The sequence below is a fragment of the Euleptes europaea genome, chromosome 1 (assembly GCF_029931775.1).
Source record: "Euleptes europaea isolate rEulEur1 chromosome 1, rEulEur1.hap1, whole genome shotgun sequence".
NCBI lineage: Eukaryota > Metazoa > Chordata > Lepidosauria > Squamata > Sphaerodactylidae > Euleptes > Euleptes europaea.
The window spans coordinates 183,139,588-183,276,934 of record NC_079312.1 but is presented as its reverse complement, the minus strand read 5'-3'; the positions used below and the strand labels follow the sequence as shown (position 1 = coordinate 183,276,934).

The following is a 137,347-nucleotide window of genomic DNA, read 5'->3' as shown; positions in this document are numbered from 1 at the left end:
AGCCTCGTTCCTGCAGCAACAAACAACTGTGGTTTTCTGAACTGACCTTAAGGGGCAGCTCTTAACAACCTGAAAGAATGCCGGAGTCCACTGGGGGTTAATAACGGAGAGACCGGCTGTCTCCAAAGGCCGAGGCTCTTTCTTGCCCTGGGAGACCGTGGGAGGAAGGAGCCTCACCACAGGCGGCCCCGCCCGTCCTTTGCCGCTCTCACCTCGACTGCGCCGAACCATCTCCTGGCGAGCGCCGATGGTGCCCAGGATGGCTTCCTCCAGACGGGCTTTCATATCCAGAGACTTCTTGAAAGTCAGGCTGTTGATGCGCTCCAAGGTCTTCTTGCCCTGCGGGGTGGGGGTGGGGGGTAGCAAACTCACTAAGCCAGAGACCGAAGTGAGGCGGCCGGAGCAAAGTCTAGCGCACGACTGACCGGGGGGCCCATGGGAAAGAGGCCCACAGCTGTCCAGAGCAGGCAGAGGAAGGGCGCAAAGGCCTTTCCGGTTGAGGATCTCCCACAGGGACGCTCAGCACCAGGGACGGGCGCATCCTGGCCCCTTCTGGACCCTGAGCCACGCCTGCTGAAGCCACCTGGACTCACTGGGCCTCCTCATACCCCACGGCTGGCCATGCTCTCAGGGCAAGCAGCATGAAAACGCACCTGTGCCTGCAGGTCCTACTCCCAGCTTGCCCTTCACCTTCCCCAGGTGAGCACAAGCCTTAGGAGACCAAATCATCCTGCCCCTTGGCTTTAGAAGCCTCTCGCTGGAAGGGAAGCAAACCCCTCTGGACAGTCAGAGGATTCCCGCTGCACTCCCTCTGGCCGCCCCCCGCCCACCTGCCCTGGAACGGGGCGGGTTTTTTTTCCCCTCCCCGTGGTCAGAGATCCGCAGTGCTCGGCTCGTGTGCTACTCTGTGCCTTCCAAAGCACAAACGGGGGGGGGGAGCTGCCCCCCTTCGCAGTCATCCCGCCTGCCCGTCCTCCCTGCTTCTCCCTGGGTCGGTACTGATAGAACAAATCGTTTCGCGCACGGGGTTTGCTTTGCATCACTCCACATTTTCAGCCCTCAGAGGCAGCGTCGCCTGAGCCAGGGCAATTCTCCTCTATCCACCGAAAGGCAGAGGCTGGGAGGAAAATGCTGAGCTGGGGGGTATTTTTTCCCCTTCTTTGCTCCTTTGACCAGGAGGTCCTGAGCAGTTATTTCTTAGAGGAAAATACAATGGAGAGATATTTGGCCATGGCCGCTGTTCTATTCGGATCTCTCTCCGTCAACAAAAAGGGGACTATTTTGTCTCTTGTTATGGGGGCAGGAATTCTCGCCAATATGGGGGGTAATCCATGTATCTCGGTGGGGTTTAAAGAGGGGGGATCCCGTCATCTTATGAGATACTGTGCCAATTTCCTTTGAATTGCATGGGCAAAGTCTGTCAGAATAGGGTAGATTTCTATATCTTCCGTTTAATATTGCTGAGGGTGCAGCATTTAAACGGGGGGGGGGGGGGATAAAGGCTCTTCGGAAGGAAGGGACTGCCAGGTTGTAAAAGCATAGTGGAGTTAGCAAAGGGGGAGGGAGGTTGGGGGGGGGTTAGGGCTAACAGTTGGACATGTGGCTTCCACAGTAACTCCTGGCCAAGGAGTCGACGGGCTAAAGCCTGCATTCTACACACACCCACACCCCAGGGAAGGAGGGGAAGCTCAATGCCCGGGCCCCCAGGCTCCAGTGACCTTGTATTCGAAGCAGGAGATGCAGAGGTAGAGGAGGTCCAGGAGCCGATTCACTTGCAAGGCAGAGAGGTCGGCCAACCAGCGGTGCAGCAACGCGCTGTCTGCGTTCTTCAGGACCCAGAGGAGGCACGCCAGCAGCGTGCGGCTCACCTCGGCTGACAGCATGCTGTACTGGCGAGGAGGCTGCCAAGGGAAGCCGAGCGCAAGGATTAGGGCCCCTGGCGTACAGACCTCTCCTTCTCCAGGACTCTCCAGGCCTCGCTGGGCACTGGATGTCTGGGGTACCTGCTGCCAGCCCCCAAGCAGGAGGGGCCCCCAAGCAGCCAGCCCCCAAGCAGCCCCCAAGCAGCCCCCAAGCAGCTCCCCAGGCACAATAAAAGACAACAGCCCACCCCCTAATTCCGATCACTTGGATCCACTGAACCTCGGCGTCTGCATCAACTGGGGCTGCCGACGTGTCCCCGCAACAGAACACACAGCATTCTGGGAGGGGGCCTGCACCGGAGGCCCCCCCCCCTGCCTTTCTCAGATGTCCCGGGAGATACAACCTGAGCATCCTGATATGGGCAGTGAGGTGGCTGCTGGGGGGGGGTCACTGTTGGGGTGTTTCCACTTTTTAAGTGGCTGCTAAGTCTTCATTTTGACGGTGATTTGGGGATCAAGTGTGCTACAAATCTATCGCGCGCACACACAGAGAGGGTTTTCTGACATGGCCGAGTGTCCAGGCGCTCCGGCATGTCCTTGGAGCCGTTCCCCTGGGGCTTGCAAAGGAGTCATTCCCACGGGATGTGTTGACTTGCTCATGGGGAGGATCTCCATTTCTGGGGTGTCCTGATCCTTTTGAAAACCCGGCTTTGAAAACCCAGGATTCCTGCTGCTGCCCCAGCTCCCGGCTTGTGGATTCTGTTCTCTGTTCCTCTCAGCAGACACTCACCACGGACGGCATCTGGAAGAGGCTGGGCCGGTGGGAGTGGGGCAGGGGAGAGCCCGCAATGGCCATGGCGACCGAGTGGCTGATGGTGCCGCCTTCCCCGTCTCCTTCCTCCCCCAGGACGGAGGCCAGCCGTCCCCGCTGGCTGTGGGTCTCTGCAAAGGAGAATGGGCGGAGAGCGTGGGCAAGTCCAGCCTCCCCTCCTCCTCCCCCAGATGAAGGTGTTGCACAGAAGCGGAAGCTGGTTTCTAAAAGTGGTGTCGAAGCCCCTTTGAACACATGGACACATGAAGCTGCCTCATAGTGAATCAGACCACCACCACCCCCGGTCCATCAAGGTCAGTACTGACTACTCTGACCGGCAGCGGCTCTCCAGGGTCTCAGGCTGAGGTCTTTCACATCACCTACCTGCCTGGTCCTTTGAACTGGAGATGCTGCTGGGGATTGATCCTGGGACCTTCTGCATGCCAAGCAGAAGCTCTACCCACTGAGCCACGGCCCCTCCCCTTTCTAGTCTATGGTTTTGTCCAGGACCACTTCCATCAGCACGAGAAGGGTCTCACTGCCGCAATCTCCGGTGCTGTGAGACTGCGATCCCAGAGCTGTGAGTGGGGCTATCCCTGGGGGCCAAACCCCGTGGCACCTCCCCTCTCTTCTCCACCCCACCCGTCCACAGGGGCTCTGTGGGGTCTTACCGGTGCAGTCACAGAGCCGGGGCAGGGCGTCCATCACAATGCCGATCAGTGGCAAGTACAGCTGGGCCACCTGGGCCCGCACAGCGCTGTCCGCGTAGCGCAGGTCCCCGTCATGGCTGCACAGGAGGTTGTGTAGTGTACTGACAGCCTTTTTGTGCAGGAAGAAGGCCCTGAGGCAGAGAAGAAGAAGAGTTGGTTTTTATGTGCCAACTTTCTCTACCCCTTAAGGGAGAATCAAACCGGCTTACAATCCCCTTCCCTTCCCCCTCCCCACATCAGACACCCTGTGAGGTAGGTGGGCTGAGAGAATGTGACTTGCCCAAGGCCACCCAGCTGGCTTCCTGTGTAGGAGAGGGGAAACAAATCCAGTTCACCAGATTAGCCTCCACTGCCCACGTGGAGGAGTGGGGAATCGAAACCGGCTCTCCAGATCAGAGTACACAGCTCCAAACCACCGCTCTTAACCACGACACCATGCTGGCTCTCCAGCGAAGAGCGTCGTAATGGCAGAAAAGGGGTTTGGCAACCACTGAGCTCTTTCCTTGGGTGCCTCGCCACACCTGGGCAGGAAAAGGCAAGGCATCGTTCCTCATCAGGAGGAAATTGCCCAAGAGGCCCTTTCTCCTCCTCCTCCTCCTCTCAAGTGGCCCAGGGGCTGGTGGAAGATCTGGGTCTGCGAGGGAGGGAGGGAGGGAGGGAGTAGCACTCTGAACATGCTCACGCTGCCTGCTCTTCATCACTGCTTCAGGCTCTGCGATGGAGAAGAGTTTCCAGGCTACATACAGGGGCGAAGTAAGTGTGGGGCCGAACGTACCCCTCGGCGTCCGGCTCCAGGATGAGGGCCAGCTCCATCAGCACCAGCCCCGCCAGGAAGTGCTGCTGCCGGAAGGCCACGGAGAGCTCAAACATGTTGGCCACTCGTTGGTCCTGCGTGTGGCTGGAGAAGGCCGAACCCTGGCAAATGGGAAGGGACCAAGCAGCCGTTTGTCCCCTAAAGCCAGAGATGCCCGCCCCTCCCCTTCACACCGCAAACCGCAGCGCCTCAGTTCCCCCAACGCATCAGCTGCTATTGCTCCAAGGCGTCCTTGAGACGGAACCGCTGCAATCATAACCTTCCAAAGGTGGGGGAGGAGGAAGAGATGCGCAACGCCCCACAGACAAACGTGAGAAGGAAATGTCTGTCAAGGCCTGCTCTTGTTCCACAGGAGCTTGGGAAAGCCCCGGGGCTGCCCCAGATCTCTGCCTGGTGAGACAACCTTTCCCCTTAATCCTCTTGGGAGGATCAACTTCTCTCTGGGTAGCAACTGCTGCCACCAGCAAATCTAAAAGTGCATCCGTGGCTGGAAAGGCTGCGCTTCCACCACTCCATTTGGCATTGCAGAACACAAACAAACTGACTCCCTGAGTGAGTTCTCTCCTGGCTGTCAGTGTTTGCCTTGTCCACGGCAAAAAAACAAACAAACCAAAAAACACCCCAGCTTTCCCGCCTGCCCAACAACCTTCCTTTTCTGCTCTTTGTCCCTCTTGCTTCTACTGTGCTCATCCCTATGCTTTGAGCAGCCGGCCTCTCCCTGTCAGTAATGCTGACTTCTTTACTAAGGTCCTGATTCAACAAAAAGCTTGATCTTAAGACTGCAGGAAGAGCCCACCGGGATGAGACCCGTGAGGGGCCGTCTACTCCAGCTCAACGTCTCACTCACTGGTCAACCAGTTGCCCTGGGGGGCCACAGAGGGCACAGAGGCCTCCCCGCCCCCCGCCGCTGCCTCCTGGCCCTGGCATTCACAGGCTGGCTGCCTCTGTATATAGAGGCCCTCTTTGGTCCCCACGGCTAGTAGCCATGGATGGACGCGGCCCTCTCCTCCGTGAATTTATCTAGATCCCTTTTATGCCCGGGGCCGCCACGGCATCCTCCGAAAGCGAATCCCACATTTTAATCACTCATCAAATAAAGAAGTATTTTCCTTTGGTCCCCTCCTGAATCTGCTGCCCGTCAACTTCATTGGATGCCCTCAAGTTCTGGTATTTTGGGCAAGGGAGTCTCTGCCTGCTATCCCTACCCTGTGCATAATTCTATCTATCTCTGTTCCCCTTTAGACCTTTCTTTTCTAAACTGCAAAGTCTCAGACTCTTCGTAGGGAAGGGGCCCCAACCGCCCCCAACCAACTTGCTTTGCCCTCTTCTGTATATTTCTCCAGCTCTGCAGCGTCCTTTTTGGGATACGGTGGCCAGAACTGTAAACAGCATTCCACATGAGGCAGCACCATAGATCTATACGGGCCGGGCATTACAATAACAGCTTATTTTCAATCCTTTTCCTAATAATCACCAACATAGAGTTTGCCTTTTCCGCTGCTGCAGCACGCAGGGTTGACACTTTCATTGACCTATCCGCTACGATCCCAGGGGTTGTTTCCCTCTAGGTCTCAGCAAGTTCAGACCCCACGAGCAGATACTTGAAGGTGGGATTTTTTGTTGTTGTTGTTCCAGTGTGCATCACCTTACTGTCCCCAACACTGAGCTTCCGTTTGCCACTCTGCCCGCCCCACTCAACCAGTCTGTGGCCGTCCTCCTGGAGCCTCTTCACAGTCATCACACTGCTCCCCCCCCCACCCCAAATCCAAAACTTCCGTCAAAGGACTTCACATGCTGCTTTTCAGAGGACTGCAGGGGGCTGATTTGGCTTGGGACTGAGGAGCAGGAAAAGAGGGTTGGTTCTTGTAGGTTATCCGGGCTGTGTGACCGTGGTCTTGGTATTTTCTTTCCTGACGTTTCGCCAGCAGCTGTGGCAGGCATCTTCAGAGGAGTAACACTGAAGGACAGTGTGTCTCAGTGTCAAGTGTGTAGGAAGAGTAATATATAGTCAGAAAGGGGTTGGGTTTGAGCTGAATCATTGTGGACTGTAGTCTTTGTTAGTCTGGAGGTTTTCAGGACAGGAACCTCCAGACTAACAAAGACTACAGTCCACAATAGCCATGCAGATTAGCTTTGGATTTCACAGATCACTTCAGGATACAATGGTTCCATATTAACATACCCCACCCTCATCAGCACATTATCTTGATACTTACAGGACAATGATTAGCACATTACCTTTTGCAGAACAATGATTCAGCTCAACCCCCCCCCCTTTCTGACTATATATTACTCTTCCTACACACTTGACACTGAGAGACACTGTCCTTCAGTGTTACTCCTCTGAAGATGCCTGCCACAGCTGCTGGCGAAACGTCAGGAAAGAAAATACCAAGAGCACGGTCACACAGCCCGGATAACCTACAAGAACCGATGAACTCTGACCGTAAAAGCCTTCGACAGGAAAAGAGGGGCTCCTGCCTCCTCCCGTTCTGTTTTCTTGAGGCAAAATGGCCCCGGGGGAGTTATTTGCCCCGCTTTGGCTAAAGGGTTTGCAAACGTCAACTGGCGTGGAATGCTGGTGTGGTAGCAGGTCACGTGCGCATGTGCTCACAAGAGCCCCCCCCCCCGGCGGTAGGGGGGGCTGGAAGGACTCCTGCCCCCCCCTCCTCCTCATCCCTTCCCTTCTTCTAGACCACTTACCTGAGAGGTTGCCGAGGAGACAGAAGGGGAGGGGGAGGCAGGCGGAGACAGGCCACTGCAGGGCAGGTTGAGCGTGACGTAATGCTCGTGGCTGCAGACGATGCGGATGAAGTCCATCCTGAGGGCCACCAGGGCGTTTGGGTTCTGGGTGGCCAGCAGCCGGTTGTTGATCTGGAACAGAGGGAGGCGGCTGCTGCAGGTGGCATGCTCGGCAGGGCCCACCCAGAGGCTCTTTCTCTTCCCTCAGCACCCACTGCTAATGGCGACGGAAGCAGAACGCACATGCTCCAGAACAGCCTCCGCTGCCAGGCATGAAAAAGGGGGAAGAGGAGCGCGTCTTGCAGGCTCAGCTTCATAGCAGAGCCCCCAAAGTGGGCTGGTAGAAGGTCCGTACACAAAGAGGGCGTACATTTTTGCGTAGACAACATTCTGACTCAGCCCCAAGCAGAGAAAGCCTCCTGATAATCCCAGATGGTTTGAGCATGGAGAACTGAGTCACCCCCTGACCCTCCCAAACCCTCCCTTTTCTGAAATGACCAGGGGGGAAAAACGGTGAGTGTCACAGGTGACAACGTGACCTCAAACAGCAGGATTGGAATTGGGGCCCTGGAGGAAAGATGAGGGAGCCGGGCACCCCAACCACGTGACACCCCAAGAACAGGCCAGTTTCTAAACTGTTAGCAGAACCTGCCCACATATGGTCAAGCTTCAACTCGGAGTTCTGCAAGCCCACAAGATTTCCCACCGGCCACTCAGAGGGGCTTCTCCTCCAAGGAACAACGGCCCGCCTTGGGAAAGACCCTCACTCCCCAGACTCTGTTTGTTACCTGCTTGTAATAGGAGCGCAGAAGGTGAAAGACAAAGCCTCGATCCATGAGGGAGAGTAGGTCATTGAGGAAAAATGCAAGGCTGCTGTTGAGATGTTCCACCAGCTCCGCATCCTGGGGAGAAAAAACAGGGTGGCACCAACAGAGGCATCTGGGGATGGGTGCCAACCCCAAGGGCACACTCGGCACCAGAAATGGGAAGAAGGCTTGGCAGAGCCATCCTTGGCTGGCTGGCTGGCTCCGACTGTGCCCAGAGGTCTCTCTGCCCGCACAGCAGTTCTCAGAGGAACAGGCAAACAGGGGAGTGGCAAATACAGCGGGCAGACAGGCACGGCCACATCAACTGGCATATGCAGAAGAAGCTTCCCATGCATCAAGCCCGCAGGGTTCACATTTGAGGAGATTTTTACACTTTTGGCCTTCAGATAGTTATTATATCCTTCTCTTATTACCGTATATCCTTCCCTTTCACTTTTACAGCAATTTGTAATTGCTGGCTTTGCCTACTCTTTCTAATGTAATTACTGTGCTTTACTGCTTTTAAAGAAATGTTGGAAGCGCCTTGCATGTGTTTCCACAGAGAGCGCAGCATGCAAGTATTCTGAATAAAGAGGTACGTCCGCACCCTGGGTTGCCCCTGGAGGGTAATCCCTCTGCCTCCGCGTTTCACAAGAGAGGGTGTGTGATCCCCCAAGGAGCTCTCCTGCTGGCAACCTGGCTGGCAGTGGGGAGAAGCGTCATGTGGGCCCAGCAGCCATTCGCTGGAGCGTGCAGATTTCCAGGGGGCAAACGTGAACGATGCCACTGCGGGAGGGAAGAGGAAGGAGATGGGCTGGAGGGGAAGGCAGGCAAAGCCAGGAGAAGCGCCACACCAACCTTCTGGCAACGGCTGGCAACCTCCGCGCTGACGGCACACACCAGGGCTGAGACGTCATCAACAAAACGGCTGGGAAAGCGCAGCTTGCGAGGAGCCTCTAGCTTGTCACAGAGGAACAGGTGGTGCGCCATGCTCTTCACCTGCAAGAAGAAGAAGAAACCAGTGCCATCCACGGATCTGGTCCAGGGCCTGGGAAGGCTGGCCCACTCCTGCAGCGTCATGAGTTTTCACTGCCCTGGGCCATGCGCCACTGGAAATCCATTTGGCTATTCCAGTTAGAGTGCCACAAAAAGCTGCCCAGGCCGAAGAGAGGGTGGTGGGTCTTAGAAACAAGGTCACAGCAAAGGACACAGCAGGACAAGAAAGGTGGGAAGCTCTATCTACCTTGCCGAAATCTAAATAGGAAGGGGGCGCCAAATGCCCAACTTTACAAAGCATTATGAAGCAGAAAGAGTAAAAACTCCCCTTGCTTGGATATACACCAAGTACAGGATGCCTCGGGACGAACTAGAACAAGAACCTACTAAGACCACTTTCTCGCTTACTTTGATATTCTAAGACAGGGGTCGGCAAACTCATTAGTCAAAAGAGCCAAATATCAACAGTACAACGATTGAGATTTCTTTTGAGAGCCAAATTATTTAAACTATATAGGTAGGTACACTGTTTATTAACTTAATAAACTTTAATTAAAGTTTTAAGTCTTAATTAAACTATAGGTACACTGAATAAAACTTGATATCATACTTAATGTGTGTGTGTGTGTAAAGTGCCATCAAGTCGCAGCCGACTTATGGCGACCCCTTTTTGGGGTTTTCATGGCAACAGACTAACAGAGGTGGTTTGCCAGTGCCTTCCTCTGCACAGCAACCCTGGTATTCCTTGGTGGTCTCCCATCCAAATACTAACCAGGGCTGACCCTGCTTAGCTTCTGAGATCTGACGAGATCAGGCTAGCCTGGGCCATCCAGGTCAGGGCATCATACTTAATAGTGATCTTATTTATTGATAAAAATTAAATTGTCCCTGCCATTTCCCCCTCCCCGTCAGGAGTCCTCGTCTGGAGGCGTGGTCTACCGCCATAAAAGCCTATTGGTGGACCCGGCCTCCGGCTGAGTCCCATTGGGAGGCCAGGTCTACCCATTGGCTTTCTTGACAGTAGACCTTGTCTCCGGAGGCCCATAGAAGCCAATTGGTAGACCTGGCCTCTGAAGGGGGACTTTCCCCCCCTCCTCGGAGTCCAGGTCTACCGCCAAGAAAGCCAGTGGGTAGACATGGCCTCCCAATGGGACTCAGCCGGAGGCCAGGTCTACCAAAGGAAGCCCACCCTGCCCAACAGCTGATAGGTGGGGGGGCCCAAGAACCTCCGAGCCGCCCACCCAGCAATCGCGCGGCTAGAGGGGAGGCTTTAGCCTCCCAACCATTGAGGGAAAGGGAAAGGGGGACCCGGCCATTCTCCACGGCGGGGGGGGGGGGGAGACAGCGCGCCCGCTCTCTCTCTCTCTCTCTCTCTCAGGCTCGACGGCTCTGCAGCCCGGCTGCCGGCGCGAGCGGGCGTAAGAGCAGGGGCTCTGAACTAAGTTCGGAGAGCCGCACTCAATGGGCCAAAGAGCCGCAGTTTTGAGACCCCTGTTCTAAGACAATTCAGTTCAATAGTAACCTTAGGAACTATCCTAACTTGCTTGCTCATGCTACAGTGTAGCTGTAGAATATATTTTTAAACTATCGTGCCCCAACATTAAAATGTATCGTTTATAAGATTGACTTCAAAACCGTAGCTTACTCTTCTGTCTGAGCAAAACACAACATTACAGAGTTTACTGATGTTAGAACGGACAAGCAACGTAGCTCCTTAGAACAAACAGAAGGCAAAAAACAGAATAACCCTACAGTCAGGTTTCAATATTTTCAGCTGTTGGGAGTACATTAATTCAAACCAATCTCTGAGAATCATACTGACAAAGTCTGAAGGATTCGTGCTGAGATCAAAAGACGCAAGCTGTCTCTTAGCGATACGTTTATTGTTTTTGTTGGAAATGGAATTAATCAACGAGCTTAATTTTAAACTTAGATGGGGAAAATGCTGAGAACCACAAGGGACGATTCTGGGCAGAAAAAAGGGTTGGGGTGGGTGGGGGTGGGGGGGTTACCCCGCTCGAGATCGGCGTGTGACGCAATGCTGCCCCCTGGTGGGGCCACGCGGACATATTTGTGGCACTTTTAGGTCTGTCTTGATCTGCCTGCTGTAATTGAAAGTTATGTTGATATTTTGTATGTATTACTTTATAATAGATGCCACAGCACTTTGCAACTGATGCTGGTGGATTTCCCCCCCCCCCCCAGTAACATGGACCTTCTTGGTGATTTGTATATACTTGGTTGGAAATTACGGTGAGAAAGAAAACTGGATTTTGAAAAAGATTCAGGTGTCTTCTGTTTATATTCTCTACCATCCTCTATTGTTGAACACATGAAGCTGCCTTATACTGAATCAGACCCCCCCCTTGGTCCATCAAAGTCAGTATTGCCTACTCTGACTGGCCGCAGCTCTCCAGGGTTTCAGGCAGGCAGAGGTCTTTTACATCACCTACTTGCCTGGTTCCTTTAACTCAGTGGTTCCCAACCTTTTTTTGACCAGGGACCACTAGGACTTTTTTGTTCGGTGCAGGGACCCCCAAGGTTCAAAATAAAAATTCTGAGAATTTGAAAATAAACTTTAATCATAACTGTTAGTTAAACATTAAACTTAGAATAATATTTGAATATATATTTTTATAATAGAGAACTTTTAATTGAAAATATTAATTTATTATGGGTTTATAACTTTGTTTCGCAGACCTTAATTTCGTTCTCGCGGACCCCTGGGGGTCCATGGACCCCTGGTTGGGAACCAGTGCTTTAACTGGAGATGCCACTGGGGACTGAGCCTGGGACCTTCTGCATGCCAAGCAGAGGTTCTGCCACTGAGCCACATGGCCCCTCCCCTACTGTTGTTCACATACTTTGTTCTTATAAGCAATAGTGGACAAGCAGGGGAGAAAGCTGACTTAGGAACACCTGGGGATATTTAATAGTGCAACTAAGTCACACCCATAATTTGCCAGAGAATATAAGTAAACAAATTTATAGTTAACAAATAAGGAGAAGCGAACAAGAATTACACTTTAAATCTGAGACACGTGCTGCTATGACCACCACACAGGGCTTTAACCATTTGGATTCCTTTCTCTGCTGCTTGGCTACATTTCTCAGCTTCCCAGTAGGACAAGTGGAACATGAGTGTGGCTCCAGGGACTTTCTAGGTAGGGAGGATTTTTTTGGGGGGGAGGGGGGTAAGGCCAATATAAGATTGCAGGGAGGGAGCCCTGCACACAACCCTAGAGGGACAACTCAGTCTTCTGCGTTCAACTTCCCAACCATAGACGACATCACCCACACCACAAGACAGGACCTTCTAAAGTCAAGCGGCCTTTTAGAAGGGCCTTCACAGAGGCAGGCAATCAAATGCTGGGCTCTTCCACCCACAAGAAGGAGGAGGAGGAGGAGGAGGAGAAGAGTTGGTTTTTATATCTCAACTTTCTCTACCACTTAAGGAAGAATCACCTTCCCTTCCCCTCCCCACAACAGACACCCCCTGAGGGAGGTGGGGCTGAGACAGCTGTGACTAGCCCAAGGTCACCCAGCTGGCTTCATGTGCAGGAGTAGGGAAACCAACCCGGTTCACCAGATTAGCCTCCACCGCTCACGTGGAGGAGCGGGGGAATCAAACCCGGTTCTCCAGATCAGAGTCCACCGCTCCAAACCACCGCTCTTAACCACGGCACCACACTCTGCCCAGGGAAAGCAGCAGCAAGGACCATACCATCAGTTGGAAGAAGAACCAAGCTTGGTGCAGGGCTGCTTCTCGCACGGCACTGGCGCTCACCACCCACTGCAGGGCCAGCTCTTCATGAAGCAGCTAGGAGAGGGAGGGAGAGCGGGAGAGAGATGGTTAAACAGGGAGGCAGAAATTAGCACAACCCACAGAAAACTGCAGAATCTGTTCTCTAGTCAGCTACAGCTGGGAGCTTCCGGAGCTGCCAACAAGTTCGTACCAAGAGGAGAAATGGGCATGACCAGGCCGCCCTCATCTACACCTTCCACTCCGAAGTAACTTCTCTCCAGGCTCCCTAAAGAAGGCACCACCTCTCCTGGCTGTTTCAAGAAGCTACTTCAAGACCGAGAGCAGCCAAGGTGAGGGGCTGTGGCTCAGTGGTAGAGCATCTGCTTGGCATTCAGAAGGTCCCAGGTTCAATCCCTGGCATCTCCAGTTAAAGAGACCAGGCAAGCAGGTGATGTGAAAGACCTCTGCCTGAGACCCTGGACAGCCGCTGCCAGTCCAAGTAGACAATACTGACTTTGATGGACCAAGGGGCTGGTTCAGTATAAGGGCAGCTTCATGTGTCCATGTGTTCAAAGACCAACTAACACAGGCCGGGAAACAGGGCAGGTCTTTAGATTGCAGCACCAGCAATCCTTCACGAAATTTTTGTGAAGTAATTCATTCCCAATCGGCTTCTGCAGAGATGGATCCTCCTGCTGTCCACCCAACTCCTCCCACCAAGCCAACTACCGCGAAGCAACGCAGGCTGCTGAGACAGTTATTTACTCCGGGCCTGCTGCACACAGAAAGCTGGATGGAAAATACACAAACACACCCACATGTACACACTGGTAACTCCTCCACAGGGTTTTCCTGCCACTCTCTTTCCGAAGTCTCAAAGCACTACAGAAGAAAAGTGCCCTGAGAACAGAACAGTCCATGTTTGCTTTCCTCTCTGCAGTAGTTTCCTAACTGGGCGACAGCTTTCACCCATCTTCAGAGCACTAAACGAAGAATCAGAGAAATGCCGACTCAAGAGCACTTTGCCCTCAACACAGCTGCTGGAGTAGCCATGAATCCAAAGCTGCCCTCCCTGCCACTAAACTGCGGCTCGGCGTTTGTGGGGGCAGCTCCCCCCACAACTTGGCCAAAGTGGGAAGTGACGAACGGCCACATCCCAACCCCCGGATGACTCTACCCCAACAGCAGTTCAGGGTGTTGGCTTAGGAGGAAAATTTAGCCAAGTCAGGCGTTAGGATTAGAAGTATCAGAGCAGCAGAGCAACGAGGAAGAAGTGAAGTAGATCTCTTGTCAGCCATTGACACCAAAAGGGCTGCAACTCAAAAGGGGAAACAGAAGAGGGGCAACCAGTGGCTTTTTATGAGGCCTAAGGGGACTTGGTCCTGCAACCAGCAAAGGCCTGGGACTCTCCAGGACAGGAGCCACGGCCAGAGGGGAAGGCAGCAACCAAAAGGCTCAGTCAGAGTTGCATCCTGCCATCCAACCGGCACTCCTGTCCGGCCCACCCACAGCCAACAAAACGGCTCCAACACTCAGCATGGCTTGGTTCTCCACCACCGCTTCTAGGCCAGGGGTGTCAAAGAAGAAGAAGAAGAAGAGTTGTCGAAGGCTTTCACGGTCAGAGTTCATTGGTTCTTGTAGGTTATCCGGGCTGTGTGACCATGGTCTTGGTATTTTCTTTCCTGACGTTTCGCCAGCAGCTGTGGCAGGCATCTTCAGAGGAGTAACACTGAAGGACTTCAGTGTTACTCCTGTCCTTCAGTGTTACTCCTCTGAAGATGCCTGCCACAGCTGCTGGCGAAACGTCAGGAAAGAAAATACCAAGACCACGGTCACACAGCCCGGATAACCTACAAGAACTGAAGAAGAAGAAGAGTTGGTTTTTGCATGCCGACTTTCTCTACCCCTTAAGGGAGACTCAGACCAGCTTACAATCATCTTCCCTCCCCCTCCCAACAACAGACACCCACTGAGGGAGGTGGGGCTGAGAGAGCTGTGACTAGCCCAAGGTCACCCAGCTGGCTTCATGTGGAGGAGTAGGGAAACCAACATGGTTCACCAGATTAGCCTCCACCGCTCACATGGACGAGTGGGGGAATCGAACCCGGTTCTCCAGAACAGAGTCCACCGCTCCAAACCACCGCTCTTAACCACTACACCACACTGGCTCATAAGGCCTACAGGCTGGATCCGGCCCCTTGAGAGCTCTTATTTGGCCCATGAGCCAGCCGAGGCAGCCCCCCACGCCCCCCACTCTCGATCTGGGCTGGCACGGCCCAGGCCCAACCAAGGGGCGCTTATGTCGTATCCCGCCCTGTTTGACACACACACACACACACACACACACACACACACACTGTTCTAAACCCAACATCTAACCCAATCCATGCGTGCTGGGAAAGCGTTCCAGTGCATTCAACGGCAGTCTCTCCCAAGCACAAGTCCACAGGACTGCAGGTTAATCTCTGCCTTCTGGGGCAGCAATGCCGGGGGCCCCTCCCAGCCCCTCTCTACCTTTCTGGTTGTTGGCCTCATCGGGGTGGCTGGAGCAAAAGTGGCGCCCTCGAGACAGGAGGAGAGACGATGAGGAGTTCGCCCAGCCGCCTGCGAGAGGAGGAGAAGGAAGGCAGAAAAGAAGAGGAGAGGAGAGGACCACACAGCCGGCCGGCCGGCCGTGAAGAAGAGCTGCTCAGGATGGAAGCGGGAGGCAGGCTCTCTGAGAGAAACCGCCCGGGGTCCTTACCTGAGAGGAAGAAGCTCAGGAAGCCAGGAAGGAAGGAAGGAAGGAAGGAGTGGGGAAGGGGCTGAGGAGGCCCCCAAGGCCAGGGCTACTCCAGCTCAGGCCAAGTGGATTTCTGGTTCCTCCCCCCCCCGGGCAAAGACTGCCCCCTTTTTAGGGGGAGACCCTTGCTCAGTCACTTCCAAACCACCCAAGACATTTCTGCTGGGGCTCCCCCATATCAGATGCATCTCCTCATGTGCCAAATCAGAATTCATCAAGAAGTTGGATGCCCTCTCCCAAGGCCGTAAGAAAGATTTCTTAGTCGCCATCATGCTTGTTCCTCAGCTAAGCAAAACTAGGGAGGTTGCTACCTTATCCTTAACGGCTGTGATGGAGAAAGGTCTCTGCCCTCTCCTGGAGTAGATTTCAATTTTAAATAATCCCATCACTTCCTGTACTGCCTGCCTTTCATGGTCCTGAGGCTTACGGCCCCGTGAGCTCATGGCTGTTGGAGGCCTGGCTCCGTTTCATCTGACCACACAGACTCTAGTCCACAAAAGCTTACGCTGGGATAAAAAATGTGTGGCTCTTGGAGGTGCTACTAGACTCCTATTTATTTTCTCGGCAAGAGACTGACACGGCAACCCCTCTGGGATTAGCGCAATATGGTAATACTAATCTCTACAGGGTTGTTATAAAGACGACGGAGACTGTAGAATGATATGGCCAGTTATCATCCAGTCTCCAATCTGCCCTTTCCGTGCCAGGTAATGGACAGCGTGGCTGCTGAACAACTCCTGGAGGGCACCCTCCCTCGGCTCTAGACCGGCTTCAGGCTGGGCCGTGGGGTGAAGGCAGCACCGCTGGCTTTGGCAGAAGTCCTCCGTTCCACTGCAGACAAGGGCTGTGCTTACTGGATTTATCAGCTGACTTTGAGACAGGGGCCCCCTGTACCATCTTGTTGAGAGGTTGGGAAGGAGATGTCAGGGAATGTGAACTGGGATTGGTTTAAATCACTCCTTACAGATTGGACTCTTGGAGAACCATCAGCCAACAGAATACTTCCACAGGGGTAGCCGTGGGCGGTGGCCAAGTATCTCTCCACCATATTTTCCTTAAAGAAATAAAGGCTCCCCCATTTATGGCTCAAGACCTTTGGGTCAGGGGAGCCTGAAAGGAAAGTGAAGTGAAGGGGGAGCTGCCGAGTCAGTCTGAAACCTCGAGGTCAGCAGTACCACGAAGTAAACATGACGTTTAAAACACTCCTTGATGGAACAGAAGACCAAACGTGTTCCGACAACGTCTTCTTCCGTTGTCTTAAAATACCAGTACTACGTACTCCTATGTTCAAAAGTCAGCAAAGGACAAGGGAGAGGAATTTGCAGGCCACGTCAAGGAAGAAAGCGGACACTTGCTATAAAATGCTTTTGGGTTCCATCAAGCGGAGGCCGTCTTTTGTGCGGAACTCAGCCTCCCACCTGGGGCAGCCTTAGGCGTGGGCATTGGGGGGGGGGGCTCCCCCTGCCCCTGCAGCCAGTTGCCCAAACCCTTTCCCCACCTGCACAGCAGGGGGAGGAATCATCCCCCCCCAACTACCTGCGCAGGGAGGTAGACGCCTGACCAGGAAGTTCTTCCTCCCTCCCTTTCTCCTGGGGGGGTGCCCCCCCACCACAGTGATTCTGGGGTCTCATCCTCAAGTTCTGCCCGTGGCCCAAGAATTGCCAATGCCCCCCTTGCCCCCCACACCAGCCTTTGTGGAAAACCAGGCTGTGAACAGCACCTGCTTCAGGTCCGTGCTGGAGTTTGGGTGGTTTCTGCGGAGCAGGTTCTTCGGGCCCCCAGGGGCATAAGCAGAATTGACCCAGGAATGCGAGCGGTCGATCCCCTAGGAAGAGGGCAAAAAAAGAGCATGACAGGAAGATCGTGAGTGAAAGGAAAGCCCAGATAACCCATTTTCTTCCAAAAAACCCACCCCTAGCAGGGAAGGGAGCTTTGTGTCTTTTCTGGAGGCTGCAGCCGCCCTGCAAGCGATCAGCCACCTCCCCGGCCTCTCCGTGTAGCAAGTCCCATTCACTGCTACTCTAATAAGTGCTGGCAGAACCCTCCCGGCTGTCACTCGGCAGGACTGGGGTGGCTGGTGGGCTCTTCGGAAGGCAGACACCCCCCCCTTCTTCCCATTCCTTGGGCCCTTTCGAAAGTTGTCCCTGCTTTTGGAAGCAGCAGGGCCTGGAAGGAGGGTGGCACCCAGGGTAGCTACGCAGGGCTTGGGGGTCTTCTGGAACTCCTGGGTGCTTCCCACGATGCCACCAAGGGCACCACAGAATCCCAGATGTCCAACTCCCGAGCCCAACGCAATCTACCTGCTGAGCAGCTGGATTATGGCCAGTAGTACCTCTGAGACCAACAAGGGTTTGGGGGTATGAGCGTTCCTGAGTCAAGGCTCCCAATCTTAGATATTCCGTCAGAGATTTTATCCTTGAAGTTTATACCCCAAAGTCTTGTTGATCCTGGACACGAAACTGGCCATTCTGCTGCCAACCTACATGGCTAAACCCTCTCAAAGCACCCTACTGAAGTGACAGCAGTCCGGGCAGCCGGTCATCCGGTTGGCCACGCCCCTTCTTTCTTCCCGCTCGCCCCCCCCCAGTGCCTCGTCTGTCCCACAGCTGGCTGCGCTGCCCTGTCCGTTTCCTCCGAGCCCCTCGTCCTTATGCCAGACACCCTGGGAACTACATTTCACTCTGCAAGGGGGGGGGCAGCTGATGACAGAAGGGGAAGGAGGAGAAAGGGAGACCGGATCTTTTTGACCGGCTGGCTGGTCACCATCGCGGCAAAGGAGGAGGAGAGGGAAGAGGAATCTGTGCGAGAGATTTCTGAGGGCCGCCACGCTTGTGATGCCGTCACACTCAAGACTGCACCTGGTGCCTCTCTCGTCCTCGTATGACACCTGGAGAGAGAAGCAGGTCTGCCGGGAGCCCCCGCCCGGACTCCCCAGGGCTGCTTACCCTGCTGCTGCTGCTGTTGTTGGTCTTCTGAGCCTGCTCATCTGGGGAGTCCGGTGAGGTGGTCAGATCTGGGTTGCTGTTGCTGATGCTCTTGGAACGGGAGAGATTAAGGCTGGCCGGACGCCCACTTGCGCGGGACAATGTGGAGCACGGAGCGGAGCCACTGGGAGGCAGCATCCCAGTTTCTGCAGGAAGCACGCAGTTAGAGGAACACAGGTAGACTGCCACTGGATACTTTGGCCCTAGCAGTCTCCACTGTTATAGGCAGGTGCTCCGGACTTGCTGGGACCCCACGTCTCCTGTTCTGCTTTCTCTCTCCATGACACTTGTTTCAGTTTTAAGCAGCTCTTCCCTAATGACTGAGTAGAGACTTAACTCCAACACTGCCAGAGTCCCAGCGAGGCCATGCAGCGCCTTTCAAACTAGCGCAGCCTTCCCACCGGCCCGTCTCTCGATGCAAGGGACAAGGGACACCCGCTGGCGGAGGCACAACCTTGGAGTTCCTGAACATCTGGACAACCGGGGGACTGGCATAAAAGTGTGTGCTCTCTCTCTCTCTCTCTGACACTTGAGTGTACTTGAAGGGCTGTCTATATAGAGGATGGTGCAGAGTTGTTTTCTGTTGCCCCAGAGGGTCAGACCAGAACCAACGGGTTGAAATTAAATCAAAAGAGTTTCCGTCTAGACATTAGGAAGAATTTTCTGACAGTTGGAGCAGTTCCTCATTGGAACGGGCTTCCTCGGGAGGTGGTAAGAGCTCCTTCCCTGGAGGTTTTTAAGCAGACGCCAGATGGCCCATCTGTCAGCAAGGTTGATTCTGTGACCTTAGGCAGATGATGAGAGGGACGGCATCTTCTGGGCACGGAATAGGGGTTACTGGGGGTTTGAGGGGAGGTAGTTGTGAACTTGCTGCATTGTGCAGGGGGTTGGACTAGATGACCCTGGTGGTCCCTTCCAACTCTATGATTCTATGACACACACACACACATGCAACATGCTACCTGGCAAGCCTGGTTCCACCACAGGCAGATGGAAGACATAGAAGATGTAGGAGGACAAGAGATGGTTGCGGCCGTGCTGGTCGTGGCTGCCCTCGAGGCTCCTATGGATCTGGTTCACCATCCCCGCCATGGCTTCGAAGGCAGCACGGCCCATGCTCACTGCAAAGAGAGAAATGGAGAGAGGATGCACCCAAGGAACTGGAGGGGAGCTCTGGACTCACAGCTGATGCTGCTTCCTCCTCCTCCTCCTCCTCCTCCTCGGTGGAAGGAGGGCCTTTGGAATGGGCTGCACCTCCCCACTATGCAAATCCTTGTGGATCTTTGTCCCTTCCAATGGGAGGCCCTCCCAGCCCCCATTTAAAAATCTAGAAATGCCTTTTTTAAAAACTCAAGACAAAACACCTTCTGCAAAAATTACTCCAAGACAGAGAAGGCAGAGCGAGAGGGGGCTGAGGGTCATCCCCAGGATTCAGGTTACGCTAAAAGGACTGTTCTGGGAACTGAAACTGACCAACCCAGTTTATCCCAAGCAGGCCAGGATACTCTTCCACCCACGGATAAGAGACATAGCAAGTCCAATTTTCTTTTTCTATCAGAACCGGGGGGGGGTATTCCAGGTGGGATGTTCCACAGTAGTGTCTAAATTCTGGGACTGTCAGCTCACTGACAAAATGCTAAACAGAAAGAACTTTCTAGGACGCCTTTCTTCCGAAAGCAGCACTGGAAGAAACTTATAAAGCCTCAGAAAGCAGCAGCCATGTCCCACGGAGTTGCTCCGCGCCATGTCCTCCCGTGGGGCATCAAGACTGAAAGGCGAGGAAGTGGCTGCTCCCCTGGTGGGATGAGTTGAGTCCCTGAGCGGAGCAACAAGCACCGAATGTCTTGGGCTAGTGAGGTACGTGCCGCTCTAGGCCCGTTGCCCACACAGCCTGAAGAACTATACAAACCGATGCCGCGCCTAGGAAACTTACAGGGAGTCCACGATAGATTTTAAGGCCCGATGAAGATCCGGCGTGGTGTCGTGGTAGGAGGGTCATCTGGGAAGCTTCGGTCTGAATGCCCACTCTGGGTCTTATTAATTTGGCTCTTTTTCCCCCTCCCTCCTCTTAAGGTTTTCTATTTTCAGATAAAAACACCTTGTCAGGTGTATTTCCAGATGTGTCTTTAATAATCGTGTTTTGTATTTATGACCACTGAGGAAAGCCCAAAAGGCTGAAACCTGTATGGTCCTGTATTGGTCATTTATAATGAGTGTTATCATCAACTTTCTTTGAGATTTTTGTAAGAGTTTATACTGCTGTTTCTTTATTTGTAGCCTATATTCCAGGCCCCGTGTTTTTAACAAACATATTGTATACATATAATAAATATACTTATTTTGTTATAGATTTTACAGTTTCCAGCTCAACCTCTGAAGCTCCCTGAAATAGTGCAGAAGCCAAATCTGAACAAGGGACCCCATAAGTGGCACCAAGGGGGCAGAGGAGACCACGCCGCCTGCAGCCCAGCAGCCGTGATGGGAAGAGGGCTAGCCGGGGCACTTACCTGTCTGCCCGCCAATTACAGGTGGGCGCACCATCAGCTGGATGAGCTTGTTGAGGACCTGGTGGCTGAAGGCGACGAGGGGCTCCAGGCTGGCCACGCGGAGGTTGGCCACGCTGGATTTCAGCTCAGACTCCATGTTGCTCTCTGTCAGGATCACGTCTTTCAGTCGGAAAGGAAAGGAGTATTCCTCCAGCACGTGGGTCAGCGTGAAAAACCTGTCGAGGAACGGGTCCTGTCCGGACAAAGGACAAAACAATCTGTGCCCTGAAGTTCTCAGCCTCTCTTAAGCAACTGACCCACCAGCCATTGCAGCAGTTAGAGGTGACCGGAAGAGGAAACTCTTCCAATGCCCTCAAGGGAAGAAGGCGGCGATGTGCTCGGCCTGATAATTCTCTGGTGGGGCTAAGAGGTCTTGTGAAAGGATGGGGCCAAGCTGAGGCTCAATAGCTTAAGCTCCAGAGAGAGTAAAGGGTCTACAGAAGGTTCCCATCATACATGGTTTTGACCTATTAGAGTGACCAAAACACCTTATTTTTCCTTCATCAGATGCAAGCTCTAATAGAGGAGAACGTACCCTCCCTTGCAACACGCAAGCTCCCACCCCTCCCCCTCTCACCTGAGTGTGGACAGAGGAAACGGCCAGCACCTCCACACTGAAGACCCCCCTGTGGTTGTCCACCCACTTCATGCCCGGCAACTGGACCTGCAGAGGAACAGGGGAGAGCTGAGCGTTGGGGGGGAGGGACCTCAATGCCAGGTGAATATTTCCTCCAGGGACAGTATCACAGAGCAGGCTGTTGTGCCTGCAGGGTGCGCGATCCAGGCCTCCACATCCACAGTAGGAATGTGGATCTGGCGGAAAGAATGGAGAGGGCCAGCAAATGGAAACAGCCCGACCCGATCTCAAGAGAAACAGGAAGAACGACACATCCGTGGTCAGAATCTGGAAGCCACAAATGTCATCCAAAAGCAGAGGGCTATTTGTTGAATCCTTTTTGCTCCACGTGCATGCAGCCACGCCCTACCCTGGGGCTGCAATCCAGGCAGGGGCATGGAACCGGACCCCCCCCCACACACACACACAGTGGAAGCAGCTGCAGGTGGGTTGGAGGCAGGCGGAGACTGGTCTTTGCAGGCCGCTGTCCCTGCGCTGCTCCTTGCTGGTGCCACCCTTTCCCGCCCCCTGCCCCCTCGTTGCAGAGGCACAGAAGCGCCGGTCCCATAAGAATCTTGCCAGACCCTCCTGCAGCCCATCTACCCCCTTCCCCCCCCCAACAGCTGAGAAAGCGGACAAGGAGAAGAGTTGGATTTTTATATGCTGACTTTCTCTACCTTTTTAAAGGAGAATCAAACCAGCTTACTATCTCCTTCCCTTCCTCTCCCCACAACAGACACCTTGTGAGGAGAGGGGGAATCAAACCCGGTTCTCCAGATTAGAGTCCTCCACTCTCAACCACCACACCACACTGGCACATTTCACAACACAGCACAAGCCCCCCCCCCCCCGGGCAAGCCAACGATCCAGGTCACTTACATCAGGGGTGAGCATGGAGTAGCTGGGTGGAGGCTTGTCCACGGACACCGGGAGGCAGAACTGGCCCGTCCGCAGCCGCCCGTGCTGCATGAGAGGGATCCACTGCATGGAGAGGAGAAGGGCTGAGAGGCAGGACAGCCCCCCCGGCCATTCATCCTGCCCCCTGCTAGTCCCACATGCCACAGTTTGCCCACGAGAACCACATTCTCCCGTTCACCGATTTCCAAGGCCCTTTGTTTTACAGGATCAAGAAGGGACAAACTGTTCCCATCATGCTCAGAATATCCATGTTACCACCCAAGCTGCACAGAGAAAAAGGGACTGATGGAGGGTCAGGAATCCCAGGCGAGTGCCGGAAGGGCGCCCACTCAAGGGCATCCCAAGCGAATTAAACTCAGGAAGCTGCCCCCCCCCAACGTAGCAGGCCATGGTTCTGCTATAGCCAAGGACTGCCTCATCTGAGCTGCAGCTGGTCTCCAAAGGCAGGAACCTCTGCTGGTTTCCGGCGTCATTTTGGCTGGGGGTGCCCAGGGACTGAGCCATGGGGCGTTCTGCTGAACCAAGGTAAAGGTAAAGGTCCCCTGTGCAAGCACCGGGTCATTCCTGACCCATGGGGTGACGTCACATCCTGACGTTTCCAAGGCAGACTTTGTTTGCGGGGTGGTTTGCCAGTGCCTTCCCCAGTCATCTTCCCTTTACCTCCAGCAAGCTGGGAACTCATTTTACCGACCTTGGAAGGATGGAAGGATGAGTCGACCTTGAGCTGGATACCTGAAACCGACTTCCATTGGGATCGAACTCAGGTTGTGAGCAGAGCTTTTGACTGCAGTGCTGCAGCTTAACACTCTGCGCCACTTTGGGGCTCTTGCTGAACTAAGACCCTCCCCCAAATTTTGCAAGCACTCACTGTGTAGCCAACCGGGGTCTCCAGAGGTGTGTTCTGCTTCTGCTGACAGCTCACGTGGTAAAAGACAAACAGGAGGTGGTGGCTGTCCGTCAGATTGGCCGGGATCTTCAGCTTGAACTCCTCGTAAAACTCGGGGGACCTGTGAAGAGGGGGGGCCCACGCCAGCTCAGATGGAATCAACAGATGTGGAAGACACCGAACAGCCCCAAATTGCCTTGTCAGCCAGCAAGAACTGTGGGGCCCCCCTGGCTGATGCCCTGACCAAACCAGCTTGGGGGAAAGCCCTGTGGGTTACCAGAGCTACAGCGCCCCCTCCCAGCCAACCCATTTGCCGCAAGGACCCCGCCCCAACATCCTGAGAACTTAAACTCACTTGTTATGGTACACCACAGCTGTGTAGGCCTCTTTTACAAACTCACTGCAACTTGATTTTCCAAAGATCACCTGAGGTGTCAGAAAAGAAAGAGGAAGCCTTGAGCCAAGGCAGGGAAAAGGGAGTTCGGATGGCCGTTGGGGCGGGGGCAAGAGAGGCAACATTCAAGGAGGGGTGGGATTTTCAACATGTTTATATGGCCTGCAATAGATACCAGGTATCTCTCAACACGTTTCCTTCCTGCACTGCCCCCCCCCACCCAGAGGTAAGAGCCTCATCTGGTTTATGACCCCCCCTCCCTTTGCCTGGTGCAGTTTTGTTCATAGGGTTATGTAGGCAAACATGGTGGGGATGCCAGCCATCCCCTCCGATAAGGCAACTTTCCAGGTGTTTTTGAACAGCTTTCGTCACACCCCCTGATCCTGCCCCACCATAACACCCCCCTCCCCCATGGAACATGCAGAAACCTTCCCGGAAAGTTATCGGCCAGAGCTCTGCAAGCCAGTGGACAGGAAACTGGACGATGAGTGGACTTCTTGCCCCTCTGCAAAAATGGAGAGGATGGGTGTTGTGAAGGGGAAAACCCCCCCAGCCCCCCCTAGAGCCCTTTTCCCATCCCGAACGGGAAGAAGCTGAAGTGGGAACAGACGTGCCAGCCCTGCTGGCTGTGCCACGTGTCACAACACGGCATACGTGGGGGGAAAAACCACCAGGAGGCTCACACTGTACCCCAGGCTGCGCCCACGTCTGTCCCAAAGTCAGTCTTTGTTCTTCAAAATATTTTTTTCACGTTTCTGACCTGCCCCCTTTCTCCGAGGAGCTGAGCGCAGCGCCTGTGGTTCCCTCCTCTCAATTTATCCTCTCAGTTGCTCTGTGAAGTGGGCTAGGCCAAGGGACAGAGACTGACCCAAAGCCACCCACTGAGAGGAGGAATTTGAACCTGGGTCTCCCCTGCCCCAGCCTACTATCCTGCTACCCCACACCGACTTCAGTCAGCTCTGCTTGCTGATACTGCCTTTATTCTAACCACAGCATCTGCTGCTTTCGGCAAGGAATGACGGGGTGGCAGGAAGTGAGGTGGGAAGGACCAGGCCTAGAGGCCCCATGGCTAGAGTGGCCAGGGGGCCAGCCCTGGATGCCTCACCAAGAACCCTGCTTCTCTGCTTTTTTGCAATGTTCATTCTCCTTCAAGAGAAAACGGCAACAGCATCTTTGACCTGATCAGACAACCCACGGAAGGTTATTGACGGCACAGTCAAAGCCTAAGCAGGTCTACTCATCAGCCTACTGACGTCTACTTGATGGGACTTCCTCCCAGGAATGTGTTTTTATGACCGCCCTGTCAGTAGGCTCACTCCAAAACAGCAGTCACCGAATTGGCATGGAAGCGTCGCCCCTTGAACACCGACTCCCTCACAGGTAAGGTGACTCTCTCACAAAGGTCAGCTTTGAGACCTATTTTCACAAAGATGAGGACTAGGAAGATGTGAAAAGGTGAAGGTGCCGCCAACTGAAGCAGACCTCTGAGGCCCATCAAGGTCAGTCTTGTCTACTCGGACTGGCAGCGGCTCTCCAGGGTCTCAGGCAGAGAAAGGTCTTCCCCATCCCCTACTACTGGAGATGCTGGGGACTGAACCTGTGACCTTCTTCATGCCAAGCAGACATGCTACCACTGAGCCACTGCTCCACCCCACCCAAGAACTTGGCTGGAAAAAAGAAACAGGCTCACAGGAACCCCAAAAACGTGAATCTGGTGGAAAACTGTTGCCCAAAACATGTCATCAGAGAAAGCAGAACATTGGGCCGGGAAACGAAACTTCCCGGCAAGGCGGCCTCTGGAGCGAAGCAGCCCCCTGAGGTGACGCAGATGCTCTTCCCCACAGCTCCCTCACCAGGCCACAACAGCTTTGGCTCCTCGGGGGGTGGCGGGTGGCAGAAGAAACAAGGGGGCTACCTCACTCACCGGCAAGGCCTGCCCGGGGCCTTCTCCCGCCATGAACTGCAGCTTCACTGCGATGTTCCGCACGGAGCCCTGACGGCTGCTGAAGTTCAGGCTTTGGGGGTAAACATAGAGCAGGTTCCTGCAAAGGAAGCGAAACCTTCACAAGGCTGCAGTGTCTGGGAATGCCAAAAACACACGCTCAGGGTCTGCTGTGGAAGGACACCCTAAAGCAGGGGCAGGGATACAAGCCCAATGGTGGTGTGGCAGACCACTTTGCCCAGCGCACACAAATGGTTCCCCCCGCCCCAGCAATCAAGGCAAGTCCCCAAAATGCCGGCCACCCAGCCGGGGCTCTGCTGACTCCCGGTGAGCCTGGCCAAGTACGACCCTCATCTCTTCATTTGGCACACCAACATGAAGCTGCCTCATACTGAATCAGACCCCCCCCCTTGGTCCATCAAAGTCAGTATTGTCTGCTCAGGCAGGCAACAGCTCTCCAGGGTCTCAGGCGGAGGTCTTTCACATCACCTACTTGCCTGGTCCCTTTAACTGGAGATGCCGGGGATTGAACCTGGGACCTTCTGCATGCCAAGCAGATGCTCTGCCACTGAGCCACACATGAAGCTGCCTTCTACTGAATCAGCCCCTTGGTCCATCAAAGTCAGTATTGCCTACTCAGACCGGCAGCGGCTCTCCAGGGTCTCAGGCAGAGGTCTTTCACATCACCTACTTGCCTGGTCCCTTTAACTGGAGATGCCACTGGGGTTTGAACCTGGGATCTTCTGCATGCCAAGCAGAGGCTCCACCACTGAGCCACACGGCCCCTTCACAGATAAGGCATTGCCCCCTTTTTTGGTGCTTAGGCGGAAAAAGCTGCTGAGCAGCACCCTATAGACAAAAGAGGGGCCCAGGTCAGACAGGGAAAGAGATGTCTGAAATGGGGGCTGCTCTCCTAACGTGGCCTCCATGTCTTTGTTTCCAGAGGGAGAATTAAAGATCAGAGAAAGAGTCTGCAAGGCAGCACAGGGAGGATCTGGACCACTTTCTGAAAGGCCGCCGCCCTTCCCCCCCCCCCCCCAAGGCTGCTGGGACAGAGACGGATGCAAAGACACCACGGACAAACCATGGGGTTCATCCACACTTCACATCCCATATTTGGCCCCCTCCACCATGACTGATTTGCACAACAGCCCTGACAACTAGGACCTGAGAAACCCAGGTTCGAATCCCTACTCTTGCCGTGTAAGCTTGCTGGGTGACCTGAGGCCAGTCAGTCACATGCTCCAGCATTTGGACGGGAGGCCTCCGAGGAATGCCGGGGTTGTGACGCGGAGGCAGGCAACAGCAAACCACCTCCGAAGGTCTCCTGCCTCCAGGGCTCACTAGAAGACAGCTGTGACCTGACAGCAGTAGAGTGAAATCTGACTGTCCTGGTGCCGCCCCCCCACCCCCCACCCGGCATTGCTTCAGGCAGGCAGCAGTCTCCTTTACTTTCCATTTTGTTTTCAAAGCACCTTGGGGGCTTTGAAAACATGTCCAGAGGAGGACAATAAAGATGGTTGAGGGGTCTGGAGACCAAGTCCTATGAGGAAAGGTTGAAGGAGCTGGGTATGTTTAGCCTGAAGAGGAGAAGACTGAGAGGGGATAGGATGACCATCTTCAAGAACTTGAAGAAGGGCTGCCGTATAGAGGAGAGTGCCAAGATGTTTTCTGTTGCCCCAGAAGGTCAGACCAGAACCAAGGCGGTTGAAATTAAAACCAAAGAGTTTCCGTCTAGACATTAGGGAGAACTTTCTGACAGTCAGAGCGGTTGCTCAGTGGAACAGGCTTCCTCGGGAGGTGGTGGTCTCTCCTTCCCTGGAGGTTTTCGAGCAGAGGCTAGATGGTCATCTGTCAGCAATGCTGATTCTATGACCTTAAGCAGATCATGAGAGGGAGGGCACCTTGGCCATCTTCTGGGCAGGAAGTAGGGGATCACTGGGGGTGTGGGGAGGGGAGGTAGTTGTGAATTTCCTGCCATGTGCAGGGGGTTGGACTAGATGACCCTGATAGTCCCTTCCAACTCTATGACTCTATGATTCTAAAAGGACCTCGAGGACTCTGAAGACACTAATCGTGAATTCTGAAGTCCACTTGGACAAGGGGGGTGGGGTTAGCTGCTTCACGGCAGACCCAAGAATTGTCCACGCTGCCTTCTCCGAGCAGCAGATCTGCTTCCCTCCCCGGGCATGTAGGAGTACAGAAGAATTCTTCTCTTGGGAGCCTGTGCCATCTTGAAGTTTGCCCACAGCACATGTTTGTCTCATGCAAGTCTCACCCTGCCAACCCAGAGCCATTCAGCCCCACAGAACTGGGAGGAGTGGAGCTAAGGGAGCAACACCACAAAACCAACCCCACCGGCCAGCAAAGCAGAGGCCTCCCCCCCCACCTGCTGCACTGTGACAGGGGAGGGCGCACCCACCGATACGTCGTGTGAGGCGTGTAGACCTCCCTGACAGGGAACTCCAGGATCTCTTTGGTGGGCCGGACCCGGAGGTCAGGGTAAGGCTGGACGTGCAGCAGCTCTGGGGACAGGCAGTACTGGGGGCTCTCCGGCACCGGTGAAATGTCAATCTTCAGCAGGGCTGCAAGGACACAATCAAGAGGCGCGTCTGGTGTGCACAGAACACAGCAGCATCCTCAGACAGGGATGAAGCACGCGGCAGAGCAAGGGTGAGGGCGGGAGGGGGTGAGGCAGCGCACAACGCTTCTGCCTTCCGCTCCCTCCACATCGCCCGCACGCCAGGAGCCGTTCTTAGGCCAAAGGCTCTTGTTCTGAGCCATCTTGTCCTGGGTGGCTGAGCACCAGCGGAACCATTCTCCTTCCAAGGGTACCGCAGCCACACAGCGGCCCATTTCAGACCAGATGGTGGCTCTCGTCAGCGCGCTTCATCTTCCAAGCGCTCCTTCCACCCCTTGAACGCTCCAGTTTCCCCCCCCCCCCAACACACACACTTTCTGGCTTGTTCATGCCCCAGTTTGTCTCCAAACCACAACAGTCTGAAGTGAGTTTCCAGTTCTGGCTTGGAGGTAAATCAGTTTAGAAATCACAGCAAAGTATAACTTGCGCAAACCAGGGGAAAAGAATGGAACGCACCAGCGTGACGTCTCGGCACAGCCGTCCCCCTGGAACCTCCAGCACCTGACATTCACGGCAAGAGCAAGTGCCTCAGAGTGGGCTGAAAGAGGCCAGCAGTCACCCCGCCTTACCTGTGATGGGCCGCAGCCTCCGCAGGACAGACGAGGGTCGCCTCATGTCTGCCAGGAACTTGTACAAGTCTTCATCACTGAGACGGTCGGCCTCCTGAAATAAAGGGAAGAAGAGCTGGTTTTTATACCCTGCTTTTCTCTACTGTAAGGAGTCTCAAAGCAGCTTACAATCGCCCTTCCTCCCCCCCCACAATAGACACCCTGCGAGGTAGATGAGGCTGAGAGAGCTCTAAGAGAGCTGTGACTAGCCCAAGGTCACCCAGCTGGCTTCATGTGTAGGAGTGGGGAATCAAACCTGGTTCTCCAGATTAGATCAGAGATGCCTTCCTAGTTCCACTGGGATGACCACAGACACTTACAGCCTCTGTGCTCTTTTTCTTTGGGACAGTCATCTCCAGAGACCGCACTTTGGCATCCCTCACAGCAGGAGGGCTGACTGATGGCCCCATTGGTGGGTGGACGAAATCAGATGCTGCGGGGGGGGGGGGGGGTGTCTGCCTTTCTTTCATCCTTGGCTTGTCTCTGCTCACTCACCTGAGTCAACTACATCTATACCTTCTTCAAGCAACCTTCCCATGGTTCACTGTCTAACCCGTGGCCTGGACTGTCTACAGTACTGGCCAGAGGGGGGTAGAACAGATAGCCTTTCGGGTCCTTCCAAAATTCTGATCCTGTGCTCTGTGTCACATGGCCAACTCCGAGATGAAACTGCCACAAATTACTTCCTCTCCAGGACCGACCACCTGGTAAACGGGCCATGTGAGAACGCCGGCCCAGAGGCAAAAACCACCACACCCAGGGAAGCACTCCCACTTCCACATGCAGCAGAAACGGACTCCAGGTCAGCATTCAGCTTCAGACCTTTCCTCCACCTTAAAAAGCCTGTTTTGGGTAGGAGTGGGGTGGGAAAGCGGCAGGAAAAAGACCAGGAGGCAGAAAACCCACCCACACAAACTCTTGGATCCCCCACAGGGGCTGTGAAGGGACAGAAACCCCAGAAAAAGATGTTATGCTTCTGTGCAGCCTGCACCTCCAGAGCCCCACCTGCTTGAAGAAATTGGTGACTGTGAGCGTCGCAGGGCGGAAGTTGCCGAAGCTGCATGTCTCCTCCCCAACACTCATGCGCTCGTGGGCTTTCCTCTTGCGCTCATTCCAGGTGCCTTTGCACTCTAGGGGTAAGACATGGCCTGTAGGAGACATTGGGAAATATCTTCCCGACGTGCAGCCCTGCCAGTCCCAACGGCAAACACCTGCATAACAGGCAAAGTCCAGGCCCTCCCGCCACATCAGGGGTCGGATCAGACCAGAAACAATTGTACTTTTCTATGGATCTGTGCAGGGCATAAAGACCCAGGGGCCGCCTCTCTCTCTTTTCTCTGCCTCTTTCACATCTGCAGCACAGTAAAACTGTTGCCTCTGCACGTTTGTTGGGAGGTCAGGAGACACAGTCTACACACATCATTTATATAAAACGGAGGAGGAGGAGGAGGAGGAGGAGGAGTTGGTTTTTATATGCTGACTTTCTCTACCACTTAAGAATCAAACCAGCTTACAATCACCTTCCCCTCCCCACAACAGACACCCTGTGAGGTAGGTGGGGCTGAGAGAGTGTGACTAGCCCAAGGTCACCCAGCTGGCTTCATGTGGATGAGTGGGGAAACCAACCCGGTCCACCAGATTAGCCTCCGCCACTCACGTGGAGGAGTGGGGGAATCAAACCCGGTTCTCCAGATCAGAGTCCACTGCTCCAAACCACCATGGCTCTTTTAGGACAGCAGGAAGCTGACTCCTGCTCCTTGGGGGTCACGCACTCCCCCTTACCGCCCTCCGGCTCGGAAGCCTCCCTCTCGAGCATGCCGGCGCTGCTGATAATGTTCGGGAGGTGGATGGCTGTCCAGGCGAAGGGCATGCGGTACTGGCCCAGGCGCGCGCAGAACTGCTCGGCGGCCCCCCGCAGCCGCTCCAGCTTCTCCTTGTTCTGGCGACACAAAGCAGAGGCATCTTCCATCACCCTGGCGGACCTCCACAGTGTAACACCCCCCCGTGGGCCACCTCCCCACCTCCCCACGACAACCCGATGGCGCTCAGGGCTGTTGCGAAGGTGAGGAGAAGGGAGGAGATCCGCCGGGGGAGCCCAGAGGCTAGGCCAGAGGCGCCTCGTCCAGCTGGGCTCTTCTGGCGTCCCTAATGCAGCCCTCATCCCAGGTCCTCCCCCCTCCAGGAATTAAGAGCAGAAGTGGGATGTGAACCCAGGCTCAAGCCACCCAGGACACCCATTAGGCTCACACGCTCAGCGTGGGGCCCCCCCCTCTTTCCCACCCCCTCCCAGCCCTCTTACCTTCGCAGCGTCTGCCTCCTTCAGGACCACGTACGGCTCACAGCACTCGCTGACGTCCCCCTGCTGAAGCACCTTCTCCAGCTGGGCGAAAGGGAAAAGGCCGGTAACCGGCAGAGAAGTCCCCCCCCCCCCCATCGCGTGGCCTGAAGCTCCCCGGAATGACCGAAGGGCCTGCGAGCTCTCTCTCAAAGCCAGAGAGACCACCACACACAACAGGGGGTCCCGGGGGGTGGGAGAGGACCTGAACGGTGCCCCTGCTGCTCAAACGTGCTGCCATGCCTCTGCTCTCTGGTTTCGAATCATTCCTTCCTCTTCGGCTAGTCACAGTGAGATGGCAAAAGACAGGACTTCCCAACTTCTCAAAACCCACAGATGTCATTAGAGGGAACCCACCTGCTTCCAAAACTATCCGCAGAAACACAAGGCCTAGAAACGTGCTGTGAGAACGTGCGGTTCCCCCCGCCCCCACACTCCAGACCTGCCCCTGCCCCTGCCCAGCTCAGCCCCAGAGGCACCAAACCACCCCTGGGCCACATCTGGCTCCTGGCCAGCGGTGGCATGCGTGAGGAGGCGCTCAGGAGCCTGGCTCGTGTCCAGCAGGGAAGGAAATTTGCAAGGGGGAGGGGGACATTTTTAAATTGACTTTATTTATGTCTACCCTGCCTTTCTCCCCAAGGGAGACCCAAAACCACTGACATCATCCCCCCCCCCTCTGTTTTAGGCTCACAACAACAGCCCCGTGAGGGAGGTGAGGCTGAGAGGGGGTGTGACTGGCCCCAGGTCACCCAGAGAGCTTCCATGGCACAAGTGGGGATTTGAACCCGGGTTTCCCAGAGCCTAGTCCGACACTTTAACCCCTACACCACACTGGGGTGGGGGAGGGTTCTCACTGCCCTATTTGGGGTGGCGCAATACATGAGCCGGCCTCACCAACAAGGAATCGTTTTCTGCACCCCCCACCAAAACAACGGGCATGCAGGCAGTCCCGCCCCACACCCCAATGACAGCACAGGGGAGAGAACGGCTGCGCCTTCCAGGCGGAAGAAGACCCCGGGAAGGATGCCTGAGGACCGAGTGTCTCACCTTGATCACCAAGAAGATGTCTGGAGAGGGGTGAGTGAGGGAAAAGACAGCCGAGCGAGCCAGGGTGCTGATGGCCGGGTGGCCCCCGTGGGCGCGCAGGAGACCCTTCGTGTGCTCCGAGTTGAGATCAAAATAAAAGTTTTCAGAAATCTAGAAGAGACGGAGGGGAACCGTTGGTGGAGGGTTAGGGTTCCACGTGCCCCTTGTGACACAAGAGGAGCTGGTGATTGGGGGCATCACAACAGGGCCCCCCCCCCCCAAAAAAAACAAGCACAGCTAAATTCTGGATTTCCGACCTACTGAATTTCTGGTCTTGGAATCTGCGAGAGCTGCTCTCGCTAGAGGGGCTGCTCAGAAGGTGATGCCCTTATTCCAAGTGGGTGTTTACAGGTCAGTTCCAGGTTTACCTCCTTGTTCTCCCCCCACCCACAATAGGGCCAGGCCCCTCACAGCGGCCTCCACTGGCCCTTGTTAAGTCACGGAGCTGGAGTGATGGGGAGAAGGAAGGCAGCAGGGCATCAAAGCATATGGCGCGAGCTCCTTTGAGCTGGAGGGGCAGAACCACGCAACCTCTGCAAGGGAGCCAGGTGCCCGGGGTACCCGCTCCAGGCCCTGGTCTGCCTTTCCTTCCAGGCTTAACTCAGGAGGCCTTTCTCCGAAACGCTTTAGTTAGAACGGGGCTGAAGGGGCCGGACCACGAGAGGGTCTGCTCTATGCCAACTCCCTGGAGAAGGGGAACGCGCCCCCAAAAGTCGGGAGGCTGTCCTGAAGAGAGGGCTTGCAGGGCTCTAGAGGGAGGCCCCAGCCCACATGACGTGGCGTCTGGTATGCGCGCACCACACGTGAGGCTGTTCCCCTGTCACAACTCAGGGCAGCTTCGGTGGAGTCAATGCTCCCCTAACAAGCTGATGGAAAAGGGATCGTGAAACAGCACTTAATTTTTCTGCTGCGCGCAGCCAAGGCGCGGAGAGGCCCCTGCCCAGCAGCTCCGTCTGGTTCCAGGGGAAAGGCAAGCCCTGGCCCTCTGACGGCACCGTCTGGACAGGACAGGTAGCAAAAACTCTACACCGTACCTTTTTCTTCTCTTTCACATTGTAGAGCGCCAGGGATCCAAAGATGGGCTCGATCTCAATCTCAAACCTGCTCCGGGGAAGGGGGGGGCGAGAGAGATGCGACAGCTTCAAAAGTCTGCTCACAGAGAGAGAGAGAGAGAGAGAGAGAGAGAGAGAGACCACCGCCAGGCTGCCCACCAGCAACTTACTTCAGAGACAAACATTTCACCAAGATCCGCTGGCCAAAGTGCTCCTTGGGGACTTCCGGGATGCTGCAGCGTTCCACCGCCTCGTCCTAAGGGAGAGAAAGGAGAGGAGTCACATGCACGGTCAGGCGCGCTTGGTGCTGGGCAAATGCCGGCCCGCTGCACCAGAGGAGCATGTCCAGGATCATGCCCATTAGCCACCCCACCCCCACCGCACGGGTCCAGCCCTGTGCAAGCTCTTGGCTGACATGCGTAGGGCCGCACTTCACTGTGGGGCTGGGCTAGCGGTCAGCATCCTGCTCCCTATGCGTTGCCTGTACACACCTGTCATCTGCACAGGGTTACCCTCAGAGCTCACCCGAGAGAAAATGGCCCCCTCTGGGGTGCAGAGGGGACCGGCCAGCCCTAGGATAACTTATGGCTCGCGGGCCCAGAGAAGCCTGTACCCCCCCAGCCCCTCCCCCAGGTCCCCTCTTCGCTGGCAGCAACCCCCCACCCGGCTCTTGCTCCCCTTTCCTGAATATAACTGCTGCAAAAAGAATCAGGCAGCTGATTCCTCCTCCGACCCCCATAGTAGACAAATCAGAGGCCCCTCCCAGCCCCGCGGCTGGAAGACCCCCCAGACCCCCCCCCCGGCCTCCACGCTCGCCTCGTCAGGGGCGGGGTAGAGGGCCAGCATCTCGCCGTGCCGGTTCTCCTTGCGCTGCTCCTCGTTCCTGCGGTCCACCTCCTCGAGAGCAGTGCGCGCCAGCAGGGAGGGCAGCAGGGAGTCGGCCACGCAGTTCTTCAGGTCAAAGATGCTGGAGGCCCAGCTGCCTCGGGGCGTGTCGTCCAGAGAGGCCGAGCAGCGCTTCTGGTCGTCCTGCAGGAGGGAGGGAGGGGCCGCCGTGTGAAGCAGGACGCGGGACGGGATGGACCCTCGAGGGTTTGATCCAACAGGGCTGTTCTGATGGGCTACTCCCCTGTCACTTCTCCCATTGCAAGAATCCCAATCCTGCTCAGGGCACCCCAATAAAAAGATGAGGGAGACCCCTTCACAGATCTCCCAGCTTCTCTTCTGGATTGACCCCGTAAAAGAAACCACTGGAGGCAGGTGGACAGATTTCTACATCTTCATGATGCTGCTACCCTTGAACTCCCCTCTTTGCTGTTCAAGCCACCTGGCCCTGGAGAGGGGCCTGTAGACCCTAACCCTAACCCTGCAGACCAAATGCTGGAGCTTCCAAAGGTCATGGATGCAGGCCATCTGAGATCAGCTGAAACTCTCTTTCTACAACGTGACAGACAGCAAAAGGCAGCCTGAGGGATGGCTCTGGACCGTCTCTCCCCTTTGGCCGCGTGACCACCGCTCTCAAACCCACCCACCCCAGTCTTTGCAAGCCCAACCAGGCGTACCGGGTCGCCCTGGCTGCCGCGCTCCTCAGCCGCCTCGTCGAGTTCGAAGTCTTGCCTGGGCAGCTCCTTCTGCTGGTCCCTTTGCCTCTCGGCGGTGTTGGGGGTGTACATGGTGCTCAGCCTTTGGTACCTGAATCAGGGCAAAAGAAACCAGCAAGTCACTCCATGCTGGGGATCCTGACACTTGCAGGAATGCAGAGGAGATGTAAAGGCAAACACATCAAGGGGCTTCGGGTGCTGTTGTCCTGCCCCTGAATCCTTCGGGGCAACCCCATGTCTTGTCGGTCCTTCTACCAGCTGCTTTGTGAGGGTCTTGTTGGGCTAAATAATACACCTCCAGAGAGCGGGCTCAGCTGTCAGAAGGAGCTGTCAACTTTAAGTGGAGAGCCAGCGTGGAGCAGTGGTAAAAGAGCAGTGGACTCTAATCTGGTGAACCGGGTTCGATTCCCCACTCCTCCACATGAAGCCTGCTGGGTGACCTTGGGCTAGTCACAGTTCTCTCCAAACTCTCTCAGCTCCACCTACCTCACAGGGTGTCTGTTGTGGGGAGGGGAAGGGAAGGTGATTGTAAGCCAGTTTGAGGCTTCTTGTGGTAGAAAAAAGCAGGGTATAAAAACCAACTCTTCTTCTTCTTCATCTCTCAGATGGCGGACAGCAATAGGGTGCTATTGGGATGAGGTTTGTCTATCTACAGTCAGTCTATGACTGTTTATGTTCAATACAATGTTCTCTACTACTGTTGGCCTACAGACCTTAATCTACCTTGAGACTTGTGAGAAAGTTAGGATATAAATGTTTTAGCAAATAAATAAATGTTGTTCACACAGGTGAACACAGATGACCCAGTCCCTTGTCTGAAGCATACTGAAAGCCACGAGATCAGCTGGATTCACACAGTTAGCAAGGTAAATCATCAACTACAGACTATTAATAAACAACCGTGCCAGACTTTGGAACACGGCAAGGGCAGCCTACAAAGGCCGGTGCGCTTTCACAGAAGGCCCACAATGCGTTTGCAAAGATTCCCTCTTCGTCCTGCTGCTGCTCCATATTTTCTGACCCCTCCCACTAAAGCCTTGAGCTACAGCTCTGCAGAAAGTGAAAACAATGCTTAGCACTGGGTGGGGGCACCTCAGGGAGCTGCCTCAAAATGCTAGAGTGAGAGTTGGAATGGCAACGTCCACAATGAACTAAGTTTCTTTTAAGTGGCACTCAGCCTATAATCCAAAATATAAAAAATGAAATCACGTAATGTCATCAGTACAGCATCTTCTGACCCCCCTTCCCTAAGCAGGCGACAAGAATGTTTAGAGAAACCATCAGACCTACTTCCTCTGGACAACGACCCAGTCCCCCATGTAGATTTGCACGGCGTCTCGTACCCGGGCATCCTGTTTTCTGGAGAAGAAAGAAGAAACACAGTGAGGTCAACAGAACAGCTATGAAAACTATCTGCCAGTAAGCAACTTCCATGGATTTATTTGCAATGGTGATTAAGTCCAGGGTTCTCCCCACACGTTTAGTAAACAATTGTCAAAAGCCACACAACAACCCCTCACAAAAACAGGGGGAACTCCTGGTCTCAGAGCTGGCTGAACACACCCTAAACGGCTTCCGCTGGTCCTCCCAAGAGGAGCTGCTGTTGTGTCACTCAGACACAGAACAAGGGGTTCTGTGAAGAAGTGAGCTGTGGCTCACGAAAGCTCATACCCTACCAGAAAATATTTTTGTTAGTCTTTAAGGTGCTACTGGACTCTTGCCCTTTTTGACTACAGAACAAGGGGTTGCTCCTATGTTTTAATGGCAGTGAATAGTGTTTTGCCCTGACCTGGATGGCCCAGGCTACCCAATCATGTCAGATCTCAGATGCTAAGGAGGATCAGCTTCGTTAGTATTTGGATGGAAGACCACTAAGGAAGCCCAGGGTTGCTACGCAGGGAAAGGCAGTGGCAGACCACCTCCGTCCGGCTCTTGCCTTGAAAACCCTATGGGGTTGCCATCATTCAACTGCAACTTGGGGGCACTTTCTACCACCAAAGTGTGTTCTTTTTCTATGTGAAAAGAGAGTCTTCCCTTTCACATTTGGATATGGTGACCATTACTCTTGGCTTTGCTACAAGGATGGTCTACTGTAAAATTAAGCTGCAATTCCAAACTGTATTCCAAACTCCATTTATTACACTGAAGTTTAAAGATGTTTCCATCTACCAAATGTTTTCACTGGTCAGAAGGCAATTCAGTGCCACAGCATAGGACAAGCACAGAAAACGCAAGCAAAATGTAAAGTGATCAGCCTTGGGAATCCCTGTGTGGTGGTCCTTGTCCTCCGAAAAGAAAGGGTTTCCAAGAGAAGGCACCAGAAGGAATGGTCTCAGGTACCAGACAAGCTGTCATTCACAGTCGTACCCATCTTTGGGGACACCGGGCTCCAGCGTCCGGCAGTCCCGGGGTTCATGGATCACCTCCAGATCATCCGCAGGGAACTCCACCAGGTCATGGAGAGGGCCAGGCTCAATGTCCGACAGGTGGCTATTTATGTATTCCTCCAAGTCCACCGGCTCCACCACTTCTGTTAAAGGCACCTGAGAAAACACAGGGGGAGAGAAGCCTGCAAGTCAGAAAGGGAGATAAAGTTCCAACTCACACCCTTCATTTCTGCAACATTCCTCAATCACCGCTAATCCAGACTTATTGTGGCACACGAAGGAGCGCCTCTCCAAATATTTATCCACGTCCACCTTATGTTCTTCCCAACAAATCCTCCTAACAGGCCTTTCAATTAGGGAGGTGCAAATGGCAGGCAATCTGTTCCCCACCGCAATTTCTGAAAATGCTCCAACACTCTGTAACAGGGCTTTCATCACACCAAGGAGGGGGAAGGAATCCATCCAGATTCCAAGAAGTCGCTATGAGCACATGGTTGTGAGGTCACAGGGGGGTGACCAAGAAAATGGATGATCACTAAATGCTTGCAACTGCAAGAATTATAGTGCCTAATTTTTATTACCATCTGCTGGACAACGTAAGAGTCAGGGTTTGGAGGATTGCGTTTTTATTCACATTTCTTTTTATCTTTCCTCAGTCTGCCACATTTGCAGATGTGCTGTGTGCTTTTATTTTCTTATTAAGCTTCTTTTCATTCTTAATGCAATCAGTCTGATCTCTGTGACCCACATTAAACCCTTGTTCAGTCCCCACAAACTGGTAGGAGAGAGGAGAGGGGGCCACACTTAAACTCTACTCCCTGGGAGTGTTTGGCGAAGCGTGATGGTGCCTTTGGTAGCAAGTGCAAAAGAAGACACAAACACAGTGCAAAGCCTTTAAATGGCAGAGGGGCCTAAACAAACCCTTAGGTGGAACGAACCCTTAAATATTGGTTTAATGAGAGAGAAGAGAGAGAGAGAGAGAATGGGGAGAAAAGGATGTCTGGCTGGGCTAGAGACCTGGGACTGCTGAATAATTTTCTCACTCCCATACCGGGAAGAAATGAATGCTTGAGAGAGCCCCCTTCTCCCCCAATAGTCATGCTCAACCAGGTCCCTATCAGTCAGAATATATAACATTTTTGTTTCAATTCTCATGTGTTTTCAGGACATATTAAGTCTAGTGAAGAAGGTGCCATTCAAAAAGTTCACTTCCAATGTTGTCCAGAGAACTTGGCTCAATAAAAAGACATTTGGATGCTTGTTCTGTGCTTCTCGGAGTGGATTCCTAGGAGAGATGTCAGTGGGCACCACTTTGGGGACCACCTGCTCTAAACGTCTTGCTATAGTTTAACCAATGTGCACGCGCACTAACTTCTTCCTCCACCATGTAGAATCCCCTGCAGATTTTGCATCATCACCTACCATGATACTCAGATATTGCTTGTTTTGCTGAGTTACCATTATTTTTGCCCCAAGGAATCTGTTTCCTAGAAGAGCCCCCCCCCCCATCCTCCCCACCCCCAGGCACAACACTGGGTAACTCACCGACTGTGGGAGGCCACCGTGCTTCTTGGAGAGCTGGGGGGAGCTGCCGTACTCCCGGGACACCTGCTTCCGCACCTCAGCCGCCACCGTCCTGGGAAGGAGGAGGAGGACATCAACATCCCTTCTTCCACCTGGACAACCTTCCTGAAAGGCACATCTTGACGTGCTTCCTGGAGGAGTCCGGCAGAAGCGTAGACAGAGCTATGCCCCCACTCACCTGAGCAGCCAGGTATCCAAGTCCTCTTGGGGAGCCATTGCTCTCAAACAAGCAGCAGCTGCAGCAGGAAACTATTTCACCTGTACACTGACTGCACCCCAAAATCAGTCTGCTGCCCACTGAATTGGCCGTGCAAACATTATGCACACAATGCTCAAATTACTGTTACCTGAGAGTGTAGGGTTCAAAGAAGAGATGTGGAAGCCCACGGGGGAGGGACGGGACGGGTAGAGTGAAGGAAAACACATTTTCCGCCACTCCCCTCAGGGATGTTTGGGGACAACAGGGGGGGGGGGGAAACTCCCATGAAATATTTTCTTTTATGGAATTTGTAAAATGCGTTTTAAGAAGACTTAAATGAACATTTTAGCATCAGACAATCTACAGCAGTAGAGAATGATAATTCTTGTGTATAATGCAGGCACAATCAAAACTCAGTATTCAGAGTTCCTTGGTTAAAGCCCCACAAGGGCTGGGGATGAAGGCGGGATAAAAGTCCAAAAAATAAAATAAAAAATAGAATTACAGTAGTCCCAGATGTCCTCCAACCCTCCCTTATAAGCCCTGGGCACTCTAGGGCCTGTAAAGAGAGGGACGAAGCATCTCCCTGTGGAGACAGGCCTCCAGGGCACTTCAGGCCTGCCCGTGTTTACTTCTGGTCATGCCACTGGAGGCCAGGAGCTCACCTGGGCAACAAACAGCTCCTGATTCGGTCACACTTCTCCTTTTTTGATTATCTCCCCGCATGCCAGATGAGAAGGGCTTGTGGGCCAGCAGCGGCCGTCCGGACCCCTCTGCTCTAGAGCAAGATCACTGCTTGCGGCACTTAAAGAGTGCGCTCCCAAGAGGCTGCCCCGTGGCCCTGACCACAAAACAAAAGCTCTGCTTAGGCAACTGAGAAGCATCAAGACGTGCCAGGCACACCCAGGCGTGGAAAGCAGAAGGAACAAGGGGACTCCTCTTCTGCGTCCTATCTAAGAAGCTCTTCTTCCTTGCAATGAGCAACTCTAAGGATGGAGCAGTGCTGCCCAGGGGTGGTGGTGGGCTGGGCTCTTCACCAGCTCAGAAAGCCACCCGCAAGGCAGAGTGATATGCAAAGGAAAGGCTTGGGGATCCTTGCTGCCCCCAGGGTTGGCAAAATGCCTTGGAAGAAACTCACTTCCCATAGATCAGCAGCAAACCTCAGAGAATTGTTTCAGCACCGTGAGATTTTGTTTTATTTCATTTCACTTAACTGTCAGTCCACCTTTCCTGCTGAAACACCAAGCAAATAATGACTAAAAGCAATGCAGGAAGTAACCACGATACTCAGAACCCACAGAATTTGGGATCGCACTCATGCAGCCGATAAGCAGGGCGATGAGACATGAGAGTTTGTGAGAAGTGGGAGAAATATGGCCACTGCAGCAGGGCAGACGAGGGGTCGCCTTTGCGAGGGAAGTCCTTGCTGCTCCCAGCACGGCTTGGCTCTGGGGGCAGCAGGCTCTTTGTTGGTGACATGCACCTTTTAATGCTTTTTTACTGCTGTTTAACTTACATAGCGTGGATTCTGTCTTGTGGATCCTTAAGAGTCCAAAAGCAAGACACAAACAAGTTGGATCCCTGTTCTCCAGTGCGCCACCTCCCCTGTGTTTCAGGAAAAGTGAGGAAGGGCCTTGCCTGGAAGAGCTGGTGGTCGGTCATCAGGTGCTTCCCACCTTGAAACACCCACCGCCAGGGGAAACTGCAAGCTCCGAGCCCCCCCCTGGGATGCAGCCCCTGGGCCAAGGGAGAGAAGCCAATGTGGCTCTTTTGGCTGATGGTAATTGTGCATATGGCCCTGTGCCATTCAAGGACTGAGCACAACTGTTCCACAGAGAGCTTGCAGGCACATAACCACCCCCCCAAAGACGCAGATCCAACTGCGTATGCCCAAAGGAGAAGAGTCACGCTTTCCCACTCAGTCCCCTTTCATCCCCCACAGCGGCTGCACTGTTTGGGAACATCTGTGGGGAAATCCTTTCCTCAGAGCTAGATGTATTTGTCTTCCTGAACCCAGACAGCCTCCTTAGTATTTCAACTGTGCATAATCCTTCACAGTGTTGTAGCCTGCAGTGTTTATAGTTCCATGTAGCTCGGGCACCCAGGAGCCATCTATAGGAAGAGCCACCCGTGTGGGAGCTGTCTCTCCTCCTCTGGCAGCCCCAGTCGCTGCCCGCTGTGCCCTGGCAGAACTCTGAGGGGAGGGAGGAGTGTTCAGCCAAGCACCAGCTCCACACTGGCACTGTCAGCGGGTGCAAAGACCACCAGTGTGATGTACAGGGATCCCCTACACACACACACACACACCAGGAATATCCCCCCCCCCACTCACACAAGCATTCCCAGCGGTCCTGCTGTATAAGGGAGCCATGGTCGTCTGGATCACACATTACAGTTGCCCACTAAAGTAGCCCTCTCGGCAACACCAAGAATAGCCTATGCCTATTCAAACATGCATGGCACAAGGTCTCTAAGCATATGCACCCCAGGCCTCAGCCTTGGGGTAACACAGAATGCAAACATGTTTTTAAACTATGGCAGGAGAGGAACTGCCAACGCCATCATTGGGTCAGAGACAGGGAGACACCCCCCCCAAAGCCCCCCAGTCTCCCTCACGGTCACCCGCCAGCCTACGGAGGGCCGACAGGAGGAAAACGTTTTTTCAAAATGGTGCGGCGCCAATGATGTGATGTCAATGCGGGCAAAACTCTATGGTAAAACCCAAATCCTAGAGGGTTGCACTGACATCACACTGGTGACATGAAAGTCACTTCCAGGTATTCACCAGCACAGTGTCCTTCCCCTCTATCCCCGCCTCCCGAAAAAAATTCAGAGATGAATTGCCACCAAAATTAATTCCAGCATGACAAAGAGTGTTGTGGCACGACAGAGGTTAAATTGTGTATTGTATTTGTGGACAGCAGACAGGTCAGAGGGCAAGGCCTAGACCCCCTTTCCCAGTGGAATACCACCTGTTCTCAAAGACGCCCCCCCATTCCTGGATCAATACCCGTAATCCCACCCCCCACAGCTCATGGTGCTTTCCAAGATCCCCCCTGGGCGGCTCGACAGAGACAGCAGATGTGCCCAGCCATTTCCCTAATAGGATGGACAAGCACTTACGGGCGGGGGGGGGGGCAGAGGGAGAGGAAACCGGAGACTGAAAACCAGAGAGGATGGGGGGGGGGGGGGTCCTGCAGGAAAGAGGCCCGGCCCTGGTCCCTCGGGGACCCGGCCAGGAAACGGCCTCACCCTTCCCGTCAGTTCAGGCAGGCGCTTCGTCAGGGAGACCATGCACAACCCACCATGCCTGCTCCTCTTGGCCAGAGAGACATCGCGGGGCCGGGGGCGGTGGTGGCGGCACTTCAGACGCCACTGGACACAGCAGGAAGCGCTCCGAGGCTGCCCAGAGCCCCTACCTGCCCAGTGGCGGAACCAGCATCCCTCTGCCCACCCGGCAGGGAGGGTTCAAACAGCATGTTGCTGTAGATGTGTATTATACTGCCACAGCTAGTTTGTTAAAAAATACCGGTATAGGGAGGGTTTTTTTTTTAATTCAGCTCATTTACAAATAGCCTAGATTAAAACAAAAATCGAAACTAAATACAGCCCATTTAGGAGGCTCTTGGGAGCTTCTCAAAGGCCGTCTTTCTCCGCCAAGAAGGAACGGGGAGGGGGAAAACCCACAGAAATCCTCTCATCTCCGCCATAAACTCCGACTCGCAGTATCGAGCTGGCCGTGCAAAAGGACCCCAGCCCAGCCGCTCCCCTGCCGCGGCGTGAGGACCCCGCCCGCCTGCCCGCCCGCCCACGCCCGGCCCGCGAGGCGGAAGGGGGCTCCCGCCGGCTCTCCCGTCCTCCTCCCGGATTCTCCAACCCCACCGCCCACAGCAGGACGCCACCGAGGGCTCCCGGCCCCCCCCCCAACCCCCCGGCTGCGGAGCGCTCGGCGCCATCACCTCCGGCGAGGGGCCCCCGGGCAAGGCGGACTCCCCCAAGAGTCAGGGCGGCCTGAAGGGGCTTTCGGGGGGCGGCGAGTCTCTTCCTCTCTCCGGGAGGGAGGGAGGGAGGGAGGGGAGAATAAGGACTCGGGATGGAGAACCCCCCCCGCGCCCCCCCCCACGACCCTGGGCCCGCAGGACAGCTTGACAGGGCCGAACCAGCCCCTGGGGGACCTCGGGGCTTCCAGGCGCCCCACCTCCCCAGGGGCCCACAGGTCGCCCGGGGAGGCCGGCTGAGCGGGCGGGCGGGCGGGCGGCCAGGAAGGGCTGCTTCCGGACGGGGCTGCCGAGACGGGGGGGGCGGGGGGGGCGGGGCGCCCTTGGGGGCCACAGGCTTCGCCACGACGGCCGGGAGCGAAAGCGGCGGCCCTGAGTCGGGTGGCCAACCTCCCGGCGGGGCCTCCCGGACGGACCGAGACGCGCTCCCCGGGAGACCAGGGCGGCCTGGCTGCCCCGCAGGGCCGGGCCAGGACGGAGGCGCGCCCGCCCCGGGGCCGCGGCAGCCCCCAGCCCACGCCCGGAGGGAGGCGGCCCCGCGCCCGGAGCCCCCCGCGGCCGCGCCAGGACGGCACGAGGGCAGCCCGCCCGCCCGCCTGCCCCGGCACACCCCTCCCGGCCCCGGCCGCCCCATCCGCCGCCCCGCCGTGGCGCGCCCCTCACCGGTTGAGGCGGTGCGCGAAGGCCCGCCGCTCCGGGGCCGCCGCCGCCGCCATCCCCGCTCCTGCTCGTCGGGGGCCGGCCGGCCGGCGAGGCGCGCTGGCCCCAGCCCAGCCCAGCCCAGCCCAGCCCAGCCGGGGGGCGGGCCCGGCCGGCCCTCCGCCTCCCGCCCGCCCGCCGGACTCGCCCTGACGTCCCCGCCCACCGCCGCGGGGCCTCTGAGCATGGGCAGAGCGCCGGCCCGCCGGCCCCGGGGGGCTCGTGCCTGGCCGCCCAGCCCAGCAGCGGAAAGGAAGACCTCGGGGGTCCGGCTCCATTGCCCCTCCCTTGACACCCCAAGACCCACCGGTCCTTTCCCGCTGGCGGGGCCCACTTTCCCCCAGCCCCTGCCCACCCCCTCCACCTCCCAGGGCTTCCCAAACAACTGCAGCCCCTTCCTCAGGCCCACTCCCCTCCTGCACAGGGCCAGGGGGCCCTCTGCACACCAAAGGAGGGGGCTTTGGCGGCGGGCGGGCGGGCGGGCGGGTGGCCCCCTGGATCATCCCGTGGGCAAGCAAGCCAGCAGCTGGGTCACAACCAAGAGTTGCAAGTCAGGGCGCCAGAAGACCGCCTGGCTGAACTCCTTGAGAGAGAGAGGGAGAGAGGAAGGGCATCTGGCCATGGGCCGTCCAGACTGCAGCGGCACACTTGGCCTGGGCCACTCTCATCGAACTTAATAATTAACCACAAAAGCTTTTTGTCGGTTGTCGATTGAGCCCACAGTCAGCGACTTGGAACCATATAAAATATGGCTCTTATATCCATAAATGCGGCCTGGGGAGGAAGAATATTCATCTGCTAGGACAATAGTCAAGAGCGGAGGCTCCCCTGCTGAAAACGGCCAGTTCAGGACAAAGAACAGGCTCTGTCTCTACCCATTCTGAAGAGGTGAGCTGTGTCTCACAGAAGCTCACACCCTGCCAGAAATGTTGTGAGTCTTTACAGTGCTACTGGGCTCTTGCTCTTTTCTACTGCTTCAGACAAACTAACGTGGCCACCCGTTGTGATCTACCCATTCTGTAAGTTTGGAGAAAGCCTGCATATACCTTTCCGGCTGATGATAGTAAACTAATAGGACGGTCATTTGGTTGACTCTGCCTTCCATCCTTCCAAGGTCAGTAAAATGAGTACCCGGCTTGCTGGGGGTAGCCCACGTAGAAACAGGCAATGGCAAACCGCCTCCAAACGTCTCATGCCTTGAAAACCCTACGGGGTCGCCATAAGTCAGCTGTGACTTGAGGTCACTTTCCACCACCAGCTTGTCACGGGACACGTCAGATTTAGCTGGGGCATTTTGTGCAAATGGGAGTTTCCAAGTTGTCTTCGAGGGAAGACCCATGGATAGAGTGCACTATGGTAGTCCAGTCTTGATGTCACCATGGCATAGATCCTGGTGGCCAGATTGGCCATGTCAAGGTAGGGGGCCATCTTGCAGGCTAGACTAAGTTGTCATAAAGTGTGTGTTGCGGCTGTGTCTGCTTGTTTCTCCAGGAGTAACGCTGGATCAGAAGTAAGCCCTTGGTTCTTGATTGAGTCAGCCAGGGTCATCTGGACCCCATCGAGAGCGGGAAGCGCACCGTCCCTCCCAGCCGGCATTACCTCTGTCTTGTTGGGGTTCAGTTTCAATTGGATCGCCCTCGGCAGCCGGGCAGTGGCTCCTCCAGATCTCTGTTGGTTTGCCAGGAGATTTCAATAGAGACATGTAGAGCTGGGAATCATCCACATATTGATGATGTTTAATTCCAAAGCTACAAATGTTTTCTCCTAAGAGTTTCACACAGAGATTGTACAATTCTCCCCCACCCCCATCCAAGAATTATTCATCTAATTCTGATGGGGGCTGGAAGGGACAAAGGCAATTGAGCTCATCCCTCCCCCCCCCCCACCATAACAGCCCCGGGGAAACTCTTTCAATCTACAGACCTACATGGAAGGGAAGGGTTAAACCGCCCCCCCTTCATGATGAAGTTGGATCCAAATCAGCTCTGATCCATCAAGCTGCTTCTGGATTTTTGCGTCCAAATACAGAGGCCTCCATTCACGGTGAGGTCTTTGGTTTGGCCAGGTGTGTTTCACTCGCACCCGGCTATCCTGCTTTTCTTTCTCACTCTGCCCTGCTAACATGCTCACTGGTGCAGCTGCTGCCTCTTTCTCCACCCCCCCTGCCCCTTCCCCATGGACACGCAGGCACTTCCTTTCTCCCCTCATGAAACTAGCGGGGGTGTCGTTGGGACGGGTTCAGAATTTTAGTTACTGTTTACGCTGGGAAAGAAAATGGTTTCCAAGCACCAAAGCAGGCGGTCTCCTGGAAGAGGGCCCAGTTGCAGGCGAGCGAGGAGAGGGGGAAACCCACCTGCCCCACAGTGTCTGGAGGCAGAGGCTCTGCAGGAAGAGCGGAATCACCAGCCCCCACCCACACCCCCATCTTCAGGGCTCAGAGGCCCTTCCAGGGGCACCCGCAGGCCACATCCGTTAAGGGAGTGGGAGAAATCATCTAGGAAGAAGCAGACAGAGGTTAAGGACTGAGGATCACTCCTTAACCATCGGCTTTAGAAGAAGCTGGCCAGGCAGAGGCCAGAATCTCCACACACACCCCCCCCAAATTGGGAAGGCTGATATCTTGAGATTTTTGGACATGCAGACTGAAAAGAAGAGGCCACCAGTGCCTCCTAGTGGCACATTCATAATTGCAAGACTATTCTTTGACCACTGCCTTTTCCTGTTCCTATCTGGTCTCTAGACAGACAGACGGACAGACAGGTTGGAAAATGGCATCCCCGGGGTGGAGCCCCTTTGCATAGACACTGTGGTACTAGTTTTACTATGTTGCCTCTAGCAGCACAAAGATGGCAGCTAATTTTGCCCTTGCCCTGACTGCCCACAGAGCTCTGTTGACACCACTGCATTTCTGTCCAGAGGCCCCTGCAATGTGTAGATTCTGGGCTTGGTGCTTGAGGGCTGCTTCACATGTCATGTCTTAGAGGGCGACTTTAATGTGCGTACGGACGAGAGAGAGAAGCTGTGGGGCACTCCAAGCATGCCGCTGATGAAGAAGCCTGCATGTTCTCAGCGCAAGGGGTGGCGCGTGGGTCAGTTCCTCCTAGTCGTCCCAGTGGGGATTAGACATCCCAGCCGGTGTGACACAGGTGTGACACAGCTGCCAATCAGCAAGCACCTTTCTTGCTGCCGCCCTGGCACACTGTTTTCAGCAAGAAGGGGTTAAAAGCTCCCTTCTCTCTGGGGGCTTCTGTGCCTTCCCCACCCACTTTCCCTGGAGCTAAAGGGGGAGGGGGGAGAGACTCTCACAAGGCAGGGAAAGAAGGTGCTACTCTGTGCGGCAGGTAGTAGCTGACCGCACCCTGGAGCCCAGGAGCAGGCCAGGTGCTGGGCCCTGAGGCAGAGTTCAGCAGCACCTGCCAAAGGTAAGAAAGAGCCCTTTGTGTGTGGCTGGGGAGTTGCCCCTGGGGGGACTGAGCGGAAAAGCAAAGCCTTGCAGTTGGATGGGAAGGGCTCCCAAGTTGGATGGGAAGGGCCCCCAAGTCCAACAGCGGCCAGAGGGCTTTTCCAGTGCGGTGGGCTTTTTGGTGGCCTTGGCTGCCTTCAGCCGGGCTCTCCCTGTCCACCACTCTTTGCTGTTGGGGGAATTTCAGTTTTTGGCTCACTTGGCTGGCTCAGCAGACACCATCCTTTCCGGTCCTGGGTCCCAGCCCAGCCTCCCAAACCCACTCTCTGGCAAGCAGCTCTTTCCCTGGTGCTGATGATTCTGCCTCCCCACGCGCACACACACCACCTTCCCTCTTCCTGCCTCTGGAGAGAGGTGTCCATGCTCAGAAAGGGGCACGAGGCACACCTGGTTGGCTTTCCTGCCATTTCCAGCAGCCTTGCATGATGCTGAAAGCCAGTCCCACTCCCCCCTTTCGAGTGGGGGCCTCTTGGGTGTGGGAGGGGGTTGGAGCCTGCCAAGTGGACATGCTGGGGCTGCTCTCTGAAGGAACCAGAGTGACTCCGTGCATGTGTGTGTTTGTCTTTCTCTTTGGCATGGGCAGGGACGGCTTTGCTCTCAAGAGCAGGCGTTCTTTCGGTGGCTGGCCCCATGCTGGTGGAGCAGCCTCCCAGAAGGGGCCAGCTAGAATAAAAACCCGTCAGTCTTTACGGTGCTGCAAAAACCAAATCTGGCTCCTCCTGGGGAATTGTTACCAAAGGAAGGATGTTGCAAAGACGCAAAGCCCATTCTGGGTCCTGGATTCAGCCCTCAGTCTGAGCTGGGCAGGAACAGGCTCACGTCATGGGAGATTTCAGAAGCCCCTCGCGAGCCCTGAGACCGTCTCCCACACTGTGGGAACCGTTTTGCTTCCTCTCCCAAGAAAAAAATGTCCTGGGGCATGCGCAGTGTTAGATGCATGACTCTCAGCTCAGTGCAACCTGCATTTTAATCCGCCTGAATTTCCCCAGCAGTGTTTAGGGGTTTGGTGCCCTTATGAGATGAGTAGGGCGTATAAAGTCCAATGAGGGGAAAACGGGGAGAGGATGCTTCGGTCGGAGTTGGTGGGCCGGAAGTCAGGGCTGTAGCTCAAAGCATCTCCTGGGACAGGGTTGACCTGACTGAGGGGGAGCCTAGCTGCGCAGGCCCTGAGGACAGAAGCCTGCATTCCAGAAGGGGAGGGGGCTGCCTGCCCTCAGCCACAGCACCCCACTGTCTCCCCCTCCACCATGTGCAGCATCACTTCCCCTCTGCAGTGATGACGCAGCCATTTCCCCATCCCTTGCTAGACAATAACATGGCAAGGAAACTCACAACATCCTGAGCGTTGGGGGGGCCCCCCGCTGTTTTCAGTCTCCCGTGACATCGTTTCTGTTCTGAAAGGTCCTATCAGCTGCGCAGGACATTAAAAAAAAAGTTTCAGAATTCGTCCTGCTTCAGGCTTTTTGCCCTGCGATTGGCTCCAACGGGCCCCGAGGGAGTATCTCACTTACCAGAAACCAAAGACAAGCAATTTGGAGGAAGGAACAGCTGCGGGAGCGCTGCTAAGCAACCACCTCACTCGGTCTCCAGCTGCAAGGAAAACAAGGGCCCCCGGCTGATCAACAGGAGGAGGAGGAGGAGGCCGGCCCAGCAGAGCCCACCAAGTGGCTGTTGCCCGCGGGCACCTTGGCGAGCCCTCGCCCGACGATGCTCGAGACCAATGCGGGGCTCCTGCCCGGGTTCAGGAGGCAGATGCCAGCCTGGTCTGCTTCAGCCTGGGTGGCCACACGTCTGAAAGCACCGTCTGAATCTGCATCTAGCCTCGGGCTACGTGGGTGTTAGGAGGTCTCCAGGGCTTGAACCTGCACTTGAGGTTCTAGCTGCACGCCCTGGCCATTGTAGGGTTGCCAACCTCCAGGTAGTAAGTGGTAATATGCCCACCAACAACAAATACCATCAACAGACCTGTGTATTTTTATGCATATTTATATATCTCAACAAGTAAGTCACTCAAAAGGTAAGTTATTAAGACAAAGTCCACTGGAAATTGTCCTGTAAGATGTGTTTTCTTTCTTTACAGCAGCAGAATACGTGAAAACACATCTTACAGGACAATTTCCAGTGGACTTTGTTTTAATAACTTACCTGATTAAGGAAGCTTTTGAGTGACTTACTTGTTGAGATATATAAATATGCATAAAAATACACAGGTCTGTTGATGGTATTTGTTGTTGGTGGGCATATTACCACATACTGTAAAAATATAGCCATAATATAGTTGGCATTGTTTATAGCTGTATTCCTGTATTGAATTTCTCATCTGTTGATATATATACAGAGGTGTCTTTTGTTCTCTTAACCTCCAGGTAGTAGCTGGAGTTCTCCTGCTATCACAACTGATCTCCAGCCGATAGAGATCAGTTCCCCTGGAGAAAATGGCCGCTTTGGCAATTGGACTTTATGGCATTGAAGTCCCTCCCTTCCCCAAACCCCGCCTCCTCAGGCTCCGCCCCAGAAATCTCCAGGTATTTCCCAACCTGGAGCTGGCAAGAATAGGCCATTGTCCTCAGGGAACCGTGGCTGGTAAACTGACATTCTTCCGGTTTGGATGTGGTTTGGCTGCCCCTGGCCCTGCACATAACCACTGAAATACTGGCAAGGCAGGGGAGACCAGCATGGACCAGCATGTGTCTTCCCGGCCGACTGTGCGGGTACACGGGGAACGACATCGCAAATCCAGTACTGAGGCTCTGCATAGGATCACGCTACTTGCTGTTGATTGGAAATCTCTTGCCCCCTTCCTTTCTCTAACCTTCTATGCATCAAGTTCTGATTCAATAGTAATGTCCTTAACAAATGAGACAAAGGGAGAAAAGAACAACTTTGGATTGACATCATTACACAAGTTAACTGTGTGTTCAGTTAACTGTGTGTTCAGAAGTACAAAATGCCTCTGAGACCTGTCAAGGGCAGAATGTTACCCACCGGCTGCTTCACCCTGTATTTAGATGTTTACAGGAACCCTCTGCAAAACGGAAGACCGCTAAAAGCTCAAAATCCCTGGACAGCTACCAGGCCAATAGTAAATAGCAAGGAGTGACCAGGGAGCAAAATACAACTTGGGCAGACCACAGACCACCGGTAAGAGTTTCCCTTGGGATCAAGCGCCCGAGCCACCTGAGAGTGAAAGCGTTCGCATGAATCCGCCCTGATCCGACCACTTGAAAGACACTTCTTTAAACCATCGTTTTTGTGATCCTCATAAAACTATCATAATAAATCAGCTAGTCTTTGATGCACCTTGAGAGATTTTTTTTCTTTAATTGCTCTGGCTGCAACAGGCCAACAGAACTCCCTCCGGCGTCTATTGACAATGTGTGCAGCTGCATCTCTGTAGCATGTTTCGTTGCTAACATTCTAGGCCCAGTTTGCAAAGGAACACTTGCCTGCCGGAGACGGAACCGGAACTCAGCCCTGGCTGTCTTGAACAGCGCTGGGCCTTTGAGCCCCTGGCCTTGGGGAGGGGGGGGCATCAGCAGTCCAAGGGCTCAACTCACCCCCTTGAGGGGAGCTGTCTGGCTTCTTAGAGCCTCTCTGTCCTTCTTGGAAAGAGAGCTGGTGGGAAAGAAGCCAGGGCACTCCGGACAATAGAGGCTTTCCTGCCCCTGGTTTTAAATGGTATGAATGGAGGGTGAAAGAGAAGGCAGGTTGACTGGGGGGTGGCGGGGAGATTGTCTGAGTGAGAGAGAGTAGAGCTGACCCTTCCTCCCCCACCCCTGTGGAAGAGGTGCTGAGCGGGAGCTCTGAGCCCTCGCCAGCCCCACCTTTGCCACTGCCGGCCTTCTGGCGGCCTCTCCACCTGAGGCTAAGGAGCCGCTGTTCTCTTCTCCACGGCAGAGGCACAGCGAGATGAGCTGCTTCTCCTTCCTGAAGACGGCGATGTTTGTGTTCAACGGGGTGATGTTTGTGAGTATAGAAGTGGGATGAGACGGTGGAGTGGGTGGGGGGAGGCTGCGTGGTCCAAAATCCCTGCACAGGGCCATGATGCCAAGAGGGGAGCCGGGCAGAGGGGCACAAGAAAGCCACTCCACTGGAAACTCTGCCGCCCGTTTGCTACCCGCAGCTGCAGCGTGGCTGGAACGGGCAAAGGGGCAAAGGGACAACTGTCGCTCAGTGCCCACAAGCGCCTACCTGTGTCTCATCGTCCCTCTCCTGGTCTTTCCTCTCCTCTCCTCTCCATGCAACACTGGAAGCACAAGGGGCAGAAGGGCCACGGTTTGCCAGGTGGGGGGGGGAGGGAGGGGATGCCTGCAAATTTTGCCACACCAATGTGGGGGTGGGGATGGCTGGGAGAATGACGTGTGCCCCTCCCACTAATTTGTTTCTTAAAGAGGTGGGCGTCCACTAGGGTTGCCAGGTCCCTCTTTGCCACCGGCGGGAGATTTTTGGGACGGAGCCTGAGGAGGGCTGTCTGAAAACCAAGGTCGTGCGGAAGCCTTTGGCCTTCCTGGTGGTACAGAAACGCCACTTTCCGTTCTCTCCTTTGTCTGCCCAGCTGGGGGGCCTGACGGTGCTGGGCGTCGGCATCTGGGTGAAGCTGGACAGCGGCTCCTTTGTGAAGATCCTGGACGTGGCGGCGCCACAACTGATGCAGCTGGTCCACGTGGGCTACCTGTGCATGGCCGTCGGCTCCTTCTTGCTCCTGGTGGGCTTCATGGGATGCTGGGGAGCCATGAAAGAAAGCAAGTGCCTGCTGCTGGTGGTAGGTGGTCTCCAGAAGGGCCGGGGTGGGCTGTGGTCAAGATGTCCTGGGCCCACTCACCTTAGTGCTGCCAGCCTCCAGGTGGTTGGCCAGAGAGGTCTCAGAATTACAATTGGTCTTCAGAAATCAGGGATCAGTTTCCCTGGAGAAAATGGCTACTTTGGAAGATCGACTGTGTGGCATTATACTCTTCTGATCCATCCCTGCAGGGAGGCACATTTATCTGCCACCCCAAAGGAGCTGGTAGTGAATGACTGTCTCCTCTCTCTCCCCCAACTTACCGATGTCCCATCGCTGAGATTTCCACCCTGCTGCATCTCTTGGAAGGGTTCATCCCTAGGGTTGCCAACCTCCAGGTACTAGCTGGAGATCTCCTGCTATTTCAACTGATCTCCAGCCAATAGAGATCAGTTCTCCTGGAGAAAAGGGCCGCTTTGGCAACTGGACTCTATGGCATTGAAGTCCCTCCCCAAACCCCGCCCTCCTCAGGATCCGCCCCAAAAACCTCCTGCCGGTTGCGAAGAGGGACCTGGCGACCCTCTTCATCCCCCTGGAGAGATGGGGGTTCTAGAGATCGGACAGCTGCATCCTGTTGAGCACGGAGAGATTGGGGGATCTCCGTCCTTGAATGATACCTGGGGACCCCCCCTCCCCTTGGGAGGGTGTTGTGACCGCCACTGGTATCCCCAGAGAGCATTAATGCAGAGTGCAAACGACAGCAGAGCACGACGGCTGCTTCAGATGGGGAGTCTTGTAACTCCAGGGGAAGAAAGGCCTGCGAGAACAAATTCTTTACTGATCTAAGGATTGGCCAACCTTCAGGATTGGCTCAGAGATCCCCAATACTCGGTTGCTTTCAGTCTGTTTAGTCAAAAAGTGTGGGAGACCATCACCAAGGACCGTTTCTCCAAACAGCCTGCTGTTACTATCTGCTAGACTTCTTCATCTCCAGCTATTGCTGCTTGTGTACACACTGCCGACCCACCCCCCTCTCTCTGGTGGACTCACCAGGGTTGAACAGAGACATAAAATTACTCTTTCACAACAGATGCTAATTTCCTGCCCCCAACCATTTCCCCTCTGCTCTAATCAAGCTGATGACAATGTGCACAGTACCTTTGCATCCTGAGTCCCTTCTTTACAACACCCCTCCCACCTACTGAATGGGATATAAAGACTCAGAGATCTCCATTCCTACTTGTACCTGATGAAGGGAGCTGTGACTCTCAAAAGCTTTTATCCCCCCAAAAAACGTGTTGGTCTCTAAGGTGCTCCTTGACTCGGATCTAATCTGCTCTCTCCCTCCCTCTCTCTCTGTTCCCAGTTCTTTGTGATCATCCTGATCCTTTTCATAGCAGAGGTGGTGGGGGCTGCCGTGCTCCTGGCTTTCTCTGCTGTGGTAAGTGAACACACCCGCGCGGGCCCTGGAGCCACAACTGGTAGTTTTTGCAATCCAGATTTTGCAATGAGACGCGCTCTGACTGGGAATGCCAACACAGTTGGGTGTGAGGCAAGGTGGCATAACGGCCGTGCTCCTGCCTTCACAGGTCCCCCTGGCTTATGAAAGGATTTGGAAACCCTTTGGCCGGGAGGAGGGGAGGGGATCTGAGCAGTGTGGCATGGAACCATTTGGGACAATAAACTTGGGCAGACCCCCTGGAGCGGGAGATGGTTTTCAAGAAGCAAGGATTCTAGCTGATGGGCTTGGAACATTTCAGTTCAGACATCTCTCTTTGTTCTCCTCCCAAACCTGACCAGTAAAATCACCTCATAACAAAAATGTGGGGTTGTCCCATTTGAATCACCACGGCTTTGTTTATTCAGTTTCTGAGGTGCCTCCCCAGCCAAATGGTGCTCAAGCCATACATATAAACCATACTTTTAAAACATTAACAATTGGCAATACTTACTCCAAAGTAAGGCTTTCTGAATTCAATAGGACTCGTTCCCAGGAAAGGAATGCAACCTAAATTTTCAAAGCTGAAACAAGAGTAAAAATAAAGCACGCGGTCCCTCCCTGCAGAATGGGGCAAAAGGTTTAGTTCCCATAAAGTGTACATTCGTTTTAGCATATTTGCTCATTTGGCACAGGGATAGTTACATGCTAACTCTGGCGTTCTTTTGGAATCTTGGACTTATTTTAACTTTGCCCTTTCTGATCTATTTCAATGTCTTTTTGTCAACCTGCCTCTCGCCCTGAAAAATTAGAACCAGTAATGGGAAAGCATCCTGAAACAAATTAGTTACTTTCTCATCTGCTTCTAGGCAGATTTATTTGTTGACCACTTGAAGGACTGGGCCTCGAAGACTTTAAAAGAGGACTACGGAAAACAAGAGGACCTGACAGCCGTCTGGGATGCCACAATGAAAGAGGTAACCGAAGTGGCAAAATCAGGTTTTCCTCTGCTGACTCCATGCAAGGTAAAGGCAGCCCCAGCGGTCTCTCGGCAGCAGGCTGTGAGGGCAGAAACGGGCACGGTTGGTGCATGCGGTTTTGCCACGGGGGAGGGGGCAGCAGTCCCCAGCTGCAGTGGCGGGTGGATCCTGCCAGGCAGGCAGAGCCCTTCTGGGTGGCTGAAGGTGGCCTGGGGGGAGGAGGTCCAGTGCCGCCTCTGGCACAAGATGCCATCATGGGCTGAGCCACCTCTGACCATGCAGGGATCCAGGGGCAGGCTGTCGCTGGCCAGGGCAGAGGAACACCCAGCGTACCCGTTTGTGGCATGTAGAACAGCCACAGTGAACCGAAGGCCTTCTGGGGCAAACGGCTAGGGGCAGCTGGAGGAGGCAGGAGCCGTTGGCAGTGGAGTGGGCAGGTTCCCTCGGGCCGTACCCCTGCGCCAGGGCCAGCATCAGCATGCCCTGTGGAGGGGCAGCTGCCCAAGGTCCCCCAAGATCTGGAACTAGCCCTGATCCGCACACCCCCTTCCATTAAGTGGAAGTTCATATTGTGGCTGTTTCTTGGCTTGCCTAATTTGGATTTATTGTTGGCATATTGTATTTTGATTTTGCATATTGTTAGCCATTTTGAATTGACTTGGAAGAGCAGGGTGCCATTTATGAAGGAGGCTTGTACCACTGGAGATGCTGATGATCAGTTGAACTCAAGCACTCATCTGCAGAAGGGAGGAATTTTTCTAGCATTACCATGTGGACTCAACAGCCTTGTCAGGTGCCGCCCAGTCTCACCTACACAGGTAACATAGAATGGGTGCCAGTAATAAGGCAGATCTCTCTTCTAGCTGCAGTGCTGTGGATTCCACAACTATACTGACTTCTACAACAGTTCCTTCTATCAAGAGCATAAAAAATATCCCAAATTTTGCTGTCAAGCCAGTGAAGAATGCCCCCAAAATGGTACAGATCAAAGCAAACCGGTAACTTGGTTTTGTGTTAATCTGCAGAGTCTGGTACCAGAGAGCCAGCATGATGTAGTGGTTTGGAGTGGTGGACTCTGATCTGGAGAACTGGGTTTGATTCCCCACTCCTCCAAGTGAGCGGCAGAGGCTAATCTGGTGAACCAGGTTTGTTTCCCCACTCCTACACATGAAGCCAGCAGGGTGACCTTGGGCTAGTCACAGCTCTCTCGGCCCCACCTACCTTACAAGGTGTCTGTTGTGGGGAGGGGAAGGGAAGGTGATTGTAAGCTGGTTTGAGTCTCCCTTAAGTGGTAGAGAAAGTCGGCATATAAAAACCAACTCTTCTTCTACCCTCCAAAGCAGCCATTTTCTCCAGGGGAACTTGATCTTGGTTGTCTGGAGATCAACCGTTATATCAGGAGATCTCTAGGTACTACCTGGAGGTTGGCAACCCTAATGCTGTTGCAGTGGAGTCACTGAACATGCAAACATTAGGATGGATTCTGGAGAACCTAGAAAGGGTATGGGGGGGGAGGGCAAGAGCCCCATATCTCAACTCCCCTCTGCAACCTTGGTTGGTGTCCATGTGCCCTTTTTTCTAGGGCTGCCTGCAGAAATTCCAGGCATTCCTGAGCTGCAAGGGGAAGATTGTCGGAGGGGTCTCTCTCGGGATCGGGGTCCTCGAGGTGAGCTTTCACTTGGTCATGCCCTCATCTGTTTGGTTTCCCCAGGTCATACGGTTAGTAACACGACGCCTTTATTTCTCAGAAAGAGCGCTGAGCTGGGCTGGGCTTTCAGGGGTGCCAGCTCCGGGTTGGGAAACACCTGGAGATTTTGGGGTGGAGCCTGAGGACGGGGGTTTGGTGAGAGGAGGGACTTCAATTGGGTCTGCCATAGACTCCGCCTTCCAAAGCAGCCATTTTCTCCAGGTGAGCAGCTCTCTTACCGCCTGAAAATCAGTTGTAATAGTGGGAGATCTCCGGCCACCACCTGGACGTTGGCAACCCTAGCTTTGATCCATTTCTAGTACCATCAGAAGAAACTGTTTCATGAATCTCTTGGAACCTTTGATCGGGGCCGTTTTGGTCCCCTTTTACTGTAGTACTTATGTCTGTTACATCTAATGCTGTTCCAAATGGCTCTAGGAGCATTCAAAACTTCAAGGACCTCCTCTGACAGCCCTTATTTTATAGGCCTCGTTGCACAAGCTCCCCCGTGTTGCAAACCTTACTTGCAAACAGAGCTGCTGCTCCTGCTGACACTTTCCGGGGAGAGGAACTGGGAAAGGCTGCGTGAGCCCTAAGAGCCCTAAGAGTCTAGAAAGAGTTTTCCAGGCTCTGACCTCTGGGCTGTCAGGATGAAGAGGGAAGGGGGACGTTTTTAGTGTCATGGTGCTACTCTGGAAGTACCTCTCTGTGTCCAGTCCAAAAGTACTTTTCCTGTCCAAAGTCAAGCTCTGAAAAAAGTTCTACAAGTTGGAAGGAGGAGCCAGGTGTGCACAGTTGTGTCCCCAAGAAGCAGTTTGTCCTTGTTTTTGCAACATGATAATAAAGCAGCTAATAAGGTCAACATTTAAGTGAGGCTTTTAAAATGAAAAAGGTGCAGCGCATGAAAAGCGAGGAGGAAGGGGGGGCAAGAGTGGGGGTTGAAGCAGGCACCAAGTTGCTCATATGTAGATCAGCCATTGCTCAGTTGCAAAGCTGGGATGAACCTCACGGGCTTGCTATGAGCACCCTGTGACACGACGTCTCGTCTTCACCCCTTTTCCTCCTCCCCTGAGCGGGGGAAGGTTTGCAAAGCTTTGGGGGCAGCTCAGGATTGACTCCAGAGTTTACGATGGGGGGGGGGTTTCTTTGCAGATCTGAAAGCCAAGTGAGATTTCTGCACTTTCCCCCCACTCCGATCTGGAAGCTTTGCTCTGCTGCTTGCCAAATAAAATATGAAAACGATGAAACTTGCAATTACTAATGTTGCATCAATCTGGGGCATTTTGGTCAGGAACCACAGCAGCAGAGATGTGGGCAAAGAAGGGGTTGAAGGAGTTCTGCCCACCCCCACCCCCAGAACATCCCAACAGTTTGCCGCCACTGTGTGAATGTTTTCAAACATCTCTTCCAATGAGATGAGCCAAACAGGCATATACATTTTTCAGATTCTCAAACGGCACAAAAATTTTCCAGATTCCTCCTGAGCTTTCACATGTAAAGATTCATGGAGCTGAAGCATCTCTGTCCCAAGCGGGGCTTTGGCTTGTCCCGTGATTCACGTGGGAGGCAGCCAGTTTGCCAGGCTCTGTGCTAAACAGACATGGGGGGGGGGCAGCAAAACAGAAGATGAAAGAGTTGTGAGTTCCTGGTGGTCCCCCATCAAACAACACTGTTCTGTCTCTCCTCTCGTTCTGCAGCTGGCTGCCATGGCTGTCTCCTTGACCCTGTATTGTCAAATTGGTACCAGCCTTTGACGCAGCTCAACTTTGACTCCGCCGGCCGGCCTTTGCACCTGCCAAGGAAGAGGGCTGAGAACTGTCCTTGATCATAGTGAAATTAGGGCAGTGCCTTTTACTGGATCAGCACAACCGGAAGATCGCGGTCCTTCTTTCTTTTTAATTTAAAATATGTTTATAGGCCTGCCTTCCTCCCAGATGGACACACTTTCCCACTTCTTCCTAACGCAACCCCCACAACTAACAGCTACACAAAAAATATTTCATAATTGAACAAGAAACACATCGTTCTGATAGATAATATTAATTTTGTGTGGTGTAAACAGCAGGCGTTTGAGGGGAGGAGGGGGTTATGTTGTATTTTGCGTGTTTTAAATTTGACTTTGTCAGCTATCTTGATCCATGGGGAAAGGAGGGGGGGTAATAAATATTTTAATAAAGACACTACAGCAAAGACGCTACCAAGTCAGAGATGATGCCACAGCGGCCGGCACCTGTGCCTCTTGGAACACGCATGCCACAAACTGTCTAGTCTTGGCCATGTAAAGACCAATGGTGGACTAGTGGCCGCGCCCTTCTGTGGCCGCCCTCCTCCATGTTTGGTATAGGAGCTGTTCCTGTTGGCACCAGAGGATCATAGGACTTGCAAAAATGGGTTTAAATTGCAGGCGGAAAGGTACCGGCTGAATATTAGGAAAAATGTTTTTACAGTGAGAGTAGTTCAGCAGTGGAATTGGCTACCTAGGTAGGTGGTGAGCTTCCCCGCCCCCTCACTGGCAGCCTTGAAGCAGAGGCCGGGCAAGCCCTCGTCAGGGATGCTCCAGGTTGATCCTGTATTCAGCAGGGGAGGGGGGTGGACTAGAAGAAGCCATTGGAACAACAGGGGCTGGTGTTAAGGAGCAATGCAGCCTTGAGAGATTCACGCCCCAGGGAACCACGGCTGGGATAGTTTTGGGAACAGGTGAAACTAATGAGGAGGCAGGAAGCCAAAGTCGGCGGTTAAGTGAAAAAGAGGGGGTTGTTCCGGGGGAGGAGGCTTTTTTTCTGGTTCTTTGGCTTTTGCTATGGGGACTGGCAGTAAGAACGAATAGGACCAGCTCTGCTTTGTAAGTAGCATAGCTCTCTAGTTGCTTTAAGTTTTGTTATTTTCCTTTTTAATTGCCTGTGATGGCGTGAGAGTTCGCTTTTCTTTTGCTCTCTCTGTAACCAGTAAACTTTGTTGTATTATTTAAGCAAAGGGAGTGAGGCTATTCTGTGCGTGGCTCTTCCCCGCCCAGAAACGAACCTCAAGGCTGGAGTAGTAAAGCCTGAGTATTGGGAAACTACTGGCCCAAAATCAAACAGGTCCAGGTCTCTCTCTTTCTCTCTCTCTCTTGCTTGTCGTGTTGAGGGGAGGCTGGAACCTTACAGCCTCCATGGCCCCTTCCGCCTCTGTGATTCTACGTGCCTGGGGTTCTCCTGTCATAGCGATAACGTCTGGAACCAGGAGCCTCATGAGTCCAGCCACCCTCTGCCAGGAATGCAGGCAGAAATGCTGACCATATGGAAGTAGTAGCTGTGCTGCAGCGGTTTGATGTCACTGCATTGAAACAGGGCAGCATTTCTTCCCAAAGGTCTCCTGTGGTGCTGCCAGGGGTTCCCCCATCCAGGGACTGAAAAGTGACTGGTTAAAGCCACGGGGCTCCAAACTGTTCCTGGAACTGCAACAAATAAACACATCGGTTTTGGCTGAAACTGCTGGACAGGCACCCGCCCTTCACCGAAATCACTACTATGAACTGATTGTTACCAAAACTCTGCAACTAGAATCACGGTTGGAAAAGACGCACCACTGTCAACTACCAGGGCTGGTCCACTCTGCTCTCGCCACCAGTGAGGGTGCCCACAGAACTCGCTGCCATGGAGGACTCGGCCACAGAAGCGAGCAGGTGGGCTTCATGGCACCCTAGCTAGGCTGACCTCGGGGAAAGTTTCTCCCTGACCACAAATGTGGGGAACAAGAGGACCTGTTGGTTTAATTCAAGCTAATTGTCAGGGCTGTTTGAGCACGGGACAAATGGCGTTGGGAAGAGTTAGGCTTTGCAAAAAGTTTGTTAAACAGACCGACCAGCCATTTTTCAGGAATGGTGTAACCTCTGGCCCCAAGAAAGGGACCGGATAAAATGACTCTGGGGTTCCCTTCTAAACCATTCATTCTACTGCTTTGATTTCAATTCACAACCAGCCATGGATTCAGGTAGGCACCCAATTATAACATGGCCCAAGCCAAAGGAGAGATTTGTTCACAAGGCGGGTCAGGTCAGATCAGGGTTAGGGTGTCCTGAACAACACACATCCCCTCCAGCCAGACAGCAGCTGTGGGGAGCTTTATTTCCCCAGTACTGCAGGGTCTGACTTGGACCAGGACCACAGAGCACAGGGCAGAGAGGCCAATGACCCTCCCCTCAGTGCCATTTTCCTGTCCCAAAACCGGCCAGTGAAACATGGGGTAATTAGCCCCCCCCCCAAATTGGGGCTGGAAGTTTCGGGTCAGGAAAACAGTGGCAGGGGAAGGCCAAAGCCCCTCCTCCTTCTGTGCCATGGTCCCAATCTGAATCAGGCCCTGCGGCACTTCAGGAAATTCGCTCCCTATAGCTGTCATCTGGCTGCATGTTGGGTCAGAAAACCTCCAACCCAACTTGTGAGCAAACAGTCTGGGCCTATAATTTGGTCAGTTCTCAGTCCTGAAACGTTCCTTGGAAAGAAGGGAAAGAATTCACTGCGGGGGGGGGGGGAATCCACTTCTGAAGAGCAGCAGAGGTACGCCTTGCTTGGGAAGCGGGGGGGGGGGGAGACCAGGCCCCACCGTCTCTCCCTCTCCACTCTCGTGAGCCTCCCAGGTGGGCGTGAAACTGGCATTTTCTGTGCCCGTCTCAAGTAAACTGCCCTGAAGCGAAGCAGCCCCTGCCCGGCCACCTCTTACAGGCTTAGAGAACGAAGACGTCCGTCACCAAACGGCCACTGGATTTATTGGTTCAGTAGTGGAGAAGCTGGCGCAAGGCCGAGGTTGGCAACAAGAACATCCTTGCAGGCACTGAGCTGGGCTGCCCAGCCGCCAGGCCAGAGCAGCGGGCACTGTAAACACTGGCGCTCGGCGGAGGAGGAGTCAGGAGACCTCTCTGCGGCCGGGTCCAAATCTCCTGAGTTGCAAAGAGCGCGTGCGCGCACGAGAAATCATGCTCTCTACCAGAAGAGGCCAATCATGCTACGGGGGAGAGAACAGGGCCCCAGGCACATGCTGGCAGAGGCTGAGGAGGCAAACGGGTAGCACAGCCAACTGGCAGCCCCCCCCACACGTCAGACCGCTCAGCCCCCCCCTCCCTGGAGGGCACGGCAGGGCTGCCACGCCCTGAGGGCAGGCCCAGTCCTCGCTAGCAAGAGCAGCCGCTGGACGGGGCCGGAGGGGCCTCGCTGAGGGCCGGGGTCTTGTGGTTGCCGCCCGCCAAGCCCGGGCTGCCATCCAGGCTCTCGTTCATCTTCTCGCAGATGATGTCCACCAGGCGCTCAAAGACCTGCTTGACGTTGATGTTGTCCTTGGCGCTGGCCTCGAAGAACTCAAACCCTGGAAGGAGACCAGAACAAGAATGAAGGAAAACCACGGAGGGCTGGGAAGCGAGAGGAACATTGGGGGGAGGGCTTGACTCATTTAGGTCAATATGGATTATCGCTATAGGGGATAAACTAAATAGTTTGGGACTTCCTCCGTCAGCACTTTTGCAAATGGGTATGGACCAAGCTAGACTAACTATAAATGGAAGAGTCAAAGATACTGAGCGTCCAACAGATCCCTTGAGATCCCCTGCATTTATAGCACCTCAACATTCCAGGTATATTCTAGCACCAGCTGCATATTTACCCTCCCTGGAAAGGAACTCACATAGGAGGGCCTAGATGCTGGCCAGATGTGCAGCTCTACCATCTACCCTATTAGAAGGGAGACTGAAGAAGATCCCCAGGGTGGAGAGACTTTGCCCGTGTAACGCAGGGGAGCTGGAAACCACTGAGCATGCATTTTTTAGATGCCCCCTCTACAAGTCAGCCCGCTTCAATATTATTGACCCTTTGATTAGGGAAGGAGGCTGGACCACAAGGTTCCTGCTGGGAGACACGGCTCCCCCGTCACCACGCAGGTTGCAAAATACTGTGCCGTAGCCATGAAGCGACGTCGCCTGGATGTACTTCCTCTATCTGTGGAAATGTAAAATTGGGCGATTCCTAATTTTGTTGGCCTTGGTTGTAAACATCTACTCTGTATGGTCAGTTTCCGTTTTTCCTGTTTTATCTGGCATACTAGCCGCAAATAACATTTATTTATTTATTTGGGGGGGGGAGTAGTCCAGGAGGAGCTGATCTGGAGCAGCGTGGAGAGGCGAGACAAACCTAACTCGTCAGCCAGCCGCTTGCCCTCCTCGGTGGGAATCACTCGGTCGTCCTCCAGATCACACTTGTTCCCGACCAGGATCACCTGAGCATTGTCCCAGGAGTACGTCTTGATCTGAGTTGCCCTGGGGGGGAACGGAGAAGGAAACAGAAAGGGGGGGACGATGCAAATCTTGCATTAAGGCCAGCAATAGGGCTGCTTTCTCCACATGGATGTTAGCCTCTGCCTCAGTTTCCCTGCAGCAGATGCTGCCCTGCCCTCTGCCTCTTCCCAGGTTTCCCTCCACTTTGCTGGGATCTTCCCCCCCCCCCCCGCTTCGGTAGGTAGTGCTTTAAAAATTTCGGATTTAAGACAAATAGCCCTAGTGGAGGGAGGGAAATGGCAGCTGAGAAGGGTTGAAGTAACAAATGCGCAGGCAGAGCAGTTGTGCGGACACACCCCGTTGCGAAGGAGCGTGGGCCCTCTGTCTTAGGGAAGCTGCCCCAAACCATCACACCACAGCGCTCTGCTTGGGACTTTCCCAACGGGAACATCTCAGTTGTGTAGTACCTCTTTATTAGGAACAAACCAATCGTCACAAAATAGTGAGCCAGCTTTAGCATTCTCCAGACCAGAATGAAGGTTTAGCACAATAAAGAACATAAGGAAAGCCCTGCTGGATCAGGTCCAGGCCCATTGAGTCCAGCAGTCTGTTCGCACAGGGGGCAACCAGGGTGCCTCTAGGAAGCCCACAAGCAAGACGACTGCAGCAGCATTTATCCTGCCTGGGTTCCACAGCACCTAATATAACAGGCATGCTCATAAGAACACCAGAAAGGCCCTGCTGGATCAGACCAAGGCCCATCAAGTCCAGCCGTCTGTTCACACAGGGGCCAACTGCAGCAGCATTAAAGCCAAAGGTAATTGGGTGAGATTTCCCAGGAAAGGGCGGGGCAGGAGGGAGAAGAGAGGAAGTGGCCAGTGTGGCATCTGAGCTGGCAGCGGCAACTGAGGCACACCTGAGGGTGTTCTCGGGAGCACAAGCGGGAAGTGGACAGCTGGTCCTGGAGAGAGCCTCAGTATCCCCACCTCAGCTCTGGGCAGCATCTCTTACCAGTCCTGAACGGCGCTGAACGACTCCTGATTGGAGATGTCGTACATCAGAAGGAAACCCATGGCTCCCCTGTAGTAGGCGGTGGTGATGGTCCGGTATCGCTCCTGGCCGGCGGTGTCCTGGGGGAAAGCGTGGGACACGAGAGAGTCAGCACCCCCCACCCAAGCAGATTCTCTCACAGGGCCTGTGTCTCCAGCACAGCCTCTTCCTACAGCACTGCGTAGATGACCCTGGTGGTCCCTTCCAACTCCGTGATTCTATGAATTAGAAATCATAGAATCGTAGAGTGGGAAGGGACCACCAGGGTCATCTAGTCCAACCCCTGCACAATGCAGGGAATTCACAACTACCTCCCCCTCCCACACACACACACCCAGTGACCATGCAACAAAGATGGCAACAAAACCCCTCCAGGATCCCTGGTCAATCTGGCCTGGAGGAAAATTGCTTCTTGACCCCAAAGTGGTGATCGATCGGCATTCCCCTGGGCATATAAGACTGGCTACCTAATCACAGCCCCCACCCCACTCAGCATCAATTCGAGTCCTGCTTTGGTTGCCTGACACAGCCGGCCTGTCCATGCAGTTTCCAGACTGGCGTGGGATGGAGAGATACTCCAAGCTTTGCTTGGGAAACCCAGACTCTTCAGGCAGCCGTGCACACTCCAGAGGATGGTGAGCATTCTGAGCACAAAACACAACACTCCACAAAGAATCACAATCCTTGTGGTGCACAGAAGGAATCCACAGTGACAACCCACTCAGTTACGGCTCAAATGGGACGGCCGTCCAGGAAGCATATGGGTGAGCGAAGGCACCCACCGCCCCAGCCTGGCAGCCCAGGAGACCAGAAGCCTCCCCCACTCTCCTGTGCACCTTTGCCCCCTGGAACTCACTGCTGCTGTGGACACCAGAGTGGACTTACTGAGCAGGCTCTGACACCTGTCTCCATCTGTGCTGACAGGAGGCTCCAGGGACAAACTCCCTAGAGGACTTAAAGGTCAGGGCTGGCATTTGACTGCCATTAAAATTTAAAGAGGTGGAAAACTTAATGAGGAAACAAGGGAGGGGGGAGGATAGGGGGGTTGGTGATGACGCACCGCCGAGCGCTGAGTCATGGCTTTGTTCTGCAGGCCTCTAGAAACCCAAGGCGGGGGAGGGAACCAAGAGCCAAGGTCCGGAGCCCCACATTTGGACCAGAGTGGAGACTTCTGCTCAGTGTTGACCCGGCTACAATCAACACCACAGGGAGAAGAGACTGACCCTCCACAGCAAAGTATGGCTTGGGGCTCTTCGCGATGCAACCAGAAAAGGCTCGTTGTGTTCCACCACAACCTCTGCACCCCTCTCCCAGCAAGCACCAAAGACGGGAAGTGTCCCTTCAAGCCAAGCAGCCAACATTGGCCCAAGCAAGAACGAAGAAAGATCACTGAAGGCCCAACCTCCTGGACTCAACCTGAGCGACCGTCTTGGCGAGCTGACTGTGAAGGCCCCTCCACATGCAGGTGTGCTCTCTTCCCACAGACAAGTGATGCTCCTGCTTAGCATAGAGGCAGCATGGAGAGCAGAAACCCTGCGAGTCACATTCCTCACCTGAAATGGATGGAGTAGAATCCACCTAATGTTCTCCCCCAGAGCAGGAGCGTCCGCTGTATCCCTTGCTAACATCACCTGTGTGGCCCTCAGGTGTGCAGTTACCAGCCCAGGGTGTGCCCTTGGCTTCCCTTTCCAGCTGTGTGTGAATGGCCAGCCTGGGGAAGAAAGCCTGCCGCGTGCAGCCTCCCCCCCACCCCCCCGTCCCCAGCCATGCGCCCCTTTGGCGACCTCTGGTGACCACGTCAGCAGCCGCCCCGTGCCAAACAGCCTCTCCACCTAGTGTTTACACAGGATTATCAGGCAAACTGGCAGATGGCTTTTCCTCCCACGCAAGCTAAAGCTCTGAAACAAGAGGCCAGGCAGCGCGGGGCTCCCGAGAGACCTCAGAGTCCACCTCTCTGTGGCTGCTCTGCAGGCTTGGAGCTCTCGTCTCCCTCAAGCAGGCACCACTGGGGTCTGCAGCGTGGTCTTTTGTAGGGCTCCGACCCATGGCTGGCTTTTCATTCTGCTTTTCAATTAAACTGACCACAGATCTGCATCACACACACCTGTGTGCCAGCTAAATAAAGGTATTTTTTAAAAAAAAATCCTGGATGTGACCTCTCTCCTCAAGGAAGAGGGGTGTGAGTGAGTGACGGAAAACACTGCTTGGGACAGGCAGGGTCCCTGAAGGACCACCTCCCCCTGTCCCACCCCTCCCACCAGCTAAGACCTTCCACCACAAACCCTGCTCTCTGTGCCCCCTCCTCTCATCTTCAGTAGTGAGGTGGGCAGCGGCCAGAGAGGGTTTTTTCCATTGGCTGAAAAAAGTTATTTAAAAATAAATTTAACACAATCGATAGGATTCAGTGTTTTTTGGTTGCACAATCTTAACTGCATGGGCACAGATCTTTAATCTGTTGCCAACCAGACCACTCAAAGCTGCACAACGTTCCGGCCTCAACCCCCCTCCCCACGCCTCCCTTGCCAAGAACGGCGTTTCTTACCCAGATCTGCAGCTTGACTCTCTTTTCATTCCTGTATACAGTCTTGACCTTGAAGTCGATGCCCACGGTGCTCACAAAGGCCGAGGTGAAAGAGTCGTCCGCGTATCGGAAGAGAAAGGAGGTCTTCCCCACACTGCTGTTGCCGATGATCAGCAGCTTAAACATGTAGTCAAAATTCTGGTCAGCGGCATCTTTAGGCGCCTGCCGGGTATCATTTGCAGAAGCCATCTGTGGGGCAGAAAGAGTTGCTTATTGGCAGGTGTATCCCAAAGGCCCAGACTCCCACCATGCTTCCCAAAACTCCCACCCAGCGGCGGCCACCCTGTGGGAGCCCCCCCGCCCCTGTTCCAGGGCCAGGGTTTCTCTCTGCACAGAGCTAGCTACAAAACCAGGGGAAGAAAAACCTTAACCCAACAAAACTAGAACAAGGTACCCAGAAGGTAAGGACATGAAACCATGTTTATTTTTGTGTCTGTATTAAATTTACTATATATTGTTCACAAAATCACTTGTATTGATATTAGCCCATGGTTTCGTGCTGATTCCTTACCTTTTGGGTACCTTTCTCTGCACAGAGCACCAAGTCAGAGGGGCCAAAAGATTATTCTCGGTTTGCATGCCCCGCCTTTTCTAGGTTGTTAGTCCTCCAAAACCCAGGAGTTGGCAGAGCTCCCAGCCCACAGTGGTGGGTATTCCAAGTTTAAAAGACAAGTCTTAATTTGAAGAAAGATCATAGCAGAAACAGAGAATCTGGGTTGCAAGTTACCAGACATGTACACCTCTAAGTCCCAACCTGCTGGTAGCGGCAAAGAGGACCCCAGTATGGGCTGAGGGTGTCTGTGGAATAAGTCCAGACAGGTGACCTCACTGAGGCCGGGGCCAGTTGAGAACATTCCACATCGCCAACAGTGGAACAGGGTGCCTGCAGGGCCCGTTTCCCCAGAGAAGGTATCCTGGTACGCCCAAGTGGCACAGAGCCATTGGAAGAGCTGAGGCAGAATCAAGCCTCTTCATTTTCTGCAAAGCTCACTGGATGCTGGACCACACACCACACTGAGAACTGGCCCCAAGGAAGGCATTATTTCACTGGCCCTGTATATTTAACAGATTTAGCATGGCAACATGGGTTTGATCCACTTCACAATAAACCACCCCACAGGGTTCTCTTTGATGGTCCAAAATATAGACCTTCTACTGACTAGACAGGCAGAATTCCTTGTTGGGCCGCCAGTGGTTTCTCCTTCCGTGTCAACTCTTTCTTCTCCAACGAAGAATGACACATCCTGACACGTCCTAGTTAGCAAACACTTTTGTTTGACTTTGAAAATCCACCTAGTGGGAGCTCCACGCCAACCTGACGCCCATGTCTCTGCCCAGGATATTTGGGAGATAAGGAGAACTGAGCTCGGGCATCATTTCAGAGGGAGAACAGAGTTGCTGGTATTTCCCCCCCCCCCCCTCAGGCTACGGTCTGGATTAGGAACTGAGGTGCATGAGCAAAACTCCCCCCCCCCGTCTGCATGAACTGCCCACAGAGATCTCCCCCATGTCTCACTCGCCAGACTCCTATGGGTTTGTAAGCATGAGCCCCCTCCCCAGAGGGACTTCCTCAGTGTGAGAGCCCGTCTGCTCACTCAACAGAGAAATGGGTCCAATTCCATTCACACGATGGTTTCTCAGGAGGAGAACCTGTATACGCGTGACACTGCGCCCTTTTACTCCATTCGAGTCCAGTAGCACTTGAGAGACCTACCAGCTTTCGAGAGTCCACGCTCCCCTCGTCAGATAATATAGCTCTTCTACCACAGACCAACATGGCTACACCCTCCTGCAACCACCTCCATGTCCTTCCACTGGTCCCACCCAATTAAAAAGAGGGGGGATTGTGGGAAGATGGCCGCCAGCTTGAAACACCTGGGCCTCAGAGATGAATGGCTTGGGCGTGGGCTGGGGAGCCGAAGGGCTCTCGGCCCACAGATCCCAGACCACAGTCTTGTCCAGATGGGTCAACCTAGAGGACACCAACCCCAGGAGGTCTTGTCTACTTTTCGCCTTCTGTTTGTCTTTTCACAGCGTGTTTTATGTAAATTTGTTTTAAAATAAATATGGTTTGGGTCCCCATCAGGGAGAAAAGCACGATAAAAATATACTAACTAAACAAATAAAACTAGCAATGTTTCGAAAGGCTTCCACCCAAAGTTATCATTTAGGTTGGGACCCCCCTTCCAGTAGCACCCCAGCAAGTAACGGTCTTATAGTCTATGTTTTTATGCTGGGCTGGGTTTTTATGCTGGGTTTTAATTACCATATTTTAATGTTTTGTTTTTATTTGCCTTAGGCAGGTTCCTGGAGAGGCAGCAGAAAAAAACCCAACTAAGGGCAGAAACCAGTAGTGGCCCACATGCGCGCGCTTTTCTCCTGGAGATTTCAGTCTCCCAGCTCGCCTGACCGGTTTGGTTCCCTGTGGCAAACAGCCACTCACCAAAAGCTGCCTTTCCTGTTCTCCAACCTTGACACAGCCCAGGACAGACTCTCAAGTCCTGAGACGTCAACAGGTTCTATTCTGGATTTCTCCACCAAGTCCTTGTTATTGTTTTTTTTCCTGCAACTACAACTGAATGAATTAAAATTTACTGTTCGAGAACAATATTCTTGATTTCTCCCTATAATGGGGGATTTACTTCTAGATCCCTTCTGGAAGTGCAGCAGTGTGGAAGGCCGTCTCTGCCAGACCCTGTGCTTGGCATGAGCTCTTCCCATGGTTATAAGAACTTCAGAAGATCCCAATTGTGCAGGACCCCATTATTTATTTCATTGTCCACTCTCTGTACCGCCCAGGATTAGGTTTCTTGATGGGCTACTAGCGGGTACAAACCTCCACTCAGAAAAGGAGAAAATCATATTCTTGCTGCCTGACTCCAACGAGTATATTTCTCATAGAACATCACTGTTTGCTCTGGCAGCAAGAAAAATAAGAGCTAAGGTAGTTAGCTCTACAGCAGAATCCAACAAATGATGCTGTTTCTGGTGGTTCATATCAATGTTCACACAGTGGCCAACCAGTTGCCTCTAGGAAGCCCACAAACAAGACGACTGCGGCAGCATTATCCTGCCTGTGCTCCACAGCACCTAACATAATAGGCATGCTTCTCTGATCCTGAAGAGAACACGTATGAACATAAGAACATAAGGAAAGCCCTGCTGGATCAGACCCAGGCCCATCAAGTCCAGCAGTCTGTCCACATAGGGGCCAACCAGGTGCCTCTATGAAGCCCACAAGCAAGACGACTGCAGCAGCATTATCCTGCCTGCATTCCACAGCACCTAATAGAATATGTATGGTCCTCTGATCCTGGAAAGAATAGGTCTGCATCATGACTAGTACCCATTTTGACTAGTAGCTATGGATAACCCTCTCCTCCACGAACATGTTTATCCAAAGTCCAGTTCGGTGAGAGGGGCGAAATCAGTGCAGAAGGACAACTTGGCTCTGCTGCCGCCGCTCCTCTCTTCCTGCAGCAGCCGAGCAGCTTCCAAGCCCATAATGACTCAGCTCTCAGCACCACCCAGGAGTCAACAGAGAGAGGTCCTGGCCCCACTCCGCTGAAGAGCTGCCAGAGAAAGAAAGACTGTGTTTGCTCAAGGCAGGTGGCCGAGGGCAGCTGCTTCCCCCTTGCAGGGGACACAGATGAGTAAGTCGGCTTGGGGGGGGGGGGGCGCAAATCCTGCACAGCCAGCCAGATCCAGACCACTCAGCTGAACTGGGCCCTGGAGTTGCCTGTAGCCGCCAGCAAGACCTCTCAGGAGCCGTCGGGCTGGTTCAGGACCACGGCCAACCTGCCCAGGGGACCAGAGCAAGACACGCCCTTCAGCCTGTAGCAGGGAACTAGACCCGGATGAACCACCAGGCCGGATCTCCCTGTGGAGCTGGCCCCAGCCAAAGAAGAACCCACGGTGGAGAGGAATCATCCAAAAAGCACTTCTATGAGCACAGCAGACTGATTCAGCTCTCTCTGCTGGGACCCTTTCCCTTTCTTCCCAGCAATGTTCTGTTCTGCTCCCTTCATCTGAGAGGAGGGTGGGGAGCATTTTTTTTTTGTGGGGGGCTTCTTAAATACTGGCAGCCAGCAGAAGGGACTTTTCTTGCAATCACAGGCACTGCAGGGGAAGGGTGAATGTGCCCCTGCGCACAGGGGCAAGCCTTGGTGTGCACAGGCAGAGGAGGCAGGGTGGCACAGGTAGCAGAGGTGTGGGACCAGGAATGTTGAGGCCTGGGGAAGTGCCACCCCCCCCAGCAGCCCCTAACCCAATATTGCATCTGTCTCCATCAACACTGTGCTACTAAAATTCCATCCAGCCATCTTGAAACCCAACACGGCTGCTGTGCTAGAACTGCCAGGATGGATACAATGCCGGTTTCATCCATGAGATTGGCTTTCAAGCCTACCGGTGGGGGTGGGGAATGAATCTTGGCTCAGGTGTGAATTTACCAGAGTTGCTTGGGGAGGATACCCTGGGGACCCTTCCACACCCTACAAAACAGCCTGGACCCTTGATTTTTCCGATCCAGGCTGGAACACAATTGTTCTGCTTGTGGAAATGGGTTGGCTACAGGAGGACGCCCTCAGCTCTCTTTCTTAATCTTGAAGAGAAGAAGGGAGGAACGCTGCAAGGACATGAATGACAACAGCAGCCCAAGAGGGTGGGCGCAGGGACAGCCGCAATTCGCCTGCAGAGCAGCCCCCAAACTTCTTGTCGGGCTGACCAAGTAGCTCAGCAATAGAATGTTTGGGAGGAGGGAACTCAGGCGGGGGCTTCTCCGCTTCCTCCCGTCTCATGATAGCCGGTAGTGTGTGTGTGTGTGTGTGTGTGGGGGGGAACAAGACAATAAGACCAGGCACCATTTGGGGCAATCCTGGGGTCAAGAAGGCCGAAACCAGAAGTCAGTTCCAACTATACTTTGTGGCAGGTAGCCACCCAGAGACACATTTTGGAAGCCAAAACCTCTAACTCTTGAGGCTCATGCGGCGCAATCAGCAATGTGAGTTCAGATCCAACCAACACACCTTCCCCTAGAACTGTTTTGTACACCGGATTTCAGCATATTTTTGATGTATTTTTCAAACTTTTTAAAAAACGGGACTGCCTTGAGCATCCCAGAAAGGTGAGATTTTAAACAAGGGCCACATCAATCCCTGGTCCTACACTGACTGACCATGTTTAGAATCAACAATTCCCCCCCTCCCCACTACTCACGCTTTCATTTCGCCATCCTTTACTCACATTCCATTCAGGAGCACAAAAGGGTCTTTTCACAATTGCCCCACATTGAGAGACCTTCAGGATGGTCGCTTAAAAGTCATCTTTTGCAAAAATGCTGCAGGACAGGACAGAATCCCAGAGCTGAGTGGCAGCCAGATCGAGGACCGTCCTTCCCTGGCAGCCAAGAAGAGCTTGGCTCCGGGAACATCTTTTTTGCTTTGCCGCTTCCCTGACTGCACCCAGCCCCCACGGAGAGGCAACAAGGAACGCCAAGGCCTGAAACCCCAGCAACACTCAACGGGGGAGGTTTTCACAGGCCGTGATTAAATCCGCTTTTACTTGACCAGCACGTGCAAAGCCTGCGTTAGATTCCCCTCACCCATTCTAGCCCACATTAATGACATTTGCGCATGCCACACAAAGCATCTGAGAGATTTTTTTGCTCACAAACATTCTTATGTCTCCTAAGTGGCTGCGTTTTTATGGGGTGGATGGGGGGGGGGGAGAATTGACTGGCCATTGGCATGTTACATCACCCAGCCAGGAAGCCTTCCAGATGTGCCTAGAAATGCAGGGGGAAGCAAAGGGTGACTCTCCCACAGTCCCCGGCTGGGCATCGAACCTGTCGCTTTCTTGGGGAAGTGGTGTAGTCTTGAAAAGCACATGGTTTAAAAGGGAGCTGGGAACCCAGATGGGTTGGGGGGTGCCGGGAGGACCTTGGTGGACGACTCCAGCCAAAGGACACAGACCAGGCCGTAGAGGTTATTTGCAGGTTTTGAAGGGGGCAGAGGGGTGGGAGAGAGGAAAACGTTATTGGCCACCGTTGAACCAGCAGAATCTGGCCTGTCAAAGCTGATGTAAAAGGAAGGCCTGGAAATAAACTACCAAAAAACTGAAGTGGTAGTAGTATCCAGAAAGAAAATCCTTCAGTGTTCATTTGACTCTGAATGGTGAAGAAATCCAACAAGCAAAGAAATGTTCATATTTGGGTATTCTTTTTTCATCTGATCTAAAACGGGGACCACATCAGTCACTGATAAGGAAAAAAGCAGCAGCAGCAGCAGAAGAGTTGGTGTTTTTATATGCCAACTTTCTCTAGCACTTAAGGGAGGCTCAAACTGGCTTCCAATCACCTTCCCTTCGCCTCTCCACAACAGACACCCTGTGAGGTAGGTGAGGCTGAGAGAGCTCTAGGAGAACTGTGACTAGCCCAAAGTCACCCAGCTGGCTTCATGTGTAGGAGTGGGGAAACCAACCCGGTTCACCAGATTAGCCTCTGCCCCTCATGTGGCAGAGTGGGGAATCAAACCTGGTTCTCCAGATCAGAGTCCAACGCTCCAAACCACCGCTCTTAACTACACCACCACGCTGGCAAAAACCTGTGCTGGCAGCATATTAATATTTTTCTGAAACGGAGGTGGGAGCTGCGTTCCAGGTGATGTTCAAGTCTTTAACTTAAAAGCTGTCCCTATTATTCTTTGTGGAGCAGCTTTAAGGATTGTTTTGGTAAATGAAAATATCGACCATCGTCTTTCATTCTTTCTGCAAAGATTGCTAAACGTTCCTCGTCGTATAGCCGGCGCGGCTCTCCATTTGGATCCGGGCCAGCCTTCCCTTGAAGCCAGGGCTCGGTCGCAAGCGTTTGGGCTGCTCACCGGGTCCCGCCTGAGCAGCAAGGGGCTCTCGGGCTCTCCCGAGGCGAGACTCTCATAGGTCCACATGGCTTAAGATCGTCTCTGAGAAAAGTGGTTTCAGGGGCTCACGGGGGTGTTGTTGGCTAACCGCTCGTTAGTCCAAACTGCCAGGTTTCAGGCAGCCGCTATGCCTGCGGTGAGAACCAGCACGGTGTAGTGGTTAGGAGCGCCGGACTCTAACCTGGAGAACCGGGTTCGATTCCCCCACTCCTCCACGTGCAGCCTGCTGGGTGACCGGGGGCCGGTCCCGGTTCTCTCAGCACTCTCTCCCCCTGTGTGGAGGCAGGCAGGCAGGCAGGGGCAGAACCACCTCTGAACGCCTCTGGCCTTACAGAGCCAGCTGTGACTTGCCGGCCACCATTCAACCAGAAAACTCAAAATAATCCAACCCCCCAAAAGCCAGCGGGCCGGCAGGGATTTGTGCTTGGGGCTGGAGTGGGGGACACGCGGGTGCCAAGACCCACTCTGGCAGGAAGCTGCCCGGGGGGCCCTGGGCCAGCGGATCTCTCCCTCGGCCCAACCTACCGCGCAGGGCTGTTGGGAAGGTCCCCCCGTGGAAAGTCAGGGGGGGCTTCCTTAGACTTGGCCCCGAGCCCCGTTTGGAGCCAAGAGCGGCGGGTCTTCCAGGAGGCTGGCCCGGGCACCCCCTCGCGGGCGGGGCGGCCCGGCCGAGAGCCCCCCGCCCTCCTTCCTTCCCTCCCTCCGCTCGGCGGGGCTGCTCGTGCGGCTCCTTCCCCCGCGCCAGCGCCGGCCGCCTCGGCATCTGCCGGGCCGCGCTCCGCCCAGGCCGCCGGCTTCGCCCAACGCCACGTCTGCGCTCGCGCCGGCCGGGCAGGCAGGCAGCAAGCGCCGCGCCGCCCCCCGCCCCCCCCCCCACGGCCCCGGGGAGGGCTGCGGCAGCGGGCCGGAGGAGCCAGCCAGCCCGCCCGCGCCCGCCGCCCCCCCCGCAGGCAGCCCCGCCTGGAGAGCCCGGCCCGCGCAGCCAGCTGCCCTCCCCGACCCACCGCAGCCGCCCCCCAGCAGCCCGCCTCACCTGGCCCGCCCGCCCGCCGGCCGGCCGCTCGTCTGCAGCTCCCGCCGGCCCGGAGGGGGCGGGAGGGGAGGGGAGGGGGGGGAAGAAGGGCTGGCGCCGCGCCGCACACCTCAGCAGGATGCCGTCCGCATCATCCGACGACGGGGCAGCGGGCGGGGCGAGGGCGGCGCAGACGCCTCCTGCGCTCGCTCTCCCGGCCGGCGGGCCGGCCAGCTGGCAGGCACCGCCCGCGCCGCCCCCGCCCCGTCGGGCCGGGTCAGCGGCAGAGGGCGCCGTCGAGCCGGGCCGGGAGGCAGGGGGGTGCGGGGGCACCTCTCGGCCACGAAATGCCCCCCCCCTTCCCCGGAGAGGCCGCCCGCGGAAGCGGCTCTTCCCCCCAGGAGGCTGGACCTGCGGGCGCTGGAGAGCCGTCGGCATTCCGGGAGGGGCCAGGCCTCTCCTGCAAGTTGGCAGCCGTAGGGAGGCCCCAAGGCCCCGAAGCAGCCGGACCCCTGCCCGCGGGGCCACGGCGCCCTCGGACGAGACGGCGCTTGGCTACAGGAAGAGAACAGCAGCCAAGGCCCGATCCGGCCCAGGAGGCCCAGCACGTCCAGCCGTCTGTCCCCGCAGCGGCCCGCCAGGGGCCTCCCGGGAAGCCCCCCAGGCCAGAGGGCCGGCCGGCCGGCCTTGCCAAGGCGTGGATCTCATCGGCCTGCGTGGCGGCTCGTCTTCCTTTGCACGACGCCAGCCCTCTCCTCTCCTCCACGAACCTGTGCACCCTCCCCTCGCTCGCAAAGGCTCCCAAGGGGGCAGCCAGACCCCCAGCCTGGGGCCAGCCGCAGCCCCCCAAGAGCCTGCGGCCCACCCCGCGCGGCGGCGGAGGCCCAAAGGCCCTCCGCCGACCAGGCGGCGCCCTGCAGCCCCCCAAAGCAGAGAAGCGGCCGGAAAGCTTCGCAGGGGCCTTGCCAGGAGGGCACCGTCTCCCCCCGGGCCTGCCTTGCGCAGGGGGTGGTGGGGGGGCACGGGGGCAGACCAGCCCTCCGGCAGCCTCGGCCCAGCACGGGCCCCTTTGACTTGAGCTGGACCCACCCCAGCTGGGGTCAGACCCTTGGAGGCGACAGAACCCTCAGCCCACCCAGAGAGCGCATGCCCCTTCAGCGGGCATTTGGACGCCCCCCCAGGGGGTGACGCTGGCTGCCTGCCTCTCTGCCCCACCCACCCTGGCATTGCAGGCCCTGCCCATGGGGAGAGGGGAGAGAGACAGGCCACCTGGCCCCCAGGCCCAGCCTTGGCCACAGAGCCAGCGGGGTGTGGAGGTTGAGAGTGGCGGTTCGGAGCAGTGGACTCTGGAGAACCGGGTTGGATTCCCCACTCCTCCACACGAAGCCAGCTGGGTGACCTTGGGCTAGTAGCACTCTCTCAGCCCCACCTACTTCACAGGGTGTCTGTTGTGGGGAAGGGAAGGTGATTGTAAGCCAGTTTGAGTCTCCCTTAAGTGGTGGAGGAAGTCGGCATATCAAAACCAACTCTTCTCCTTCAGACAACATCTGCCCTGTCACAGCTACATTTTAGCCTGGAGACTGTCTTTGTAGGGAATTTGGGCCTGGCAGGATGTCTGGGGGGGTCAGATCTTAGCGGCTTGTGAGTGGCACAGGATGTTTGATGAGGCAGATTTGTCAGAGAGAGCTGGCAGCATCAGCGCTTGCTGGGGGTTCAACCTCTGTCCCGTCCTGAAAGAAGCCGGTACAACAGCCCCCATTTGCTTTGCCCCGGTGTCATGCCAGGCCGGAGGGGTTAAGAACAAGACTCTGTTCTCATCTGTGCTGCCAGGGGAAGATGAGGATCCATCTGGCTTGTGTGACCATGACCTGACCTGGAGGAAAAAAGTGGGGGTACCCGTCATCTGTCTCAGCTTAACTCTGCCTGGTTAAGTGATCTTTTGCCAATCCAGAACAGAAGGCTGGTGGCCCCCCCCCCCCATCCTCCAGGAGTTTCTCTTGAAAATACGTCTCTCTCAGAGTTGTACCTTTGCCCCCCTTCCCCCTCACACACAAGAGGCATTCTGAAGTAAGAACGTAGGCAGTTTGTACCTCAGGCACCCTTCCAGGCCACCCAAACAAGACCCCCCCCCCCACGGCTGCTCACGTGCCCGCCCCTTGGTCAAGGGCAGGGATGTGACTCTCTCATTCAGACAGGCAAATCCACACACCTGGGCTGCAGTCAAGGCTCTGCTAACCCAGGGGAATTGGCAGGCTTGCGGGGAAATCTCCTTCTAAGCTAGTGTGGGGAGTGGGCAGCCCGCAGCTTCAAAGGCTCAGCGAGCCCCTCCCTTCCATTACCCGCTGAGCAAGCCTTACTAGGAAGAAAAGTGCAGACTCCGCTTTAGCATTTTTGGAGAACTTTAGCATTTATTGCTGATCCTTTGGTATAGAAAGAGGACCTCTACAGCTGCAGAATGGAGCCTGTCCATTGAGGAGAGGGGTGTGTGTGTTGGAATGTACACACACACACCCAGGAAGCAAGCCAAAGATACAAGACAGCAGAATCTTCTGTCCAGCCAGCAAAGGACACCAGAGAGCGGCTAAACTGAGTGGGGCCCAGTGGACTAGAACTCGGAGCTGGATTCAAGTCCCACCTCCGCCACCAACTTGCTATGTGGGCCTCGAGTAAGTCACGGCCTGCCTCAAAGGGTCTGGCAAAAGTGAAAAAAAGTTGCAGAGAAGTCTGGAAACAGAACGGCTATTTGGCCAATATTTGTGTATAAACATGGCTTTTTCTCTCTTGCCGTTTGTCAACTTTAAACTGAATTGAAGAATTTAGATGTCTGCCAATTAAAGATAAAAGGTCTGCCAATTAAAGATAAAAGGTCTGCCAATTAAAGATAAAAGGTCTGCCAACAAGAGGTCAAACTTCTCAGAAACCTTAGAAAGTTGTCCCTCTCTGCAGCTCTTTGTCATACTCTCATATATAAAACTCAGCTTTAAGATTAGGGTTGGGACCTACGAGTTATCGCAAAACTCTGTGGCAAGAGAAATCCAAGTGCTGTGGTAAAGAAAAAGCCCTGGCAGGCTCATCACAACAGGCAGAAGCTAGGAATGTCCCCAGCCAGAAGCGGCTCTGGCCCCACACCCCAAAGACGCTGCCCCCATCCCCCATGGTCACTACAACCACCCCTCCTGAGAGAGCTTCGCACATCTTCTCTAGAGCTGCTCTCGGACTCTGGCGGTTCCACATTCAGGAGGCCTGCCAAAGAGTGACCCTGGGCATTTGCCAGAAGCAAAGCAGACCATTCTCAACCCATGGAAGATCACAATGGCTGGAGGAAATTTAGAGGTACTGTCAAAACTCTTCCACAGTATAAAACTGCTGGATCCAAGAGGCCAAAACCAAAGGGGCATTTGCTTAGGCACATGTCCCAGTCTGCCTACGCAGACACTGAGGGGACATTTAGCATTTAGAAAGCTCTCTGCCAACGCTCACTGGCGTGTAGATTGATCTCATCCCAGCACACAGAAAAATCTGGCCATATCAGGACAGCCCCCCATGCTGAGGCAGCAGGTCCCCAGCCGGAGAGGCCCCGACAGAGAAGGTTCAGAGGTCTCAGGAGAAATCCTGCATCAAGAGCAGAGGAAGAGGACGGGATCAGCAGGGGCGTTTGCCCTTCGAGTCACAGGCTGTCCAGTTGCAGAGCCAGGCACACCAAATTCACACCCGTGCAGACGACGCTAGCCAGATTGCAGAGGGAGGACAGGCCGTGGAAGGTGAAGAACCTCTGGCGCAGGCTCCGGTACTTGGCGTCCTTCTCCTTCAGGCGCTGATAAGCCTCCCGGTGGGCCAACATCCCCACTTCAGCCCCGAGCCCGTGCTCCCGCTCAATCTCCTGCATCTTGAACATGGTCTTCGTGGTGGTCCGGGAAAACCAGGAGGCGTTTGCAGCAGTCAGGATGAGGCAGGTGAAGAACAGCACGATCTGCAGAGGACAGACATGACAGGCCCTCCGTCACTGAGACCCGGGCTGAGGCTTCCAGCCCACCAACCCCCAAAGCTCTTCTGTGAGGAGCACACGGAGCTGCCTTAAACCGACTCAGACCACTGGTCTGCCAAGGTCAGCAGTATCTCGTTGGCCTGGCAGAAGCTCTCCAGGGCCCCAGGGAGAGGTCTTTCACATCACAGAATCATAGAGTTGGAAAGGGACCACCAGGGTCATCTAGTCCAACCCCCTGCATAATGCAGGAAATTAACAACTACCTTCCCCACCCCACACCCCAGTGACCCCTACTTCATACCCAGAAGATGGCCAAGATGCCCTCCCTCTCACCATCTGCTTAAAGGTCACAGAATCAGCATTGCTGACAGATGGGCCATCTACCCTCTGCTTAAAAACTTCCAGGGAAGGAGAGCTCACCACCTCCGGAGGAAGCCTGTTCCACTGAGGAACCGCTCTAACGGTTAGAAAATTCTTCCTAATGTCTAGACGGAAACTCTTTTGAGTTAATTTCAACCCGTTGGTTCTGGTCTGACTTTCTGGAACAACAGAGAACAACTGGGCACCCTCCTCTACATGGCAGCCCTTCAAGTCCTTGAACTTGGTTATCCTATCCCCTCTCAGTCTTCTCCTCTCTAGGCTAAACATACCCAGCTCCTTCAACCTTTCCTCATAGGACTTGGTCTCCTAGCTCCTAAGACCTGCTTCTGTGAGCTGGAGACTGAACCTCGGCCCTTCTGCATGCAAAGAAGATATCCTGCCATTAAGCTGCAGCCTGTTCTCTAACAAGGGCAATAAAGAGAAAAATACTATCTACAGATCCTGCACTCAACACAGGACACTGCAAGTACTTAAGCATCACCCAGTTTAAAGCCAGCTGAAACAGATTACAGTCCTTCAGAAAGGTTTGGGGAGTTTTCCAGGGCAGAGTTGGCACACCCCTTCCTAGTGTGCCTTTGACATGAAGCACTGAGAATGAGCGGGTTCAGTCAAGTGTTAATTGTCTCAGCTCCAGCTGTTTTGCAGCCTTCCCTTACCAGGCAATCTGGACAAAAAATGTTGACACTTTTTTTTTAGTTCTGCAAGGAGTACCTGGATGGTTTCCCTGGCACTGAGCAGCTCCCACGGGTGGTACGTCGCAAAGATGGCCAGATTCAGAAATGTGCAGCCGAGCAAGGTGTAGAAGTAGAAGGGGAAGAGCTTACTTTGTACGAGGCCGAAGGTGTGACGGCTGACCCCCCGGAAAAGGACAAACCCTGTGTAGGAAAGAGGAGTGGGGGGTGCGGGGAAGAGGTGGAGTTACCAAGGCTGCCTGGGTTTTGCTGCAAGCCCCAAGAAGAGGAGGAGGATTTTACGGGGTGGAGCTGTAAAGAAAATGTCTCCCTAATTTTCTTTTGTGTTATACTGCACTGGTTCAGGCTTTTGGGCCTACTATGTCTTGATATAAAACTATATGGGGCTGAGAGAGCAAACAGCCCTCTCACAATTTCCACCTTAAGAAATTACTTTCGGTTTGGAGAATGTGCTCTGAAGGTCAGAGGCCACCTATTCCAGCTGCCTCCAGTTTGCACTCATCCTCCCTAAATGGAGGGCCATTAAGGGCTATCTGTAGCCAAGGTTACAAATCTGCCAACTATCTCTTATCTCTAAAGTTTTGAGAGTGTCCAGGTGCCTCACATTTCTGCAGAATGTGACTCACCTCTTGACACCCTGATGCAACAAAGAGGCAAGGGATGACATGACAATTAATTCTGGGTTTATTGGTCTCCTCGCTTAGTTAGAAATATTAAGCTTTCTTGTTTTTGTGCTAAATGTTTCATGAATATTTTCTTTCCTGTAACGAACACAGCTCTTTAATAAATCTTATGCCTATAATTTGGCGTGTCTTGTAGTTTTGTGGATCCCAAGGCTAAATCTGGAAGTGCCTTTTGTGTTTGACCACCTACCAGGTTCAAACTGTTTTGCTGGTGTAATTCTCCGACAGGGCCTCCTACCTTGCAGGGAGAGCGTTATACTTACTTTGGGAACTAGCTGGTGAGGGTTGCCCTTAGCCTTTGGCTGGGGGCTAGTCTTTGGATAAGGGCCGGTGGCAGCATATTGCTTTGGGTTCAGGAGGAGCGCCTGAGCACAGAGCTTTGTTTTGGGAAACTTTTTGACCACCTCTAAACAAACGAAGGACCCGCCTTGCGGAGGAAGGGCCCAGCTCTTCGACAGGAGCCAGCGGCTCAGGTCCAGGTTTCTTGGGGTGGGCTCCAGGCAAGGCTCTGGGAGACTGGGGACTCAGGACTCCTGGCTGCTAATGGGATGGAGACAAACACGTGGGAGAAGGGGATTTAGGAAGGGCTCGGAGAGCATCTCCATCCTCCTTCACCCCTCTGGGTAGAACAGGGCCTTTGGTCTCAGGCAGGCTAACAGTGCACCTGAGCCCCGCCCTCCCACTCACCTGCTATAAAGGTCACCCATAACTGCATCCCCCAGGCTGTGGACAGAAGGAAGAGGTGGACCATTTTGACGAAGCCACCCGGCTCCCCTTCTGTTGCCATCTCTGTATGCAGCGAGGGGCCTAAAAGTGGGCAGAGAAACAACGGATGAGGGTGGGGGCCAGATGACAGCCAGAGACACACACCCCCCCAGTATATTTATTCAGCACCATCCAATGAGTGGACATCATGCAAAGCTGAGGCGGGAAGCAAAAAACACAGAGCCTGGCCCCAGGAGACGCCGAGTGGCGCAGCCGGCCCCCCAGATCTTTCCAGGGGGAGAGCCAGGAAGCCCTGGCGAATTTGAGGCCACTCTCCTGGGAAGCCCCAGGGCTGCTTCCACACACAGACGTCCACGCAAAGGGGCCTCTGTGCCTCGGCCCTCCCTGGCTTCCAGTTCCACCACCTCCCCCCAAAAGAGGGCATGAGCAGGTTTAACAAAATAAATAAACCGGCCATGGCCCTATTGCTATGGGGACCGGGCCCTCTATGGCCACCCTACACCCGTCGCCAGTTCTCTTTCTTTTAAGACGACACCTCTGCAAGCCAAACGCCTCGAAGGAGAAATGAGCAGCTGGGCCTTTTTTGCTCAGGCCTCCGAGAAGGACCAGAAGCGGACTCTTTAACACAAAAGCAAGAAAAGAGAATGATCCACTGCAACCGCGTGGCTACGAAGGACGGTGGGCAGAACCGTCCGGGGGGGAGGGGGGAGGGAGCCCCCCCCCGGCGGGACGCGGGTGGGAAGCCGGCCCTGCCCCCTCCCCCGCGCTTCTCCACGCAGCACCCCGAGCGAGCGGGGCCGCTCCTGCCTGGCGCGCAGAGGCCGCCTGAGCGCCCCCACCAGCCCGCCCCACCGCAGCAGCAGCAGCAGCAGCCCGGGGGACCCGCGCAGGAGAGGCTGGCCCCCCAGGGGGCGGGCAGGGGGCGGCCTCCCCACCCCCACCCCCCAGGCCACCCTGGAGCCGACGGGGCCCAAGGGAGCGCGCGCCCTTCTGACGGCCACGCGCTCGAGCCCCCAGCAGCCGGCCCCCCGCCGCCCAGGCGCGCCGCCTGCCGAGAGAGAGAGGAGCCGCCTCCGGCCTGCTGCCCCGTCCCCCGTCCCCCCCGCGCAGCTGGCCGCCGGCCCGCCGGAGAGAAGCGCGGCTCCGGCCTCGCCAGCACTGGCCAAGCGCCCCGCCGCCCTCCTCCTGGCAGCCCAGCACGAGGCGCCCGACGGCCCGCCCGCCCGCCCGGGGGAGCCCCTCTGCCCCCCGCCGCCGCCTCCTGCGGCTCACCTGAGCTCCGTGCGACTCACCTCCGGCGCGGGGCGTCATGAAAGGCGGGCGAGCCACGCCCCTTTGTTGCACAGGGCCCCGCCCCCGCGAGGGAGGGAGGGGGGGGCGGGCGGACGGGGGGGGGAGAGCGCCGTGTGTCGGGCGCGGCGGCGGCGGCGGCGGCGGGCGGGCGATGGAGAGGCCGGCGGCCCCGGTGAGCCAGCCAGCCAGCGCGCCCGCCCGCCGCGGCCCCCGCCCCGTGGGGCTGGTGGTGATGCTCCCGCCCCTTCGGCCCTTCTGGGGCTCCGCAGGACCCACGGCCGCTCCCCCGCCCCCTCTCCCCCGCCCCCTCTCCCCCCCTCTCCCCCTCTCCCCCCTCTCCCCCCCCTCCCCCCCTCTCCCCCCCCCGCCCCCTTGCTGCGATGGGTCTCTGCCCAGCCTGAACGGCGGCGGCGGCGGCGGCGGGATTTGGATGGCGGCGTCGGGCCGGCCCTTCTGTCGTGGCCTCGTAAACAGCGGCGCCCTGGGAAGGCCCGAGAGGAGGGAGGGAGGGGCGGCCGGACGTTCAATACGTGCCGCCTGGGTGTAGGTTGGGGCTCCCCTTCTTGCCAGTGGGGCTTGTGGGGGAGAAGGGCTGGTTCCCAGGCCCACCCCCCCCCCGGGCCTGGAACTGACGCACCCCCTGCAGGCCGCTTCCAGCTGTGAGTTCTGGCCACCCACCCCCCACAGACCCCTCCAGGAGAGTCCGGCCTCTGCGTGGCACAGCTGCTAGGAGGCACAGGCAAGGGAGCCAAGCCGCACTCAGAGGAAAGCTGTGCAGGCAGGGACACTGGGCAGGTGGCTCTAGCCAGGGAACCAAGCAACATACTGCAGGAAAGAAATGCTTCCCGCAGGGCCTTTCACAGGAGGCAAGATTTCTTGGCCCCAGGCATGGGGATGGGTCAGATCCTGAGCACGCACAAACTCCCTGTACCAAGTCCTCCAAAGGGATTCCAGGTGTGGCACACAGGATACCAGGCCAGGCTGCCCTTTCTCCGCTCGTCGCCTCCCCCTTTCTGCAATTTTCTGTAAAAATGAAGTCAATGAGTTTCTTTCTTCCCGTTGTACCCAAAGAAGTGAGCTCTCAAAGGAGTGCCTGTTGTTAGTCTGTATGAAGCCACCGAAGGGTGGAGTTTTGTTCCGCTTCTGCCGATGGAGGAGCTTAACTGCTGGCATTTGTTTTCCCCCCAGGGGACCGTGACGATGACCATTGCCAAGGACGAGAGGAGCCGGGCCATCTCCCCTAGCTGGTTCCTGTCTGGGGCAAGTAGACTGGGAGGAGTGGGGGCTGGGGGCTGGGTGAGAGTGGAGTACCGGTGGGGGTTCCGCTAAATGGAGAGGGGGGATGGAAGATAGCAAGGTAGACTTCCCCTGACTATGGAAGATCTACTGATTTAGCAATTTGTAACAATCTCATTTCCTTTTTGTAAATGTATTGAAATGTATTAGGACAGCAAGGGAATAGCTTGTTGCTGGGCAGGGTATCTCTGTGTGTCTATGTCTGTAGTAATTGGGGCAAGAGTCACGGAGGGTTACAGTAAACCATAACAAGAACTGGATGAAACTGTTACTTTACTGCCGCCTCTATGTCTGTAGTGCTTATCAGCTTTAGCCTGAATGTTGATGGGTTGTCATATCTTGGATAAATATCTCTCCCAGGGGACCTGGAGGTGTGAAACGCGGTGCTTCGGGCCCCTGTAGCCGAGGTGCCCCGGGAAGGCCGGCGGCGGCTTCTCCCCTCCCCTTCCATTGGAGTGGGGTAGGGGGTGGGCTCTGGGGTTCTCACACGTGAGACAGGGCGGGCGGGAATGGTTCTACTCCTTGGCTGGCAGAACAGCAGAGAGAAGTAGGGTTGCCAGGTCTCTCTTCGCTCCCGGCAGGAGGTTGTTGGGGCAGAGCCTGAGGAGGAGCCGTGGCTCAGTGGTGGAGCCTCTGCTTGGCATGCAGAAGGTCCCAGGGTTCAATCCCCAGCATTTCCAGTTAAAGGCACTAGGCAAGTAGGTGATGTGAATAGATCTCTGCCTGAAACCCTGGAGAGCCACTGCCGGTCAGAGTAGACAATTCCGACTTTGATGGACTTCATGTGTTCATGTGTGTTCGTGAGGGTGGGGTTTGGGGAGGGGGAGACTGCAATGCCATAGAGTCCAATTGCCAAAGCGGCCATTTTCTCCAGGGGAACTGATCTCTGTCGGCTGGAGATCAGTTGTAATAGCAGGAGATCTCCAGCTACTACCTGGAGGTCGGAAATAAACAAACACCTCTGTACTCATACCTAAAGGTTTGGAAATTAGCCCCCCTACCCTGTGTTGTGGTTGTTGTGGGCCTGTGCCCCCATTGGGAGGAAGACTGATGGGATTTTTGTGCTCCTCTTTCTGGAGTAGGGCCTGATGGAGAGGAGCGCTTCGAAGCCGCCGGGTAAGTGCCGTCTCCTCCGTTGGGTTCTGGATGGGCGTGGCCAAATGCCAGGATGCCGGTGGTCAGGAGGGAAGCTGTTGGCCTGGCTTTTCCTGGCCAGGGGGCCCCACAGGTCACAACCAGGCTGCTCTGCTTGACACGGATGAGGGCTGGGAGCCGGGGGCTTCTCTTTCCACGGCACCTTCTTCTGGCTTCCCTGCATTCTCTTCTTTCCTGGATCCTCTTGGATCTCCTCGTTGCCCGTCAGGGTTTCTGTCACTGGTTCTCTCCCTTCCTCTTTCCCTTCTCTGCTGGTGTACCCCAAGACCTCCAGGAGGCCCTGTCTTCTCTCTCTCTTGTTGGCTCCCTGGGTCGTTCTGGTGCTCTCCGGCGCCATTTCTAGACCGAAGCTAATGTCCTTCATCTCCCCTGTTCTTTGCCTGATCTCCCATCTCATTGTGGAGGTAAAATTTCCGATGCTTCCTTCGCTGCTTCACCCTGGATGGCCTCTTATAGCTGAGAACTGAATCCCACTGTTGAAATGCTCAAGGAGAATGCCTGTGGTGAAGAGGCCTGTTTTAAAATGACCTCCGATTTAAGTATCCGCAGGCAGGGGGCAGACTTGGGAATGAGATGTATAGATATGTTTACGATTGTTTTAATGTACAAATTGTGGTTGCTGTTAGCCACCCTGAGCCCGGCTTGTGCCAGGAAAGTGCGGGTAGAAACCTAATAAAATAAAATATTGATGATGAAGCCGTTGACTCTGCCGCTGCTTCCATGCAAGTTGGCAGGTTTGCAGTGGCCACGACTGGGTTTCTCTTGCAGGGATGATTCCAGAGTCCCAGCTGATGCTGAAAAATGAACTGGAACTCGTCAGAGCTCAGCTCTGTGCCCAAACCAAGGTCAGCATGGTGAGGCGGAGGCCTGCCACAGACCTCTTTCTTACACAGCTACGTCTGGCTGGGTAGTTGTTAAGACTTGTCAAATTCCAGCATAGTTCGCTGGGTCCATGGTGGAAGTAGAGAAACCCAGGGGATTCGGGACAAAGGGTTCTATCCTGATGTCTCAACCTGTAGCCCAGGATGGTCAGGAACACTTTTTTTAAAATCCCAAACATGGTTTAGACTGTCCACTTACATTGGAGCAAGCCCTCTAGAACTCTGTAAGTTTTCTTCTGAGTAAACATGAGTAGGACCAAGCTGAAAAAAAGAAGTTGGTTTTTATATGCTGACCTTCTCTACCACTTAAGGAAGAATCAAACCAGAGAGAGCTGTGACTAGCCCAAGGTCACCCAGCTGGCTTCGTGTGTGCAGGAGTGGGGAAACCAACCCAGTTCACCAGTTTAGCCTCCTCTACTCATGTGGAGGAGGGGTGGAGAATCCAACCCGGTTCTCCAGAAGAGAGTCCACCGCTCCAAACCACCTCTCTTAACCACTACACCACACTGCTGGACCTTTCCCCTATCGTGGGCGTCCACAAGGCCACATTTTCCTTGGAGTAAGACAGTGGTTCGTACGGAAGGGTGGGCCTGACCCAGATGCCACCCAGTCTCCATTTCTGGGTTGAAAAAGTGATTTTCCACTGGGTCAGATTGGCTAAGTGCGTCTGGGAGAGCTGCTGCCTCGCGTTCACATTCTCTCTCGTCCACAGTTTCAGAGCGTCGGCAATGGGGGTCTGCAGTAGAAGAGCCGGATCTGAGTCCAGGAACGACTTAAAGACCAACACGATCTTCTAGGCATGAGCTTTCGAGAGGCCAAGCTCCCTTCGTCAGGTATCTTCGTCAGCTATCTGATGAAGGGAACTTTGACTCTCAAAAGCTCGTACCCGGAAAATCTTACGCAAATGGAGGAGAAGAGTCATTCCCCAGAAAACCTTGCTGGTCTCTCAGGTGCTCCTGTACTCGGATCGAGCTGCTCTCTCCTACCCAGGCTGGCTCTTTTCAGGAATCAAAAGCTTTTCCCTCAGTCCCTGCTGTCTGTGGACATCTGCACGGGCTTAAAGACCCACAGCAATGGGGGGGGGGCATTATTGGCCCCATCAGGCAGCTGCCCATGCTGGCTTCAAGCTCTCACGCACCCTCCCCACTTCATCAGCCCCCTGCATAATTTTAGAGACCTTGACTGTGTCTTTCCTTGGGTTTCTTTTGTCCAAAATCAGCTGCCCTCTCCCCCTTTGAGGCATGGAAGGAGCAGGGGAAGGAAGGGAGAGGAGCCCCTGGCCCAGCTGTACACATGCCCTGTGCTTCTGGCCCGTGCTCCCCAGCCCCGCTTCCTGGTCGGTGTGCCCAGATGCCGACAATGCGGGTGACCTCTCTTCGTGCCCTCTTTTTCTGCCAGGCGTTTGAGGCCCTGAGCCACTCCATCACTCTGCTGGAGCAGGAGATCAACCAACAGCAGGGCCGGATCATGAATCTGGAAGGTGAGCCACCGGCAGTAGGGGGGTGGGGAGGCCTGGCTAAGCTGCCCTTTGGCTGGAGGCCTGGCTGAGCTGCCCCTTGGCTCAGGAGCAGGTGTGGCTGGGAGCATTGGGTTCCAAAGGGAAGCCATTGAAGGCTGTGTGTGGGGGTGGGGATAAGGTGTGAGCTGCATGTCTTTTGAAGTCCCCCTCAATCACCGTTCTGCACAGTGTGTGGCACCTCATGCGTAATGTGGATTTCCCTGCCCCCCTCAAACAAACAAACTTGGTTTTCATTGCCTGTTCCTGGTCTCCCTACTTGCAAAGCCGTAATTGAAATGGTATGAGACGGCCAGTGCAAATCCCCGCAAGGCTGCCAGCTCTAGTTAGAATGAACTGGAGAGCAATCCCTGTTCCCTGTGATCAGGAAGAATTCCCCCTCAATTTTACCTGATCTCTGTGGAAAGCTGCCAGTAGGCAAGACTGCTGTGCTCTGGCTGCTGTCCCCTCCTGGCCTGTGTGGCTGCCCCTCTCTCCTGCCTCCGTGAGGCTCCTGGCCATGTGATCCTCCAGAAGGACAGGGCAGGTTCAAAGCAAAGCCTTTGGGGTGCTTGAGGAGAGATGCTGGGGAACCGTGCTTGCCCGGCTGCAGAAGAGGCTCGAACTCTGGAGCTGCAGAACAGGGGTTGGTGCCGGCTGGATTTTGCCTTCAGCCCAATGGGGGCTTTTGGCGAGCCGTCCTCAATTGCAATCTCTCTCTCCCCTCCTGCTCCAGAGGAGTTAAAGTTTGCCATCCACTCATCTAGTGAGAGGACTTTGGAGGGTCTGATGCAGAAGAGGATCCAGGAGCTGTGGACAGCCGTGGCAGCGGAGGTGGAAGGGCTGCGTGGGTCCATGAACCAGAAGCAAAGCTCCGTGGAGGACTTGTCTCAAGAGGTCCTGGAGAGGTGGGAGACAGGAAGGGAGGAGGGTGAAGGACGGGGGTTCGCTGTCAGAGCCATTCTCAGGGCTCCAGCGGAGGTCACAGGACACTCGTCCTTGCTGGTAGCGGATGGAGAGGCGTTCACGGGCTTCCGGAAGGCCTCCCTGTCAACTCCTGACAGAAATTGGTCTCCAAAGACCAGAAGCCAAATCTCTGCCTGCGGTCCTTGTGGGTGCAGCAGAGCAGGGGTGGTCATCCTGCTGAGCGGTCAGCATGATGAGGGGAGTCGTCCTCCTGCACTGGTGTCTGAAGCCCCTCTTTTTTCCCCTTCCCCCAACTGCTCTGGGTAGCAAGAAATTCCTTTGGGACGAGCTGGAAGCCGTCCAGACCGAACTGCAGCGCATCCACCAGAAACTGAGTATGTAGCTACCAGGGTTACTTTCTTGGCATCGTTTGTATTTCCCCCGACTTTCTCCAGGAAAGTTCTCCCACCCCCCTCAGAACATGCTCAGTGGGGTTGGCCTGGGCTACACTCTTAGGAAATAGGGGGAAAGGGTGTCCTCCCCCCCCACCTTCTGGAACAGAATTCCCCAACTGAGGTTCTTCTGAGGCACACTGGAGCTTCCCTGCCTCAGTTTCTCTTGCCCTCGTCCATCTTATGGTGAGAGAGAGAGAGCCCCAGGCTCCTGCAGGCTGTTCTCGGGCCCTCCTTCCTTCCACCAGGAGGGGCGCCGGTCCCAGTGGGTGGAGGGGCCGTGACCAGGTGTGCTTGTGGCTTCCTATCCCAGAAAACCAGGAGGTGGACATCACCAGGAACCTGGTCAGCATCAAGAAGATGCAGGAGAACCAAGTGAAATGCACCAAGGTGAGCAGCTCAGCTGAGACCAGTCCTGCCCTCTGGCTGGAGAAGGGGATCCCGCTCGGAGGGGCCACGGGCGCAGGCGTGGCGGGTCTTTGAAAATGCCCCTTCTGACCCCTGGAGACGTGTGGTGGTAAAGGGCGGCCAGCCAGCCATGGGCCCCGTAACCTGTCGAGGGTGCATCATAAGGATGATGAGGGATTACAAACTGCTGCAAGGGGAGGGGGTGCTGGTTGCATGGCGGGCTGGCGCAGGGCCGATGCATGGCCGGGGAATGCACGGGTCAGTGCAGGTGCAAACACAGGCTGGGGAAATCCACCCTCCTCCCTGAGCAAAGCACCCCTGCCTGCCCGCCCACCCGCCCACCCTTCAGCTCATTCACCTGTGCCCCCCTCCTTGCTCCCAGTTCCTGGCCCAGCTGAAGGGCAGAGTCGCAGGGGATGCACCAGAGGCAGTGGGCAACAAGCCGGGGAGCGACGAAGGGAGCGACGACGTCTGGTGAGAAGAGGCCCCCTGAGCTGGCCATGCCCAAAAGAGCCCCACCTGCTCTCTCCCTGCCCTCATCTCGTTGGGGGGGGGGGGGCGGGGCTGCCTGCACAGTTAGGGCCAGGGAGTGTCCCAGGGAAGGGGGTGTCATCCAGGAAGGGCCAGTTCTGTTATCAACCCAGCTGCTGGGATTTCTCAGCCTCAGGGCCGATTTGCAATATGCGCCTGGTAATACCGTCCTACCATACAGGGCCCTGGTAAGGCTTAATGTAATAATGTGGGGGGAAAGCACTTCGGGGGTGGAAAGCACTGTCAAGCCACAGCTGACTTCTGGCAACCCCTCGTGGGGGTTGCAAGGCCAGAGGTGTTCAGAGGGCGCTTGTCACGGCCTGCCTCTGTGTGGCCGCCCTGGGCTTCTCCTCGGCGGTCTCCCGTCTAAGTCCAAACCAGGGCTGACTCTGCTTCGCTTCTGAGATCAGGCCAGCCAGTTCTCTTCCTCATCCTTAGCCTCTTGCTGCTGGAAGGTCAAGGAAGACTCCAGAAAGGGCGGGGGCCGCTTTCATCCCCAAAAGGTGAATTCCCAGGAGTTGCCCCTCCTCTTTTCTTCTCACACAGGTCGGCGGTCGACGCTCTCTGCCACTCCATCACCAACTCCACCGTCGGGAGCGACAAGAGGGGGCCTTTGAGAACGAAACGTGAGTGGGACCCCCGGACCTGGGCCCCTCCCTCCCTTGCCTGGGCCTGGATGCAGGTGGCTTCCACCCCACCCGCACCCCTTCTGCTCCTGCCGTGGTCCACAGGGCTGGCTGGGGGGCTGACCCTGCCGCTGTGACTCGCTCCGTGCCTCCTCTCCACCCCCCTGCCAGCATCTGGCCTCAGGGCTCCCAGCTTTGCTTAGCCGGAGCTGAGGCCCCAGGAGGGACTCGGACCCTTCTGGAGACTCGTCTCTTGGCTCTTCCACAGACCGAGGGAGCCACCCCCACTCCCACCGGAAGACAAGCTCCCCAGGCTCCTACCTGCCTGACCTGGCTGTTCGGCAGCATCGCAACAGCTCCTAGCTGGGAGAGGTGAGCCTCGGGGGCAGGGTGTGTGTCCCGGCTCCTCTGTCCTGGTCGGAATTGCTCCTCAGGTGCACAACCAGACTGCCCCCCCTGCAAGGCCGGGCAGGAGAAAAACTAATCCCACCTCTCCAGCGTGAGAGCCAGCGTGGTGTAGTGGTTAAGAGCGGTGGTTTGGAGCGGTGGAGTCTTATCTGGAGATCCGGGTTTGATTCCCCACTCCTCCACAGGAGCGGCGGAGGCTAATCTGGTGAACCGGGTTGGTTTCCCCACTCCTACACACGAAGCCAGCTGGGCGAGCTTGGGCTAGTCACAGCTCTCTCATCCCCACCTACCTCACAGGGTGTCTGTTGTGGGGAGGGGGAAGAGAAGGTGACTGTAAGCCGGTTTGAGTCTCCCTTAAGTGGTCGAGAAAGTCGGCAGATAAAAACCCAACTCTTCTTCTTCTCAGGCATCGGACAAGAGAGCAGGGAGAAAACGAGAGCCCTTCTTTGGGGCAAAGCTACGGACAGCAACGGATGGGATTAAACTCTACTCTTCTGGGCATCCTTGGCCCTCTGTGCCTCCTTCCAGTCCTGGGAACCCCCACCCCGTCCCCTCTGTCCCACTAGGCCCCCACTCCCGTTGCTAAAGAAGGCTCCGCTGAGGCATGGCCCAGCGCCAGCTCTGAAGCTTCAGTCAGAGGAGGGGATTGGGAAGGGAAGGGAAGGGAAGGAAGGAAGGAACTTTAGATGTCTCTGCGCTATGCGCTCAACACGAGTTTAAGCCTGTGGTGTTTTATTTTTACCACATGGTGAACATGGGAGAGGTGGAACACAGACTACGTAATTTGTCAGCGAAGGAGATTGTTGGAGTGATTTGCTCCTCCCACTTGCCCCAGAAGACGGGGGCTCTGCAAATCTGCTTCTTGGAATGCCTCCCCCAAAGGCAGCTGCACTGCAGGGCTGGTGCTGGTTGCTAAAACCAGAGACTGGTGGCTTCCTTCCCTTCCTTCCCCTTCCCAGGATGAATCAGGTAGGGCAGGAATGGAGTTCCTCTCTGCACTTCAGTCCTGAATGTAACCCCGACCTCCAGGGCTGCTTGTTTCCCAAAGGAGGGGTCTTTGTAGGGTTGCCAGCTCTGGGTGGGGAAATATCTGGAGGTGTCTAAGGAGGGCGGGGTACGGTGCCAGAAAATGCACCCTCCAAAGCAGCTATTTTATCCAGGGGAGCTGGTCTTTGTGGTCTAGAAATCTGTTGTAATACCAGGAGATCTCCAGCCACCACCTGGAGGTTGGCAACCCTAGTAGCCTGTGTCCCCCTCAGAGAGGAAGGAGACCGAGGGCAGCCAGGAACCCCAGACTTTGCCTGCTGGGGGGACGAGTCCAGGCTAAGGCTCACAAAACCTTATTTGGGAATAATTTTTTTAGTCCCTCTTGTCACTGCTACAGACCAACCAACACATTGGCCGTGATCGTTTGAGTCACAAGAACGGTGGCCTTTTCTGTCCTCTCCTGTGTTGCAGGGTTAGGGTATTTTCAGCCGTCCCGTTTTAGAGGAAGCAGAGGGCACGCTGGGTGGGATTCACAGAGACATCTTGTCTGCTTCTGCGCTCTCTCTTGTTGGGAGTGTGGCGACTCCTTTTTTTTTAAAGAAATATAAGCCGGGGTGCATCCAAGAAAAGGCCGTTGAAGCTAAAGTTTCTGCCCTTCTTACTGAAATCCCAAACGGCGCCTCTGGTTCCCATGTGATGCTTTTTATTTCGTGGCCCTTTCACAGTGGTGCCTGCCTTTGAGAGAGACCTCCCATCTCTCAGCCTTGCAGCGTCCCACAATCAGCTTCCAGAGGCTCCAGCACAATTCTCTTTAATGAGGTTCTTGGCCTTATAAGAACTTAAGAAAAGCCCTGCTGGATCAGGCCAAGAAGTCCCATCAAGTCCAGCGGTCTGTTCCCACAGCAGCCCACCGGGTGCCTCCAGATAGCCCACAAGCAAGACGACTGCAGCAGCATTATCCTGCCTGGGTTCCACGGCACCTAAGATAATAGGCAGGCTCCTCTGAAACTGCACAGAATAGGTATGCGTCATGACCAGTATCCATTTGGACTAGTAGCCATGGATAGCCCTCTCCTCCGTGAACATGTCCGCTCCCCTCTTAAAGGGAGTTCCACAATTTAACTATGCTTTGTGTGAAGAAGTACTTCCTGTTATCAGTTCTGAATCTCTCGCTCTCCAGCTTCAGCAGATTATCCCCCCCCCCCCGTGTTCTAGCATTATGAGAGGGAGAAAAGCTTCTCTGCTTCTTTCCCTTCTTGCCTTAGCCTGGGCAAAAGCTTTTCCTGGCCTCAGTGACTGTCAAATAGCCGGTGCTTCCTTGGAGCCGTTCCAGGGGAATTGCAAAACCTTTCCCTTGCTGCCAAGTACCCGGTTCTATCCCTACAAGAACCCCGTGGACTGATTTCCTCACTCAAGGGCAACTAAATATATGCTTAGACCTTTCAGTCATTATTTATGCTTCAAAGAGGGATTTTCTGCTCTACTTAAATCGTGGTCGGAGTCTTCTCATCGGTCTCTTTTCATATGCCCCCCCTTTTTTATCCCCAATTGTGTTTCCAAGTTTAGCAGCCATTAATGGCATTGCGGGCTTCCCTTTTGATTCTTGATTCTCACCCTGCCCCCTGCAAAAAACCAATCCAGGTCTTTGCAGCTGGAGCTGCGTCACTTCAAAGCAGGCTGGAAATTCTGGGGGCTGTGCAAAAATCATTTCACATTCAACACTTTTTCATCTGGAAAAATGGATTCGTTTTTTTTGGAATAGCACTTTTAAAGATATTGTCGAAGGCTTTCACGGTCAGAGTTCATTGGTTCTTGTAGGTTATCCGGGCTGTGTAACCGTGGTCTTGGAATTTTCTTTCCTGACGTTTCGCCAGCAACTGTGGCAGGCATCTTCAGAGTAGTAACACTGAAGGACAGTGTCTCTCAGTGTCAAGGGTGTAGGAAGAGTAATATATAGTCAGAAAGGGGTTGGGTTTGAGCTGAGTATTGTCCTGCAAAAGTATTGTCCTGTAAGTATCAAGATAATGTGCTAATGAGGGTATGGTATGTTAATATGGAACCATTGTATCCTGAAGTGATCTGTTAATGTGTGTAATCCAGAGCTAATCTGTATGGCTATTGTTGAATGTTGTCTTTGTCTGGAGGTTTTTCAGGGCAGGAAGCCAAGCCTTATTCATTCTTAAACTCTCCTCTTTTCTGTTAAAGTTGTGCTGATGTTTATGAATTTCAATGGCTTCTCTGTGCAATCTGACAAAATAGTTGGTAGAATTGTCCAGTCTTTCAGTGTCTTGGAATAAGACCCTGTGTCCTGTTTGTGTCAGTCCATGTTCAGCCACTGCTGATTTCTCAGGTTGGCCAAGTCTGCAGTATCTTTCATGTTCTTTTATCCTTGTTTGTATGCTGCGTTTTGTGGTCCCGATGTAAACTTCTCCACAGCTGCAAGGTATACGATATACTCCTGCAGAGGTGAGGGGGTCTCTTTTGTCTTTTGCTGATCGTAGCATTTGTTGTATTTTCTTGGTGGGTTTAAACACTGTTTGTAGGTTATGTTTTTTCAAAAGTTTCTCCTGCCACAGTTGCTGGCGAAACGTCAGGAAAGAAAATTCCAAGACCACGGTTACACAGCCCGGATAACCTACAAGAACCAATGAACTCTGACCGTGAAAGCCTTCGACAATATTTTGAACGCCTCTACGGGGAGGAAATATTTCAACAGACCCGGAGATTGGAAACACTTCGGAACAAGAAAGCACATCTACTTTGTTCTTTAACTTTTCTACTGCGATGCAGAGACACTGGAACCATTCCATCTTTTCTCACAAGTAAAAGAATCTTTAAAACTTCACGAGCTAACCACGTTTATGACCATCTAGAACGGGCTCTCTTACAAGAGAGAATTCACACTACCCGCAGAGAACTTGCTGCCACAGACAAGGAGTTGTTTTACTTACATATCAATACTAGCCACAAAATGAGAAGCCATGATTGGGACAAGATTGATAATCTCACCTACAGAAAAATGGAACAGGGGTTAACCAGCCATACTTCCAGACAGAAGCAAAAGTTTAACAAATTACAGGAAAGAAGACAGAACAGTCCAAAACTTGACAACAAACGGATTATCTTCAATCTGACAGACCGACAACTCTCACCTGAAGAAACTTCCATCTTAGCTAAGGGAGGAAACTTTGCAGTCACTCCCACCCAAATTCCAGTGGAAGACATCATTGCAAATGTAGAATCTGCCATTCGTAATCTACCTGAAGAAGATGCTGAGGAAATAAGAGGAGAGACAGCAAGAATTCTACGAAAAGCAAAGCCCCCTGCTAGCAATATAACACGCAAGGAGAGAAACGCCATCAAGACCCTCAATGCAGATCCAGAAATCATTATTCTACCAGCTGACAAAGGCAATGCCACAGTGATCATGAAAACAGAAGAATACAAAAAGAAGATTGAGGAACTTCTGGACCCTGCCACATACAAAAAACTAAAACGAGATCCAACTTGCAAAATTACCAGGAAAACTAGCATTCTGATCAAGAATTCCACTCTTCATCCCGACACACACAGAAAACTATGCAAGACTGAAGCACAACCACCACGATTATATGGACTACCTAAAATTCATAAGGATTCCGTTCCACTCCGACCCATCGTGAGTGCCATTGGTTCCCCAACATATGAATTAGCTAAATATTTGACCACCCTCCTACAGGACCACATTGGAAAAACCACTTCTTACATCAAAGATTCAACTCACTTCATCAACAAAATCAGTCCGTTAAGACTCAATCCAAAGGATATATTAATCAGTTTTGATGTTGTATCCCTCTTTACCAAGGTTCCAGTAAAAGACACAATCTCATTGATTAACCAGATTTTTCCAGAAGATATAACAGCCTGATTTCACCATTGTTTGACAACAAGTTATTTCCTATGGGATCAAGAATTTTATGAACAGATTGATGGAGTAGCTATGGGAAGTCCACTCAGTCCAGTAATAGCAAACTTTTACATGGAATATTTTGAAAAGACAGCATTAGAATCAGCACCTTACAAACCTACAGTCTGGTTCAGGTTCGTAGATGATACATTTACCATTTGGAGCCATGGTGAAGAAAAATTAATGGACTTTCTAAACCATCTTAATAATATCCATCCAAACATTCAGTTTACCATGGAAAAGGAAATTGAGGGTAAACTCCCATTTCCTGATACCCTTGTCATCCGTAAAACAAACCTTCAGTTAGGTCACAAGGTCTACCGGAAACCAACTCACACAGATCGCTACTTACACAAAAACTCCAACCACCACCCCCGACAGAAAAGAGGAATAATCAAAACATTAATGGACCGTGCAAGACGGATCTGTGAACCACAGTTTCTCAAGGAAGAAACTAATCATCTAAATCACGCACTGCTAGCAAACGGCTACTCCAAGAATGAAATCAGAAGGGCCATTAAACCAAACAAAAATCAGAAAACTCAAGAAAAACAGCCTCCCATAGGAAAGGTATTCTTGCCATTTATTAAAGGAGTCACTGATAGGATGGAGAAACTTTTGAAAAAACATAACCTACAAACAGTGTTTAAACCCACCAAGAAAATACAACAAATGCTACGATCAGCAAAAGACAAAAGAGACCCCCTCACCTCTGCAGGAGTATATCGTATACCTTGCAGCTGTGGAGAAGTTTACATCGGGACCACAAAACGCAGCATACAAACAAGGATAAAAGAACATGAAAGATACTGCAGACTTGGCCAACCTGAGAAATCAGCAGTGGCTGAACATGGACTGACACAAACAGGACACAGGGTCTTATTCCAAGACACTGAAAGACTGGACAATTCTACCAACTATTTTGTCAGATTGCACAGAGAAGCCATTGAAATTCATAAACATCAGCACAACTTTAACAGAAAAGAGGAGAGTTTAAGAATGAATAAGGCTTGGCTTCCTGCCCTGAAAAACCTCCAGACAAAGACAACATTCAACAATAGCCATACAGATTAGCTCTGGATTACACACATTAACAGATCACTTCAGGATACAATGGTTCCATATTAACATACCATACCCTCATTAGCACATTATCTTGATACTTACAGGACAATACTTTTGCAGGACAATACTCAGCTCAAACCCAACCCCTTTCTGACTATATATTACTCTTCCTACACCCTTGACACTGAGAGACACTGTCCTTCAGTGTTACTACTCTGAAGATGCCTGCCACAGTTGCTGGCGAAACGTCAGGAAAGAAAATTCCAAGACCACGGTTACACAGCCCGGATAACCTACAAGAACTTTTAAAGATGTTTAATATGTTTAACAACTGGATCAAAATAGTATGTTTAATCAATGCTGACACCTTGAATATATTTAATTTGGTTCCAATGACACCCCCCCCCCACCATCAGATGAAATTCTAGGAAACTGTACCCTTCCCCCAAGCAAGGCCGCTGGCCAAATTGCAAACAGGGAGGGGGTCCTTGACTTGGAGGCAACTGTCGTTCTCCCTTTGGCAGCAGCAAGGGTAGGGTCAGTCTGCACAAGAGCTGTGCTTCTCGCTCAGCATTTTGGATGGATTTGGCCGGGGCGGGGGGAGTGCTGTGCTTCAGAGAAAGAATGGCTCGTGTGGACCTGAGTTGTGAGGGGCCCCTTGGGCATCTGTCGTGTTTTAGTTCACTTGAAGTGCTGGTTCTGACCTTGAAGGCCCTTCGCCAGCGCTGACTCGCTTATCCCAGGACTCCCATCCGACCAGGTCTTCCGCCAACAAAGGAGGGCCTCCTTCAATTAAGGAAGACTTTCCCCCAAGAGGGACTAAAAAAGCCTGTTTTTCCATGTGAGAAGGGCATCCTGCATTGGAGGACGACCCAGCCGAACTGCGTCGTGGTGGACCCCGCATGGCAGAAGGGAGCCCTGTGGGGTCAGCCTGGTGGAAGGAAGCCTCTCCCCATGCGATCCCCTCCGGCCTGCTTGCTACCCTCTCCAGAGCAGTTTCTCTGCATCCTCCCCCTTCTTTCCTAGAAGATGCCTGCCTGCCCTCCTGCATGCCCAGCGCTTTTCTGAAGGGGTCGAGGCTGAGCAGGCGGAGGGTGTTGTCTCTCCAGACATCCGGAAGCCATAGGATGGTCCTGCATTGAGCAGGGGGTTAGAATCATAGAATAGAATCGTAGAGTTGGAAGGGACCCCCAGGGTCATCTAGTCCAACCACCCCTGCACAATTCAGGAAATTCACAACTACCTTCCCCCTCACACCCCCAGTGACCCCCACTACATGCCCAGAAGATGGGTTGGTCTAGATGGCCTGGGTGCTCTCTTCCAACTCTGTGACTATGAAAAGATACCAGGCAGAGCGCTTTCCTTGGACTATGGTTGGGGGTTTGATTCCTGTTTCCTCCTGGAAGATTTTTTTTTCATTTTACTAACAAGGCTGACTAAAACAGCAGTTTGAGCCTCCTGGGTCTGAAAATGGAATCCCTTGATGTACTGCTGTGTCACGGGGGAGGCTTGTGGGTCCAGTCGCCCCCCCTCCAAACAATTGCTCGTGCTCAGTTCCTTTGGCTGGAAGGGGGTGACACAGCCACAAACACCTCAGCTCCTCTGGGAAATACACAACGTGCCTGTACAAAAAAGGGAAAGGGTCAGTTGTCGTCTTCCCCCTATTTCCTCAGAGGAGCTGGCCGAAGAAGGAGTGGGCAGGGCGACCCCTCTGTCGATGAAGATAAGAAAGGCCCTACTGGATCAGACCAAGGCCCATCAAGTCCTGCAGTCTGTTCGCACAGCAGCCAGCCAGGTGCCTCTAGGACACTGGTTCCCAACCAGGGGTCCGCGGACCCCCAGGGGTCCGCGTGAACTAAATTAAGGTCCACAAAACAAAGTCATAAACCCATAATAAATTAATATTTTCAATTAAAAGTTCTCTATTATAAAAATATATATTCAACTATTATTCTAAGTTTAATGTTTAACTAACAGTTATGATTAAAGTTTATTTTCAAATTCTCAGAATTTTTATTTTGAACCTTGGGGTCCCTGCACCGAACAACAAAAGTCCTAGTGGTCCCTGGTCAAAAAAAGGTTGGGAACCACTGCTCTAGGAAGCCCACAAACAAGACGACTGCAGCGGCATTGCCCTGCCTGTGTTCCACAGCACCTAAGATAATAGGCGTGCTCCTCTGATCCTGTAGAGAACAGGTATGCATCATGACTAGTATCCATTTTGACTAGTAGCCATGGATAGTCCTCTCCTCCGGGACCAAGTCCACTCCCCTCTTCAAGCCTTCCAAGTTGGCAGCCATCACCACATCCTGGGGCAGGGAGTTCCACAATTTAACTATGCGTTATGTAAAGAAATCTTTTATCACTTCTGAATCTCTCACCCTCCATCTTCAGCAGATGACCCCGTGGTTCTAGTATTATGAGAGAGGGAGAAAAGCTTCTCCCTGTTCACTTTCTCCATACCGTGGATAATTTTATAGACCTCTATGATGTCTCCCCTTAGCTGCCTTCTTTCCAAGCTAAACAGCCCTAAACGTTTTAACCGCTCCTCATAGGGCCGTTGCTCTAGCCCCCCTGGTCATTTTGGTTCCCGACTTCTGCAGGCTTGTGTTCACCCCACACTCTTTCGCTCTTCCAGGAGAAGCCGAGAGCAGGCCTGAAGTAACCAGAGCCCCTTTCCTTTGCTCATCCTGCCTTGGAACAAATGAATTATTCACCAGGCAGCTGCTCCGACCTGAACCAAACAGAAAGGCTGAGAAAATGCTGGAGCCCTGCCCGAGCCGGGCCAGGCACTGGCTGAGCTGGGGCTGGTGCCGCCGGAGTGGCGGCCTAGATGCCCTTGTGAGCAGGCACACGCGCGCATCCAGATGGGGATGTGGTCGTGACCAGGTGCATGCCAGAAGATGCAGGAGGTGGTGTCTTGTTGCAATAAAAACATTTTTTGGCAGCTGACATGTTTCTAGAGGGGGGTGAGGGGAAGAAGAAATAGCCGAGAGGACCTGTGCCAGGGCCTGGGAGGCACGCACCGTGATGGCCCCCATTGATTGTCCTGTCAAGGGCAGGGATCGCATGGGCCTTGTCCATAGAAGGCACGCACGGGGGCACGGCCTTCATGGGAATGTAGACACCACCAGGGCAAGGTTACCACATGATCCACAGCATGAGTCGGTCCAGAGTAACCCCTCTCCCCAAACTCCCTCCCTCTCATGCCCATGAGAAGCCTGCTGCCCTCACTGGGGCTGACCTCCAGGGCACCATGGTTCACTCCCAGTGGACCAGCCCAGACGCCCAGGGAGCGTGCCTTACCCTCCTGCCTGGCCTTGCCTGCCCTCCTGGCTGTCTGGCTTTATTTGTTCATTTCATTTGTGCCTCACCTTTCTCCCCAAAGGGGACCCAAAAGGGCTTACATCGTTCTGGCCGTCTCCATTTTATCCTCACAACAACCCTGTGAGGTGGGTCGGGCTGGCCCAGGGTCACCCTGGGAGCAGGGATGCAAACCTGGGTCTCCCAGGCCCTCCTCTGGCATGCAGACAACAAACATGAAGCCCAGCCTTCCCCAGCATGGAGATTCAGTGGGGGATGGAGGGGATGGACCTGAAATGCAGGTCGAGTTAGGGGTGGCCTTAACTCTAAATCCAGACCAGGGGGGTTACCGCATTATGTATTCTCAGCGATGTATTAAGAGTTCATTGGTTCTTGTAGGTTATCCGGGCTGTGTAACCGTGGTCTTGGTCTTACACAGCCCGGTTAACCTACAAGAACCAATGAACTCTGACCGTGAAAGCCTTCGACGATGTATTAAGAGTTTGAAAATGTTATAAAAAACATCGCTTTAAAAGGGTTTTTGGATACCACGGCTAAAAAAATGGTTGGAAGACGTCTTCACAGCTAAAGGGGCCAAACAAACAGTATTTTTTATAACGTTTTCAAACTCTTAATACATTGCTGGGAATACATAATGCGGTAATCCCCCAGACTGAACATGAGCGATTCTTTGAGAGACGTTCCTGTGCCAGGCAGACTGGGGGGGGGGGGGGCGCCTGTGACAAGATGGGTTACAGGTGCAGGTGTGTGTGGGGGGTTTCTCTCAGGGGCCCCAGGAGGTGGAAGAGGGTTGGGGGGAGGGGTTCCCTGGTGTGCTTGAGCAGAAGGGGCCAGGAGGGCCCCAGCCTCCCTTCTCCCAGGGAGGGGGCCGCCCCTTCTCAAGGGTGCCTTCCCCAACCCATCAGACCCCCCCCCCACACACTTGGATTGTACAGTGGACCGACTGTGAAGCTGCTCCTCCTGCCTCTCTTGCTGGAGCCCCGCCCGGAGACGTCGGCCCCCCACCTCCGCCGCCCCCACCCCCGCGGGCGGCTCAGCTGGGGGTGGGGGCAGCGCTGCCCCGCGGGGCCGCCGGCTTCCCAGGCCGGGCAGGGAGGGGCGCGCGGCTGGGCGGGTTAAAGCCACGTGGGCTGGGTGCTGCCCAGCCTCCTTCTCTCGCTCGCTCGCTCTCTCCGCAGCGGGGTGGGTGTGGGCGGCGGGGGGCCCCTTTGTCTGCCCGGCTCCTGCCTGCCTGCCTGCCTGCCTGCCTCGCCCCGCCGGCCCTTCTCCGCCGCCGCCGGCCCCGCGCACCCCGGCCCGCCGCCCGCAGCAGGAGCGGCCGCGCCCCAGGTACCGCCCGCCCGAGGGATGCAGGGATGGATGGACCACAGGAGGGAGGGATGAATGGATAGACCACGGGAGGTGCGCGGATGGGATGGGGGGGCTGGTCTGGGCCTGGGGGACCTCAGGGGAGGGCGTGGCAGCGGCGCGGGCGAGAAGGCCGAGGGGTCTTCGGCGTGTGGGGCTGGCTCAGCTGGCGTGGGGCGCGAGTGGGTGCAACGCGGCGCCGCCGTTTCTGCTGCCCTTCGAATGGCTGAGTGGGCGAGGCAGACCCGGGCTGGGCGTCCCTTGGGGTGGGAGCGCTGGGACGGCGGCTGCGAGGGAGGGAGGGAGACCCTCTGCGGGGGGGGGAGCGGCGCCTTCCTGGGCACATCTGCAGGAGTGGGCGTGGACCCGAGGCCGGTGCTCAGCCATGGCGCCTTGCGGGCAGCCGCGCGCCCAGAATGAGGTGGGACCAGGCGGAGGGGGCTCTGGCACAGAAGCGCGTGGCGGCAGGCTTGGCAGAGGGCCCGCAGAAGCGGAGGGGTGGCTCTGCGCTCGTCTTGATGGAAGCCCACGTGTCGCCATTCTTGTCTCTGCCCAGTACTCCCTAGGTGACCAATGTGCGCTTCCCCGCTCTCGCTCTCTCTCTCCCTCCAGAGGAAGTCCTGGTCTGGACAGTGGCTGATGGCATACCTGGGTGACCAAGATCCACAGAGTGTGAGGAATTACAGCAGAGTCTGACCAGGTAGGGGGTGCCTGTCTCCTACGATGCTGGGGTGGAGTCGGTGGGGAGGGGCTGTGGCTCAGTGGCAGAGCCTCTGGGCATGCAGAAGGTCCCAGGATTCAATCCCTGGCAGCATCTCCAGTTAAGGGGACTGGGCAAGTAGGTGATGTGAAAGACCCTCAGACCCTGGAGAGCCACTGCCAGTCTGAGTAGACATTACTGACTTTGATGGATCAAGGGGGGTCTGATTCAATATGAGGCAGCTTCATGTGTTCGTGTATGTATGGATCCCCGATAGCAGCCAGAAGGGGTTTCACTTCCTGGGGGAGGGGGTTTCATTTGGCAGAGAAAAGCCACCGCTTAAGGCTGCCAAGGAGTCCTCAGCTTCCAGATTCAGCTGGCCAGAGGCCGCCTTTCCCTGCTCGCCCCCTCGGTCTTCTGTTGCAGCCTGCTCTGGGGTGTGGTAGCAGAGCAGGAAGCGGAGGCTGTTAGCCGGCACAATGTGTCCCCTCTTGCTCTTCTGGCTCTCTTCCCCTTCCCGGAAGAGAAAACACTGGAAACTTTTTAAAAACCCAGAACCCTGACAGCAGGGAAGCCCGAGGGAGCCCGAGCGAAACAGAGTGGGTGTGGGGGGTGCCAAGCGGAGCGATGAGTCAGCAAGGCTTGGGAGGATTCAGTCACCTTCTTGCAGCAGCCGGGACCCGGCGGGGGGGGGGGACATTGCAGGAAGGAAAGCTCAGCACCTCTCGGAGCAGGGAAGCCTCCCCCTGGCCCACGTCCAGGGCAAATTGTATCTCTCACACACAGCCCTAAGCAGGCAGCCAGGATCTGTCCAACTCAAGCAGGTCAGAGAGCAATTTCTGTGCATGAAACCAGGTCTTATTTTGTCACAGAAGCAGCTCACCATATGCACAGAGGCACTGGTTGCTCTGTGTGTGTGTGTGTGTGTGAGAGAGAGAGAGAGAGAGTGAGAGAGAGAGCGCACCAGAAGAGTTTAGCATGAGGATCTCCAGCTCACAGTCCCACAAGGAGGTGTATTTATATTTCAAATGTCGACTCTGTGCTCAAAAGGGGAATAAAAATAGAACAAGATGACACCCAAAAAAAACCCCACAGTGAATGCAATGAAACAGACTGTTGAAGCAGCCATTCATTCACTCCGGACCAGAGAAGTCCAAGCAGTAGAAAAAGCCAGCAGCAGACCCTTGTCCCATGAGCCGGGCCTTGACCTGCTCTCTACAAATCAGGAAAGGGTGGGGGAGACCTGCCAGTTTCCACCATGGGGCAGCAACACCCCAGAGAATCCGAGAATCATAGAGTCGGAAACAACTCCTGTTTCCCCACAGCCGTGCCCCAGAAAGTTTTGTCCACAATTTATTTCATTTAATTAATTATTAGCCTCCTTTCTTCCTTACGGAGCTCAAGGCTGCTTATGATATCAATAAAATACGTTTTAAAAAACCCCTAAATTGAAAATCGCCAGTTTAGGACTTCTTTAATCAAATGTAGTCCTAAATGAACTCGCCTTCAGCTGCCTCCTAAAGATGGAAAGTGAGGGGGCCAGGCTCACCTCCCAGGGAAGTTGTTCCATAATCGTGGGGCAGCCACCAAACAGGCCCCGTCTTGTGTGCCCACCAGGTGAGCTTCTTTGATTGACGGGATAGTCAGGAGGGCCTCTTCCTGCTATCTTAATTCTCAGACTTCCTAAGAAGATTCTGCGGGGGTCTGGAAGGGAGGGGGCGATTCTGAAGCTGCCGTAGTCAGAGGGTTAAAATGAGCACTTTGAATTGGGCCCACCGTGGACCTGAGAGCCCAAGTAACTCTTTAGACATTTGACAGTCTATGCAGCCAGTTCCAGCCATCCGGCCCCCATATTTGTGGGCAGGCTACAGTTTCTGAGCCCTGACCTGGATGGCCCCAGGCTAGCCTGATCTCCTCGGATCTCAGAAGCTAAGCAGGGCCAACCCTGGTTAGTACTTGGATGGGAGACCACCAAGGAAGTCCAGGGTTGCTATGCAGAGGCAGGCGATGGCAAACCCACCTCTGAACGTCTCTTGCTTTGAAAACCCTGCAGGGTTACCGTAAGTCGGCTGCGATTTGACGGCACTTTACACGCACACACACACAGGGTTTCTGAATGTGCTTCAGGAGTGGATCTCATGTAGAACACGTGCGATTCATGACAGAAGATCCACCCATCTCCATCTGTGTGCAGAACCCTGGCGGTCTGGTTTGCAGGCCTCTGAGCTGGAATATTTTGATTAATACCGATTCTGGTATTAAAATCACCCATAACAATCAGGTGATCATTTGGAAAAAATTTTTAAAACTGAACATGTAAACTCATCTAACTTTCCCCAATTTATAGTTAGATCTTTCTCTGTTGTTACAGGGTTAAGATAAACATTCACCAAAATTATTGACAAATCTTGTATCAACATTCTTAGTGCCATAGCTATAAGCATGTAGGAACTGAAAGATTAGATTTTACATTGTAAGTCAGATTTAACCAATATAGCTAAACCCACTTTACAGCGACCTTTAAGATGAGTTCTAAACGCTGGCAAATTAAAAGTTTTAAAAACCCCAACATTTAAATTGCCCTCTGACCAAGTTTCTTGCAATAAAACACAATCAAAGGGGCTTAAATACTCAATAAAATCACTATCCATACATTTACTTTTCCACCCGCCCTGAGCCGGAATAGTCAGAGCATGTGCTCCAAAATGCTCATCTCCCCATGACTTCTTGGTTTGGCAAGGGCATGGGATGGGTTTCCCCTAATGGCAGCTTTCTTTCTCTCTCTTTCTTCTCTGAAGCCTCCAAATTCAGATGCAGCACTTGGACGACTTAGAGATCTGGAAGGTTCCGCAGGAGCCCCCGTCAGAGGAGCCTACTGGAGAGGTGGATGAGGAGAATCAGTCCCCGGATGGCCCAGAGACGGTAGGAGCTGGGGAGGGGGGGCACGTAGGCTCTGTGCAGCCACCGGATTCCAGTGCAGATACAGAACTGTGTGTCTGGCACAAAACTGTGCATTTTGAGAATTTCTGCTAACTTTTTGAAAGGTGAAGTTTCCAGCCTTTATAGCTGTGGAGAAGATCTGAATGAGGATGGGCCGTGTCAATAAAATCTCAACTTTACAAATTCAAATACTATATTCAAAACACTCTATTCAAACACAGTGGAACAAACTCACACAAGTGAATACATACAATCACAAAATTACACAAATATATACAAAGATTGTATGCTATAATAAGCAACAACAAACAAGCACAATGGCTATCTCCAAAGAAGAGCAAAGAGTCCAAAAAGAAGACAATAGTGGCACACTCCACGTCTAGATAGAATCAATAATTCCATAGATGCTCTTGAGCCAAGTTGAGAATTTACTCCAAAGGTGCACTTAAAGAAGGCAAGGAGAAAGGAGGAAACACTTTTCCGGATACTTGTAGCGCTTTCACAAAAGCATAGCTTCATCAGCCTCAACCATAGAGGATAAAACCCATTTTTACATACTTGGGAGGTTTATGATTTCTTAGGTGACAAAGGTAACTTCAATCTTATATGGTACTTATAAGTACAGGTTTTCAATTTTTAGCTTTTTAGCTCCCACTAAGAATGGGCTGCTACATTAATCAACTCTTGAATTTGTAACATTGAGATAGTACTGTTTCTTTATTACCATATCATTATTTTCAGTACAGTGAGTCTTTTTCTACTACTACAATAAAATCTCAACAGCACGTCTTCCTTTGTTCCGGCTGCAGATCTCATCCCTTTGATATTTCCTTCTACATTAGTAAATTGGGTTTTGCTCCTACAACCTGCATAATCCTTAATCTCCACACACAACTTTCCATATTCCATTTTACCGGGGTTTCCCAAACATTTCCAGATAAATTCAGAACCTGGAACTTGGAAATAAAAGCTGTAGTTGAGCATTTTGAAGCAGTTGCTGGCTCAGTACTGAACAGAAAAGCAATATTCAGAAAAGAGGAGGACATACAGTATATGGCACAGATTTACTTTAGATAGAGTTCAAAACTGTATGGGCAACAGCAAATACTGAAGTCTTCTTCTCACAGGGAGGGACAATCTGGATTGTTATGCTAAATATGTTGTGTCCAGATGGTTTTAGCCGACCTCCTTTTTGTTGATTTAGCCTGCTAGCTGTTTTGAAATGTAATTTGGCTTGACCAAGTTTGTGTAAAAGATGTGCAAACTTGATTAACTGCATACACTGAAGAATGCAGAGGCCCTCCCAGATACCCCACAGTCCTAAAGGATGGAAGCCCTATAGAACTAAGTGGAATTTACTTCTGAGTAGGCAGTTTAAGATTAGGCTGCCAGGGAGATTTCTGCTGTGTCCCTTGGGACTAATCATGCCACCCAGTATCTGGAAGTCTCCACTCTGTTAGTTGAGCCGGTTTTAACCCTCAATGTGATCGTCACGGATACCCCGAGAGACCATGCGCACCGATGCTCCCTGCCGCATTTCTTGGCCAACGTGGTGTAGTGGTTAAGAGCGGTGGAGTCTGATCTGGAGAACCGGGTTTGATTTCCCACTCCTCCACATGAGCAGTGGAGGGTAATCTTGTGAACCGGGTTGGTTTCCCCACTCCTCCACTTGAAGCCAGCAGGGTGACCTTGGGCTAGTCACAGCTCTCTCAGCCCCACCTACCTCACGGGGTGTCTGTGGTGGGGAGGGGAAGGGAAGGTGATTGTAAGCCGGTTTGAGTCTCTCTTAAGTTGGCATACACAAAAACCAACTCTTCTTTTTCACTTCACTTTTCCCCTCTGAGTTACTCATCTCTGCATGCCTCCTGTATGGATGCACCTCTTCCCCTTCTCAGGATGTGGGCTGACTTTAAAAGCACACACACACATGCACACACCCTGCCGACTGTGTGCCCTTCCGTCTGTGTGCCCGACAATAACTTTGATGCGGTTTGCACAGTTGAAATTTCTCTACGGGAGTTTGAAGGGATGTATGGTAAAGAAACACTCCCCTCTACCCCCTTACTCTAATGCTAAGAAACTAGCTGGAGCCAGTTTGGTGGGTATCGATGGTGAATGGGTGGCCAGGCAAAAAAGACCACGAACAGGGGAGAGGCAAGACTGAGCCTATGGTGGTCGGGAGGAAAGAGGAGGCGTTTGTTCTGATGAACTGCAGGAAGAGTTGGTGCCCCCGAAAGGGTGCAATTAGTGATGGGAAGCGGGATAGGAAGGAGAACAGCCGGTTCAGCCAGGGAGTCCTGGGACGTGGCGACCTGGATGCAGATCTTTGCTCGGCCCTGACCACTACCTCTTGAGGGTCAAGATGACCCAAGTAATGTTCACAAGAGAAGCCTCAGCAGGTTCTTTATGGATGGTAGGAGCACCTCCCTGAGTGTTTTATGAGTTTGTCTTTTGTCTTGTCATTTTTTTTAAAATGGAAACATTAAAAACAAACCTTCTTTGGAAATGGGGGGGGGGGCTCCACAGCAGGCCTTGGCCAATCTTGTCGGCTGGGTTTTCTCAGAACGTGACTCTGAAGAAGAAACATTACGATAGCATCGGACACCGGGGGGGGGGAGGGGGGCCCTGACAACGCTCCCCCAGCCCTTCCTCCTGCCTCCCCCCTCAGCCAAACCCCCTTCACGGGATTCCTGTGAGGACAAATGGGGAGAAGTCCATCTTGGCCCCTCTGGCCTCTTTTGAGGAACATCCAGGTGGAAAAGTTAGGAACAAATGATACTCTGGAATGAGTTCTGCCGTTTGGAAACCCTGGCGGTAAAGCTCCCTTCTTTTGCTTCTAGGATGACGGGCCTGCTTTGCTCTCTTCAGAGGGTGAGTCGTTCCATATTGTTTTTCCATTGCCCGGGATGCAGGGGGCACAATCCACTCACACATTCTCAGACTTGCAGGCAACGAGTCAGCGGTGCGCCCCTGCCACAGAGGCAGGCCTTCCCTTCTGGGCACATTTCAGTCCCAGCTGAGCCTTCACTGCTGACCATGCCTCACGCCGCCACGTCCCTCCGTCTCTTCCCTCAGGATCCTGCCTGTTTCTTGCCACCCAGCTGGGGGACGTACCCAAGCAGCCAGAGGGCCACCCGTCTGCAGTGCTGATCATGGGAGGGCAAGAAGGGCTGCGTCAGTGCTTGGCTCTTGTGGCCCCTTTCTTACATGCTCAGGCTGATCGCCACTTTGGGGTCAGGAAGCAATTTTCCTCCAGGCCAGATTGGCCAGGGCTCCTGGAAGATTTTTTTTGGCCATCTTCTGGGCATGGAGTAGGGGTCACTGGGGCAGGGAGGTAGTTGTGAATTTCCTGCCTTGTGCAGGGGGTTGGACTAGATGACCCTGGTGGCCCCTTTCAACTATGTAATTCTATGATTCCAAAAGCAACCAGGGTCCCCTCTCCCCTCCACAAGGGTGACATGCAGCCTGCCCCCAAGAGATGTAGCCTAGGCATGCATTTAAACACACACACACACACACACACACACACCCTTAAGTTCTAGTCTTGTCTAGAGGAGAAGTCTTCTCTCTCTTTTATGTGATGTTTAGTTTGGGATTTTTAGCTGCCTTCTCTTGGGGAACGACATACATCTTAGGGAAGAGGCCAGAACCACATGGAAGGCTTTTTCACTGCCTGCCCCTCAGCTTTGCCTTCCAAGTTACCAAGGCACAGGGAGGCTCCCCATCCCAATGTTCTCCACACACACACCCTGAAGGCCCCCCTGCCGGGCTCCTTGGTCCTGCCCGGTCAGGACACCGGCTGCTGCGTGAGGACAGGCAGCCCACCTCTCTGAACTAGAGGGCAGAGCTGCTCTGAGCACACTTGACAGAGAAGCTGGCTAACAAATCAGCTAAATAAGTAAACGTGACCCCCACCATCTCATGGCTTCCTTGCAGGCAGAAGCGGGGCCAAATCCGCCCTTGAATCGGCTCCAGCAGCCCGGCCCCATGGGCCCAGGAGCACCGAGGCAGAAGATAATCTGCCAAATGGGGAGCTGCAGGACGGAGGTGAGTGTTCGGTTAGCGGCTTCTGCTGCGGCCACAGGTGGGAGAGAGATGGGAAATGTTTACTGGGGGTGGGGGGTCAGGAGCCAGGACTTTTGGTGTTCGGCCTCTGCTTTGAAGAAAGTCAGAGGATCTTGTGGTTTTAGCAAATAGACATCCAAAGGACCAGCCCGTGGGGGAGGAAGGGGGAAGGAGGCAGGGATGCTTCTTAGGAGCAAGACCAGTGGCATAACTGGATGAAGGAGGAAGCAAAGAGGAAGTAGGAAAACTGACCGGGGTGGGGGGTGGGCACAGGACAGGCTCAGATTTGGGAGGGCCAAAGGCAAAGAGGAGCTTCCAGCACAACAGACGAGCTCCACCAGAAGCTGTCAGCAAGCAGTCCCTTGGCAAGTGGGCTGGTGGGTGCAAAAGAGAGAAGGGAGCAGGCCCAGTGGCGGCAGCCCTGGGACCCCTGGGCCTGGTGCAACTCAGTCAGCGTTTTTCCCGGGAGAGGCTGCCAGGGGGAGGGAAGGACGGAAAGAGCAGAAGTCAGAGGAGCAGATAAAGGTAGGCGGGGAACCGAAAGGTGTGGTTGGTAAGAAGGAGGAGGAGGAGGAGTTGGTTTTTACATGCCGACTTTCTCTACCTTTTAAGGAGAATCAAACTGGCTTACAATCTCCTTCCCTTCCTCTCCCCACATCAGACACCTTGTGAGGTAGGTGAGGCTGAGAGAGTTTGGAGAGAACTGTGACTTGCCCAAGATCACCGTAGCTGGCTTCATGGGGAGGAGTGGGGAATCGAACCCGGTTCTCCAGATCAGAGTCTGCCACTCATGGAGGAGTGGAGAAACCAACCCAGTTCACCAGATTAGAGTCCACCATTCATGTGGAGGAGCGGGAAATCAAACCCGGTTCTCCAGATCAGAGTCCGCCACTCAACCACTACACCAGGCGTGGGGGTGTGTGTGTCAGGAGCTGCCAGGGAGAGAAACAGAAGAGGTAGGTGGGAAGGAGAGAAGGAGAAGAGAGGGGCTGCCGGTACTGCCAGGGGAGACAAAAAGGGAAAGCAAGCAGGAGAGTCCAAATGAGGAAATTAGATCCCCCCCCCACAGTGAGCCCTTGAGGGTCCCCCACTTTCCTATATCATTTCATGGGGTAGCTGTGTCCAGAGACATCCTGACGTCTGCCTTCCAGTCTGCTTCCTTTTATTGCTGGGGGAACTTAAATGCAGAGAATGTATCAGAGGAAGCAAGTGGCTGAAACCGTGTTATTTTTGCCTCCTAGATCTGTTTGGCAACGAATGCAGCCCCGAGGAGGCCAAAGTCGAGGCAATCCCCAAGGCTGTGGAAAAGGGGGGCCCTCCGCCGCACCAGGGGAGTTCGGAGGCTGCTTCTGCCGCCAACCCAGCCGGGCAGAGCCTGCATCCTGGCAAAGCCCCTGCTGCCCGCCAGAGGAAGCTGGCCATGGAGGAGATTGTCATCCGAGACCACCTAGGCCAAGAGGTGGGCTGCATGGATGCCGTGGGGCAGGACCAGAACTCCCTCGAGAAGGAAGAGGAGCTGGAGGGTCACACTGACTCTGGGGACAGGCGTGACAGCTGCGGCCAGTCGGGGCCTGTCGACGGTGTCCCAGATCGAAAGGAAGCCCCTGGAGAAGGCCCGCCGGTCCATGAGCTTGGCAGCCGCGAGGGCCCAGAGGGAGAGTCTTCCACTTCTGAGGATCACCAGGATCCCTCCAGGCTCCTACAGAACGAGAACAGCGATCCCGAGGGGCAAGGAAATGGACCGCTGGAGATGGGCTCTCTGGCTGAGGAAGCTGGTGGGGAGGGAGTGGGGCAGAAGGAAGTGCCAGGACAGGGTGCCCAGGAGACAGAGCCCGCCCTAGCCCTGGCCACTGCCAATGCGCCTACAACAGAAACAGAGATGCCGGAGCAGCAAGAGTCGGGGGCAAGAGAGGAAGGACGAGGACCCCGGAGACCAGGATCTCAGCTGGAGCAGCTCCCACCACCTCTTCCGCACCAGTGCCCTCCTAGGCAAGAAGCGAAGGATCTGCCCTCTCAGGGAGAAACCAAGATGTCTCTCCTAGATCCAGTCCTGCCATCTCCACCAACAGAGATCCTAGTGACGCCTCAGGATAACGTTCCTCCTCAGCAAGGCATGAAGGAATCCCTTCTGGATCAAATCCCGTCCTCTTTTAAGGGAAATGAGGGTTCCCTCCTCGATCCAGAGGTGTCATTTTTATCAAACCAGAGCCCATTACCTCCCTTGGGTCAGAATTCTTCTTTACCAGAAAGTAAAGGATCCCTTTTAGATCAGGCCCCTTCCTGCTTGTGGGGATGCCGTTCAGAACAAAACCCGCCCTCTCTGCAAGATCCTGTCTCCTCTTCTCTGGAATTAAAACCTTCCCCATTACAGGGCGAGGTCCCTCATCCGCCGGATGTGAAACATTCTGTCTTGGACCAGGTTCCGTCATCTCTGCATGAAGCTAATGGAACATCTTCGTGCTGGAGCCAAACGCGCCCTGGAGCACAAACCACGTCTCTGCTAGACCAGCCCGTTTCACCTCTGCCAGAAGATGAACCATTAGCTCTAGAAGATATTCCTTCCTCTTGGCACGAAATGGGGAAAGCAATACCTCAACAGGAACAAGAACTGCTCGGGCATGAAGAGAAAGGATCCCTCCCAGACTCAATCCCTTCTTTAACCGATCAGCTGACTTCTTTGCCTGATCAAATTGTTTCCCTTCAGGAGGCTGAAGAGACCCCAGTACCCCTGCGGGACCAAACGCCAGTGCCTCCAGAGGCCCAGGTCTCTCCTTTGCCAGGGGCTGACGTCTTTCTTCCAAGCCAGGACCCACCCTCTGCGGATGACCCATGCGAGAGTCCCGTCGTTCTCCTAGACCAGATCCCACCAGCTCTCCAGGACACGGAGTCATCATCTCCAGTTGGCAGGACCCCCGCTTCTTCCCTGCAAGAGGCCTCCGGAGTTCTTCCAGATGAGATTCAGACACCCCTGCCGATCCACACCTCGCCTGACCTCCCTGAAGACGAAGGAACCGCTCAGGCTCCACCAACGTTGGAAGACCAATCGACCGCCTCTCAGCTGGGACAGGCTCCGTCTCCTCAGGACCCTGCAAAGGCTCCTCCAGAAGGACAGAACTCCTCAGATGATCCTCCCGAAGAAAAGTCTACTTTGGCAGAACGAACCCCGTCCCCCAACAAAGCCCAAAGAAGTCCCGGGTTACAGGATGCGTCCGTCTGCCCCAATGCTCTGCCCTCGTCCACCCAAGAGACCCTCCAGCCACTCCTGGACAAGGCTGAAGCGCTGGAAACACCGGATGCAAAAGAAGGCGGCAAAGCCAGGGCAGCCTCAGATGGAGCAGGAGAGATCACGGAAGTCCTGGGAAATCTCCACGCTGAGCAGCAACCTCTGCTGAAGGAAGCCAAGGCGGCAGGAGCCCCTCCGGACATTTCCGTTGGAGATCCGCAACCCAAGGCTGGAGTTTTAAAGTCCCCGGGGGCCACGAGCCGGCAAGCCCCGAACAACAGCCCCCGAACCTCTGCCAACACTGCCTACTCCCGTCAGCTCCAGACCTCTCTGCCCCGCCAAGGGCAAGACCAAGAGCCGTCGAAGGGCAAACGCCAATCCTGCCAGTGCTGCGTACTCATGTGAGACCTGGCACGGCCCTCCTCAAGGACTTCTTCTGGTCCCCAGGGGCAGCGGCACAGCCTCGTGCAGGCATTGCACGACCCCTTGACTTCCTGGTGAGGCAAAATGCTGGCTATGGAAAGACGGGGCCTGGGTGTGTGTGTGTTGGTATATCCTAGACGGAGGACTGACGTTTCAAGAGTGGCTGGCGGGGCCTCTCCCCTTCTGTGCCGCTGCTTCCCTCCTCAAGGTGGAGGAGAAGGAGAGACGTGGGCAACGCTTCAGCTGTTTGGGTGGTTCCTGTGTGCCTTTACAGACCTGCGTTCACACCGACACGCTGGCATTTGGACAGAAGCGATACACTAGAAAGCCCACACGCCCTCAGCCTACTTGGAACGTGGGCCTGCGTTGCCCTGGCACACACAAGAACAAAGGACCATCCTTCTTTTCCTGAGCATGCAATTCACCCCCCCTCTTTTGGCATGCATATGCGCATTCAGAACACACACATCCATACACACATCCCTATGCAGATGCAAACATCCAGTCATGCTAACAGCACATCAGTGTGCATTTAGGGCAACCCCATGCCAGTACAAAAATACACGATCCCATGCGCTTGTACATAGCATCCAGAGGCCTGACCACTGAGATACATATATGCATGCAGACCTCTGACATCGACCACTTTCTGCACGTGCCTGAATCCCTCCGCCATCTTGGCCTTTCTCCCCAAATCAGTCTGGGCACAGGCCAGGCGCTGGGCGAGAGACCCTTCCCCTTCGTCTGCCCCTTTGCTGAGGAGGACGGATCGCACGGCAAATGCCCAGGACTGTGACTATGCCAGCAGGAGGCGCCCTGCAACGACCACACTCTGCCCTGAACGCGGCCTCCAGCAAAGACCTCTGGTGGCGCTGGCTTTCAGTGGATGGACGATAAGAGACCTTTTCCAACCAGGATCCCTCCCACTCCTCTAGCAGCTGCCAGGGTTGTGCTCTGCAGTGCCCCAAAGACCCCCCAGGATCAGCCCCCCACCCTCCCACAGACCATTTCTTCTATGCACTTTCTTTTCATTCTTCTTGTGTAACCTCTGCTGGCCACTCTGAGCCTTTTAAATGTGAATTACTTAGTTCAGACAGATTCTCCATTAAAATCAAATGGAATGACAAGCAGGACCTTTGGTTGGGGTGGCAGGAGTCTCTGGGGGTGGGTGGGCTCTTGGCAGAGATGGCATTTGTTCTGGTTGCCAGCATCTGGCTGAAACGTCAGCTGGTGATGCAGGCAGGCTGGTGGAGGGAGGGGCACAAGGTGTCCTCCTGGGGCATAGGCTCCTCCTCCTCCTTGGCATGACATTTCCATCATGGAGACAGTTATTCATAACAAATAATCATTAATATTTAAAAGTAATCTGTGCAACAGTCCTGCAAGGCAGGTCAGTGCTGGGCTGGGCTGGTTTTCTGTCCCTCCCTTGTCCCATTCCTCCCCTCTGCCACAAAACCTTGGGAACTGCCACGTGGTGCAGGTGCTGAAAACCACGTGGACAGCAGGGGAGGGGCCGTGTGACTCAGTGGTAGAGCCTCTGCTTGGTGTGCAGGAGGTCCCAGGTTCAGTCCCCGGCATCTCCGGTTAAAGGAACCAGGCAAGTAGGTGATGTGAAAGACCCTTTTCTGCCTGAGACCCTGGAAAGCCACTGCCAGTCTGAGTAGACAATACTGACTCTGATGGACATTGATGGTCTAATTCAGTATAAGGCAGCTTTGTGTGTGTTCATGTGTGTGTATCCATGTGCCCAGGGCTCCCCAGGGAAAGAAAACGTCCCAGTTCAATGTTTGTGACGTAAATGGCTGAGTAAGCTCATAGCACACACATCACACTTCTGGCCCTCTCTTCATAAGCTCCTTGTGCTCATGTGCCAGGACGCAGGAGGGGAATGGAGGGTTCTGTTTGGATGTGAGTGTCAAGGAGGTCCGGCCTGCCTTCCAGCAAAACCGGTACCTCCTTGGGTCAAAAGTTGCCAAACTCCCCACTGGGCTTCAGGACTCTCCCTAAAGCACAATGCGGATAGACTCTGCTACCTTGTCAAGGAGACTCTGTCTGCTCTCCAGCAGGCCGATTCCTCTGTGGTTCAAAGTCACCAAATGTTTCCCTAAGGAAACCCAAATTCCTTACTGTGCTCCAGGATTCCCCCTTTGAGCGTAGTACAGGTATTTCGCCACCAGCTCTCAATTCCAAAAGGCTGGCTTTCCCAGGGATGAGCTGAGAGCTACTCTTCCCCAGCCAGTTTCCCAAAAGTCAAAACAAGCGAAAACCGTCCCTGCAGAGTAGAGCTTCTGCCAGGGGAGGCTTATTGCCACAAAACACTAGGGTAGGTGGTTTCTCACACACACACACACTCAGGCACTTGGATTTAGCCCTGAGACCCAAAAAAAAAGGTTTCTCAGACTTCAATATAAAGTCTATAAGTTTATTTAATAAAATGTGCTCGTTACAGAAAGGAAATTATTTGTGAGGCAGATAGCATAAAAAACAAGAAATCTTAGCAATCTCTAACTTCACAGTAGTTCTTTAAGTTTCAGGCAAAATAGGCAAAGTTTCCAAGAGAGTAACAAATGCAAGGTTTTAGTTGATTTATAGTTACCAAGAACCAGGTTTTGGTCCTAACACGCAGAGTGTCAGCCCTTCATGGTTGCCAGATGATGATCGCTTGGAGACATGACCAGCATGTCTCCCTCCCAAGCTTCATAAAAACTATATCAGAAGAAGTTTAGTCTTATACCTTCCGAATTCGTCAGCTGGTGATCAAGCAGCCAATGAATTCCTCAGGAAAACAACACACCAATTTCATATATGTCATGTCACTAGCCAACTCTTTGAAGACAAGGGATAAATTGCATTCCTGCAGTAAATGCAAACCATCAGGAGACCCCAAGAGTCAGCGAGGGCTAAGGTGTGACAGGATGTATCACCTTGGAGACAGATGGGCCATCAGTGAGCAAGCTTCAAAGGGAAGGGGGCTTGAGAGAGTTCCTTCCCCCCCCCTCTCACAGATTACAAACGGAGCTTTGAAATGCATATGCTAGGGGTAACTAGGCCGCAGCCTGAATTAAAGTTTGGGCCAATGTTGTGCAGTATTGTAGCAAAAGGAAATGCAGGGTGTATTTCCTTTACAGTGAGGGACCCCCGATCCCAGCACTGCCCCATCCGCATAAAAGCTGCCAGGGCCTGCTTGCCTTCAGCATTGCAAGGAAGGAAGGAATCCAGCCCCACTTGGCACAAAGAAGTAGCACCCACTAACCTTTCTGGCACGTGTGCCGCTGGCAAGTGCAAAACATGAGGTGGCCGTACTGTAGGGCACGCAGCGGCCCGCCCCTCCTCACATCTCTGGCCGAGGGCATGACCAAGCAGCATTCTTCTGGGCTTGAACTTTCAGATGACCCCCCCCCCCAACACACACACACACACTGAGTGGAAGAACAGGCATCAGCTCAAGGATCAGGATGCACAAAGACCTCCCCGCTCAGGTGCCTGGGCCCCAATGGTCCGTGGCCTGGCTTTCTTGCTGTCGCTCAAGATCCTCCACCCAGGGCGCCTGCTCTCGTGTTGAGGCGGGGGGGGGGGGCAGAGGCAGCCCTACTGGCAGGAAAGGTTGGCTTCAGGGAAGGGAGATGTGAGGGGGTGGCTCTGACCCACACTGCACAACCTTCTAGGGTGGGCTGGGAAAGCCCCTTCCCCAGAGAGAGGGCCAGGCAGTCTGGCCAAGTGCTCCGGAAGCAGCTCCCCTGAGAGGACGACCCCTTTGGTCAACCTCACGCTGAGGCCCCACCAACTGCGGACAGGGAACTCGACTCACCTGAGCCATGAAAGTGATCAGGCCGAGCCTTAGAATCATAGAATTGAAAGGGACCACCCAGGTCATCAAGCCCAACCCCCTGCACAATGCAGGAAATTCACAACTACCTCCCCCCCCACACACCCCCAGTGACCCCTACTCCATGCCCAGAAGATGGCCAAGGTGCCCTCCCTCTGATCATCCGCCTAAGGTCACAGAATCAGCATTGCATCCTTGGTTCAGTGCCCAGCGGAGCAAAGTGGGCCCACCAGCTTGATTTCCAGCCAGGGACCAAGACACACACTTGTGGCAAACGTGGCTCACAGGGAGGGGAAAGTTGGACTCCACTGGCATACGGGAACCCAGGAGTCCTGGTGAGACGCCTCTGATGCCCTCCTGCATCTGTACGGACTCGACCCTCCCAGCTCCTGGCCGCCCTCACCCAGAGCTGGGTGGTCACGAAGCAGCAGGAACGGAATTGCTCTGGGCCACAAACTCCAGGATGCACCCTTGCCCTGTCCCAAGGCTTCCTAAGAACATAAGAAAAGCCAGACCAAGGCCCATCAAGTCCAGCAGTCTGTTCCCACAGTAGCCAACCAGGTGCCTCCAGGAAGCCACAAACAAGACGACTGCAGCAGCATTTATCCTGCCTGCGTTCCACAACACCCAATATGATAGTCATGCTCCTCTGATCCTGGAGAGAATAGGGATGCATCATGACTAGTATCCATTTTAACTCATTTTACCCACTGTGAATTATCCATTTTAACTAGTAGCCATGGATAGCCCTCTCCTCCTTGAACCTGTCCACTCCCCTCTTAAAGCCTTCCAAGTTGGCAGCCATTACCACATCCTGGGGCAGGGAGTTCCACCATTTAACTATTCCTCTCCCTGGGCCATTGAAACTGAGTACAGCGAGTGTGTTATTGTCTCTCTCTCTCTCTCTTTTTTTTGCAAAGATGAGCCCATACAGAAGGCCGGATGAACCAAGTATGAAGGTCTCTTGTCAGGATGAGTCCCCACAGACCAGCATCACAGCCCGTGGGGGCTCAGCATAGGGTTGCCAGGTCCCTCTTTGCCACCAGTGGGAGGTTTTTGGGGTGGAGCCTGAGGAGGGTGGGATTTGGGGAGTGGCTTCAATGCCATAGAGTCCAATTGCCAAAGCGGCCATTTTCTCCAGGGGAACTGACCTCTATCGGCTGGAGATCAGTTGTACCAGCGGGAGATCTCCAGCTAGTACCTGGAGGCTGGCAACCCTAGGCTCAGAGTACAAGCCAGATCAGGTTTATCCATCCATCATACCCTTGTCCGACCTGGGTTCTCCCCCATTCCCGGGATTCTTTGTGGGCAGCCATGATAGGAAATGCAGGTGTAAACCCTGATCCCCGTCTGCAGATGTGGACCTCTACTCCGACACCCTCTGCTGACCCCACCTGGGGGAGGAACGGAGGCAGCATCTCGTAACCCTGAACGCCCTTTCCTTTTGCCAGTTCACACTTTCCCCAGTAAAGGTAGCTGCAGCCGTCCACATCAAAAAGTGTGTGTGTGTGAGAGAGAGGCCGGCTTGTACTTTGAAGACAAACTGGAAAACGGGTGTAAACCCACCTCTGCCGCAAGCACTGGGGTTCTGCAGCAAGGAATGGCCGTGTAGACACCGCAAACTCACACCTGAAGTGAGAATTGGAACAACTATGCTGGAAAGCCACTGAAGGGAGAATTGGAAGGGCAGAATGTGCCTCAGGAAATGAAGAGGCATTTGAAGTCTGTGGGGCCAGAGATGCTTTGGGCCAGGACTCCTGGAAGAAAGGAGTGGGGGGGGGGAGTGGGGCTGGAATTAAAACATGGCCCCTGGCCCCGGAGAATTTGAATGGACTGGCAAAGGACTGATAAGAAGCAGAGTCCTTTGGGGCCCAACTTGACAAAGCTGCCTCATTAGAATTGGTTGTATTATTGGGGGGGGGGCATCTGAGCCTTCCTTCTTTTGAAAACTGAGGAGGATTCCCCCTGCCCGCATGGGCAGCACGGCTAAGCAGCTCGTCAGAAGGGCCGTGCGCACTTTTTGCACCAAGGAACATCCGGCTGCACAAAGCCAAGTAGGTTATGTCGGTATCTATTTTGCACAAAGACTTTGGCTTCGAGGCATCTGGAATCTTGGGGAGGAGGGAAGGGAGCGACATGGAGCGCCGCTGTGAATAGGTCTTGAAACAAACAAAGAAAAAGCACTATAAATAGAACACGTGAAGCTGCCTGATACTGAATCAGACCCCCCCCCCTTGGTCCATCAAAGTCAGTATTGTCTACTCAGACGGGCAGCTGCTCTCCAGAATCTCAGGCAGGGGTCTTTCACATCACCTGCTTGCCTGGTCCCTTTACCTGGAGATGCTGGGGATTGAACTGGGGACCTTCTGCATGCCAAGCAGATGCTCTGCCACTGAGCCACGGCCCTTCCCCTATTTCAGAATTTCAGGAAGCTGAGTTCTGTCAATTGCACCATATTTCACCCAGTGAAGGAAGGAGCCTGGCGACCGCACTCCACCCTGGGGCTTGTCCTTCATGGGCTTGGTGCTGCCTTCACACAAGTGGCAACAAGGGGATGCCCTGGAGCATCCCTCTCCCTTAGGACTGGGTGATGCCAGCGTTAGTGCCAGCTCTCCCTCCAAATGTTGCCTTGAGGCCCTGCCTGTGGTTGTTTTGGAAGCAGGTGGCTGCTGGGCCCCCACGCAGTTGCCTGATGGGAAGCTCCCGGCATGAACCTTCGGGTCACCGGATCAGCTGAGGACAAAGGCGGCTGTGGCCCAGGTGGTCCCTCCGGGGTGCTTCGGCAGCTGCCCTGGGAAGAAGTCGCTGGTGTGGTTGCAGGAAGGGAGCAGGGCGGGGGTTTGTTGGGTGTCTCTGCTGCAGGGGCCATTCCCGTGCAACCCAACCCGAGCCAGCGTGGTGTCCTGGTTAAGAGGGGTGGTTTGAAGTGGTGGACTCTGATCTGGTGAACTGGGTTGGTTTCCCCACTCCTCCACACGAAGCCAGCTGGGTGACCTTGGGCTAGTCACTCTCTCTCAGCCCCACCTACCTCCCAGGGTGTCTGTTGTAGGGTTGGGGAAGGGAAAGGGACTGTCAGCCGGTTTGAGTCTCCCTGAAGTGGTCGAGAAAGTCGGCAGATGAAAACCAACTCTTCCTCCTCCTCCTCCTCCTCCTCCTTCTTCCTCCTCCTCTGCCCCAAGCCCCCTGCTCCGTGGGGCCCCCCACTGTTCTCCTGAACTCCCGGGGGCTCCGGCCCCGGAGACCCCCGTTCCAGGCCGGGGGCTCCCAAGCGACCTCTGCAGCTGCCCCCCCCCCGCGCTGCGCCAGGCGGGCAGGCGGGCGGCCACCGAGCCGGAGGAGGCGCGGAGGCCCCGCGAGCCCGCCCGGCCCCCTCGCCCGGCCCCCTCGCCCCCTCCCCGGCTGCGTGTGCGCGCGCGCCTCCCCCCCCTCCGCGGGCTCCAAGCGGCCGGCCGCTCCTGCGGGGGACCCGGCGGGCGGCAGCGAGGGGCGCCGGCCGGACAGGCGCCTGAAGGCCGGCCCAGGTCAGCCCCCGCGGGCGAGCGGGCGGGCGGGCGGGAGGCGCCGAGGGGCTTCCTGGGCGACCCGGGGGCGGCGGGGCCGGGACCCCCCCCTTCCCGGGCGGCGCTCGGCTCTCGGGCCCCCGCTGGCCGGCGGCTCCTCCCGGCGGGGGGGCTGGCCGGCCGGCTGGCTGGCTAGCGCCGCTTTGGGGCCTCCTCCTCCTCCTCCTCCTCCCGCCGGGAGCCGGGCGCCCAGCAGCAGCGCCCAGGCCAGCCAGCCAGACGGGGCGGGGCGGCGGCGCGTCGGCTGGGCAGGCAGAAGGGCCCGGGGGGTGGGGGGGGGGCAGCCCCGCCGGCATCTCCGCTTGCAAAAGGGAGCGGGCCAGTCGGTGACGGGGAAGAGCCCTTCCTGCCGGAGAGCCGCTGCCGGTCCGAGGAGACGATACCGACCTGGCGGGCCTTCAGGAGAAAGCTCCTCCGCGCAAACTCTGGCGGGCCTGGCCGGGGCTGCTGGCCTGGCCTGGAGCCCGCCCCGACCCCCCTGCCCTCCACCCCTCTCCTTCTGCAGGGAGACCCCCGCCCCGCACTCCCCCGTGGAGAGCCGCCGCCCCCCCTCCTCGGCCATGGCCGGCGGGCAGCAGGAGCTCAAGAGGAGCCGCTCCATCATCCCCTGCTTCCTGCTGGTGGAGGTAAGCCCCCGCCGGACGGACGGACGGCTGCCCTCTGCGGCCCCCGCGCCCACCCGGTGATGCCCCCAGCCGGCACCAGGGACGGGGCCCTCAGCAGCGCTCCACAGCCGCTCAGAGCAGCGTTGGCAGCGGGCCTGGGTTGCTGGGGGGCCCTCGGCAGCCCAAGGCGTCCTGGCTACCCAAAGGGTCTGCTGCAAGGAATCCCCACCATTCGAGAGGGCCCCCTTTCCCCTCAGCGCTTCCTCCAGGGTGCTGCCCCATTGAGGGCTCCTGTAGCTGTGGGGAGATTTCCCCCCCCCCCATGGTGGAGCGTCTGTCACTCCCTCTGAGGACTTTTGCACTGGGTCTGGCAAGGAGGGCTACCCGGCTCCAGGCCATCCCGTCCAGCCCGCCGTGGCGCTCCCTGCCTGATGCGCCACATTCTGCTTCCAGCTGGTGATCCTGGCCGGCACGGTGCTGCTGGCCTACCACTTTGAGTACACGGACACCTTCCCCGTCCACCTCCAGGGCTTCTTCTGCTACGACAGCGCCTACGCCAAGCCCTACCCTGGCCCAGAAGACGCCAGCAGGGCACCGCCGGTCCTGGTCTACTCTCTGGTCACTGCCGTGCCCACGGTCATGGTAAGAGCCCAGCAGGGCCAGATGGGCACAGGAGATGAGCCGTGGGGAGGGCCTTTCCTGGTCTGCCCACTGGAGCCGAGCAGCCTGCCTGTCTGCCAGGAGTGTTATGCCAGGCCCCACGCATTTGGTCGCGCATTGCCAGGGTCAAGGCCAAGGAGCAGGTGGGATGGGCAGGTATGTCCTGGCATGCCGCCATTGATCTCCCAAAAGATTTAAGACCTCTGCCGGGGGAGCAGTGAGGCTGTCCTTTCATTTCTTCGCTGACTAAATCAGCAGAGACACTCAAACGTTTTTGCTTTGTTTGATTCCCCACATGAATCCTGCTGGGTGACCTTGGGCCAGTCACAGTTCTCTCCGAACTCTCTCAGCCCCACCTCCCTCACAAGGTGTCTGTTGTGGGGGGAAGGCTGTGGAGGGGCCGTGGCTCACCGGCAGAGCACCTGCTTGGCATGCAGAAGGTCCCAGGTTCAATCCCCGGCAGCATCTCCAGTTAAAGGGACCAGGCAGGGAGGTGATGAGAAAGACCTCTGCCTGAGACCCTGGAGAGCAGCTGCCAGTCTGAGCAGACAAGACTGACTTTGATGGACCAAGGGGGGGGGGTCTGATTCAGTATAAGGCAGCTTCATTTGTTCATGCGAAGGCGATTGTAAGTTGCTTTGAGACACCTTAAAGGTAGAGAAAAGCAGGATATGAAAACCAACACATCTCCTTCTTCTCTGCCTGAATAAGCATGCAGCTGGGGGGTGGGGGCTGGTGTGATCATGTATGTGGTGGGGTGGGGGGCAGGCTGCTGCTGTGTTCTGAAGCCCCCTTTCCTCTGCTTCCAGGGGCCGCCCCTGCCCACTCCTGGGTGAGGGTTCCCTTGGAGATAGGAGAGTGGCCCAGCTCTAAGAAGGGTCTGGCCGACCATCCGTGGGGATGCTTTTATGGGTCTTTGTGGGAGGCCCAGGACCTCTGCAGCACCATCCCCTTGGAGCAGGGCCCAGCCTGACGTAGAAGCTTCACCCAGGAATCAAGAGGGACAAGGAAAGCTCCACCCCAGATGCCACCTTTTCCCCCCAGAGTTGACCCAAAAGGTGCCTCTTGCTTGTCCGACTGGAGCAGAGGCCCTGCGGGACGTGTGTGTGGGGGAACCCTGACGGCACCTGAACACACCTCCGGACCAGGCTGAAGATCCACTGGGAGCAGTGCGTTCCTGGCCCAGGCTGGAAAAAAACACACCTTATGGTCCAGATTTGTATCCCAACTGTACCCCAAGAGAGAGGCGGGTGCTGAGCCTGTTGCCTTCCCCTCTCCCAGTCACTGCCAGCCAGCTGTTTCTTTCCAGCTGTGCCCAAAGGAAACCTCGGAGAGATCATTGTCCCCTTCCCAAGCCCTTTCTTGGGCTCAGATGGCTGCTTTTCCAGTGTGCCGGAATAATAATAATTTAAAAAACTCAGCTAGTGAGCAGTGTGTGTGGGGGGTGTTCCTTGGTCCTAGCTGGGACATGCCTTACCATACCTTCCCTCCCCCACCCCAGATTCTTGTGGGCGAGCTGGCTGCCTTCCTCCTCCAGCCAGAAGCACGCCAGGAGAAGACGATCGTCTCGGGCCAGTGCTGCTACTTCAACCCCCTTCTCCGCCGCATCATCCGCTTCTTGGGTAAGTGGAGGGACGACCCCGCCTGTCTGGAGCCACCCCTCCCCCCAAAGCTCTCTGCTTCTGCTCTGGGGCTTCACCTGCTCCCATGTGGCTGGCAGGGGTCTTCTCCTCCTTCTCCTCCTCCTTCCTTCCACAGGCATCTACTCCTTCGGCCTCTTCGCCACCACCATCTTTGCCAGCGCTGGTCAGGTGGTGACTGGCAATCAAGCGCCACATTTCCTCTCCGTCTGCCGGCCCAACTACACGGTCCTGGGCTGCCAACTGCCCCCGGGGACCCTCTACATCACAGACAAGGCCGCCTGCACGGGCAACCCTGCCCTGGTCGCCGCTGCCCGCAAGGCCTTCCCCTCCAAGGATGCCGCCCTCAGCGCCTACGCCGCAGCCTACACTGTGGTACGCAGAGGGGGGGAGCTGGGTGGAGAGGGGGGGCAGGAAGGCGGGCGTTGGGGTGGGGAGGGAGCCGAAGAGGCTGGGCCCCTGCTGCCAATGGACGTCAGTCTGCGCAGCTTGCCTTCCCATGCGCAACTCAAGGAAAGCGAAACGGCCCCAGATTTGACCCCTCCAAGCACTCCCATTCAATTCAATTTCAATTTATTACGGTCATTGACCAGCAAAGCAAACATTCAAGAAATTAACATTGTTTAAAAAAGTAAAATCTAACAATATATCTGTTTGTAAGAGATTCAAAAGAGTTAAGATTTGATTAAAAGGTATAAAAATATAACAATATCTGTACGTGAAAACATCAGTTAGAATAAAATGTTTACGATAAAATTAAATATTTGCCTTAATATTACCCATTCAGTTATACATTCCATTTTCCTTATCAGAGTTAGACCAAGTACTTCTGAGCTTAATACCTAGCCTTGCATACCTGGCAGCTTTATGGGTTGTCTCACTATTCCTGTCTGAAAGTATTATCTTTATTTGGGTAGATCTTTGGCTAGTGGGAAGGCCAGCCAGAATGGGTGGTATCAGTTCTGGCCGAATTGGATTGTTGTAAGCTCCTGACCCTTCGAACCAGAAATCACCACAGAGTCATATAGAGTCCAAGCAGATGGCTTTTACTGGTCAAAAAGGCAATACAGTGCATACAGGGGACTATGGCAGCTATGAGAGTCTCACTAGCTGAACGATAATATAAGGCAGTAAATGGCGGGAGATTATACAGCAGCAGCACACATAAACAGAGTACACTTTCCCAGGAGCAGCATTCCCAGGCCTTGGTATGTGTGGTCGACCTTGAGGCTAGACAGTACAGTACAGACACAGAAACAATACTGAAACCGAGATAGCAGCCTGACAATTGTAAATCTTGCAAACACTTCCATTCAAACCACAAAGACAGAAGGGGAAGGAGGCGGCCTGATCTGACGAGGGTTGGCCAACTCTGGGTTGGGATGTTCCTGGAGGTTTGTGTGTTGAGCCTGGGGAGGGGAGGGACCGCAGCGGGGTCTCACGCCGTAGAGGCCACCCTCCGTTTCCTCCAGGGGAACTGGTTTCTGTGCCCTGGAGATTGGTTGTAATTCCCGGAGAGCTCCCGGCCCTGCCTGGGAACATGGTGGCGGCAGCTTGGGGGATGCCGGGCACCCCTGGATGCAGTGTGGAAAGTTTGGCTAGGAGAAGGAGGAATTAATCAGGGACCCCAGAAGGGACTGGCCTGTTTGGGCACGAGAGAGGACGCTCATAATCCCAACGTTGTACCTCTTTCCTGGCAGCTCCAGCTGTGCTGAATACGTATATCCAACACCCATCAGTGAAGGTGGGGAAACAGGTGTGGGTGCTGCCACCCTGCCTGGAGAGCAGAGCCCCATGGCATTCCTCTCTGCTCCTGCAGCCAACCCCCCCACAAGGCCATTCCCAGGGTCGGGGAAATACCAGGGTGTGAAATGGCTCCCCTTTCCTGCTCGACAAGCACAGCTTTACTGAAGAAAAGGGTCCACTCTGCCCCTTCGTTCCTCCTCACTCCAGCCCCCCAACCCACATGGCTATTCCACGACCCCAGGGATGATCTCTCGAGGGGTTGGCAGGGACTGCTGCAGCAGAGAGGGCCCGTGTGCCGTTCAGGGGAGGGTTGGTGACAGGCCCCAGTTCCCGTTGCCTGCTTGACTGGTGTTGCTCTTCTCCCTCCCTGGGCAGATGTACGTGACGCTGGTGCTCCAGCTGAAGGGCTCCCGCTTGGCCAAGCCCTCCCTGTGCCTGGCCCTTCTGTGCCCGGCCTTCCTCGTGGGGGTGGTGCGCGTGGCCGAGTACCGGAACCACTGGTCCGACGTGCTGGCTGGCTTCCTCACAGGTGGGGCCATTGCTGTCTTCCTGGTAAGTACTGAGGGCAAGCGAGGTAGTGCCTGACCGCGTGGGCAAGAGGGCCCTCAAATGTCATTCCATGCAAGATGACATCAAATGCCCATGCAAGAGACATCAAATGTCATTCCATGCAAGATGAGGGAATGAATGGGAAGGCGTTTGGCAGCGGGGATTGTACCGGGTGGGGCAGGAGAGGGACCCCTTTCTTGGAGGACTCTTGTAGGAAGCGGCTCAATCCAGTGGGTGCAGAGCAGCTACCAGGACCTCTTTGCCAGGCGTTTACATCCCAGTGACTTCTTCATTCAAAGTGTGTTGGAGCTAAACAATCAGCACTGAAGTATGGAGCTTTACTTTAAGTGCCTGAGTTGACTTGGCTGTAAGAAACACGGGACAGAGAAACGGCAGCCCAGGTGGGGGTGGAGGTCGTCCCTGGGAAGAAGGGTTGGATGCTGACTGCCACCGCCACGGGGCCGGTGACCGGGAAGGAGCAGATCCCAGAGACTCAGGAGGCCTGTGTTGACAGCCCCCTGACCCCCCCCCACGAGTCCTGGTTAAAGCTCAAGTAAATACATGAATAGCTGAAGCTGCCTTATGCTGAATCAGACCATCAGACCATTAAGGTCAGCGTTGCCTACTCAGACTGGCAGAGACTCTCCAGGGTGTCAGGCGGAGAGAGATCTTTCACGCCACCTACCGCCTGATTCTTTCAGGTAGAGATGCCGGGGATTGAACCTGGGACCTCCTCTGAGCCAAGCAGATGCTCTACCGCTGGGCATCATGCATTCATTGGGGGGTGGGGGAGAGAGGTACAGAGCTGATCAAAGCAGCCCCCAGAGGGAGTGGGGCTTTCCCCCCCTGTTTTTCTGACCCAAACTGCTTTTCCCAAGCTGCTTGTTCCCCCACAGGAGAAAAGATCCCAGGATCTGGGGTGAGGCGGCTGATGAGGAGGCAGGAGGGAGTTTTTGATGGGAAGAACAGGCCCCAAGGAAAGGGTAATGCCTCTGCTTGCCCCCCTGTGGTTGCACGTGGAAAAGCGGGGAGACTCCTCCTGGGTCACCCCGTGCCGTGGCTTGGCCTCGAGTATTGTAAGGGGTGCAGAACTGAGCCCTGCCCCATGGTCTGGCAAGCAGGACGGGCAGAGGGGGCTGAGCGAGAGAGCAGAAGGTCAGCGGCGAAGGGGCGGAGTGGAGTTTAGGCCATTGCAAAGCTCTGCTGTGGGTGGGGGCAGGAAGAGGGAGGGGAGCTTCATGCTGGTGTCCTCATTCTCCCCCAGGTGACTTGTGTGGTCAACTCGTTCCAGAGGTCAGCTCCACCTCTAGCCCAGCCGCCCCTCCCCCCGGAGAATCTGGCCAGCGTCCCTGTGGTGGACTTGCCCTGCGTTGACAGTTCCCTGGAAAAACTGAGCGTGCCTCAGGTGAGGCTCTTCCCGGAGGCGGCCCTGCATTCCCCCTGCCTCACAGAGCTCTGAGACGTCGCCGCAAGGTGCCACACCTGCGCATGCAGCCATTATCCGGGGGAGCATTCAGACCAGGGCCTTCATCCATCTCCTCCCTAGAGCAACAGGGTGCACGGCGGAGGTGGTGGTGGTGGTGGGGGCTCTCCTTGTCTTTGTGGCAAAGCTGAGCCGGACAGTTCTCCAGACGAGGGGTGAGGCCGGAGCTCAGGGGCAGATGGGCCTCCTTGGCACCAGCGGCAGGGGGAGGATCTTGTGGTTCTGGGCGAATGTCAGGAGCCAAAGTAGCATCTGGTACCAAAGTCAAGGGCTGGGTCCAGATACGCAGTGCAGGGCACACAACGCATAGTTAAATTGTGGAACTCCCTGCCCCAGGATGTGGTGATGGCTGCGAACTTGGAAGGCTTTAAGAGGGGAGTTGACATGTTTATGGAGGAGAGGGCTATCCATGGCTACTAGTCACTGCACAGTGAGGAATCCTTCCTGCCCAAGTTCAGCCGATTAGAAGAGTCCATTGCATAGGCAATGAGCTTTCTCACTTGCAGAATGGGCACAGGAGGGTCCTGAGAGCAGGCAGAAAGGCGGGGTTGGTGGTGGAGTGGGGTGGCACCCTTCCAGATGCCAAAACTGTAATAATGGGCAGAAATGTAGTGCACAGAATCCTGTCACTGCAGTCCTCTTTGGTGGTGGCATCAGTACGCTCTGTTGTTTGGTCAACATGCCTGATAGTTCCATCATCTGCTGACGTTGGCTTAAACCTTACGGAGTGCCTTCCATCAGCAGAGCCCAGCTTTCTCCCCTCCGGCCACAATCCCAAATGCCCCTTGAAATCCTGCTGGGGGTGGCATTTGGAGCTGCAAAGGGAGGTGAGAAAGTAGCATTCCACTGCACCAAGACGTTCTCTCCCCATCCTACTCCCATTGTTTATTAAACTGACACTGCATCAGTTCGGGGCCAGAATATAGAGAACCAGCCCCCCTGCCCCCCCCCCAATTATTTCTGAAGGTTGATACTTTTAACAGTGTCAGGATTTGGATGTGGATGAATTGCTGTTTGCTGCTTGGTTGCACCCCATCTTTGGTTCCCTGTGTTTTACTGTGTATACGTGACAATGCCTGAAAGCAGAGGGAGATTTCCCTATTGTTTAAACGAATGCTGAGTCACCTTGGTGTGACGCTCAGCGGGATGAGTTTCCAGCTTGGCTGGAGTTGTTGAACTGCACGTGGGAAAGCCAGCCTCCAGACATTCACTGGGCCGCGTGCAGAGTGCTTCTCAGTAAACACTCTCATCTTTTGGATCCGTGTGGTGCTGCCTTTACACCCGCCCCACCTCACATGTGTTCTGCTCCTTCCACCTTTGCGTCAGCCCTTCGGTTTGCTGTTGGGCCATACGTACAATGTGGACTCACTCCACGGATCATTTGGGCCTCCGTTATATTTCCTGAATCCCTCCATTTCTTTCTGCTGCTAGAAGTAGCTCAAGTTTTGATAGTTTCTTGTTGTGTTTTGTTTTCCGTCAGCCTCTCACACGCCTTAAATGTTTGATTTCCATCTGAAATTCTGTTGCCTGCCCCGTCCAGACGGTGTGGCGCTTGGACCAGGCCGGGCGGGCTCCCTGTTCTCTTCTGAATGTGCTCCAGCTCCCTGCTTGGAAATCTGCCGGCGGCGCTTGCGGATTCTGACCTCTTCCGCTCTCTGCCTTGCGCTGAAAGCCCTTTGCTTTCCTGGCTCTTCTTGGTTGGCCTTGGATTTCTCACTCTGACCCTCATTTCTGACTTCTCCTTTCCCACAGGCTGGGAGGACTCTCCTGGCTAACGTCTGACACGATTTCCCCTCCCTTCTTTTCAAAAAATCTTATGCAAATACACTAAAAAAAAAAAAAAGGAATTAGTGTACCTTGTACAACTTTCTTGCTGTATCTCAAGAAGGACATTGCAGAGTTGGAAGAAGTAAAAGGGAGGGTGACCAAGACAGTTAGGGGGCTGGAGCCCCTTCCCCACGAGGAGAGGCAGGAGACTCTGGGACTTTTTTGATTATTAAAAAACAATTGAGGGAAGCACAATAGAGGTTTATATATTTCCGTATATGGTGGAGAGAGGGGCGAGATGGAGATGTCCCTCCTTCTCCTGTAATACAAGAATTTGGGGTGGGGGTGAGGACACACACAGGGAAGTTGTTGAGAAATGTGCTCAGGACAGACAGAAGGAGATACTTCTTTACTCAGCAGGTAAACTGTGGATTTCGCTGCCAGGGGAGGTGGGGGCTGGCCATGAGCCTAGATGGCTTCAGAAGGGGGTTAAGGCAGGTTAATGTTTGGGGGGGGGAGGTCCCCTCAATGACTACTAGCTGTGGTGCCTGAAGGGAACCTCCACGTTCAGAGGCAGTCAACCTCTGAATCCCAGTGCCAGAGCTCTTCTGGTGTTCCTTTCAGGGGAAGGGGCCTCGGCCTCTCTGCCTCCATGTGTTTGGTCCGCCAGAGGAACTGGTTGGCCGCTGTGTGAGACGGGATGCTGGACTAGATGAGCCTTCGCAGGTGTGATCCAGCAGGCTGAACCTTATGTCCTTAAAGGGGGGGGGGTTTCTTTCGTTTGCTGGCGGTTGGAAGGCAGAGAGCTTTTGAAGGGTGGCTGGGCAAAGCCCAGGGTGGAAGGAAAGGTTCTGAATCGATCGGAGCATCAGGGAAGTCCACGTCATTTGCAGAGATGGGAAGGAAAGGGGGGACCCTGGGGACGCTGAAGCACTGGAAGGAACAGAAGCCATGCTTGGTCAGATCTTCTTGGGCCACCTGCTCCCCCCCCCCGACTCTTGAAGCCCAAATTCTCCCTGGGACTCCCCACTGGGGCTGGCCCTTGTCAGGGGGTCACAACTGTGGGGTCATCTCTCCCCTGTCCCCCTATGTTGGGTTTGCCTCCGTGCGCTCTCCCTCCATGCCGCACTCAGGCATGGCACGACGGGCAGGCCGAGAGGAACCTCTGCCCAAAGAGGGACCCCCCTCTGGCTGGTCTCAGGCCTGTCTGGATGGTCTCAGGCCCGTCCCCACCCTGCCCTGGTCCCTGGCGCCCCTTTCCACCCCCCCTTCGAGCAGTGCAAACGAGGAAGTGGCTAATGGTTTCAATGTGTGTCATTTCTCTCCCGCCCATCCGTGTCCTCCGCCCCCCTCTCCTGCCCTGGTGCTGCTTTCCTTGGGGTGGGGGGCATAGCAGGTGAGGGACCACCCAGAAGAACAGGAATTTTCCACGCTCCTCTCAAGAGATCTGGAAAGGCAGCTGGCCCGATCTCTCCGCCTGGGAGCCCCCGGCAGAGCAGCGCTGGCCCACTCCTACGAGTAAGTGCCTCTTCCTTTGCGGCAGAACCTCTCTCTGGCCCCGGCCAGCCCTCGGACTCTGCCTTTCTTTAAGGGGGGGGGGAGGCAGCCCAGGGGGTGGGCTGGAGGAGGAGAGGGTTGTGGGTGTGGTTGGACTTTGGAAGGGGGGGTTCTTGAACGGCTTGAGCAGGAACATGAATGGGGGAGGGGAAACAGCCTTGTTTTAAAGTCCGCAGGAGATAGGGTTGCCTGCTCCGGGTTGGGAAATATCTGGAGATTTTGGGGGTGGAGCCTGGGGAGGGCGGGGTTGGGAGAGGGGAGGGACTCCAGTGGGATCTAATGCCATAGAGTCCACCTTCCAAGGCAGCCACGTTCACTGGAACTGATCTCTGTTGCCTGGAGATCAGTTGTAATAGTGTGAGATCTCCAGATCCAGGAACTGATGAGTTCCCCCCCCCCCCCGTCGTTTTCATGAGTAGGGCTGGTGGGAGCAGGCGGATTAAGGGGACCCAGAGGGTCTCGAAGCCCTGGGGGACCTTTGGATCCAGGCAAGCCATGAGTTCCACTTTCATAAGATCTGTGGGTGGTTCCTGATGGATCCAGCCAGTCCTGCTAACAGGAAGGTATTTAGGAACAGGGTTAGGAATCAGAAGCCCCTTCATCAAAAGTTAAGCAGGCTCTTTGGTCAGCCTTGAACAGCTTTGTTCAGCTTTCCTTTGCACCTTTGTGGCCTGTGGGCCCCCTACAGACTTCTTGCACTGCCTGGTTCCAGCAACTGGCAACGGTGTCTTCTTCTTCTGAGCCTAGTTATCAGACAGTTTCCCAATGAATTTCAAAGCCTGCATACTTTGACTTTATGTAAAGGGGATGCAAAAATGAAAGGGGGGCTAATAAGAATCTGTCCGAGGTCTAATGTCCGCGGAGAGAAGAGCAGTCCTTCTAAACCCTGGAGAGTCCTCTTCCAGCGAGAAAGGGAATGTTCCTCGGTGAAGTGAGTTCTTCTTTTGACTCCTTCCATGCGTAGCAGACAGCCTGGCAATGCTGAGTGTTAAGGAAATCAACGTATGGGGGTGGGGTGGGGGGCTTGCGTGGGCAACATCTCTCTAAAACCACATCTGCCTTGGGTGCATGCTACGCTGCCTTCTCCCCCCGCTGTTCTCCTTACAGGGGTTTGAACGGGTCCCCAACCAATTTGAGCCTGTGGGCACCTTTGGAATTCTGGCCCACGGCGCAACTACAAAATGGCCACCACAGGAGGCGGAGCCAACTACAAAACAGCAATCAGTGAGGTTATGCATACCTGTTAATAGTAACTCTTGCACATTTCAGGCAGAAGCTTACCTTAACAAGATCCCTTTTAAAATGAACACATTGATTTAAAAAAATCTCCTTGCATAACCAAACCTGATCTTCAGTCACGGGATGAAGTCTTTTCCGCTGTGGTAGCAGCTGCCACCAAAGTAGGGTTGCCAGGAGTCCCTCTTTGCCACCGGTGGGAGGTTTTTAGGGCAGAGCCTGGGGAGGGGAGGGTTTGGGAAGGGGAGGGACTTCAATGCCATAGCGTCCAATGGCCAAAGCGGCCATTTTCTCCAGGTGAACTGATCTCTATCAGCTGGAGATCAGTTGTAACAGCAGGAGATCTCCAGCTAGTACCTGCAGGTTGGCAACCCTACACCAAAGCAACATTTTTAAAAACCTGCCCAGCTAATCAGAAGTTCTGCTAGGGAAAAGGCCCCTCCCACTTTCTAAAAACACTTGGTGTGCACCAGAAAAGGTCTTGGTGGGTGGCGCATTGGGGATCCCTCTGTGCTCGAGCACCGTAACCCGCTTGCTGTGGCTGCATCGCTCTTTGGTGCTGTCTGAACCTCCTTAGCCAACCACGGAGGGCGGCCCTGCGATGGCGGCTGCGGGGGCCCCTCACAGCTGGCTCCCCTCAGCAGGCTTCTGCTGCAGCTCTCAGGACTGACAGCAAAAGAAGGGGGCCCCTGGAACCGGGGCCCAAAGCACGTGGTGGGGGTCTCTTCAGCAGAGGTCCGAAGCCCCTTGCCCTAGCGGGGTGAGTGAATGGAGGGCCGGCTGGAGAGAGGGGCCAGAACCAACAGGTTGAAATTAAATCAAAAGAGTCTCCATCTAGACAATAGGAACTGGGGGTCACTGGGGGTGTGGGGTGGGGGAAAGGTAGTTGTGAATTTCCTGCATTGTGCAGGGGGTTGGACTAGATGACCCTGGTGGTCCCTTCCAACTCTGATTCTATGTGAGGGGCCGGCTGCCCTCTGGGAAACCAAAGGCACTTCCCAGCACATCTGCTGCCGATCTCACTTGCCAAAACCAGCCCCTGCAGGCCCATCCCTGAAGAAAACTAGCCACTGTGGGCCGTGTGTGTGTGTGTGTGTGTGTGTGTGTGTGTGTGTGTGTGTGTATAAATACAGTTTTGTGGGGAACATTCCAAATTCTACTAGAAACATTCTGGGACTAGAATAAATTATATCAGCTAGGAAAAGAGGCCTGACAACCTGCCTGCCGGCTGACAGCGCAACCCCAAAGCAGAGTCCGACCCTCCTAAGCCCAGCGACCCCAGTGGACTCAGAACTGTGTAACTTTGCCTAGGATGAGCAAGCAGTGAGTCGGCTTCTGTTGTGCTGTTTTGTTTTCTGGTGCTGCAGAATATGAATTCATATTCTGGCCTGTGATGGAAGAGTTGGATGAAGAAAGGGCCTTTCGGAAAGAGGGGAAAACTCTCCCCTCACCCCCCCCCCCCACCCAACCTCCTGTTCTTGTGCAGCCCTTAAGCAGGAACGGACTAGGCATTATTTTAAAAAAGTATTCATGGCAGCCATGAGGACGAGAAACTTCCTCTTTTAAACATACGCAGAGAGCCAGCGTGGTGTGGTTAAGAGTGGTGGTTACCCTTTGTACGCTTTGGGACTTTGTCAATATCATTTGCAGTTTGCAAGATTTCTGCCACATGGTTGTTGGTGTAATTTTGATACACTTATTTGTGGTAACCTTGCATAATAGCAGTTGTGATTCTCTGAGAGAGTGTGTGTATGTATATATATATATATATATATATATATATATATATATATATATATATACTCTCAGAGAATCACAACACGTTTTGACAAAATTAATACACACAGTCGTGGTTGGTTATATGTTTATATATTTGTTGTTATGTGCAGAGTTTGTGTAGTTACCATTTAGTCATTAGTGTTATTTTTTTGTGTATCCTTTACCTCTGCAGCAGTTCAGCTAAAGGCTGTGGTGACCCGGGGGGAGGGGGCTCTTCTAGACACTTTACAGAGGGATCAGGTTGTGCCCGGGGGCCCCATGCGGCACGCTGAGACTTACAGGGTCCCCTCAGTTCCCACAGGCACGGTGCTCCATTCACATCACAGCTAGGACACTCACGGAGAAAGGGCTCCAGCCCCACCCAAACACGCTTCCCCCCCAAACTGCAGCAGTCCCAGAGTTTGTGCTGTTTGACCCATTGGCGAGACTCACTCGTGGACACTGGGCCAAATAGCACCCCCCAGACCATTTCAGGGCAAGAGAATGGGACGGGGGGGGGGAGGGGGAAGCCCCTTCTTCAGGCACGCCTTAGTCCTGATCCGAGCCAGGCTCTGCGCGCAGGCACTAAGGAGAACCTGCTACTCACGTGTGACCCCCGACTCAATCTGGGTGCCCCGTCCTGGATACCCCTATTGGGCAGGCAATCCTAGACGTAGTTATACCCTTCTGGTGCCTCTGGTGAGATTAGAAGGGTGTTAACTCTGTTTAGGATGATGCTGGGCAGGAGAGGTGCAAATTTTGCCTCGCTCTACACAATTTGTTCCTCCTTTTGAAGTCAGAGCTAATCCCCCCCTTCTGTCTCTCTGCCCCTCTCTCTTTTTCTTGCAGAATCGCAGAGCTGTGCATGCAGAGGTCACCTGACCCTCAACTATGTCTCTTCCCCACCACCCCCGATGTCCTCATTCCTTCCCGGTCAGTCACCAGTGAGGTCTGACCCATGATGCCTCCCCCTCCCACCCCGGTGCCCTCACAGCAGGGCACGGAGTGTGTGTGTTGATTGGGGGTGTGTGTTTAATACTCTTTACACGGTCTCCATCCCCTACCTTCATCTTTTCTGAGGTCCAGTATCCTGGTCTTCGTAGCAAATGTTTGTTGACATGAAGGGAAGTTGATGAGTGGAAGGAGGAGAGACCAGACCAGCTTTCCAGGGTGTGTGTTTGTGTGTGTGTGTGTGTGGGGGGGGTGTCAGCTTCATGAGCATGATCCATCCTGCAGCCCCCTGGTAACGTTGAGCAGGACTGGTCTCTCTCCCCCCTCTTCTCCTCGCTGAGGACTTTGGTGCCTCCTTGAGGAAACTGGGATCCATCAGGGTCAGGCCGGGTGCCCCTGCCCACAACCTACGCCTGTCGAAGGACCACGGCTAGAGGGTGCTCCTAAGAAGTAGAAGGTGCTACTACCCTATAGGCCAGGGGTGTCAAACATAAGGCCCAGGGGCCGGATGTGGCCCCTTGAGAGCTCTTATCCAGCCAGCCAAGGCAGCCACCCCCCCACTCTCAATCTGGGCTGGCGAGGCATGGCATGGCCTGAACAAGTGACCATTATGTCATATCCAGCCCTCATAGCCATTGAGCTCAACACCCCTGCTGTCGGCTTCCAATCCTAAGAGATCTGTCTGAAGTTGGTTAAGGGGGGAGTTTGTCATTATCAGGAGGGGCCGAATGTGGGATTTAAGCTGCTTTTTGTGCAGGCCAGGCCCGTGTCCAGCGCAGGGGGACACCACTACAGCACCAGGTCAACAAGCCAGGCCAGTAGGGCAGAAGGGCCAGAGCTTCCGAAGCCATGGGCTGCCTCAGTGCTCTCCTGGGGCCCACGGCTCCTGAACTGTAGGGAAGCCACTCCCCCCCCCCCAATGGAGTCAGCAGCCTTTGACCTTTCCTGAACCCGGGTCCACTGAGCAGCAAGCCGAGGGTCAGAGCCAGGAAGACGCTCCACCTGAGGAGGAGCGCGTTGGGGCCTGGACAGCAGGTGTTGGGGACTGGCAGGCTGCCCTCGGTGGCAGCACGGCAAACGTCTCGAAAGCCTTCCTCGCAGGGAGGCATAGTAGCGTTGCCAGTCCCCAGGTGGTGGCTGGAGACCTCCCAGAATTACAGCTGGTCTCCGGGTCACAGGGAAGAAGAGGAAGAAGAGTTGGGTTTTTATATGCCAACTTTTTCTACCACTTAAGGGAGAATCAAACCGGCTTGCAATCCCCTCCCCCTCCTCACAACAGACACCTTGTGAGGTAGGTGGAGCTGAGAGAGCTCAAAGAGAGCTGTGACTAGCCCAAGGTCACCCAGCGGGCTTCATGTGTAGGAGTGGGGAAACCTACCCGGGTGACCAGATTAGCCTCCGCCGCTCATGTGGGGGTGGTGGGGAATCAAACCTGGTTCTCCAGGTCAGTCCACCACGCCAAACCACCGCTCTTCACCACTACACCACGCTGGTTCCCCTGGAGAAAATGGCTGCTTTGGGAGGTGGACTCCCAAATGGCATTGTGCCCCACTGGGGTCCCTGTCCTTCTCAGGCCCCACCCCCAAATCTCCAGGCGTTTCCCACCCCAGAGCTGGCCACACTACTGCCCAGAAGCCCCCCCCCAGCAGCTTCTGGGTCTCCGCTTCTAGCTGATGGCAGCTGCTGATCTTGTTGCTGACCTGGGACCAGCAGCCCGGGGGGGGGGTTGGTGGGGGGCTCGGGCTTGGTGGGAAGCTGGTGCCTCTCCTGGGCTGGGCCTCCGGGGCCCCGTCTGGAAGGGCTGCGTGGAATGACAGCCAGCTTTGTTTACCAGCTGGGGTTGGGAAATCCCTGGGGATTTGGGGCTGGATCCCAGGGAGGGCAGCGTTCGGGGAGAGAGGCGTGTTCTCGGCCAGGTGTAATGCCTCAATGTCTGCCCTCCTCAGTATCCTTCTGCTACAGGGGAGCCATCTTGGGAGATCAGTTGTAATTCCAGGAGGTCTCCAGTTGCTTTCCCACAGAGTTTCTTAGCACGGGATCATTCCTGGAGGGCCCGTTCCCCTCAGGCCCACAGCTATTTCCAGGGGGGTCAGGGTCTCCTAGGGTGGGCTGAGGTAGAGCCCAACCTTCTATTTCTTAATGGCCTCTTCACTGGACAGACAACTCTGCTTCCTACGGGGCGGTGGGTGGGCCATGCTAGTCTGTCATCAGCAATAGAAAAGAGTAGGAGTTTAAAGGTATCTGAAGAAGTGAGCTGTGTGGCTCACGAAAGCTCCTACCCTGCCACAAATTTTGTTAATCTTTAAGGTGCTACCGGACTCCCACCATGTTCCCCCATGGGGCGGACTGTGGGCCATTTAACTTTCAGGGAAATTTCCCGGTGGGGGGCTGCCCTGGAGGGCCTCCGGTGGTGGGGAGCGAGCAGAACCCAGCCCCAGAGATCCTTCCAACACCTCAGGGACCATTTGGCTCAGGCACACCAGCCGTGGCCGTGGCTGTCAACGCCCCAGCTGCCCCCTCCTGCCCTGCGTCCCCTGCGGGGTGGGGATGGCGGGGGCCTGTTGTCAGCCTGTCATGCAGTTGGGGGCTACTCAGTATGACTTTCTCAGGGGCCGCTTCGCTTCCCAGGCTGCTGCCGCCGGGCGCAAACCTGTTCCATTGTCGTGGCCTCCAACCCTGAAGCCTGCCAAGGATTTTAAGCAGCCTCCCCAAACGATGCTTCCCACCTGTGGGCTTTGTGGGAGGGGTCCTGGCCCTGGCTTCCCGGGGGTGTCACTCTAGAGACCGCCATCCTCATCTCCTGAGGACCTCGCCTTGCCAAGCCCCCCCCTCACCTCTGATGCCTTTTTGTGTTGCGCGTGTCCCCACGGATCCTTCCTCCTTCCCATACAACACAGCTGCGGTGTGTTACCTGGGGGGAGGGGGGTTAGCATGACTCGTCCCAGAGAAGGCACACTGAAGACCCCAGAAGGCCGCACCGGCAGCTGCCGGGAGAACAACGCAGCACCATCTGTGGAGAACTGCTGCAGAACACTTTGGTGCTCGCCTTGGGCTGCAGGCGCACGTCTGGGCCTCTGCCTCCACGCCTGCAGCAAGCGACCGAGGCCTGCCCATCTCAACACTGGTTTTAATAAAGCTGTGGTTTAATGCCCTTCGTTACTGAGATGAGTCATTCCTTTGAGAAGTCGAACGGGTGGGGGGGAATCATGGAAACGATCGCCAGGGTTTCTAATTTATGGCACACCAAAAAGACAAATAGACGAAGTTGTCGTGGTGGCGCATAGGAGGAGAGGCGGCCCTGCAGGTATGAGGGTCCATGGCTATGACAGGGTTTCTAGTTGGTGGCCTGGATTACCTTGGATTAACCCCTGCAGCTGATGGGAAGCCTAGGGAGGGGTGGCAGAATGGGAGGAAGATGCCTGTTCTGGCTAGTCCCTGACAATAACCAAGCGGTGCCATTCTGCACCAACACATGAACACATGAAGCTGCCTTCTGAATCAGACCCCTGGTCCATCAAAGTCAGTATTGTCTACTCAGACCAGCAGCGGCTCGGTCCAGAGGTAACCCCTCGGTTCTTGACAGAGTCAGCAAGGGTCAGCTGGTCCCCGCTGCAAGCGGGAAGCACAATGTCCTAAAAGACCTCCAGCTTCCCAACCAGCATCGCTTCTGTCTTGCCTGAGTCCAGTTTTGGCTTGTTGGCTTTCAGCCATTTGCCCAAATCAGCCTTGTCAGTGTGGCTCAGGGCCTCCGTCGCTTTGCCTGAGGATTGGGTTCGAGAGCTGGGTGTGGTCAGCATACGGACGACTCACCCAATTCCCAAACTAAGGGAATTTAATTAGAGATTGAATAGCACTGGGGATACGGCTGCTCCCTGGGGGAACTCCACAGGACAAAATCCCTGATGGTCAGTGGTCCCCAACGGCAACCCTTTGAGTCCAGTCCATGAGGAACAATTTAAACCAGTCCAGAGCACATCCCTTCACACCTACTTCTGCCTCCAAATGTTTCAACAAGATGGTGTGGCTTATTGTGTGAAAGGCAGCAGATCCATTCAATACTAGCGACAAAAAGCCATGACCTTTGTCTACATTCAGATGGAGATCACCAGCCAGAGCCGCTTGTGCGGCCCCTCTGTCCCACAGCCCTGCCGGAAACCAGACTGAAAAGAGCCCAGAGCAGAGGAGGAGTTGGCCAAGAAGTCCTCAAGCTAGTCATCTCAGCTACTTTTCTGTAGGGCTGG

The 137,347-nt window shown here is 54.6% G+C and overlaps 7 protein-coding genes across 7 annotated transcripts in view; 4 read left to right on the top strand and 3 right to left on the bottom strand.

Annotated features, from left to right (window-relative positions):
* The window catches only part of DOCK6 (dedicator of cytokinesis 6), a 64,320-nt gene extending 20,298 nt beyond the window's left edge, over positions 1 to 44,022 (bottom strand). The window contains 33 exon segments of the mRNA XM_056850755.1: positions 213 to 339; positions 1,719 to 1,901; positions 2,653 to 2,804; positions 3,345 to 3,514; positions 4,159 to 4,298; positions 6,901 to 7,071; positions 7,728 to 7,841; positions 8,604 to 8,744; positions 12,466 to 12,561; positions 15,001 to 15,090; positions 16,989 to 17,093; positions 18,214 to 18,398; positions 19,215 to 19,373; positions 20,760 to 20,991; positions 21,376 to 21,462; positions 22,294 to 22,395; positions 23,201 to 23,339; positions 23,574 to 23,644; positions 25,537 to 25,654; positions 27,977 to 28,139; positions 28,765 to 28,858; positions 29,809 to 29,933; positions 30,586 to 30,742; positions 31,103 to 31,183; positions 32,186 to 32,335; positions 33,259 to 33,325; positions 33,447 to 33,532; positions 34,093 to 34,305; positions 34,839 to 34,968; positions 36,168 to 36,236; positions 37,245 to 37,420; positions 38,810 to 38,900; positions 43,709 to 44,022. Coding sequence (XP_056706733.1) covers positions 213 to 339; positions 1,719 to 1,901; positions 2,653 to 2,804; positions 3,345 to 3,514; positions 4,159 to 4,298; positions 6,901 to 7,071; positions 7,728 to 7,841; positions 8,604 to 8,744; positions 12,466 to 12,561; positions 15,001 to 15,090; positions 16,989 to 17,093; positions 18,214 to 18,398; positions 19,215 to 19,373; positions 20,760 to 20,991; positions 21,376 to 21,462; positions 22,294 to 22,395; positions 23,201 to 23,339; positions 23,574 to 23,644; positions 25,537 to 25,654; positions 27,977 to 28,139; positions 28,765 to 28,858; positions 29,809 to 29,933; positions 30,586 to 30,742; positions 31,103 to 31,183; positions 32,186 to 32,335; positions 33,259 to 33,325; positions 33,447 to 33,532; positions 34,093 to 34,305; positions 34,839 to 34,968; positions 36,168 to 36,236; positions 37,245 to 37,420; positions 38,810 to 38,900; positions 43,709 to 44,022 — 4,498 coding nt within the window.
* A 7,094-nt stretch (positions 44,023 to 51,116) lies between these two features.
* Positions 51,117 to 57,786, top strand: TSPAN16 (tetraspanin 16). Its single transcript, XM_056850741.1, has 7 exons — positions 51,117 to 51,173; positions 51,763 to 51,969; positions 53,294 to 53,368; positions 54,235 to 54,342; positions 55,209 to 55,343; positions 55,928 to 56,011; positions 57,730 to 57,786. Exons 1-7 carry the CDS (start codon positions 51,117 to 51,119, stop codon positions 57,784 to 57,786), a joined length of 723 nt encoding a protein of 240 aa, XP_056706719.1.
* A 3,392-nt stretch (positions 57,787 to 61,178) lies between these two features.
* RAB3D (RAB3D, member RAS oncogene family) lies at positions 61,179 to 66,102 on the bottom strand. The gene is made up of 4 exons (XM_056852651.1): positions 65,863 to 66,102; positions 63,282 to 63,400; positions 62,188 to 62,312; positions 61,179 to 61,369 (listed from the first exon to the last, which is right to left on the bottom strand). The coding sequence occupies exons 1-4, from the start codon at positions 66,088 to 66,090 to the stop codon at positions 61,179 to 61,181; spliced, it is 663 nt and encodes a 220-aa protein (XP_056708629.1). The 5' UTR covers positions 66,091 to 66,102.
* Positions 66,103 to 77,497: 11,395 nt separating this feature from the next.
* Positions 77,498 to 80,367, bottom strand: TMEM205 (transmembrane protein 205). Its single transcript, XM_056866147.1, has 3 exons — positions 80,259 to 80,367; positions 78,908 to 79,071; positions 77,498 to 77,800 (listed from the first exon to the last, which is right to left on the bottom strand). The coding sequence occupies exons 1-3, from the start codon at positions 80,356 to 80,358 to the stop codon at positions 77,498 to 77,500; spliced, it is 567 nt and encodes a 188-aa protein (XP_056722125.1). The 5' UTR covers positions 80,359 to 80,367.
* A 4,444-nt stretch (positions 80,368 to 84,811) lies between these two features.
* CCDC159 (coiled-coil domain containing 159) lies at positions 84,812 to 89,703 on the top strand. Its single transcript, XM_056850716.1, has 8 exons — positions 84,812 to 84,895; positions 86,321 to 86,402; positions 87,154 to 87,325; positions 87,651 to 87,718; positions 88,089 to 88,165; positions 88,566 to 88,657; positions 89,261 to 89,340; positions 89,609 to 89,703. Exons 1-8 carry the CDS (start codon positions 84,812 to 84,814, stop codon positions 89,701 to 89,703), a joined length of 750 nt encoding a protein of 249 aa, XP_056706694.1.
* An 11,130-nt stretch (positions 89,704 to 100,833) lies between these two features.
* LOC130478594 (retinitis pigmentosa 1-like 1 protein) lies at positions 100,834 to 111,750 on the top strand. The gene is made up of 7 exons (XM_056850702.1): positions 100,834 to 100,972; positions 101,087 to 101,117; positions 103,916 to 104,039; positions 106,898 to 106,928; positions 107,994 to 108,104; positions 109,364 to 110,072; positions 110,589 to 111,750. The coding sequence occupies exons 1-7, from the start codon at positions 100,834 to 100,836 to the stop codon at positions 111,748 to 111,750; spliced, it is 2,307 nt and encodes a 768-aa protein (XP_056706680.1).
* A 7,964-nt stretch (positions 111,751 to 119,714) lies between these two features.
* PLPPR2 (phospholipid phosphatase related 2) lies at positions 119,715 to 133,121 on the top strand. Its single transcript, XM_056850690.1, has 7 exons — positions 119,715 to 119,780; positions 120,213 to 120,401; positions 121,921 to 122,041; positions 122,178 to 122,434; positions 124,181 to 124,357; positions 125,619 to 125,759; positions 133,005 to 133,121. Exons 1-7 carry the CDS (start codon positions 119,715 to 119,717, stop codon positions 133,035 to 133,037), a joined length of 984 nt encoding a protein of 327 aa, XP_056706668.1. The 3' UTR covers positions 133,038 to 133,121.
* The last annotated feature ends 4,226 nt before the right edge of the window (positions 133,122 to 137,347 follow it).

What these genes read in the sequence shown, in the direction of transcription:
- TSPAN16 (XM_056850741.1), top strand. Translation starts at nt 51,117, where the DNA reads ATGAGCTGCTTCTCCTTCCTGAAGACGGCGATGTTTGTGTTCAACGGG. An exon ending in TGTTCAACGGGGTGATGTTT is followed by an intron (nt 51,174 to 51,762) that starts GTGAGTATAGAA and finishes TTGTCTGCCCAG; the next exon opens with CTGGGGGGCCTGACGGTGCT. An exon ending in GCAAGTGCCTGCTGCTGGTG is followed by an intron (nt 51,970 to 53,293) that starts GTAGGTGGTCTC and finishes CTCTGTTCCCAG; the next exon opens with TTCTTTGTGATCATCCTGAT.
- RAB3D (XM_056852651.1), bottom strand. Translation starts at nt 66,090, where the DNA reads ATGGCTTCTGCAAATGATACCCGGCAGGCGCCTAAAGATGCCGCTGAC. An exon ending in GAGTCAAGCTGCAGATCTGG is followed by an intron (nt 63,401 to 65,862) that starts GTAAGAAACGCC and finishes GCTTTCCCCCAG; the next exon opens with GACACCGCCGGCCAGGAGCG. An exon ending in TTCAGCGCCGTTCAGGACTG is followed by an intron (nt 62,313 to 63,281) that starts GTAAGAGATGCT and finishes GTTCCCCCCCAG; the next exon opens with GGCAACTCAGATCAAGACGT.
- CCDC159 (XM_056850716.1), top strand. Translation starts at nt 84,812, where the DNA reads ATGATTCCAGAGTCCCAGCTGATGCTGAAAAATGAACTGGAACTCGTC. An exon ending in ACCAAGTGAAATGCACCAAG is followed by an intron (nt 88,166 to 88,565) that starts GTGAGCAGCTCA and finishes CCTTGCTCCCAG; the next exon opens with TTCCTGGCCCAGCTGAAGGG. An exon ending in GGGGCCTTTGAGAACGAAAC is followed by an intron (nt 89,341 to 89,608) that starts GTGAGTGGGACC and finishes GCTCTTCCACAG; the next exon opens with ACCGAGGGAGCCACCCCCAC.
- TMEM205 (XM_056866147.1), bottom strand. Translation starts at nt 80,358, where the DNA reads ATGGCAACAGAAGGGGAGCCGGGTGGCTTCGTCAAAATGGTCCACCTC. An exon ending in ATGGGTGACCTTTATAGCAG is followed by an intron (nt 79,072 to 80,258) that starts GTGAGTGGGAGG and finishes TTTCCTACACAG; the next exon opens with GGTTTGTCCTTTTCCGGGGG. An exon ending in GTGCCAGGGAAACCATCCAG is followed by an intron (nt 77,801 to 78,907) that starts GTACTCCTTGCA and finishes TGTCCTCTGCAG; the next exon opens with ATCGTGCTGTTCTTCACCTG.
- LOC130478594 (XM_056850702.1), top strand. Translation starts at nt 100,834, where the DNA reads ATGAGGTGGGACCAGGCGGAGGGGGCTCTGGCACAGAAGCGCGTGGCG. An exon ending in TTACAGCAGAGTCTGACCAG is followed by an intron (nt 101,118 to 103,915) that starts GTAGGGGGTGCC and finishes TCTTCTCTGAAG; the next exon opens with CCTCCAAATTCAGATGCAGC. An exon ending in TGCTTTGCTCTCTTCAGAGG is followed by an intron (nt 106,929 to 107,993) that starts GTGAGTCGTTCC and finishes GCTTCCTTGCAG; the next exon opens with GCAGAAGCGGGGCCAAATCC.
- PLPPR2 (XM_056850690.1), top strand. Translation starts at nt 119,715, where the DNA reads ATGGCCGGCGGGCAGCAGGAGCTCAAGAGGAGCCGCTCCATCATCCCC. An exon ending in CCTGCTTCCTGCTGGTGGAG is followed by an intron (nt 119,781 to 120,212) that starts GTAAGCCCCCGC and finishes TTCTGCTTCCAG; the next exon opens with CTGGTGATCCTGGCCGGCAC. An exon ending in AAAAACTGAGCGTGCCTCAG is followed by an intron (nt 125,760 to 133,004) that starts GTGAGGCTCTTC and finishes TTTTTCTTGCAG; the next exon opens with AATCGCAGAGCTGTGCATGC.